General features: G+C 38.0%; 2 protein-coding genes and 2 pseudogenes across 5 annotated transcripts; 2 read left to right on the top strand and 2 right to left on the bottom strand.

Moving 5' to 3' along the window:
* The first annotated feature begins 23,993 nt into the window (after positions 1–23,993).
* Positions 23,994–27,597, top strand: LOC149843353 (NAC domain-containing protein 92 pseudogene; annotated as a pseudogene).
* A 19,351-nt stretch (positions 27,598–46,948) lies between these two features.
* LOC149843352 (uncharacterized) lies at positions 46,949–57,221 on the bottom strand. Its single transcript, XM_090000896.1, has 2 exons — positions 56,991–57,221; positions 46,949–47,287 (listed from the first exon to the last, which is right to left on the bottom strand). Exons 1-2 carry the CDS (start codon positions 57,219–57,221, stop codon positions 46,949–46,951), a joined length of 570 nt encoding a protein of 189 aa, XP_089857022.1.
* A 6,181-nt stretch (positions 57,222–63,402) lies between these two features.
* On the top strand, positions 63,403–67,362 carry LOC149843351 (vacuolar protein sorting-associated protein 28 homolog 2 pseudogene; annotated as a pseudogene). Of its 3 annotated transcripts, none has more exons than XR_016430865.1 (3): positions 63,403–63,654; positions 63,883–64,768; positions 66,986–67,287. The product of XR_016430865.1 is annotated as a vacuolar protein sorting-associated protein 28 homolog 2 pseudogene, transcript variant X1 (transcript). The 3 variants fall into 3 exon arrangements; XR_016430867.1 differs by having other exon boundaries at positions 63,409–63,654; positions 66,906–67,362; XR_016430866.1 differs by having other exon boundaries at positions 63,410–63,654; positions 64,012–64,768.
* Positions 67,363–89,629: 22,267 nt separating this feature from the next.
* On the bottom strand, positions 89,630–99,342 carry LOC149843350 (putative inactive cadmium/zinc-transporting ATPase HMA3). The gene is made up of 9 exons (XM_090001793.1): positions 99,162–99,342; positions 97,868–98,131; positions 96,669–96,766; positions 95,450–95,705; positions 93,876–94,013; positions 92,953–93,280; positions 92,354–92,559; positions 91,262–91,461; positions 89,630–90,999 (listed from the first exon to the last, which is right to left on the bottom strand). Exons 1-9 carry the CDS (start codon positions 99,340–99,342, stop codon positions 89,815–89,817), a joined length of 2,856 nt encoding a protein of 951 aa, XP_089857919.1. The 3' UTR covers positions 89,630–89,814.
* Positions 99,343–144,179: the final 44,837 nt, after the last annotated feature.

The following is a 144,179-nucleotide window of genomic DNA, read 5'->3' as shown; positions in this document are numbered from 1 at the left end:
CACCTATACAGGAAGGGTTTTGTGAGTGATTATCAGAACTGGACGTTTCATGGAGAAGAATTTAGAAACGATTTTGATGCACGGGTGAATGTGGTGCACGATAATCCATATACGGATTTGATATTTGATGCCGCGGGAACAGAACTGGGTTCTGCTATGAGTTCTAATGATGTAAGAACTGCCGTAGATGAAGAATCACCAAACGATGCAGCTAGTAGATTTTATGATTTACTTAGAGATGCTGATGAGCCACTTTAGAACGGTTGTGAGAGTCACACTATCTTGTCTGCAGTTCTTCAACTAATGAATTTGAAGTCCGAGTATAATTTGAGTTAATCATGTTTTGACCGTTTGTGCATGATTGTGAAGAGTATGTTGCCCAAAGATGAGAAATTGCCACAAAATTTCTATCGTGCGAAAGTTATGGTCAACGCTCTAGGTATGGGTTACAAAAAGATTGATGCTTGTCCAAATCACTGCATGTTGTATTTCAAGGAGCAGAAAAACAACATATCATGCCCGTCATGTGGGCATCCTCGGTTCAAGCCAAAGACAAGAGGCAATGGTAGCATGAGATCAAAGGAAGTTTCATACAAGTCGCTTCGCTACTTTCCTATCACTCCTAGATTGCAGCGATTGTATATGTCTTCAAGGACAGCTAAACACATGAGATGACATGCAAATAAAGTTCGACACGATGAAAACAAGATCACGCATCCTGTTGACGCTGAAGCTTGGAAGCACTTTGATCGTACTCATCAGAACTTCGCAATGGAAGTGCGAAATGTTAGACTCGGTCTATGTACAGATGGATTTAATCCATTTGGGGGTAGATCAACTCCATACTCATGCTGGCCAGTATTTGTAACTCCATACAACCTTCCACCAACCTTGTGTATGAAACGCCCAAATATTTTCTTGTCTCTGTTGATCCTTGGTCCGACCTCACCTGGCCAAAATCTTGTTGTATATCTAAGGCCATTGATTGATGAACTAAAAGTACTGTGGGATGACGGTGTTACCACGTATGATGCCCACAAAAAACAAAATTTCAACATGAAGGCCTCTGTTCTATGGACAATCAGTGACTTCCCTGCATATGGTATGTTATCTGGTTGGAGCACACAAGGGAGGTTGGCTTGTTCGTACTGCATGGAGGATTCCAAAGCTTTTAGATTGAGGCATGGAAGGAAGCCTTGCTGGTTTGAGTGCCATCGTCGATTTCTACCCAACGATCATCCGTTCCGACGTCAAAAGAATGCATTTAAAACATGCACAACTGAAACCGAAGGTCCATCCTCAAGATTGTCCGGCATAGAGATTCTAAGAAGATTGCGATACTTTCCAGATGTATTAACAGATGCCCGCAGTTTTACACCCTTCCGTGGATTTGGGAAGGATCACAATTGGACGAAAAAATCTATTTTTTGGGAACTACCGTATTGGCCGACCCTATTGATACGACATAATTTGGATGTGATGCATGTAGAGAAAAATGTGTTTGATAATGTGTTCAATACAGTAATGAATATTAAAGGAAAAACGAAGGATAATCCGAAGGCCCGTATGGATTTAAAATTAATATGTAAAAGACCAGAATTGGAACTCAAAGAGTATAATGGCAAAGTACTGAAACCTAAGGCGAAGTACGTGCTCGGACCTGATCAAATAAAACATGTATGTCAATGGTTGAGACAACTGAGATTTCCAGATGGATATGTCTCTAACATTGCTCGGGCTGTGAAGATTGACGATGGATAGTTATATGGGTTGAAGAGCCATGATTGTCATATCTTTATGCAACGATTGATACCCCTAGCATTCCATGATATGTTAGACAAACTTATATGGGGGGTATTGTCTGAGTTGAGCGAATTTTTCAGAACATTGTGCGCATCGGAGGTCGTTGTATCAGATGTAAAGAATCTCGAGGACTTTGTCATCACCACTGTTTGTCTGCTAGAAAAGATATTTCCGCCAGCATTTTTCAATGTTATGGAACATTTGATCATACATCTGCCATATGAACTAAGGGTTGGTGGCCCTGTGCAATATCGATGGATGTACCCATTTGAAAGGTATATATTTTTTTATATTTGTCTCTTTAATGACAGATATTTAAAATTTGAAATGTATATTATTGTCAGATGCATGTTCGACCTAAAAAAAAGGTTCGTAATAAAACCAGAGTAGAAGGCTCTATTTGTGAGGCATACACTTTAGAAGAGATTTCAAATTTCTCATCTATGTACTTCGAACCTCATATTCCAACACGTTACACATGCCCGCCCTGTAACGATGATGGAGAACAAGTAACTGTAGCTGACAAGCTGTCGATATTTCAACCACTTGGAAATGCATTTGGTAGTTGCCAATCAAGGTTATTGACAGAGCGATCGACCCACCTACACCAGTTGATCACACAAGTCAACAGCCAACACAGGAAACAGGGTCTTCTCAGGCTGGCACAAGAAGACTCATTCGAATAGTGTATATCGATAATCGACCGTAAGTATTTTGTTTTCAATTATTGCATATCTTTTAAATATTTTATATTGATATTTACTGTGTAACAATTCATGTGCAGCACGAGGTTTGAGCCACAAGAAGTAGTACGGGAGATTAGGAATTCACTTCTTCAACATCTACCAGGACCAGTTGCTCAATGGAAAGAGTACCCAAAGGAGGTGTTAGATAGATTATGGTCCTCATTCATGGTATACAGTTGTTCCTCATAATTAATGTGTTTCATATTTAATTTATTTAAGCAATGTCTACTAACTTTCTGAAAATATTTGTAGGCTTCGAATCGCTTCGCAACTACGGTGAAAGAAAATATTGCAAGGAAGGTGTGGCAGAAGGTGGCTGCCAATCGATTTGCAGACATGCTGCACACTATGAAGACTGCAGCAAAAAAAGCATCTGGCGTAGTAGATGATCCATTACTGTGGAAGGGCCATGGTCCTATTACTATCAGGAGAGATTACTGGGATGAAATGTGCGATAAGTGGGCAGGAGATGCATTTAGAAATCGCTCTGCGAAGGCTGCACAAAATCGATCGAAGATGCCCGAAGCCCATCTACACACAGGTGGATCTAGGACATTTGGGAGCCACCTGAAGAAAATGGTAACTCATTAATATATAATATTAATTTTATAAGTATTGTTGCAAACTTGTGTACTAAATCTTTTGTTATTTAACTTCGCAGGAAGCAGAAAAAGGAGGCAGTGTACCATATAAGGATGTGTTTGTAGAAACACATAAACGGAAGACCACGGGAGTCTTCGTATCAGAGAAGGCGAGAACGACAACGGTATGTATTAATTCTATTAATAATCATTGCAATATATATGCAAGTTATCATAATGTTATCATTAATTATTAATGAATACTTTGAACATTATTTTGTAGGAGGCATATGAGCAACAGATGGTAGAGCGATATGGCGATGACGCTACTCAACATCCATCATTTGATCCTACAACATGGGTGACTGCAGCAGGTGAACCCAAAAAAGGTCGCGTGTTCGGGTTTGGGAGTAATATGAACACTTCACCAGTTACGGCTCACCGACTTCTTGCGCCGACATAAGCTCCAAGCAGCCGACTATTCTTTCCGATGATGATGTACGCCAGATCGTTAATGAATCACTGAATAACTACTTCCAATACACTGTCGCCCCCTTTCTCCGAAATGAGATCAAGGCCGCTGTTCTGGATAGGGGATCTTCGATTCCAGGTCCCTCTCAGGTATAATCACATATTCAGTTTTTTGTCTGCCTTAGAACACATATGAGCATAATCGAATCACATATATAACTTTTTGCCTGCCTAAGAACACATATGAGCATGTTATAATCACATATTCAGTTTTTTGACTGCCTTAGAGCACATATGAGCATGCTATAATAACATATAGAGTTTTTTTATTGCCTTAGAGCACATATGAGCATGCTATAATCACATATAAAGTTTTTTTGCCTGCCTAAGAACACATATGAGCATGATAGAATCACATATAAAGTTTTTTTGACTGCATTAGAACACATATGAGCATGCTATAATAACATATTTAGTTTTTTGACTGCCTAAGAACACATATGAGCATATTATAATCACATATTCAGTTTTTTGACTGCCTTAGCACACATATGAGCATGCTATAATAACATATAGAGTTTTTTTATTGCCTTAGAGCACATATGAGCATGCTATAATAACATATAGAGTTTTTTTATTGCCTTAGAGCACATATGAGCATGCTATAATCACATATAAAGTGTTTTTGCCTGCCTTAGAACACATATGAGCATAATCGAATCACATATATAACTTTTTGCCTGCCTTAGAGCACATATGAGCATGATAGAATCACATATAAAGTTTTTTGCCTGCCTTAAAGCACATATGAGCATGCTATAATAATATATAGAGTTTTTTTATTGCCTTAGAGCACATATGAGCATGCTATAATCACATATAAAGTTTTTTTGCCTGCCTTAGAACACATATGAGCATAATTGAATCACATATATAACTTTTTGCCTGCCTTAGAGCACATATGAGCATGCTATAATAACATATAGAATTTTTTTATTGCCTTAGACCACATATGAGCATGCTATAATCACATATAAATTTTTTTGCCTGCCTTAGAGCACATATGAGCATGTTATAATCACATATTCAGTTTTTTGACTGCCTAATAACACATATGAGCATGATAGAATCACATATAAAGTTTTTTTGACTGCATTAGAACACATATGAGCATGCTATAATCACATATTCAGTTTTTTGACTGCCTAAGAACACATATGAGCATGTTATAATCACATATTCAGTTTTTTGACTGTCTTAGCACACATATGAGCATGCACAAATCACATATAGAGTTTTTTTACTGCCTTAGAACATATATCGTTTATGATAGAATCACATATAAATTTTTTTGGTTTGCCTGCCTTAGAGCTCATATGAGCATGCTATAATCACATATTCAATTTTTTGACTGCCTTAGCACACATACGAGCATGATCGAATCACATATATAGTTTTTTGCCTGCCTTAAAGCACATCTGAGCATGGTAGAATCACATATAGAGTTTTTCTAGATGCCTTAGAACACATATGAACATGCTATAATCACATATTCAATTTTTTGACTGCCTTAGCACACATATGAGCATGATAGAATCACATATATATATATATAACTTTTTGTCTGCCTTAGAGCACATATGAGCATGATTGAATCACATATAGAGTTTTTTTATTGCCTTAGATCACACATGAGCACATGATAGAATCACATATAGTGTGTAATTTATTTCATTATATTTTGTTTATCAATACTGACTGTTCTTTTCTTGTGTAGGCTGCTAGCGATAATCAGCGTAGTGGAGCTGAAGGGACAGATAAAGACAATGAACAAGAAGACACACAAAATCTTGGCGATGATTAGAGAACTGTGTTGAAGAAGTTCTATTTTTTTATGTTTCCTAATTGTAATTGTTGAATTGTAAATAATTAAACTTGTTAATTTTAAGGTGGAACGATTAATTGTTGTAGATTCTTGTTATATGAATTTTTTTGTGTGGTTTGTTTTTTATTTACAGGAAATATAAATTGTACAGGAAATATAAATTGTACAGTTCTCGGTATTTAATTTTCAAATAATTTTTTTTTAATTTTTTTTCGTGTTTGCGACGGAACCATCCGTCGCTATTCATATTAATCTAGCGACGGCATAGCGACGGAAGTAAATCCGTCGCCAAGCCGTGGTCGCCGTTTAGTACCGGCGGATTGGCGACGGAATATAGCGCTCGTTATTCCATCGCAATTAGCGACGGACCTGGCGACAGAATAATTCCGTCGCCAGTTAGCGTCGAAATATTCGCGACTTAAGCATACTGTCGCCTCGTTGTCGCTAATCTGTCGCTACCCATGTTAGCGACGGATTAGCGACAGAATGTGGTCGTCACTAATCTACTGCTTTGTTGTAGTGTCGTGATGGAACTTGGGGTTCATGAAACTTAGTTGGTCATGTAGTACATGTTACTAAACACTTTAATGCCACATGAAATGACATATGAATTGTATGAATTATGGCTTATATTGGAGCCTGTGGTTCGAAGAACCAGACTGGTGCCTTGATGATTTAAATTGCATAAGTGGCATGTGAAATATTATTATTTTTGTACTATAAGACATGTGAGTCATGTATGTATATTTGACAACTCATGAATGAGTTGGGATTTTATGATAACCCTGAGGTGCAAAAATGCACCAAGTTATGAAAAATGCATGCATATTTAATTTTTGAGATCGTCTTCACAGGCAAAATGCTCTATCAGTTTAAAAATACTAGAGCATATTAAATGGGTTATGATAATATACAAACATGAGAACCTATCCAGAATGGGTAGATGATGTATATTGATATGAGGCATGTGTAATATGTTTAAACCCTTAATAAAAGAGGACCCAATAACTCATTCATACTTGGTTCTTACTTTTAGAAATAGGTGATAGGTGATACAAGCTTCAATGAACACTGTTGCTATTACTATGGTGCTCGAGTGACAATGACTCAATATTCTCAATCATCGAAATTAGGGGACAGAGCTATTAATATTTGTCATAGGTAGTAAATCCCATAACTTATGCAGTAAGTTTAAGATGCATTCTTGGTTATCTCATCCTTTGAGGAATCCTCTCTTGGTTATTATACCATCTCCTTTGGAGCAAATTCAGCTAATCATTCAGAGCACTAAAATACCTGTGATAATAAAGCTCTGAATGGTCTCAAATTGTTTCTCCCTTTCATCCCATGAGTACCCACATGTGGGGTAATATCGAAACAAAGACCTTATGTTTACACAATTATTTGGAATAAAAAAAACATGCCATGTTTATACAAATAAGTATATTGTACAATTGCATGTTTTATGACCAGTATTCATTACTGCCTGATTTATGTATATAATATGATTGAATGTATGATTATTCATCATATATGTCTTAGTTCTTTACAATTATATGATATTATTATATCTACTAGACAGGATATAATCTAACCCCTTATCATTTCAGGTGATGAGTAGACTACTGTTATGGGCGATGGCGAGATGGCACAAATCAATCATGAAACAACACTATCTATTTTCATTTCTTAGATGTGCTTAATGTTTAGAGATGTTACTTGTTATGTTAAACAATTTTCAATTTAAATATGTTTTAAAGTTCTCTTCAGAATGAATCGTCTTTAAAATTTTGCCTTCTCTATTTCAAAATCTATGTGCGTGGGATTAGACCAGGATCCAATAAGACAGTGATCAATTCCTTATTGTTGTATTTTTTCTATAACCCTCCCAAGGTTGTTAACTTAGATATTTTGAACAATTTTTTGTTGTGCGATCAATTTGACTTTGAAAAGTGATCCATTACAAAAAATTTAAAATTTTTCTTAAATTTTTCAAGTTAGAAATTTTGAGGCATTACTGACATGGCTCCCAAAGGACTGATCGAGGAGGTCCTAACAAACTATGAGATTGAGGAAGCTCACATCCTTTCTTCTCTCTTTCTTAAAGAACCCTTATCGTCGTTCTTGGATTTTGAAGCGAGGGAAAATATTGAGCTTCATAGTTTATCAAAAAAACTACATAGCTCCTCACGAATGGTTTCAACTCATGTTGAGAGATTTCTCGAACCTCATGCTAGATCACAATGCTCGCATGATAGTTTGAGTGCACATGATTTTTGCTCCTTTCATGAGCCTATGCACGGTAAGGAGAATCCACAATACAAGTAGTCTCTTGATCGTATGGTGCTGAACCCAAAACTTGTTACTTAAGTGGATAGAGGCCCTTGTGATGGTTGAAACGTGAGGGGAACGAACTCCTACTCCCTAGTGCACAAGGGTGGGGCTAACGCTCCGCACACCAATACTGTTGGACAACCTCTAGTAGTTGAAAGTCAACTACAACTACATGCTAAAATTGGTTAGATCTTACGCCTTGGTCTCAATGAAAGAACCATTCCTTGCCGATATTGTTCAAAAAACTCAAGTGAGTGGTCTAAGACCGTTTTCTATTGCTCTTATATCATGCAAGGATGAGCATCACACAATTTTTCTGAGTTATGTGTGGTGGGTGTTAACGGAACCATGGGAGTGGTTGGCAGAATATCTGTACCTTCCTTCCACAATCCCTTATACAAGAAGAGAACAAAATATTGAGGAAACTAGAGATTTTTCAAGTCCATGGAAGTGGAGAAATTGTTGGTTGGGTAGTGCATGCCCAGTTGCATAAAATGAGCCTGCCCTTGCTTGTTATGTGCACCACCTGAATATGGCAAATATGACTGCAGATATTGGTCTTTCGCTTGTTGAGGTTGTTGCTAAGGCAACATGTGTTTATGAACTTGTAAGGAGGTGCTCTGACTGTTTGCACCATACCAGGTCTGGTCACATATGATAGATTGGGTTCTGGAAAGATAGAGCTTGCCCTTGGGGTTGATGCAGAGCTTGACATTTTTGCGAGGCTTTTGGAACCAATCAAGCAACATTTCCTTATCCTCTCGTATGTTAACCTTGTTTAACTGGCTAGAGTTGTTGTTGATGCTATGGGTGAGGTGCAATCCATGGCAGGGCGCAAAGACTTGCTACACTGTGACAATGCACAGTATGGTCAGGCGTGCGTGTAGACCCGATTTATGAGCAATTCCTCTAAAAGGGCCACTATGCTAAAGGTCTTAAGTTGCTCAAGGCTGCCCTTGCTATTGATGGGTACCTTGATAAGGTGATTGTTGGTATGAATGTGGCATAGTGAAAGCGCGATGGTTCTAGGAAGATCTTGAGATTGTAGCTCCTGGTGTTTGGATTAGTTTCATTCACCATTTTTTTTGTCTCGGTTGAGGCCAACAACGGGTCTACCACTGTCAAAGTGAGCTTCCTCCTTTAGAGGCTCATACATGTCAATGACTCGTGTGTTGAAAGGATGCATGGGTGCCACATGGTATTCAAGGCTAGAAGACAGTCTGCTAAATCAAAATGAAGGAGTGCGACAGCTTTCGTGTTTGACTGCAACCTGCAAAGCAAAATCTTGTCTAAGGGACTAAGAAATTCTCAAGGAGGATGGGATGATGCATACCTAATTATTGAAGACCTAGATTCGAAACCATTGCCCCAAGTACATGATGTTGACCCATATCCAAAGCCCAAACTCCAATTACTTGAGTTTATCAGACTCATCCTTGGGGCACCACCTCATCAACTTAGGATTAAAGAACAAGTGGGAACCATGCTTGGGGAGACCTCTCTAGAAATAGAGCATGAGAGCTCTCTGAGACCCACCTCCCTTGGTGCCTTAACCTCAATCAAAGCCCTATGGAAGCAAAGCAGGTTATATGTTCCCCCCGAACAGGGCAGTTAGCTACATCTCATGATCGGGGGTCCCAAAGAGCACCACGTATGTAAGCATGTGCGTCTCGTATCCCCATGTTTGTCAGCATTAATTAGCGTTGGAGTTTGATAAGATTGCAAAGACTTAAGTACCCTCTCCTCCATTGGTGCAAAAAAAAATGACGGTTCTTGAAAAGGAGTGGTTGTAAAGACTTAAGTGCCCCGAAGATGATTATTTAAGACCCAGTCTCTGCACTGCAGGATTATCCGAGAAAGAAATCTCCCCTGGAGGAGGCCATGAACATCAACCCTCTCACTCACTCTCTCTCTTCTATTTCTGCTTCTGTGCACATCCATTAGAAGATCATACATTGCTTCATCAAGCACCGACTGACCTATACATTGACTCTTGTGAAGCCTGATTCAGAGTTTTTACCCTTACAGGAGGAGGGTTTGGAGGCTCCTCCCAGCGTGGGTATCATCATTCAACTAAATGAGTTGTAGATCCTGATTCAGAGTTTTTACCCTTACAAGAGAGGGGTAAAACCTCATCCCACTCTCTCTCCCTTCTCTCTCTACTTCTGTGCACATCCAACAAACGATCCAACATTTCTCCATCAAACACCGACTGACCTGCACACTAACTGTAGCATCGTTCAACTTGATGAGTTGTGGAACCTGATTTAGAGTTTTTGCCCTTACAGGAGGGGGGTTTGGGGGCTCCTCTCAGCGTGGGTAGCATCATTCAACTTGAAGAGTTGTGGAGTCTGATTCAAAGTTTTTATCCATTCATATTTTAAGGCATTAGATCTCATTTTTGAACATCCACGCATGTGCAGTTTGCTTTCATCATGTTCAGTTGCTTCCTAGATTATACTCTGAATTCTTGTGCATTTTAGATCTATCGATTTGTATGTAATCAGAGCACATTTTAACTTGAATTTTTTTACTGCAACTTCATGCATATGTTTTCATGCTCTCCACCAAAAATCAGATCATTCCGAGTTTGTTTGACCCACTTTAAAAATCGAGATTCAAAACCTGTTATTTTGCACCGTCAGGATTTTAGCAGAATCAAGACCAACTTGCGGAAGTGATTTCTCCCTAACCAAAGATGATCTTTCCGATCCGTAAAAAGGGTTGTTTTCTAAATTGAATCTAGTTTGTTCATACCAAATTTCAAAGATTTCTATGGTGTTTTCGTATCAGTTTCGGGTCAAAAACCATAACCCTGTCATCCTATGTCATTTTAACGGCTCAGATTTTGATCCATTTTGTTTGAATTTTATTTTCCTAATGAAAGATTATTTTTCAATTCTGTAAAACGGGTTCTCTTCATTTATGTGTCTAGTTCATTCCTGTAAATTTTCAAAATTTTTCATGGTCAATTACTATTTTATTTTGATTAAATACCAGAACCATGTATCCAGATTTTATAAATGTTCTGATTTTGGCCCCCATATCATGACTGTTGTAGCACTTCTTCAACAAATCGTTATTTGATTGGCAATATTCTTCAGCAAATTATTGTTATGATTTTTTTGAGTCTCTAATGAGTCTCTACTATGATTTGTAGTATTTTTGGGTCTCCAACGATTCTCACAATGATTTATAGTGTTGTTCGATCTTTTAACTATGATTTATAGTGCTTTGGGGTTTCCAACGAGCCCCACAACGATTTGTAGTGTTTTTCAGTGTTTTAATTATGATTTATAGTGCTTTGGGGTCTCCAACGAGCCCCATAATGATTTATAGTGTTTTTCGGTCTTTTAACTATGATTTATAGTGTTTTCGGGTCTCTAACGAGACCCACAGCGATTTATAGTGTTGTTGGACCTCGCTATAGCGATTTGTAGTGTTTCTCGCTAAACACTACAGCGATTTGTGATACAAATCGCTATCCGAATCAGGACCAACTTGTCAGGGTCATATTTCCCTAACCAGAGATCGGATTTCAAATCCGTAAAAGGTGGTGTCTTCGTTATGAAGTCTAGTTTATTCCTGTAAATTTTTAGCGATTTCTATGGTCATTTAATACCCCATTTGGATCTAAAACTAGACCCCTATCAGTCTGCCTTATTTGAGTGACAGGTTTTTATTTCATTTTGTAAGAGTCATATCTCCCCAACGGAAGATCATTTTTCAAATCCGTAAAAAAGGTTTTCTTTCTCTATGTGTCTAGTTTATATCTGAAAAGTTTTATAACTTTTTATGCTCATTTGATATTTCGAACCTGTTAAAAACCGAGACATGTTATAAAATGTTATAAAACTTAAAAAGTTTGAAACTTCCTCTATTGTCTCGGTTTTTAACAGGTTTGAAATATCAAATGAGCATAAAAAGTTATAAAACCTTCCAGATATAAACTAGACACATAGAGGAAGAAAACCTTTTTTACGGATTTGGAAAATGATCTTCTGTTGGGGAGATATGACTCTTACAAAATGAAATAAAAACCTATGTCACTCAAATAAGACAGACTGATATGGGTCTGGTTTTAGATCCAAATGGGGTATTAAATGACCATAGAAATCGCTGAAAATTTACAGGAATAAACTAAATTTCATAACGAAGATACTACTTTTTATGGATTTGAAATCCGATCTTTGGTTAGGGAGATATGACCCTGACAAGTTGGTCCTGATTCGGATAGCGATTTGTATCATAAATCGCTGTAGTGTTTAGCGAGAAACACTACAAATCGCTAAACACTACAGCGATTTGTGATACAAATCGCTATCCGAAACAGGACCAACTTGTCAGGGCCATATCTCTCTAACCAGAGATCAGATTTCAAATCCGTAAAAAGTGGTATCTTTGTTATGAAGTCTAGTTTATTCCTATAAATTTTCAGGATTTCTATGGTCATTTGATGCCCCATTTGGATCTAAAACCAGACCCCTATCAGTCTGCCTTATTTGAGTGACATAGGTTTTTATTTCATTTTGTAAGAGTCATATCTCCCCAACGGAAGATCATTTTCCAAATCCGTAAAAAGGGTTTTCTTCCTCTATGTGTCTAGTTTATATCTGGAAAGTTTTATAACTTTTTATGCTCATTTGATATTTCAAACCTGTTAAAAATCGAGACACATAGAGGAAGTTTCAAACTTTTTAAGTTTTATAACATTTTATAACATGTCTCAGTTTTTAACAGATTCAAAATATCAAATGAGCATAAAAAGTTATAAAACTTTCCAGATATAAACTAGACACATAGAGGAAGAAAACCCTTTTTACGGATTTGAAAAATGATCTTCCGTTGGGGAGATATGACTCTTACAAAATGAAATAAAAACTATGTCACTCAAATAAGGCAGACTGATAGGGGTCTGGTTTTAGATCCAAATGGGGTATCAAATGACCATAGAAATCGCTGAAAATTTACATGAATAAACTAGACTTCATAACGAAGACACCACTTTTTACGGATTTGAAATCCGATCGCTGATTAGGGAGATATGACCCTGACAAGTTGGTCCTGATTCGGATAGTGATTTGTATAAAAAATCACTGTAGTGTTTAGCGAGAAACACTACAAATCGCTAAACACTACAGCGATTTGTGATAAAAATCGCTATCCGAATCAGGACCAACTTGTCAGGGTCATATCTCCCTAACCAAAGATTGGATTTCAAATCCGTAAAAAGTGGTATCTTTGTTATGAAGTCTAGTTTATTCTTATAAATTTTTAGCAATTTTTATGGTCATTTGATATCCCATTTGGATTTAAAACCAGACCCCTATCAGTCTGCCTTATTTGAGTGACATAGGTTTTTATTTCATTTTGTAAGAGTCATATCTCCCCAACGGAAGATCATTTTCCAAATCCGTAAAAAGGGTTTTCTTTCTCTATGTGTCTAGTTTATATCTGGAAAGTTTTATAACTTTTTATGCTCATTTGATATTTCAAACCTGTTAAAAATCGAGACACATAGAGGAAGTTTCAAACTTTTTAAGTTTTATAACATTTTATAACATGTCTCGGTTTTTAACAGGTTCGAAATATCAAATGAGCATAAAAAGTTATAAATCTTTCTAGATATAAACTAGACACATAGAGGAAAAAAACCCTTTTTACGGATTTGAAAAATGATCTTTCGTTGGGGAGATATGACTCTTATAAAATGAAATAAAAAACCTATGTCACTCAAATAAGGCAGACTGATAGGGGTCTGGTTTTAGATCCAAATGGGGTATCAAATGACTATAGAAATCGCTGAAAATTTACAGGAATAAAATAGACTTCATAACAAAGACACCACTTTTTATGGTTTTGAAATTCGATCTTTGGTTAGGGAGATATGACCCTGACAAGTTGGTCATGATTCAGATAGCGATTTGTATCACAAATCGCTGTAGTGTTTAGCGAGAAACACTACAAATCGCTATAGCGAGGTCCAACAACACTATAAATCCCTGTGGGTCTCGTTAGAGACCCGAAAACACTATAAATCATAGTTAAAAGACCGAAAAACACTACAAATCGTTGTGGGGCTCGTTGGAGACCCCAAAGCACTATAAATCATAATTAAAAGATCGAACAACACTATAAATCATTGTGAGGCTCGTTGAAGACCCAAAAATACTACAAATCATAATAGAGACTCATTAGAGACTCAAAAAAATCATAACAATAATTTGCTAAAGAATATTGCCAATCAAATAACGATTTGTTGAAGAAGTGCTACAACAGTCATGATATGGGGGCCAAAATCAGAACATTTATAAAATCTGGATACAAGGTTATGGTATTTAATCAAAATAAAATAATAATTGACCATGAAAAACTCTAAAAATTTACAGGGATGAACTAAACACATAAACGAAGAGAACCCGTTTTACAGAATTGAAAAATGATCTTCCATTAGGAAAATAAAATTCAAACAAAATGGATCAAAATCTGAGCCATTAAAATGACACAGGGTGACAGGGTTATGGTTTTTGACCCGAAACGGGTACGAAAACACCATAGAAATAGTTAAAATTTGTTATGAACAAACTATATTCAATTTAGAAAACAATCCTTTTTACGGATCGGAAAAATCATCTCTGGTTAGGGAGAAATCACTTCCGCAAGTTGGTCCTGATTTTGCTAAAATCCTGACGGTGCAAAATAACAGGTTTTGAATCTCGATTTTTAAAGTGGGTCAAACAAACTCAGAATGATCTGATTTTTAGTGGAGAGCATGAAGACATATGCATGAAGTTGTAGTAAAAATTTCAGATTAAAATGAGCTCTAGTTACATACAAATCGATAGATCTAAAATGCACAAGAATTCAAAGTATAATCTAGAAAGCAACTGAACATGATGAAAGCAAACTGCACATGCGTGAATGTTCAAACATGAGATCTAATGCCTTAAAATATGAATGGGTAAAAACTTTGAATCAGACTCCATAACTCTTCAAGTTGAATGATGCTACCCACGTTGGGAGGAGCCCCCAGACCCCTCTCCTATAAGGGTAAAAACTCTGAATCAGGATCTACAACTCATTTAGTTGAATGATGCTACCCACGCTGGGATGAACCCCCGGACCCCCCTCCTGTAAGAGCAAAAACTCTAAATCAGGCACATAAGTAGAGAGAGAAGGGAGAGAGAGTGAGAGGGTTGGTGTTCATGGCCTTCTCCAGGAGGAACCCTTTACCTCCCTTGATTTCTTCTCTAGAGAGAGAGGGGGTTTTACAATGTTTTACGAAGAAGGAAGAAGAAGAAGATGACGATGGAGCAATGTAGAATCGTCTGTTGGATGTGCACAGAAGTAGAGAGAGAAGAGAGAGAGAGTGAGAGGGTTGATGTTCATGGCCTTCTCCAGGAAGAACTCTTTGTTTCCCTTGATTTCTTCTCTAGAGAGAGAGAGGGTTTTACAGTGTTTTACGGAGAAAGAAGAAGAAGACATGTTTGTCCTTTTTTTGAACAGAAAAAGAAGAAGACTTTGAAGAGTCAACATCATCCTCGACTTTCTGGATAGAGGACATGTTTGTCCTTTTTTTGAACTGTTTGTTTTTTCTTTTTTGAATGAAGGACATTTTTGTCATTTTCTCAAACCATCACTTTATGAGAAGAATAGCAAGAAAGGGTACTTAAGTCTTTGCAACAACACCAGAGTCCGATGCAAAGTTATGTCAACATACACGGGAATACGAGCCCCATGTGCTTGTATACGTGGTGCTCATTCAAAGCCCCGAACACAGACGTGGGATTCAGTGAATCATCGGCGGCGAACATACACCACCCTCTCCTATGGAAGTCGTGTGACCCTCTTGAAGGCTTTCTCTATAAATGGCTGGAAATTCAATGCAAAAAATGGAGAAGTTAATTTGAGAGAGGAGCTTTGGTGGGACCCACCCTAGGGGCGCATTCTTCCCTAGTTCTAGAATCCTATAAAAAATGTGTAGAGGGCCTTGATGGATATCCAAGAAGGAAAAGTTGGAAGTCAAAGGTGTGGGCTAAAAATGGAGTAAAGACTTCTATTTTTGGCTTGATTTAAGTAGGGTTAACTAGATTTAGTTTTTGTTTATTTAGGTTTTATCTAGTTTTAGATTCTTATTTATTTTTATATTCTATAACTTGTATAGGCATTATATGCCTCTTGGCCGTTATATAGAGGCCCTTGTATTTGGTTTGAATTAGCTAAGAAATTGAATCAGTAAAACTTGAATTGTTCTCTCCCTCTCTCCAAAAATTCGTCCCCCTATTTCTCTAAGGATGACTGTCTCTAATTTGAGTCCTTATCCCCCCTTCTCTCTCGCTCTCTCTCGGGCTAACTCCTACGCTCAATTGATGTAGTTTATCCCAAGTGGGTCAGCTCACTTTATTGGACCAAGTTGTTGCCTAGTCTCCACTCAATTCAGGGCAATTAACTTCAACACTACGGCGGTGTCGACCCTATCAAGCCCAACTCGTGGGACCTTGGATTTTTGTAGCTGGACCAACCTATGTAGCACCTCAGCTCAGCCTCGGTAAGTAATGCAAGACCTTGTCATAACCCTAAACCTAGTTTAGATGCCCCGGACCCCAATTAAGCCTAAACCCAATTTCTGACCTACTCTAGAAAGTAGTTTGAATTCTTAAAATTGCCCAGCTCAAACGGTAGAGCCTCTGGGTCTGAGCTTTTTATTCAGCTTACCTGAGGATGTCTAGTGTCTAACCTCCGAAAATCAAGATTTATTGAGCTTCCTGTACTGAGATCTTGATTTTATAAGTTGGCTTGGCTGTTCCCAAAACTGAGTCTGTCTATGTCCTGTCATGTCTGTCTCACTACAATTGTCTGAGTCACTTCTTTTTGTCCTTATGTCGGCTGCGTTTAAAATTTCAACTGTACCTAATCAAAAGTGTCTATAACTATCTCTCCAAATTTGAGATTTTTTTGTGGCACCCGTTTGGGTGAACGTAAACTTGCACCCTATCTACGCGAGTTTGACCTATTAACTTAGACCTAGACCTAACCCATCCTACTTGCTATCCAAAAATCCTAACCTCAAACCATGATCGCATCACAAACACATTGGTCAATCTAATTTAAATTATGAATTACTAGAGCTTGTTTAATAAAGAAGTTTAGGACCTTCTTAAAATAATAATAATAATTGTAATAATCATATTAATGTTAATGATGATGATGATGTTTAGGACACTCCATGTGAATGCAATCTTAAAGGAGATACATTTACATTTGTAACTTGTTTACACAAGCAAATTTGATTGGTTCACCATATACCTGCCCCTTGACTCGTATCAACAATAATGTAATTTTCCGATTGGTCGTAGCATACACCTGTGTCTGTGCATGTTCACATTTTTGTCGACATGTTTGAGCTCCGATCAACGTCTAAAAAAAATGATATGTTATGAACTATTTGAGTCCACAGAGCTAAGGCTGGGAAACGAGACGAGCAGCTCGTTGTTCAGCACGGTTTAAAAATTGAGCTTGTTAAGCCGAGCTATGAGCCAGTTCGTTTAGGTAAATGAGCTGAGCACGAACATGGCAAGCTCGGCTTGTATAAGCTCTTTTTACATGATATATTATTTATATTACATAAATAATATACACATTATATGTGTTTTATAAATTTATCATATATATCATATGTATTTTATATATTATCAAGCTTAGAAAACAGTTAGAAATAGTTTTTTTTTTTAAATGAGCTAGCTCGTGATCGGCTTAACAAGCTTGGCTCAGATCGACTCATGACAAGCTCACAAGCAGTGCTTGAGCTGGGGTGTACCCTTAATGAGCCGAGCTCGGCTCATTTGGCTCATTTTACCAGGCCTACTCAGAACACATTCATGGTGTTGTAGATCGAGAAACAGGAAAGATAGAATTAACACGTAAAATATCAATATGAAGGAGTAATTTACAAGAAAAAATAACAAAAACTGAATAATTTGATCCATTATGTTAGTTGATCTAGACAATGGAGTCTTTTTATTTACTTGAACAGATGTTCAAACCTAACATATCTGGAAAATAAATTATTATTAAAGGAGAGCAAATGCAGTCGTTATTGTTCATGATGAATCCTTAGGACTCGAAAGGACAAAGATAATATTTTTACCCATATGATATATTTCCATAGACACAATTACATGAGAGAGAGAGAGAGAGAGAGAGAGAGAGAGAGAGAGAGAGAGCAAACAGATTCATTTTAAAACAACCATAAGCCGGCCGTGAATACATCATTAGCATGTTTATTATTTATCAACTGTCACAAGCAATCACATTAATTTCACTCTCCTTCTTCCGTGGACCCTCGTTAAATTCATTTTAAATATCAATGTTCATCATTAACATGTTATTCTGTGACAACTGCCATTCAAGAAGTCATATGTCATCTAGAATTTCAATGCCATCCATCTTTTTTTTTTTTCTGAAAGGCAAGCTGGGGTTAGGCATACCCTCACCAGTTATTATTCAACGTACCAATGGGTTTTGAACCTGCAACGTCTCCTACAAACCATGCAGAGCCTCCGTTGTAATGTCATTGATCTTGTTATATATATATATATATATATATATATATATATATATATATATATATATATATATATATATATATATATATATATATATATATATATATATATATGTGTGTGTGTGTGTGTGTGTGTGTGTGTTCCTTTAGCCCACCTTTTCATTGTGCCTAGGGATGGCAGTGGGGCGGGACGGGGGACAAGGTCTCCACCTCCGCCCCCGCCTCAAGATTAGAACTTCCATTCCTGCCTTCATCCCCGGCGGGTATGGATTTTAACCTCCACCCCCGCCTTTATCCTCGTTTCATGTCCTCCATCCCCGGTTCAAACAGGGATGAGGAGGGGCAGGGATTTTGCTGGGAAAAGTGATGGGGACAGGTTGGGGCGGGGAAAAGTGTACGTCCATCCCCACCTCCATCCCCATTTCATACCCTTCATCCCTGGTCCAAATGGTGCGAGGTGGGGCAGGGCCCCGTTCCCTTGGTCCACTGCCATCCCTAATTGCGCCCTGTTCTGCCCCTCAAAAATCATAGTTTTTTGTATTTTGTCACGTGGAACACCATAGTTGTGATCTATAGGTTTTGTTTAGTGGGTGCCCGCTTTTCTATCACCAGTATCCGACTGGTATACACATTTTTCCGGTGATCCAAAATCAATGGTTATGAAGGTACCAGTTTTTTCTAACTCATAAAAACATGTTTTTTTGTTGAAAAAACATTATCCAAGATTCAATTTCCACTAAATCGAGCAAGCTAAACACATCTAAGGTTCAGATCTATCATAAAACACTTCAAATCATGGGTCAGAATGGGGGCAGAACTAGAAATGAGACTTAATATGTTCAGTTCTCTCTCTATATATATAGAGAGAGAGAAGCCTGTAAGAGTGGACACTTATTAGACGCTTTTTCACCATTGATTGCACGCAGATTAGTGGCAGAAAAAAAATTTCAAGTTAAAACAGGCATTAACCACAGCTAATACCCATTTTTCCGCCTAGAGCGATCGTGACCGCCACTAATGCTCTGATTTTGCACAAACCGAATGCGCAAGGTGCATCCGACCTTCATTCGATGGAAAGCCCTTCTATGTTACGGGTTTTCCTATATATGTATAGGTCAGATCGCTGTTATGTGTAAATGACCTTTTTTTTTATTTTTTTTTTCAATTTTTTGTTGTTTTTCATGAAACTAACCTTACAAATGTGATTTATATGGTTTGTTTACAAAGAAATGGTTTTTGTATTATCCTGTTATGACATATAGGTTCGATTTTATGAACTTGAAAGACAGCCTACATGTAAGATATTTTATGGGTTCTCCGTTTATAAAATTGTGTTTGAAAGCTGGTTCCTAGCGTTTGTACTATACTAAATCATCTATGATGCCTAATTAGGTCAGCCTGTACTTATGATTTCTAGCCCATTCGAACGGCCAGGTCGTCGTGACCAAATATTACCCATATATAGTTTAACTAAGCCTATGAGTTCTTGAGAAACTACCATGGTCTACAATCATCAAAAAGCCCTGATTTTTGTATTTGTCAAAATTTTAACAGCAATTTATTACACTTGATTGCTGATGCAGGAGCGGAGCGATGCATATCCAAGTCCACTTCATTAATCGGATCATTTAAGATTCATATTCATGTTTTATCATATTATGATACGTTTTATCTTTAATCAGATGAGGTAATCTATTAGGATTAGAATTCTTCCCCTATAAACAAAGAGAAGGTTTAGGAGGTTCACAATTTAGAATTGGATTCTTGAAACTGTTATTTTCCAGTTATTTAGTTGATTTCGTGTTTTGAATTAATTTATTATAATTTTTCATTATTTTCCAGTAATTTCTTTGAATTTTCAGATTTATTTCATGATTTTTGAGATAATTTGCAGTATAGGTAGTTTTTATCACAAATCAAGTCTTTTCGGTTTATATCAGTCAGTATTAGAGCAAGACATTGATCTTGTAACGATACTACGAAGTTCACAAGGTGACTTGACGGAAGTCCCCAAAGTTTGCACGCTGACTTCTTTGCATGAGATTAGAAGTGATGTGTACGGTTGATGTGACAACAAATTAAGATGATCAACAAAATGATTCAACGATCGGATTTGTTTGAGAAAAACTCATGGAGTTTATGCAGTATTTACAAAAGATGTGCGAAACTAGCGAGCACTCATGCAACCGGCAGGATGGCCGCCTGACCCCCTTCTCTACATCAAATCGGGTGGGAGGACACCTGATCCGCCCCCACATGATCGACATCTACTTATCAGGTAAGAGCAACTTATGAACGTTACCAAGTTGACAGGACATCACCAGTTTGAATCTCATGGAGAGACATCCCTTGCTACATGTTCGAAGCTATGTATATCCCTTGGCAAGTGAGGACTGAGGGGTACATAAGGGTTTTACTAACCAGAGGTCTGCTAACATGCAGTCAACAATGAGTTTTTTCTCTTGGCTGATCCAAAAAAAAAAAAATTACAAAAAAAAATTCTGTTTTATTTTTACTTTTTTTTTGTTTATTTGATATTTACACGAAAAAACCAACCCGGGATCAAAGACCTAGCGGCGCTGACTTCGCCTGTCATACTTACAGTCGCTGTCCTAGCAGCATAATGCTTTGTGGGCTATCCCTTGCCCCCATAGAGTCGACATCATTTGACTTGTGCAAGGAGTGACACCCATGAGATTTGAACCTTGACCACCTGCCTAGTGGGCTAGGTTCCATCCAACTGCATTGAACCCTTTGAAGCCACCCTTTTTTCGTCTGAAGGGTTATTTTCATATATTTTACTTTCCTCAGATAAGTTCATGGTAATGATGCAGATCACTTGCTTTTAAAATGCCAACAAAATTGATGATGATATAATGATAACGAAAACACCGATGATGATGATGATGATGATGAAAATTCCATCCGATGTCAAGTTGGTAGATGACCCTTAATGATGTATACAGCTCATAATGTGTCTCGGTGTCTCTACCAAGCAATCTTGAGATTGTTAATACTACTATGGGTCGGTTCGGGCTGGCCCGTTGGGAAACCCAGGCCCACCGCCCGCCCATGGGGCTAATCGGGCTTAGCTTATTATATTATATATAATATATATTGTTTATTATTTATATAATATATAATGTATTATAATATATATTATGTTATATATACTATATATCTATTATGTTATATATAATATATATATACACACAGGCCAAATAGGGCCGTGGTATGGCCCGCGGCCCAGCCAGGTTCAGGCCAAAAGCCCAGGCCTATCCGGCTCATGGGCTGCCTGGTCCGTCCAATGCCCACCCCTACTAGGGGTGGGCAATTTGGGCCGGGCCAAAGGACTGGTTCAGGTTGGCTCATTGAGAAAACCCCAACCAACGTCCCGCCCATTAGTCCCGTGGGCCTAAACGAGTCAGGTCAGGATGAATATATATATAATATTTATATATACATAAATATATTATATATATTCAGGCGGACAGTGTCAGCCTGCGTCGGCCTGCTTCGGTCAACTAGTAGTAGTAGTATCACTAGTTAATACTCTGAATAATTTAAGCATAGCCATTCAAATTTGCATACCATGCATATACTATAAGATAAAAGGAAAACCAAGAGAGAAAAAGAAGAAAAAAATGCACACTTAATATGAGAAGTAGAAAAAATCTTGCCAAATTTGGGGGGAGATGTTTTCCTTCTTCTCGTTAACAAACAAAAGAAATCCCTTGGATCAATGGTCAACATGGGAGGAGGGATCCAAGGATCCAATATTCAATTGTGTGCGGTTAGCCCGTGGGGAAACCCCCACCCTCCTCGTGTGACCCTCCTGCCGGGCCTCCTTCCCTACCCGTCAAGGTGGTGGCGTCACCCGGGGCCCCACCGCCCAATCAAAGGTGGCGTGTCATCGGCTCATTGGCCATCATTAGGTGAAACCAGATTTGGGGTTGTTGGGCCCCACAGCGGGTCATATGGCGTGTTGGCCGGGGTTGGTTTGGTCTGAATATCGGAGGTGGATTGCGTGATGCTCCTTGTCTTTCCTTTCCCTCCGTAATTACCATAATGTTCTCCAATTTTGTCAAAATTACATGTACAACAGCCATGGTAGCTCTTTTGAGGTAAAGTCCTTGTGGTTGTCAATCAAAGGGGACATGTTAAGAGGACACTAGAGATCAGACAAAATTTGCTTTTGATCTTCCTATATGACAATCTCTCTCTCTCTCTCTCTCTCTCTCTCTCTCTATATATATATATATATATATATATATATATATATATATACGTGTGTTTTCGTTGTCATGTCGTTTGAATGAGTTTTTTTATTTATTTATTTGTGTTCTCATGAAACTAACTTTACATATGTGATCTACATATTTTGGTTAGTGAGAATCAGATTTTGAATCATCCAATTACAACAGGTAAGCACGATTTTTTGAGCCTTGAAAAACCACTGACCTACAATATGCGATATTTTCTCGGCTCATATGGTATTCTTTTGCAGAAAACACATGATTCAAAAACAGGTTCCAAGCATCTGAAGTATTTTGAATCCATCCATGAGGTCAGATTGGGTCAACACAATCCGTGCATGTGACTTATAGCTTATTCAAACGGTCAAGTTAATATTATCATTTTTTTATGACCAAGGAAAACCCTCACTGAAAACTGGGTCACTTAATGGGCCCACCTCCCTACGAGGTAAAACTCCGGGCTGAGGACAGACAACCTAGCCTTGTCCCAACCGTGATAAATCAATGACAGCCCCGAGCTTGTTAATCTTAATATCAAAATGGCCAACATGTCTCCTTTAAGTGGTAAATCTGGTTTTGATTGTATAGGAAAATAAATTTCATATTTAGGGATATGGGAATCACCATTCATGTCAATATTCATGGCTTTTACACCCTTATCTTTTGAAAGCATTTGGACATTTGAATTGTGATGCTCATATCCAATCCCACGACCTCCATTATCATAAGGCTAAACTATGCATATAGCATGAAACCAATCATAAACCAATTCTTGTCTTGACCTTAGGGTGCATGGTATCTTCTGCGTGCAAGTTTAGCTTTGACTGAACAACTTGGTATACTTTTCCTGTAATCCAAGCAACAGAATCGCAGTGGCGATTTTGTAGTTATACTGTTATCCAGGTTCTATTATGTTCATATTTCTAATGCTTTCCAGGAGACCACCTTGATATTGATGATGCTGAGTTGTTATGAGCTTCACGTACACACTCTCTATCATCTAAAAGCTTAAATTTCAATACTTAGTCCTCCTACGTCACTCCTAAGGTTATTAATTTCTTCTGCTCGTGCGGTGAAGTTTCTCCAGGATAGAAGCCATCTTTGTTCCTACTTTTTATTGGGAATTAACTTCCTTTTTTTGTTGATCCAGGCTGATACCATGTTCCAAAAATTTTAGGGTTTCAATCTGAAGTTTCTTAGTGAACATGGTTGATTTTCTCTAAGTAGACCTTCCAACTGTTCATTTCCGCAAGAAGATTGAAGCTGAGTGCAACCTAATAAGCTTGGTCTAACTGCAATTGGAAACCAACAAGCAAAGTTTTCATACGCAGAGCAACAAGGGGTGAAGGAGACATGGATGGTGCTGCTAAAGAGGACAACCTTCCTCCAGGGTTTAGATTCCATCCAACCGATGAAGAGCTGATAGCATACTACCTCACCTGCAAGATCTCCGATTCGTCGTTCACCAGCCGAGCCATCGGAGACGTAGATCTCAACAAGTGTGAACCATGGGATCTTCCAGGTGAGAGATCTTAATTAATCCTTGCTCTAGTCATGGATAATAGTTCAAATTACCGCTACTTGATCATAATTATCCTGATTATTGTAGTTTTTTTTCTCATCATCATAATCTTTAGTCATGGTATAGTTTGATATCTCCCAATTCACCTTTGATCATAACAACATGAAAATCATAGTCGTCATCGTCATCAACATGATCATCATCATTTTCTTGCTTTTCTTCTCCTTCACCTCCATCATCAAAACTGTCACTCTCATCATCATCATAATCATCTTCTTCTTCACCACAATTCAAACAAGGAACTCAAATGAGTAACCTCAAATTCTTCCTGTTCTAGCCTACTGAATCACCTCCCAACATGATCGAGTTGATCATGAAGTTGGCTACGAACAAAACCAGAAATGACTTGTTTCAGACTTTACACTTGTTCCCTTAGCAAAGAATCAGATCAACCAACAACAAACAGCTAGCCGTCTAATGTGTCTTGTGACAAGTAGAAGCCAGGGGATAACAGAAAGGACTAGAGAAACTTGGTCATTACTTAGCTAACCCACTGTGTAACCCCCCTGGTGATTCTTTTTAAACTATTGATCCGGGTTGTAGCAGCAAGCCAGGTTGGTTCAGCTCATTGAACCCATCATTTATGCTTTGTACAAGGCAGATAACTCGAACCAAGTCCAGGTCGCTTTGATCTCCCAACTTGAGCTTATGACAAATTCTTTTCATGATCAGTACATTAATTTCAAGGGTAGTGATTCCATGAGCTTTCAGAAATTTGTAAACCCTCTTTCCTTCAAAAAAAAAAAAAGAATTTTGTAAACCCTCTACCAATATTATAAAAAAATCAAAGTTATGTAGGAATATGAATAAACCATAAATAATACCAAAAAAACTCAAAAAGTGTTTTTTATTATGAAAATATTGAGATAAAAAATGCAATATTTCCAACTAAATGATATTTTAAAAATATCACATTTCCGGTATTATATCAGCTTTTAGGAATATCGTGATATACTTTTTTCTTTATTCAAAAATAAAAAGAATATCACGATAAAATCACAATATTTGAAATACTGGCGATATTTGTGACAAAGTGATAAACATCATCACCACCATCAAGACCGCATCACCACCACCAAGACCGCTCACAACTATTAATATTCTGTATTTTACAGGCAAATTTTATGGACACCATCCTCATAGAATAACCTTGTCATTCTTCTCTATATCATTATTTCCTACAGGCAGGATTGCCTAGTGCTTTCCAATCAAAGCCATTGTGAACTAATTTTTTAAAAGGTTCCCAACTATATCTTTCCTGGATCAACCATTGATATATAGTGCTTTGGAGGCATGCAGGACGTATATCCATGCTTTTCTTACTTGATCAGCTATATATATATATATATATATATATAAGTTTGATCAGAAGACAAAATACTGGCATAGTCTGGTGTTATGACCTAAATCATGAAACCCCCCTGCCAGCCGGGGAATACTACTCAACTTCGACTTTGCAGCAAACTGTAGGTTTCGAACCCGTGACATCCCGTCAACTTGGTGACATCCACAAGGTGGCACTACCAAATCAGTGAAGCCTTTCTGGGCATTCATGGCAGTATTATTAACCATCATCACTAATTGATCAATTTTTTTCCTCCTTTTTATCAGGAAAGGCAAAAATGGGAGAGAAAGAGTGGTACTTCTTTAGCCTCCGGGACCGGAAATACCCCACCGGACTCCGAACCAACCGGGCGACAGATGCCGGATACTGGAAGACCACCGGCAAAGATAAAGAGATCTACAATTCCACCACCTCAGAACTTGCAGGGTTAAAGAAAACCCTGGTCTTCTACAAAGGGAGAGCTCCAAAGGGAGAGAAAACCAACTGGGTCATACATGAATACAGGATCCAACCCAAAACCACATTCAAAACTGCCAAGGTAAAGCCAATCATCCAACCCACTTCCTGGTTTTCACGCCATAGTACATAGGGGTGTCAACGGGTCGGGTTTACCCGGAACCAAACATTATAAGGTCTGGGTATGGTGATAAATAAAAAAACTCTGGACCGAAGGTACATGGACCCGGGTACAGTTTGTGAAATTTTATACCAGACCCACACTCGACCCGAGTTCCGATTAAGACCCACAATTTTTCAATGTAAAAATGATAAAAAAATATGGGATTACCGGGTATGGTTCATGTAGTTCTTATTGGGTCAGGGTATGGTTTTTCTTACAGTGGACCTGATTAGACCCAGTTCTGAATCTGATACCATACCCGAAAATCAGGTCCAAGTCTGGTTCCACCCGGGTCCGAACCAAACCAACTTGGTTGCCTGTGACACAACCCTTAAGATGGACTCGGGAGAATTAGTTTGTGACTAGACCTAGTCAAGAGACTCAAGACCATTTCAAAGCCTATACTCTTAGTCTATGAGCTTTGGTTTCTTATACTTGCCATTTTTTAAGGCATAATAACTTGTCAGCATTAGGTGTAACCAACGGGGGCTCCTTGTCTAGTAGGAGCAGCTAGTGCACGTCACCTTGTGTTGAGACGTTGCAGGTTCAAAACCCAATGGTATAGTTGTATAACTGGTATGGGTCTGCCTAACCTCAGCTTGCCTTTCAAAAAAAAAAAAAAAAGTGTTGAGGTTGAATCTAGGGGCAACGATCGTACCCCAAGAATTTTACATCATTGGGACGATGACCATAGGTATGGCAGGCTGAGCCAGTGCGACCAGAACTTTGATCCCAGATGCAGTTTGTTTGAGTAATAAGCCGGAAAAAAGAAAACATGTTCTTCGGGTGCAGTTTGAACTTTTTAATATGCTCTTAAATTTACATTATGTTATCTTTGTGTGCCACTAAAATGCTGTTATGTTCCTTGGTCACTATGATTCTAGTTAAGGTGGTTTTACAGGACGATTGGGTCGTTTGCCGAGTTTTTCAAAAGAGTTCTAGCGGGAAGAAGTTCCCCCCGAACCTGGTCCGTGCCAACCCATTCAACCTTGACATGGGCCCAGCTGCACTTGCATCCCTGCTACAACCAGATATGTGCCATGTCAACATGGGGAGAGGCTATGTCAGCAGTACTGCTGACCTAGTGGACCTAACCAGGGTCCTTAGGGGCTCAGTCAACATGAACCTGATGGGTCAACTACAGCTACCATTCCCAACAGGCTTCCAGCAACCAGCTCTAAACCTCAACCTCCCTACCCTGCAACAAGGTGGAATACCAGCTGCGCTGGTCAACGGCCACCACCAGCCAGTGAAGATGAATGTTCCGGCCACTTCAGCCATGCCAACAAACGTTGCCCTTTCCAATGTCGACACGTGCTTTGGAACAGAACTCGGCGCCGCTGGCAACATCCGGTTCCATTCCATGGACCCATGTGTGGATCTTGGAGGGTACTGGCCCACACCATACTGAAAGAAAATTACAAATGTACCCTTGCCTGATGAAAATGTCTCAGTGGTACATTAAACAATAGCTTTTTTTGTTTGAATTTATAACCCGAAGAAACCGCACCCAGCACGAAGACCTGGTGGTGCTGGCTTAGCCTGCCATACCTATCGAGCAGCGTAAAATTCTGAGGCTAAGACCCCCTGCCCCCGGGGCCTATGAAATAGCTTTTAACTTTGATGATGCAAATGTGACTTATAGGTCCCCTGTTTTGTTAACTTTTGAAGTACCCTATAATGGTAATGATCATAAAAAAACTTATGGAGTTCTTGATGGCCTCTTTGAATGGCATAGAGGGAAGAATTGTTATTGTTAATGTTAATGTTAATGATGGTAGTAATAGCAACGTTTTATTAATTTGTCTTATTGCTCTTTTTGTGTGCCCAATTTCTGGCCTTCTTTTTTTTTTTTACAACATGAAGAAACCACACTCAGCCTGAAGACCTGGTCATGCTAGCTCAGCCTGCTGTACCTACCGTCGTCATGCTGGCAGCGTAAAACTCCGAGGCTAGGACAGGTGCTTCAATTCTTTTTACAGTTGCCCTAAAAAAAAAAAAAGGCAGCAGGGTTATGTGCTAAGATTTTATTTCATTGGTATGTCTCATGGATGAAACTAGTTTTCAGCCATGCTATATATTGCCAAAAACAGGCATTGTACCTTATTTTGCCCATAGTGACAAAACGTTTAAAATGGCGAATATTGGCAGCCAAATTCTTGCAAGAAATTGAAAATTTTCATATTTTCTCACATTTTTAGAAAAATATCAGAAAAATTACTATAAAATGAAAAACTATTTTTTACAATTGAAAATTTAAAATATATATTAAATTTCTCATGGTATTTATTTTTGTATCAGCTAGGCAATTTCTCGGATTTTTTTTTTAAGAAAAAATGCCAAAATTTGTCACTGTGATTTCAGCTTATCAACTGAACTCCAACCAAGGGTGTTAATGAATCAAAGCAAACTCACCTGCACGCGCAAGCTCGGTCCAGCAAGGCACGCTCAACTGCTTCTTAGTGGTCTTGTTCAAGCTGAAACTGAGCTTAGCTCGCATCTTTGTCATTAACACTAAGAAGCTCTAGAAATCTTCTTTAGCTTGATATTGAGATTATCTCGGCAAGGAAAAATCCCATGCAAAATATTTAAAAATTGGTTTATCACAAAAATCTCGAGAAAATATTGCATAAAACTCATACATTTTTTTTCCATAGTCAAGCTGGGTTTTAAAATATTAAAAATTAGTTTTTAATGATTAAAAAATCATAAAATTTAAATAGAAAAATTAAAGAGGTGTTTATATGGTGATAAAACACATCATTTCCAAAACTGGTGATAATTTTGAAAATATCTTGATTGCATCAATATTATGAATATAACACTGAAATAGTGACATCTTCAAAATGCAACTGATATTTGTGAATTATGCATGAAAGGGAAGAATCAAACATTTATTGTACGAGGAAAGCTCATACACGAAGCTGATCCTAACCAATGTTGTCAGTAGGGGTGTCAACGGGTCGGTTTTACCTGGAAGAAGACCTGATTAAGAACCAGGTCTGGTCCGGGTATAGTTTGTGAAATTTTATACCAGACCCAGGCCCGACCTGAGTTACCTGAGTTTCAATTGAGACCCATAATTTTTTAATGTAAAAATAATAAAAGAATATTATTTTACCGGGTATGGCCTGGGTCTGGTTCATGTAGTTCTTATCAGGTTCGGTATGGTTTCTCTTATGGTGGGTCCGGGCCCGATATACCATACCCAAAAATCAGGGCCAGTTCAGGTTCCACCTGGGTCCGAACCAAACCCGATCCATTGACACCAAATTATGTGTCAATCAGAACATGACACATGTTAACGCCATTCAAGTGATATTAAAAAATTTAATTTTAAGCTATTTTTTATATTTATTAAAAAATATAGTCGATTCAGGTCAGTATATCGTATCAATTTTCTGGTGATACGATTTGTATCGGCCGATTCCGACCTATATGCACCGATACTACTGAGAACACATCCTAGCGCATAAAGAAGCCAATTGATCGGGCTTGAGCAAACTCTCACGATATTATTACAATATATTCACTAACAACGTATTAATAATGATGATAACATCAAGATTTTCAAAATCTCCCCCACCTTTCAATATTATCGCGACTTTATCGCACTACAAGAAAATACATTGTTAGCGACGGACTTTAGCGATGGAATACTTCCGTCGCTAGTTAGCACATTCTAAATGTGTAAAATGAATTTTTCAAGGGCAGCTGAATCCTTAAAAGGTATGCTCACCTGCATTGTGTCAGTTCTCACATGAGAAGCACTCTTTTACAAAGGGGAACTGAGCAAGGGGCCTCCAGAGAAGGGAGGGGTCCCTCCCTAAACCCCCACCTGCACGATACGGGACTATTCTCTTCCCATAACTTGTCCAACTTATATTTTGACCACTTATGTTGGTTATTACAAATTTTTAATAAGATTTTATTATTTTCACGTACGATACAGTACTAAGGTTTTTATGAAATAAGCAAAAATACCAACAATAGATCCCAATCAGATCCGAGGAGGTTTGTTTGAATTGAATCCGAAATCCATGTAGTAATATTGGATCTAGAAAAAATAGAACAACACAAGTTTTTTACATGTAAAAAATGCATTAGGGTCAGATTTTGAATCGGATCAACTCCAGATCTAACTTAAAATGTTGATCCGTATCTGACCCAAATCTGAAAGAATCCATATCTGAAAAATTATGTGGACTTGGGATATCCGACCATATCCGATTTGTTTGCATCCCTAGTTGGATTTAAGACCCTGGCGCGCATACCACCTAAAAGTCCCCTTTTATTGGTTATCTGTAAAAAAAAAATGTCACCTGTTAGTTAGGAAATTCCGGGTAAAAATGATATGTATATGGGATTGTAAACATGGGACCTGAACTTTGGATGGTTTCCAGCTCAAAGAGGAGTAGTAACCATAACTATGTTGTTGGTTTTGACTTGACCAAAAACAAAAAACAAAAAATCAGCACAATAATAATGTTGATGGTGATATTTTCCTTCCCTAATAAATAACTAAAAAAAGGGGGAAAAAAGGACACCACCATGGCCAACTCTCTCCAAGTTAATCTGGTAGGAGCGACTTGTGAATGTCAGCAAGTTGACTGGACGTCACAAGTTCGAAACCCATAGGTGACGTCCAACCGAAGGCCAGCCAATTAGGTGCAGTGGATGATGGGTTTTTTTTTTTTACCTTGGATTATTTCTGAATTTTTGATTGGGAGAGAGAATAATCCTCAAAATTGTGTTCATAATTATCAAAATATAGGCAACCCACAAAAAGTTGTATACATATATATATCTTTAGCTATGTGTCAGTGGCAGGCAATTTTGTCCACTCGGTGACACGAGCAGACAGTCATACGGCCATTATTTTACTATGTTTTTTAATACCTTTTTGTTATTTTTAGTAATATTTCAATAAAATCAATTTTTAAAATTACAAAAAAATAAATTTCGGTTATTAAAAATCTAGTGTTCTCATGTCCTATTTTTTTTTTTTTTGAAAACTTTTTGAGCTTGCAAGTCTGGCCAGCATACTGTGTCCTGTTATCCACTATCCACGTGTCTTTGTGATATAGATCTTATTATAAACAATAATAAAATTTGCAAGAATATTAACCCCAAGTGTCATAAAAGTACATGATTAAGATAGCTATCCTAGTCAAGAAATAATTGATGAAAAGCAAACTTGAATACAGCAAAAACCAAGTGGGTGATTGTAGTCCATTCAGATATAATTTAGAACTGTCTTCCCTAAGTTGGTTGCATAATTGCTTACGTTTATGAATTTGTTTTAGCATTTTCAGGCACAAGGTGCCATAAACAATTTAAAGTTGGCAACCTATCAATTTTTCAATTTCAAAGTCGGCAGAGTTCAGAAAAATTCAGCCTAATCCTAGGGCCTACTCACCATTGACTTGTGTGGCTGAGGTGATAAGTTGGGGCAGTTCAGATTTCAGAATGTGGGTTGGATCCAAGAAATTACAGAATCCATTTAACCAAGCTCAAACCAGCACGTTCTTTCAACTGGGTCTGGATCCAAACCAGATAGATTGCAGATATTGAGATACTTTCTTCACCATAACCAACATGATATATAAACCAAACACACAAATGTGAGGGAGGATCAGGTGCAATGTAATTGCACACTTTTAGTGTGCCCACTGCACCTGATCACCATCCATCTTTGTCAGTGCAACAGCAAAAGGTGGGGATGGTGGGTGATCACGTGCAGCAGCACACTTAAAGTGTGCAATCACATTTCACCAGATCTCAATTTCACAAAAGTGAACAGATTAATCTATTGCTACTTTCGGTATCATATTTGCAATGTTTAGGTATTGCTGGATCTGTGATGTAAAGCATCATCACAAATGCCGGCTATCGTTTGAATTTAGTTATTTCATTGAATGATTTTCAAAAACTGATATAATTAAAATAAACATCATATTTTCAAAATATCACCTGTTTGAAAATTTTCCTGTTTTTTATCACGATATTAGCACATTATTCATATGATATTTATATTTTTATGTGTTTATGCACTTTGTATTTTTCTTATGTGTATGTTTTTTTTAAGTATTTAAAAAATTAAATATGACAATCGTTTTATGAGATTTTTTTCAAGAAAAACAATTATTTTAATTTATTCTTACAAATTTTTTTTAATAAAATTATGAGGTTTATGATTACGAAGCAAAGCACACATGCTAGATATGGCCTAGATGTAGGGAAAACGGTGGACCAAGAATGGAGGACATTGATACGAAGGCAGTCATGTATGACCCAAGAGCAATGTTGTCAGTATAGACAGATACGTATCGTATTGACAGAAAATCTATCCGTTTCACGGTTGAATCGGTTAATTTTTGTTATATACAAAAAATACATAAAATTAATTTTTAATATTATTTTAATAGCTTTAACACGTGTCATGTTCTCATTGACACGGAATATTTTGTTAATCAGTTTTTGGCCCATTTAGAACGATTCACTTCAGTATCGATGCCCACACCGATACTGACAACATTGCCCTAGAGTAGTCCAGTAAATAACCAATCAAATTGCTTTTTTTATGTTCCTATCACTAATACTTATATTGGATTACGGTTTAATATATTTTTTTAAAGAATACGGTTTAATATTCTTAAATTATATATATATATATATCAAACCCTTATTTAAGCAAGAAAACCCCTAGATGGAGCCCCACGATCACCTTGCCCTCCGTGGCCCACCTCTATTCGGTGACTTCATCTCAATATCCTTACAACTGCTCCGGCAACCTCTATGGTGGTAATATTCTTAAATTATAATCGGCATAGATTGTATGAAAAAGAGTCCTTGAGTTAAGAGGGTTTGATATATCTGTCAGCTCAAGCTAGATTGTTTTGAAATTGGTGTTTTCCAACGAGGGACCTTAAGATCTCAATTTAAACCAATTTGTTTTTTGAAAACATGGTGTCCACATTTAATTAGGAGTTTAAATATATGATTTATTTTTGTCAAACTTGTTTTTTCTTTATTGATTAAGTTGAGGCCTTATATCATGGCAACCAAATTAATTTTACTTAATAATAAGGGTCCTTGACCCATTTATAACTTAAAGGTTTATTGGTGTCATGGGCTTACTTTTTTCAATAAGCCAGTTCGGCGAAACCGTTCTTCCTTACTGCCACAAGCATTTCTATCGCTCTGTCACGATCATAGAATGCTTTGCAAACTCGTGATGTGCCAAGCTGCCCAGCTTCACGGCCAAAGGTTGCGTACCAACACCTTTTCATGTACTGAATCATTTTCATTGGCCCTGCGCACCACCTCGTGTGCAACTGCCTAGCGGAAGCTGATCAAGAGCATTTCCTAATGCACATTCCATGTAGTACATGCCAGTTAGTTCTATCACAATGGATCTCAATTCCAAAAACAAATATGGCCTCACCCATGTCCTTCATATCGAAATGAGAATCTTTTGTCTCGTGTAGTAGACTCAAATCATTAGTTGCGAAAATAATGTCATCAACATATAAAACCAAAATTATGAACTTACTCCCACTAGTCTTAATATATATATACTGATGGACAATGTTTGTAGTGAATCCAAAGTTCATAATTACTTGATTAAACTTTTTGTACCACTGACGGGAGACTCGTTTAAGTTCATACATTGACTTCTTCAATTTGCAAACTAAATGATTTGAGTCATCGATACTGAAACCAGGAGGTTGTCGCATGTATATCACCTCTTACAGATCCCCAATCTTCATATCCCTTTGATGTAGCTCTAAATCAAAATGAGTTATGAGAGTCATGATTATCCTTAACGATTCTTTAGTTGAGACAAGAGAAAAAGTCTCATTATAATCAATGCCCTCTATCTGTGTGAAACCTTTTTCAACAAGCGTGACCGTGTACCTATCCGCTCGACCTTTAGAGTCTATTTTAGTCTTAAAGACCCATATACAACCAATAGGTCTAACTCCATTAAGTTGAGATATAAGATCACACACTTGGTTCTTTGCCATAAAGTCAAGATCTTCCTTCATGACATTGATCTAATGTATTGATCTTTCACTTTCAATGTCTTCTGCAAAGGTGAAAGGATTATCATTAATATATATAAAATTATTAGACTCTTGCAAATACACTGCATAGTCTAGATGGATAGTAGATTTTTTGGGTCATCGTAGACCTCCATACAGGTGCTACAGATGGTTCAAAATAAACTTCCACATCTGATTGTTGTTGTACATCCTTATCAACAACTTGCTTTATTTGGGATGGATGTTCATTGACCAGACTTTCTCTAACATTATCCAAAGTGAATGACAGAAAAATTGTGTTTTTATCCTTTTCAGGTATGAAACTTGAATCCTGCATTTTTTTAAGTTTAATACTTTGAGATGCATCTATCCCAATAGAATCATTTTCAAAAAATCCCACTTTATCTATTTCTATTATCTGTAGTGTATGAGATGGATAATAAAACCTAAATCCCTTTGATCTTTCTGGATAGCCAATGAAAAATCTACTAATCGTCCTAGGATTAAAGGCTTTTATATGTGGGTTATATAGTTTAGCTTCTACTGGACATCTCCATATATGCATATATGACAAACAAGGTATTCTACCAGTCTATAACTCGTAAGGAGTTTTTTAAACAGCCTTCGTAGGAACCTTATTCAAAATATGCACTACTCGCCTAAGAGCTTCACCCCACAAGGTCTAGAGAAGATTTGAGTGATTCAACATCGCGCAAACTATTTTTTTAAGCGTACGATTTCTTCTTTTAGCTATACCATTCTGGTAAGCACTACCAAACATAGTATACTGAGGTACAATGCCTTCTTTTTTTAAAAACTGCACTAATGGCCGTTTTTTTTATCCCATCTCAGTAAATGATCATAATATTCGTCACCTCTATCAGACCTGACAAACTTAATAACTTCACCGGTTTGTTTCTCTACTTCTTTCTTCAAGTCCTTAAAAACATGAAAGACTTGATTTTTTAAATAATAAGTAGAGATACATATACCATGTGTAATCATCTATAAAGGTGATAAAATACTTTTCACCTGTATGACACAGTGAAAAATGGTCGCAAACATCCGTATGCACTATCACCAACTTTCTATTATTGCATTTGACATCTTTCTTATACGTGTTAAACTGTTTAACCTTTATGTTGTCAACACATGTCTCCATATCCGTAAAATCAAGGGATCCAAGGATTCCTTCTTTCTCAAGTCTTTAGACTCTCTCTTTCGAGATATATCATAACCTTCGATGCCAAAGTAAATAGGATTGATCTTCCTTTAGACCGCATTTATTAACAATCATTGTGTTCTCAATAGAATGAGATTCTTGAATTTAGAATTCAGTTTATAATCAATGCAAACCATCACACATATATGTAGAACCTACATTAATAATTTTTTTGATAATAACAAGCTTGGAGTTTTCAAATTTAAAACTAAAACCAAACTTATCAAGTTTCAAAATTGAAATCAGGTTCCGATTATAGGATGTAATATAAAATGTATTAACCAAATAAAAAAAGAATCCCAATTCCAACACAACTCTGCAGGTCCCAACATTCTTTCATGCTCTGTTGGTTCTCTTTTATTCAGAAATGCCTGCAATTAATTGACAATATATACTGTGATACAAGAATCAATCCACCAACTATGCAATGGAATATGAATCAAATTACACTCATGAAAAACCAATGACTTATTACATTTATTTTCGATTCATTTCTTATGCTTTAAGCAGACCACCTTTTTATGTCCCTTCTTTTTGCAAAAGAAACACTTTATAGAAGATCCTTCTACATGAGATCTAGCTTTCACTTGAGTGGTTGAACTCTCCCTAGAAGTTTTCTTCTTGTTCTTCTTTTTAAAGGAACCTTTCTTTGGCCTCAACCTATGATTTTTCTTATAAGAGGCCATATGTGCACTCGACACCCTCTCACGTACCCTTCAGTCTTTATTCCTCTTCAACACACTTGGTCAAGAGGTCATTAAAAGACCACTCATCGTTATGTATTTTGTAAGAGATTTTGAAGGATCCATATTCAATAGGCAATGAGATTAAAATTAGATGGACCAATAAAGAATAAAAAATGGCAAACTTCATGTCATTCAATTGAGATACAATGTTCTTTATTTCCAAAATGTGCTATCGAATGTAACTATTACCCGTATATTTCATAGATACTAATTTAAACATTAGTATACTAGCCTTTGCTTTATTAGAAATGACAAATTGAGCCTCAATGGCTCTTAGAAATTCTTTTATTGTTCTGCAGTGAGGAATATAGCCTTAAATGTTCTTAGCCACTTGAGATTGTAAAAGCAAGAAGCTAAGTATGTTTGAGAGCTCACACTTATCAGAGATAACCTTCTATTCGGTTGCACTCTGCTCTGTAAGAGCGGAAGGTTCGTCAGTCCTAAGGGCCAGATCTAAGTCCATGTATCTGAGAGTTAACAATACTATTTCTTTTCAATCGAAGAAATTAGATTCGTCTAATAGGGGAATATTACTAGAACCATTAATGAAACGAAGAAAGAACCTGATACAAAAAGAAACGAAAGAGAAAACTTTATTATTACTCAGACGAGACTTGTGATGAAAAGGTAAACATTGAGACTATTTATTATTCACATTTTCTGAGACAAGCATAATTGAGTCATTATTGTTTCACTTTGATGAAAATGATAATACTCATAGTTGCTCTGTCTCCTCAATTCATATGGAATTGATTTTAGTTGATGAAACTAGTAGATCATGTAATCAGAGGTAATTCAGTATTGTACCTTTGGATACGAATATGCTTTATGAGCTGAAATACACATCTACTATTACATCTTGTGTGAATTTGAAACACAACGATCTATCTTTGGGTAGAATCATTGTTTCATAAAGTCACACACAATCATAATATCAAATCTTAATACGGTCCAAAGAATCCTCAATCAACGCAACTCAGATCACTTTGGTGATTGCATAAGTCAATCAATCAAGATCTTTTACCAAAATCATATTCGTATTATGGAGCATGCCCATGCACACATATGGATGCATGTATATTTATGACGAAATATGCATTATATCGTCAAAATACAAGTTCATACTTTAACATATATGCATAAACTAATTTTTTATTATAACACATTAAAAAAATATCATGAATTTAGTCATAATCATGCATAAAAAAAACTTTATGCATAACTTAAATAATATAAAACATATGTATTAGATATGCATAAGTTATGCTTCCTTAACAACAAACATTTATAAAGCATGAAAAAATGACAAAAACATACTCATAAGAGTAAAACCCAAGTTTCTAAAGCTAGAATCTGTCTAAAAAGACCTCAAACCGGTCATTTAAGGGTCTGAACCAGTTCTGGACCTAATGAACCAGTATAAAATATAAACAAAAGCTCACAAAATCCTCTAATCAAATAAGAAAATCCCTTTACTTTCTTGGATTCAAGAAAACAGAGTCTCTACATCTCGAAACTGGTAAAAATTTGATAGGAACCTATCAAAAATGGCTCTGAATCAGTCTCAGAATAATCCATATCGGTCACAGAACCGATTCAGGTGTAAACAGTGCTTAGACCCTGTTTCAGATCAGATCTGATCCAATATGGATCCAGATTTATTAAGAACGGATCTTGAATCGGATACCCCTGGTTCGGATCTAATCTAGATCTATACCCATAATGATCATGTCTTGGATTGGATCCTATGATCCAAAGCCCATTCCAGACCCAGATTCAGTCCAGAACAAGACCCGAGGTCTACCGATCCAGGCCCAAATCCAAATGGGTTTGGATCTTGACCCAATCTAATTGGATAAGAACAGATCTGGTCCATACTCAAATTGGGTTATAACTGGATCGAGACTCGGTATAGCCGGATCAAACTATACCCAGAACCCAAATGGGTCCGATTATGATCTAATCGGGTTGGATCTAACCTAATGTTCGGATCAGACCCAAACCCAAAACCAGAATGGGTCCGGGTCTGCTCCGAACACTCACAACGGATCCGATCCATCTAGCAGATCGGGTCCCGATGCAAATCTGGGTTCTCCGGATCAGACTCAGACCTGGAACCCAAATGGGTTCGGGTCCTAGCCTGGGTCAAAACTAACCCAACAAGATCCAGACAGACTCGCTTGATCCACCCAAAATGGGTCTGGATTGGGCCGCCACCAAATCGATACCTCTGATCTGACCTGAATCATGCAGAAAAACTTAAAGGCAATTTCGGTTTTTGAGAAACTGAAACTTACCAAGGAGGTCAAAAGCCCATACGACATCCGGTGATAGGGGACGTCTCTAACGAAGCTGCCGATGAGGCGACGCCCCCCCAACGAAAGACAATTCTTGCTCCTCGGTGACATCACCTCCAGCTCCCCGCCGATGTCATCTCCAGCTGTCGGTGGGCCAATAACCCAATATTGACGTATTCACATAAATTGAAACTGGAATACAAAATAAGCATGTACCAGTAGATGCCATAGTCGATGCGACGTGCGGGTGCTTGGCGTTCTCCTCAACCTATCGATGCCTACGATGAGCGCAGGCCTTGAAGTTGTTGCTGAGCAAGACCCTGAACCCAATGATGGTTACGGGTAATAAGCTAGAGGCTATCGTTTATGACAGCTTTCATCATGCATTCCAGCCCTCCATTTATAATGAAAGATAAGGGGTGGTTAGAGAATGTGAGCTCTTCACATTCATGTAACCTCCACACGATTAACACGCGTGCCCACTAACAGCCCCACTAACCCACTCATAGTGTCAAACAGGGTCATGCTATGGGTTGGATCCAAACCCAAATGTCATTCAATGATTTACTGATTCTCCCCTTAGCTAATTTAGCAAGGTCTCTAGGAATGTAGTCTACGTTGTCTTGTATTTTTTGTACAGTAACTCTTTCCCAACTATACAAAAATTCCCTGATTGATTGGAAAATAACTGAATCTTCAGTTTCCCCGTTCAAAAACTTCTAAAGTTTAGAGGAGAGATCTAACCTTACGGTTTCCAAAATCACCTTAGCTCCATCATCAATGTTTCTGACCCATCCACACCACTCTTTAGATCCCATGTCCATGTAGAGAAATTAAGATAACAAAAATATGCGGAAGCAATATAGGATCTAACAAAGGCACAATCAAATCACAACACAAGGGTTTACGTGGTTCGGTCAACACGACCTACATCCACGGGGCACAGAGAGAATAATCCACTATAATGAAAGTAGAGAGTATAATGTAGAGAGTACAACGCCCAATAGCTTGCCCAAAGCTAAAGATAATAACAACAAAGAAAACACAGGAAGAAATGAATACAAGATTACCTCTCGGGTGCACAACCCGAGTCAAAGCTCACACCACAACCAACACCTCTCTCTGAGGATCAATGCGTGGTGACGAACCTTCTTCCTTCCTTTTCTTCTTTCTACTCTCTCTCTCTCTTACTTCTTCTCTCTCTGCACACTGCACACAACCACTCTACCCTTCTCTTATCAAGCACACAACCTCTACACCCCTATTTATAGATGGCATAAAGTCTTCTAGATATGAACCTCCTAGAAGTAAGCCTTCTAGACTCATTCCAGAAACCGAAGGGGTTTTAACCCTTCAACTTCCTGCATTAATGGGAGTTAGGTGGCTACTCCACTTCCCCACATCATTAAATGAGGGGATAGGGCTAACCCTTCAACTTCTTCTGTATTAATGACAAGTGGGTGGCTAATCCACTTCCCCATACCATTAATGAGGGATAGGGCTGGACCCAACAATCTCCCCCTCCAGCCCTAGGGGATACTTCAATTCAACTAATCAATTGAAGTTCATGCCGGCCAGTTGCCGACATGTATTTTGTTTCTCCATCGGTAAGGCCTTTGTCAGCATATCTGCACCATTATCATTTGTGGAGATTTTTGCAAGATGAAGCAAATTTTTCTCAAACACATCTCGGATCCAATGGTACCTGATATCTATATGCTTTGACTTTGAGTGAAAACTCGGATTCTTGGCGAGATGAATGGCACTCTGACTATTGCAGTACACCAAGTACTTGTCTTGCTCAAAACCCAACTCCATCAAGAATCTTTTCATCCACAACATCTCTTTGCAAGCTTCTGTAAGAGCAATGTACTCTGCCTCAGTAGTAGACAAAGCAATGCACCTTTGCAATTTTGACTGCCATGACACAGCTCCCCCTGCAAAAGTGAGTACAAAACCAGATGTGGACTTCCTCGTATCAATATCTCCAGCCATATCTGCATCTGTGTAACCTGTCAAGACAGGTGATCCACCACCAAAGCTTAAACAAACTTTGGAGCTCCCTTTGAGATATCTGAAGATCCACTTTACTACTGCCCAATGCTCTTTTTCTGGATTTGCAAGGAATCTACTAGCAACACCTACTGCATATGCGATGTCTGGTCTCGTACATACCATCGCGTACATCAAGCTTCCGACTGCTGAAGCATAAGGAACTTTCTTCATTTTCTCCTTCTCCTCGTCACTTGATGGACTCTGCTCCGAGTTCAGCTTAAAGTGACTTGCAAAAGGAGAACCAACTGGCTTTGCATTGTTCATATTGAACCTGTCCAACACCTTTTTGATGTATTTCTCCTGTGATAACCATATCTTCTTGGTTTTTCTATCACGAGAGATCTGCATGCCCAATATTTCCTTTGCTGGCCCCATGTCCTTCATTGCAAAGGTCTTACTCAGTTCCTTCTTAAGCCTGTCAATTATAGACATATCTTTTCCAAGGATAAGCATATCATCAATATATAACAAGAGAATAATAAAATTCTCACCGAACCATTTTATGTAGACACAATGATCTGCAGTCGATCTATTGTATCTATTTTCAGACATAAATGAATCAAATTTCTTGTACCACTGTCTTGGAGCTTGCTTCAGCCCATACAAGATCTTTTTCAACCTGCATACAAGATTTTCTTTACCTTTGACTTTAAAGCCTTCTGGTTGCTTTATGTATATCTCCTCCTCCAAATCACCATGGAGGAAAGCAGTCTTCACATCTAGCTGCTCAATCTCCAAGTCTAGGCTAGTAGCAATACCTAGAGCAACACGAATAGAAGACATTTTAACAACAGGAGAGAAAATCTCATCAAAGTCAATACCTTGCTTTTGACCAAAGCCTTTCACAACCAATCTAGCTTTGTACTTTGGTTGAGAGCATTGTTCTTGAGTCTTCAATCTGAAAACTCACTTGTTCTTCAAGGCCTTTCTGTCTTCTGGTAGTTCCACCAAATCATAAGTGTGGTTCTTCTGCAATGCATCCATCTCATCGTGCATAGCTATTAGCCATTGCTCTTTCTGCTCACACTCTTGTGCTTTCTGGTAACTCTCTGGTTCACCTGCATCAGTAAGCATCACATACTCATGTGGAGAATACCTTCTGGAAGGTTATGACTCTCTGGAAGATCTTCTCAATTGGGGTTCTGGAAGAGGTTGTTCTCTAATTTCTTCCTGCTCAACATGGCCTGCGGGTAAATCAACATCCGCCTCTGCATCATCTTCCTGCAATGTTCTTCCTTCAACTTGTGCCACTGGAGGAGTAACTAGATCTAAGTGGATAGATCCACCTGCAGAAGTCTGAATTGACACTTCTTTCTTGATATCTTCAAGTGTCTGGTCTTCAAAGAATACCACGTCTTTGGATCTGAATACCTTCTGCTTCTCTGGATCCCATAGCCTGTAGCCGAATTCGGCATCACCATATCCTAGAAAAATGCATTGCCTCGTCTTATCATCAAGCTTGGACCTCTCCTCCTTGGGGATATGTGCAAATGCTCTGCATCCAAATACCCTCAGGTGCTTGTAAGACACATCCTTTCCTGACCATACCCTATCTGCAACATCATTTGCTAAGGCATGAGCAGGATACAAGTTGATCACATCAACTGTTGTCCTTAAGCCCTCGCCCCAGAATTTCTTTGGCAGCTTGAACTGTGCAAGCATACACCTGATTCTTTCTGCAATTGTACGATTCATCCTTTCTGCAATTGCATTGTGTTGTGGGGTACCTGGAACTGTCAACTCATGGCGAATTCCATGAATTTTACAATATTCATGGAATGGACCTGTGTACTCGCCACCATTATCTGACCTGATGCATTTCAGTTGTTTTCCTGTTTCTCGCTCAACCATGGCATGGAATTGCTTGAATACATCAAGAACCTGATCCTTGGTTTTCAGAGGGTATGCCCAAACCTTCCTGGAAAAGTCATCTATAAAAGTAACAAAATAGAGTGCACCACTGAAAGTTTTCACATCAATAAAACCATTAACAGTTTTTGTTCTCAGAGGACCACAAACATCAGTATAAACTCGCTCTAGAATGTGAGATTTTCTATGAAAGGCATTTCTAACAAAGGATACTCTATGTTGCTTACCAGCTAAGCAATGAACACACGGGTTTAGACGTGTACCTTTTAACTCTGGGAGTTGCTCCCTTTTAGCAAGAATCTGCAAGCCCTTCTCACTCATGTGGCCTAATCGACTGTGCCTCAAATCAATAGAAGAGTCCTCAGTTGTATTCAACTGTCCCTTGCATACCTTGCCTTGCATCTTGTAAAGAGTACATCTCTTTCCTCTGGCCTGAACCAATGACCCGCTGCTGAGTTTCCACTGTGCTTGGCTAAAAACACTGTTTCTGCCCTCTTCATCAAGCTTTCCTACTGAAAGCAAATTCAACCTCAAGTCAGGAACATGTCTGACATCCTTGAGTACCAACATGTACCCAAGATTGGTCTGGAGATGAATATCTCCAATACCTACAATTTCTGACGTTCCTGTGTTTTCCATTCGGACAACACCAAAATTACCGGTTCTGTATGTACTGAAATATTCTCTCTGTGGTGTGGCATGGTACGAGGCTCCTGTGTCTATGACCCAATCTGTATCCTGACATACACAGATACATGGATCATTAGTAGTAGACAAAATCACAAGCTCACCTTCAACTGTGGCTGTGGTATCTTCTTTGGTTTCTGATGATTCTGTCTCTTTCCATTTTTTCTGATTTTTCTTTGGCTCTTTGCACTGATTCTGGAAGTGCCCTTTCTTTCCACAATTGTAGCAAGTGATGTCCTTCCTTGACCTGGACTTGCTCCTATATCTGCGGTCATTTTTCCTGTCCTTTGACCGACCCCTGCCTTTGGATGAACTCACCATCAATCCTTCACCAGAATCCTTATTCGGTGATGATCTTCTCCTAATTTCATTGGAAATGAGCGTACCTGTGACCTCTTTCATATCCAATGTTTCTTTTCCATAAATTATGGTTGTCACAAGATGCTCATAAGATGGTGACAATGAGGTTAGTAACAACAAAGCTTTATCCTCATCTTCAGGTTTAACATCCAGACTAAACAGACCAACAATAATCTTATTAAACACACTAAGATGGTCAAGAATGGGAGTACCTTCCTTCATACGAAGACTATAAAGTTGTTTCTTGAGGTGTAACTTGTTGGACAAGTTCTTGGTCATGTAGAGGCTCTCTAGCCGCAACCACAATCCCGCTGTTGTCCTCTCTTCCATCACGTTACACATGACTTCATCTGATAGACACAACTCAATCACACCAGCAGCCCTCAAGTCAAGATCATCCCATTCATCATTGGTCATGCTTTCTGGCTTATTCGCCTTCCCGACAAGAGCCTTGTGCAACCCTTGTTGTGCAAGTAGAGCTTTCACCCTTCTTTGCCATAAGGAAAAGTTTCCTTTGCCATCAAATCTCTCCACCTCAAACTTAGAGCTAACTGACTTAGAAGACATGATTTTCCACGAACCTGGCTCTGATACCACTTGTAGAGAAATTAAGATAACAAAAATATGCAGAAGCAATATAGGATCTAACAAAGGCACAATCAAATCACAACACAAGGGTTTACGTGGTTCGGTCAACACGACCTACATCCACGGGGCACAGAGAGAATAATCCACTATAATGAAAGTAAAGAGTACAATGTAGAGAGTACAACGCCCAATAGCTTGCCCAAAGCTAAAGATAATAACAACAAAGAAAACACAGGAAGAAATGAATACAAGATTACCTCTCGGGTGCACAACCCGAGTCAAAGCTCACACCACAACCAACACCTCTCTCTGAGGATCAATGCGTGGTGACGAATCTTCTTCCTTCCTTTTCTTCTTTCTACTCTCTCTCTCTCTTACTTCTTCTCTCTCTGCACACTGCACACAGCCACTCTACCCTTCTCTTATCAAGCACACAACCTCTACACCCCTATTTATAGATGGCATAGAATCTTCTAGATATGAACCTTCTAGAAGTGAGCCTTCTAGACTCATTCCAGAAACCGAAGGGGTTTTAACCCTTCAACTTCCTGCATTAATGGGAGTTAGGTGGCTACTCCACTTCCCCACATCATTAAATGAGGGGATAGGGCTAACCCTTTAACTTCTTCTGTTTTAATGACAAGTGGGTGGCTAATCCACTTCCCCATACCATTAATGAGGGATAGGGCTGGACCCAACAGTCCACTACACTGGTAGCATCCTGCTGCTAAGAACTTCCCCGAGTGCTCTTTGATAGTAAATCCAATGTGCCAAGCCCTGTGGCATATGCCATGTATGTTGACTTGCTTCCAGCTTGGTTCTGGCGGTAAACAGTAGTTCAATCTTCTCCAGCTTATGGCCACCTTCATTTTTGAGTTTCTTAGCACGAGAAGGATCTGCTCCCTAACTGCCATTAGGTTTTTCTGCTGAATTACTCTATCGACTTCCTGTTTTGCTTGAAGATTCTCTCGTTCCTTGTCTTTCATGTTCTCCAAATAATTATTTGGAAGGCGCTCTCCCAGCTCCATCTTACTGTTTTATCTTGGAACCTTATATCAAACCACGAGTGTACATCCTCCATCAGATTTTCTTTTGGTTTCCAGTGAACACCAAACAGTTGTGATGTCTGTTTCTAGAGCCACCCAGCAACCTTGCAAAGAAAAACAGGTGATTGGGCTTTCCAGTGGTTGTTCGACACAACTCACATCTGCTGCGAAATTGGTATCCCATTCTGTGAAGCCGGTCTTGGGTAGGAGGTGCCTTTCAACAGCCCAATGCATGGTTAACGCTGCTGGGGGAAAAGCTTTCTTAATCTATAGATATTTAAAAAAAACCTTGTTTTTCTGCCCCTACACTCTAATGTTCTTCCATGCTGATTTCATGGTAAACTCACCTTTTGGTAGCCAAATAAGACGATCTGGTGAACCAGGGCTCCATTTTCGACATCTAACCATATTTTTTATTGAATCAGGAAGATGCTCGTTCAAAAGTCTCCATGCAATAAATGAAATTCTTGATAGATTGATTTTGATCTCTAATGAAAAACATGGCATCATTAGTATAAAGTCAGTAGTGCCATCTGAATCCTCCTAATGTTATTGGCTTGATGGAGTTTCTTTCAACTGCATCGTTCAGGAATCTAGTCAATCTTTTCGATCATGATCAGAATAAAAAACTATGGAGATAGTGGATCGCCTTAACGGATACCCCTACTCCCTTTAAACTGCTGGCTAGTTTCTCCATTAATCACATGATCCATTCTTTTTCAAACCCAAACAGCATGAGTGTTTCTTCCAAAACTTCCAATCTACTCTATCATAAGTTTTGGCTAAATCTGTCTTAAATATAACTCCTTTCAGTTTACTGCCACCATCTCATGTGCCATTAAAATACTCTCTTGAATGCTCCACCCCTTTAGAAAGGCTTGTTGATTCCAACTGACTATCCTGTCAAAGGTTCCCCTCATCCTCTTTACCATAATCGTAGATATAGAACCTTATATATGAATTTATAAAGCCCTATAGGTCTGAACAAATGCATTTTATCGGCTCCTTCAACCTTAGGATGAGGGCGATGGTGGTGCAATTGATCCTCTCCAAGATTTTTCCAGTGAGAAAGAAATTCCTAACAGCTTTGTAAACGTCTTGCCCCACAATGTACCAGTACTTCTGATAGAAAAACCCGGGAACCCATCGGTGTCAGGAGCACTATCGGCATCCATATCAAAAACTGTTTTTTTATTTCCTTTGCGATTACCTCTTTAGTCATGGCTGTGTTTTCCTCTGGTTTAAGCACCTAATATTCACATTTTTTTTTTGGAAGAGCCGAGTGAAGAATCTAACTGCTTCACTCTTTAAATCTGACTAAGTGTGTATTGTCGATCCATCCTCCAATATCAGGCTGCTAATTCGATTCCTCTTGATGTTTTTATTGTATAGTGAGTGGAAGGAGGTATTGCGATCCCCTTCCTTCAACCAACAACAGTGGGATTTTTGCATCCATTTCACCTCTTACATTTCTCGTAGGATCTGCAACTCACTTTCCAGTGCTTCTCTATTTCCAGATTCTAGTTGTTTATGATTCTCTTCCAGTTTTGTTTTGAGCACTTTGATTCTAGCAGTGATATAGCCCAGTGCTGATTTGGCCCAGCTGGTTAAGTTCCTCTTAGTGTCCCCCAACTTTGTGGTTAAAATAAACATTGGGCATCCCTTAATATCCGCCTCCCAACTCTTCTTTACAGCCTGCTCACATTCCTCCTTGAGTGACCAAAATTTTACAAATTTGAAAGAGAAACAGGTCTCAGGTGTGGCATCACATTTACTTGAATGTCGTTGTGGTGCGAAACCATCTGTGTGATTAACTTTCCTTCAGTGTTCAGAAAGCACTGTATTCACCTTTCATTCACTAACACTCTGTCAAGCTTACCCGCTCTGAATCCCTGACCTTTCTGGTTATTGTGCCACGTCAATGAGGAATTAGGTATATCTAATTCAGTTACTTCACAACCAACTATCATTGAATTGAAGTCCTCACTGTCTACGTGGCCAATCTTGGACCCAATTCTCTTCACAGAGTATCTGGTGGTATTCCAATCCCCTGCTATTAACCATGGGTTATCGCTTGGATGCAGTTCAAGTAGCTCCCAGAGCTTTTTCCTTTTGCTAGCTTCATTATGCCCATATACAACAGTAACCAGATTCAGATCTCCTCTGCTAAGACTCTCATTGGTCTGCGCTAAGCATAATATCCAGTCTAACTGAGTTAGGGTCCTAAACAAAAATATTCTTGCTACTCTCTACTGCTTCAAAGTTTCCCCTCGATTTAAAGCCTGCAAATTCATTTTCAAGTGATCTTGGTTTCCAAAAGGAAAGCCAGATTAATCTTCTTGATTCTAAGGGTGTCTATTATCTGTCTGCAGATCCACCTACGGCCCAACCATCTTATGTCAGAACTCTCATTTTAAACTTGCAGGGGTAAGTGAAGAGTCTTACGGGCTCCAGTCCCTTCCTTGCTGAGGGTATCCACTGTCCTCACCATTCCTCTTGTCCTCTTATGCTTAGGACTTCTTTGAAGATGCTGAAAATTGCCATTAAGGTCGACCAGTCCATTTTTCTTTTGATACAGCTCCTTGAGCTATACCCTTATGATAGCTCTCCCTCGATGATTCACTGAATCCCACGTATGTGTTCGGGGGTCTGAATGAGCACCATGGATTTAAGCACATGGGGCTCGTATTCCCGTGTATGTTGACATCACTTAGCACTGGAGTCGGGTGCGATTGCAAAGACTTAAGTACCCTTTCTTGCTATTCTTGCTATAAAACGACGGTTTGAGAAAATGACAAAAATGTCCTTCATTCAAAAAAGAAAAACAAACAGTTCAAAAAAAGGATAAACATGTCCTCCATCCAGAAAGTCGAGGATGATGTTGACTCTTCAAAGTCTACACAGCGAAACGAACCTTAGCCGACGATCCGATGGTGACCCGGCGAAACGATGGTGAGCTGGCGATCCGATGGTGATCAGGCAAAACATATCTGAGCCATCAAAAATGGCTGTTAGAACTTTTCATCGTCATCATCTTCTTCTTCCTTCTCCGTAAAACACTGTAAAACCCTCTCTCTCTCTCTAGAGAAGAAATCAAGGGAGGCAAAGAGCTGGCAATCCGATGGTGATCATCATCCTCTTTCTACTAGCAGTGGCCGGAATGCTGCTCTAGTCCAGCGGGCAACCGACTATGGCGGCTCCTCCGCCTTCGAGGGACACCTACAACATAATCTTCCTCCAGTACACCTACAACAGAGTACAGCCTCCGGCTTCCCCGTCATGACGAAAATCGCAAAGCGAAAAAAAAAAAAAACAAAAAAATCGTGGGAAAGGGTGTTACGAAAACCTTAAGCAAGAAACAACTGAAGAAAATATGAGCACCACGATTAAACAAAACACTTTATTGTTCTTTTTCGATATTTACAAGAGGGAAAGAAAAGAAAAAATTTATACAAGGCCCCAAAAAAAATTGAGAGTATATATTTACAGTAGAAATCAGATCAATGAGTAGCGATTTACATTGAAAATCAGATCAGAGAGTAGCGATTTATAGTGAAAATCAGATAAGAGAGTAGCGATTTACGGTGAAAATCAGATCAGAGAGTAGTGATTTACAGTGAAAATTAGATAAGAGAGTAACGATTTACAGTAGAAATCAGATCAGAGAGTAGTGATTTACAATAGAAATCAGATCAGAGAGTAGCGATTTACAGTATAAATTAAATCAGAGAGCAACGATTTATAGTAGAAATCAGACCAGAGAGTAGCGATTTACAATAGAAATCAGATCAGAGAGTAGCGATTTACAGTGAAAATCAGATCAGAGAGTAGCGATTTACAGTGAAAATCAGATCAGAGAGTAGCAATTTATAGTGAAAATCAGATCAGAGAGTAGCGATTTACAATGAAAATCAGATCAGAGAGTAGCGATTTATAGTGAAAATCAGATTAGAGAGTAATGATTTACAGTGAAAATCAGATCATAGAGTAGCGATTTACAATAGAAATCAGATCAGAGAGTAGCGATTTACAATAGAAATCAAATCAGGGCAGCGATTTACAGTAGAAATCAGACCAGAGAGTAACAATTTACAATAGAAATCAGATCAGAGAGTAGCGATTTACAGTGAAAATCAAATAAGAGAGTAGCAATTTACAGTAAAAATCAGACCAGAGTGTAGCGATTTACAGTGAAAATCAGATAAGAGAGTAGCGATTTACAATGAAAATCAGATAAAAGAGTAGCAATTTACAGTAAAAATCAGACCAGAGAGTAGCGATTTATAGTAGAAATCAGATAAGAGAGTAGCGATTTACAGTAAAAATCAGATCAGAGAGTAGCGATTTACAGTGAAAATCAAATCAGAGAGTAGCGATTTACAGTGAAAATCAGATCATAGAGTAACGATTTACAGTGAAAATCAGATAAGAGAGTAGCAATTTACAATAGAAATCAGATTAGAGATTACCGTTTTACAATAAAAATCAGAGTAGAGAGTAGCGATTTACAGTAAAAATCAGATAAGAGAGTAACGATTTCCAATAGAAATCAGATCAGAGAGTAGTGATTTACAATGCAAATCAAATCAGAGAGTAGCGATTTATAGTGAAAATCAGATTAGAGAGTAGCGATTTATAAAAGAGGTCATATAAAGGACCCACGCCGGGGGGAGCCCCCGGACCCCCCTCCTGTAAGGGCAAAAACTCTGAATCAGGCTTCACAACTCATCAAGTTGAATGGTGCTACCCACACTAGAAGGAGCCCCCAAACCCCCCTTCTGTAAGGGCAAAAACTCTGAATCAGGCTCCATAACTCATCAAGTTGAATGATGCTACCCACGCTAGGAGGAGCCCCCAAACCCCCCTCCTGTAAGGGAAAAAACTATGAATCAGGCTCCATAACTCATCAAGTTGAATGATGCTACCCACGCTGGGAGGAGCCCCCAAACTCCCCCATGTAAGGGCAAAAACTCTGAATCAGGCTCCACAACTCATCAAGTTGAACGATGCTACAGTCAGTGTGTATGTCAGTCGATGCTTGATGGAGCAATATAGGATCATCTGCTGGATGTGCACAAAAGCAAAAAGAGAAGGGAGAGAGAGTGAGAGGGTTGATGTTCATGGCCTTCTCCAGGGGGGATTCCTTTCTCGGATAATCCTGCAGTGTAGGGACTGGATTTTAAATAACCATCTTCGGGGTACTTAAGTTTTTACAACCACTCATTTCTAGAATCGGCATTTTTTTTTGCACGAGTGGAGGAAAGGGTACTTAAGTCTTTGCAATCGCATCAAACTCCAACACTAAGTGATGCTGACAAACATGGGGATACGAGACACACATGCTTATATACGTGGTGCTTTATGGGACCCCCGATCATGAGATGCCCTATTCGGGGGGGGGGGGGACATATAACCTGCTTCGCCTTATGATTATGGTAGTCCCTTTTTTATTAAAAGGAACATAACACAACTCCTCTCGGGTTCATATTTTCTATTCCAGACAAGCCCTTTCGTTATTGAGGAATCAGGTTTGTACGAGTGGACTTGGGTTTGCCCCAAGATCTACCTGGTCCAAAGTGTTACCAGTTAAAGGAGCTAAACCAGGTAACTGGAATCCTGGAGAGGTTTCCAATTCCATTCCAACCAGACTGCCTTGACTGATAGGTGCTTCTTTTAATGCTGGATGTGAGAGGACTAAAATGTGTAGGCCTTTGCCAATTGTCTCAGCCTGGCTCCCACGATATGTCTCGTGTCCTCATGTCCTCTATTGCTACTGCACAAGCCTCCCATGAATTCACTTGTTGTAATTTTTGCGAGGATCCAAGGCCCTCTCTTGCTCGACCACCCGCTTGCGTTGGTGGTTTCCTTGTTGGGAGTGGTCTGACAATTGCCTCCCCTATTAATGGCAGTGGTCCTGCGCTGAGACAGAAAAGCACAGCAAACACAAATATTGTTTTGAAAGCAGTACATCAGCAAGGGAGGTGCTGCGTACCTGAGGCAACCATTGACGAGCTGCTATTGACGGTGGTGGGGTTCGACGGGAGTAGAAAAGGCCGTTGTCGGATGGTGATGGTCGATCAGGAACATGGGATTTATCTCCGCTCAGTCAGGCTGCAGCCACCAGGAGCGCATACTCCCTTAGGCAGCCGGTGAGTAGACCTCTTCCCTCTTGATGGAAATTGACTGTATGGAGAGGTAAGAACCTAAACCCTCTCTCTCAATTTTCCTGTATTTCTCCTCTTTATGCCATATTGGGGTTGCTCATGAAACCTCCTTTTATAGGGCATAGGGTGGGGAACAGTTTGTATAACCATTCTCCCTTGATCCTATACAGGTTTATCGAAAGAGATTATCCCTGATGTGGGGATGAATCCACATCGTGGATAACCTCCACGTCAATCGTGGTGGTTAATCCAACATTCTCCCACTTGATCTGACGATAAACCCTTTTAACCAGAAAACCTTATAGGAATAACTTGATGAACAAATTGGCCTTTATAATTTATTCTATAGGTTCTTAGTTGAATCTCTAATCCTTATGAGATTAACAACAAAAATAATGAGAATCATGAACTAAAAGTGATCACTTTATTTATATGCATATGTCAAAAAGAGTTTAACAAGCTCATCCTCATTACATGTTCGGAATATAATACCGGTGCTACCCCTTTAGTAAGAGAATCAACGATCATCTCTTTGGTACCAATATTAACAATATACACTAAATGATTCTCCGTCATTTTTTTAACAACAAAATACTTCAATTCCATATGCTTACATGACATAGTACTTTTGTTGTTGTTCGAAAAGGACACCACAACTTCATTATCACAATATACCTTCAGTGGCTTCCCAATAAAATCAACCACCTTTAACTGTGATATGAAGTTCTTTAACCATATAGCCTGCAAAGTAATCTCGTACAATGCTATGAATTCTGCCTCCATAGTGTGGGCAACAGTGGTCGTCTGCTTTCTACTCCTCCAAGAGATCACACCCTCAACAAGTAAGAAGACATACCCCAATAGTAGACTTTCTACTATCAAGGCATCCTCCTAAGTTCGCATATGAGTAGTCAATGACCTCGAGGTGATCAACTTTACGATACGTCAACATATAGTCTTTTGTCCCTTGCAAGTACCGCAAGACTTTCTTAGCAACCTTCCAATGGGGTAAAATTGGGTTAGACTGAAATCTGTCAAGCACCCTTACTGCAAAAGAAATATATGGTCGAAAACATGTCTGCGCGTACTGCAAGCTGCCAACAACTGATGCATATAGATAAGCACTCATATGTGCTTTGTCAATATCGTCTTGTGGACAATCCTTTAGGCTCAGCTTGTCACCTTTTGATATGGGTGTAGAACTAGGAGAACAATTCTCCATCCCGTATCGCTTTAACACCTTATCTATATAGGATCTCTGGGAGAGGCCTAGAAAACCTTTTGCTCTGTCTTGACGGATCTCAATGCCAAGAACATAAGCAACCTCACCCATATCTTTCATATCAAAATGTGATGCAAGAAACTGTTTTGTCTCTAAAAGCAACTTTATATCGTAGGTTGCAAGTAAAATGTCATCCACATGCAACATCAATATAATGAACTTACTCCCACTTTCCTTAAGGTATATACATTGATCAATAATGTTTTCTGTAAACCCAAAAGTCACAATGACTTGGGAAAATTTAATATACTACAGTCGGGAGGCCTGTTTAAGTCCATATAATGATTTATTGAGCTTGCAAACCAGATGATCATTTTCAGAGAAACCAAGAGGTTGTTCCATGTATACCTCTTCATTCAGATCCCCGTTGAGGAACACTGTTTTCACATCAATCTGATGTAGCTCTAAGTCATAATGAGCTATGAGGGCCAAAATTATCCTCATTGACTCTTTAGTTGAGACAGGAGAAAATGTCTCATTGTAGTCAATGCCCTCCATTTGGGTGAATCCTTTAGCAACCAATCTTGCTTTATGTATCTCTATGTTACCTTTGGAGTCCTTGGTCTTAAAGGCCCATTTACACCCTACGGTCTTTACTCCCTTAGGTAACTCGATAAAATCCCACACTTGATTTTTAGCCGTAGAGTCTAACTCTTCTTTCATGGCTTCTATCCAATGTTTAGATTGTTTGCTTTCCACAACTTCCATAAAAGTCAACGGGTCATCATCCATATCTATGAAATCACCAGGCTCCTGAAGGTACACCACATAATCAAGATGTATGACAGATCTTCTAATCCTTGTAGATCTCCAAACAGGTCGTTCTTCAGACTCAGATTGAACCTGATCATCCTGTTCGTGCTGTTCCACATTGTCCATAATATGTTCACTTTGGATTTGTGCATCAACAACCGAATGATCAACCACATCATCATTAAGAATAATAATGTGGTATCTTTAAGTGTTTTCCTTAACAGGTGACGAAACTGGATCCTATACTTCCTCAAAACCAAGGCTTTGAAGTGCACTTAGTCCTACTGAACCATTTTCTATGAATTTTGCCTTATCCGTTTCAACAATCTGTGGTGAGTGAGATGGGCAATAAAACTTGTATCCTTTTGATCTTTCTGGATAACCAATGAAATATCCACTAGTTGTTCTTAGATCAAAGGCTTTAATGTGGAGGTTATACAACTTAGCCTCTGTTGGACATCCTCATATATGCATATAAGACAAAGATGGTTTTCTATCTATCCACAACTCATAAGCAGTTTTAAGTACAGATTTTGTAGGTACCTTATTTAAAATATGCACAACAGTCGTTAAGGCTTCACCCCACAACTTCATGGAAAATGTTGAATAATTCAACATGGCCCTGACCATTTCTTTAAGCGTACGGTTTCTCTTTTCAGCTACACCATTTTGATAGGCACTACCAGGCATGGTATATTGAGGCACAATGCCTTTCTCTTTGAGAAATCGCGCTAATGATCCTTCCCTTTGCCCCATCTCAGTAAACCTACCATAATATTCGTCACCTCTATCAGACCTGACTATTTTAATAACTTTATTAGTTTGTTTTTCTACTTCTTTCTTAAATTCTTTAAACATCTAAAAAACATCAGATTTTTCAAAAATCAAGTAGAGATGCATATACTGTGAATAGTCATCAATAAAGGTGACGAAATATTTTTCGCCTGTGTAACAGGAGGTAAACGGTTCACATACATCCGTATGGACTATCTCTAATATCTCACTACTGCGTTTGACACCCTCTTTATATGTGTTTGTATGCTTAGCCTTTATGCAATCAACACATAGGTCATTATCGATAAAATCTAGAGATTTCAAGATCCCTTCTCTCTTTATTCTCTTTTCAGAGATATGACCCAACCTTCGATGCCAAAGCATGTAAGATTTATCATTTATCAAGCTACATTTATTTCCAACCAATGCGTATTTAGAAGTCAGGGACTCCTGAGTTTGGATCTTCACGTTCAATCTATACAAACCATCATAAACTGATGTAGAACCAATTTCAATTGAATTTCTATAAATGAACAATTTAGAATTTTCAAACTTAAAACAATATCCAAATTTATCCAACTTCGAAATTGAAATTAAGTTTCTACTATACGATAGAATATAAAAGACATCGTAAAGATCTAAAACTACGCATGTATCTAGAGTAATCCTACAGGTTCCAACACCCTTCACATGTGAACACATATTGTTTCTCAAATAGATGCTCTTTTCATGCATTGTTAGTTCCTTTCCGCTTAGGAACAACTGTAGACAGTTGAAAATATGAACAATAGCACCAAAATCAATCCACCAGCTATTTTCAGGATTTTGTAATAAATCACATTCATGAGAAACAAATGACAAATTACCTCTCTTTTCCAACCACTTCTTGTACTTTATGCAATCTGCCTTCCTGTGTCTCTTTTTCTTGCAAAAGGAGTACTTTATGGGAGCAGAGTCAGATTGCTTGCCTCGGGATGACTTATCCGCAGTTGGCTTCTTCCTAGCATTTCTCTTAAATGCATTATTCCTTGGTCCTACCTTGGATGCATGAGAAGCCATATGTGCACTCTGCACCTTCTCCCCTTTCAACCTCTCTTCTTCAACACACTTGGACATAAGTTCATTAAATATTCATTCATCATTATGTGTGTTGTAAGAGATTTTGAAAGATCCGTATTCCAAGGGTAAGGACACTAGAACTAAATGCATTAGGAAAGAATCAGAGATGGTGAGCTTCATGTCATTTAGCTGAGACACTATGTTCCTCATCTCCAATATGTGCTGGCGAATGTTTCTCCCTCCAGTATATTTCATAGATATGAGTTCAAACATCAGGGTACTGGCTCTGGCCTTGTTTGAACTCACAAATTGTGCTTCAATAGCACTCAAAAATTCTCTTACTGTCCTACACTGTGGGATGACACTTCGAATATTCTTAGCCACTTTAGATTGCAGAAGCAACATGCTAAGTCTATTCGAGCGCTCCCACTTCTCAAAAACACTCTTTTGATTAGCACTGCTTTGATTAGTCAGAGCAGCGGGTTCATTTATCCTTAGGGTCAGATCCAGATCCATATACCCTAATATAAAAAATACAGTCTCTTTCCAATCACTAAAATTCGATCTATCTAGAAAAAATATACAACTAGAGCCATCTAAAATCACAAAACTAGAAACTGCACGACAAAAGACATGTATCAAGAAGCATTCAAACGAGACTAAAATTTTAATGGAAAAAACAAAAGAATAAAGGCCCTTAATATGCTTATTTACAAGCGAGTAAAGGGGGGTCATCGAAGTTCTACTTTGGTAAGAGCTCCGACACGCGAAACCACTTCGCCTACCGACCATATTCGGTAAAACTAAGATTCTTGTAAAGTTAGTCCATCGACACAAGGTACCTTTGGATACACATGTGTGATGTATCTCGACACATTTACCTTATTCCACCCTACTTAAATTTCAAATACAATAAAACTACCTTTGGGTCATTTATCGTTTCATGAATCTAAGTACAATGTTAATATCAGCTTAAACTGTATGATAGTGCTGAAATTCTTTGATGACATACGTGTATTCAGTCACTTTGGTGACGTGAATACACTAAGTCATCTAACTATCCTTAATGCTGATATTAAACAATCATTTACATATGCATAATTTCAAATAAATGCATAAAAAATAACAAAAACATGCTTAAATGGGTAAAACTCTGAGTCCTCAAGCAGGAACCAGTCTGAAAAAACTCTGAATCGGTCTGAAATGGCCCAAAACCGGTTATTGAAGGGTCCAAACCGGTTCTAAACCTTATGAACCGATGTCAAGTATGAATAAAAGTTCATAAAAACCCTATAACCGTATGCCAAAATCCCTGTATTTTCTTATATTTATGAAAACAAGGTCTTAGCATTTCGGAACCGGTGAGAAACTGGAAGGAACCGGTCAAAAATAACTCCAAACCGGTCCCAAAAGGGGCCGATTCAGGCCAAATAGTGCTTAGACCCTACTGGATCCGGGTCAGAACCAGTTCAAACTGGATCCAGGTCAGACCCGTCTTTAACTGGATCTGGGTCCGACCCGATTTTAACCAGATCTGGGTCAGATCCGACTTGTAACTGGATCCGGGTTAGACCCAATATTAACCGGATTTGGGTCTGACCCAATTTAACTTGATCCGGGTCAGACCTGGTATGAGCCGGATCCGGATCAGGCCCGATACTAACCAAATCCGGGTCTGACCCAGTTTAACTTGATCTGGGTCGGACCTGGTATGAACCAAATTCGGGTTCGAAACAGTATCAGACCCAATCTGGTTCCACCCGATTAAAAACAAAACTGTAAAACAGAAAATCTGAGGGTTTTCTGTTTTCTGCAAAAAAGGGGTTAGGGTTAACCCAAATCGCCGCCAGCTACCCATGTCGCCTGCCAGCGACCCATGTCGCCACACTTGTCGACGACCTTCATGGAGCCCGGACCGACGCTGCACCTTTCCTTTCCTAACGGTAGAGGAAACATGGCGAATGCATCAGCGAGACGCCGAACAGAGCTCGACACCGGAGAAGTGGTCGACGAAAGCTTCTGCCTCCCGACGACGTCCTGATGGAGACGACAAAACCCCCTTCTGTCCGACGGTGGATCAGACATGGGAATGAGTAAAATCCTGAAACCCTCTTTCTTTTTTTTTTGTCTGTCTGTCGCCCAACAATGACAGTCGCTGGTGTGGGCGACTAGTTGCAGTGTCGCCCCACAGCGACCTGCATTGCTGGACGACCAGGACACACCCCGCGCAACGGATGTGGGGTCTGGGCCCATAACCCATTGTTGGGCGTGATCCGACAATCACCTCCCCTTTAAATGGTGGTGGTCCTACGCTGAGACAGAAAAGCACAACAAACACAAATACTGTTATGAAAATAGTAGATCAGCAGGGGAGGTGTTGTGTACCTGAGGCAACCATTGAGGGGTTGTTGTTGACGGTGGTGGGGTTCGACTGGAGCAGAGAAGGCCGCTGTCGGACGGTGATGGTCGATCAGGAACAATGGATTTATCTTTGCTCAGCCGGGCTGCAGCCACCACGAGCGCAGACTCCCTTAGGCAACCAGTGAGTAGACCTCTTCCCTTTTGATGGAAATCGACTGTATGAAGAGGTAAGAACCTAAATCCTCTCTCTCGATTTCCCTGTATTTCTCCTTTTTATGCCATATTGGGGTTGCTCATGAAACCCCCTTTTATAGGGCATAGGGTGGGGAACGGTTTGCGTAACCGTTCCTCCTTGATCCTATGCAGGTTTATCGAAAGAGATCATCCCTGATGTGGGGATGAATCCACATTGTGGATAACCAACACGTCAATCGTGGTGGTTAATTCAACATTCCTTGGAGCGTGACTTCCTTTCTTGTGTAGGAACTTCTTTTGTTTGTGCTATTTTTCTGATTCTGCCGCCATCATCGTCTCTTTGTTCTCCTGCAAGACTTGGAGGTCATCTGCAAGAGCCTTAGCTTCTCCATTCTCCTCAAAATTATTGCTCTGCAAGACCCCAAAATTGTTATTATTGGGGACGTGATTCACCTCCTTTACCTTCCTCCTCCATGAGACCTTCACGTGTGACCATCCCTGTGGGTCCCTCGCCTCTAGTTTTGTATCAATGGCAACTGTTTGATTGCTCTGTTTTGAAGGATGGGCAATGTATCCACACTAGTGACAATACCTAATACTCTTCTAGATAACCTCTTTACAATAGCTATCCCCTTCTTCCACCATGATCTCCACAGTTGTCTGTGGTATGAAATCTAACAACGCTTCCATTCGAATTTTTGCAAAGTTTTATTCTTTCATTTTCATATACACATCCACACCGATGTATGAACCCTAAACTGCTTCAACTGTAATATAAAAAATACCCTTTTAGCATAGTTCAAGGGATATATCTAAGAGCTGGATCTAAATAAGAATAGAGGAACTCACCTCTAATTTGATTGCGGATCTATTCGTGATCAACGTTTTGCCAGCAACATGCCAGGCTCCTCGCTTGGTGATGATCCAAAATGATTTTAATGATGTTGCAGAGATAATGAAGAGTCCCTCTCTCAATGTTGAGAAACTCAACCCTTGCGTAGGCAGCCACTGAGCTTGTAAGGCTTCAAACATATACCTATACGATAAACTTTGGTCCTCTAAACCTTTTGAAAACCCTGCATTTACCATCCACTTCAGTGGTTCCAATAGTGCATCGTATCTGCTCTAATGCTAGGTCGCCATTCTGAAGAGCTTGCTTTTGTGGCTATCACCGGCTTGGGTGATTTCCTCTTCTCGCCTTCAACTATGCTCGCCCAAGTCCTTGAAGGTTGTGGTTGTGTGGTAGGCAGGATACATTAGAATCAACAATATTATCATGATGCAAATCAGATTACAATACAATATAACATGATAGGCATGTTTAACAATAGATTCAAACTTTAACCGGGTTTAAGCATGTCAAGTTCTGTTTTAAACCAAAATTCAGACGAGGACAACAAATTAAACATATGCATAGAACAAAATAAGAACAACAATTAAAACATGTTAATATTCTGCAATAGGCTAAGACGTATAAAAATACCCCTCTCAAAGAAGATTCACCCTCACATACGGTGCAAAAAGGGTTCAATGTCCTTTTCACAAGATACAATAGCCTCGACGATCTGGATCAGTGCACTCCAATGATAGATCACCCTTCAAAAATAACCTCTGTGAATGACTGCTGCAGAACTCCCCTTTTCGAGAAACGCCCACAGGAAAGCAAGAGAGAACAGAAAGAGAGAAAACAAAAAGTCTCGAGAGTCACTAGCATCTTCGTAACCGCAACCCTTTAACCACATTTTATATTCACTGAACAAATACTAAAAACGTGAAAAAGATCTGTTACCTGTTACGAAGTGACGTGACCCGTCAATGAAACAATCCATTATTCATTTTCTCTTTTCCCTTTATTTAATCCAAATAAAATAATTAATGCGGGACAAAAAGAACATTGGACTTAGATTAATGGATATGGCCCTAAAGGGCTAATTATCCATACCCGAACCGACTCGGCACGACGGGCGTGTGTGTGTGGTAACCATACCATCCCTCTTGTTCTTGAAACAAATGATTGAATCATCAAGTAAGATATAAACCCCACCACCAATTTGTGATTCATCAATATGAGACTATTCCACATCATCAAAGTCCAAAAAGTACTCCATAAAGGAAGTGGTCCCCAAATTATTTTCTTCTTTGAGTTATTTACTCATCTCTTCTTATATCCAACTGGATCTTCTTCCAATTGCCATTACTGACCTCAAGTTGCAATGAAGAGGAGCCTCTCATAAAGACAGTCTCCTTCAATGTTGGCTAAATTAACCATGTTGAATTCATCTGAGACCAGGGTCAGACTGCGTTATCGTTGAACGTCCTTGAACACTACACAAATGTGCCCTTAACCCTTCAAAATTAAGGCAAACCTAACCGCCACCCCAGCTCGACACGACGGGCGCACACGTGCATGATAACCATATCATCCCTCTTGTTCTTGGAACAAATGATTGAATCATCAAGTAAGATATAAACCCCACCACCATTTTGTGATTCATCAATATAGGATTATTCCACATCATCAAAGTCCAAAAAGTACTCCATAAAGAGAGTGATTCTCAAATTGTTTTTTTCTTTGAATTATTTACTCATCTCTTATTACATCCAATAGGATCTCCTTCTGATTGCCATTGCTGACCTCAAGTTGCATTGAAGAGGAGTTTCTCATAAAGACAGTCTCCTTCAATGTTGGCTGAATTATCCATCTGAGGCCAGGGTCAGACTGCGTTATCGTTGAAAGGAAGCTACAGAGAGCCTCCTTGAACATTACGCAAATGTGCCCTTAACCCTTCAAAATTAAGGCAAACCTAACCACTAGTTTCATTTTTCTCCGATTTAGTGAGTTGCATGTTATGATTTGACATCTCTGGGCAACTATGTAATAGAAATTTGATGTGGGAAAGCGAGAAACAAAGTTCTTCGTGAGGACTTGCTTACCTTGCGTATATTCTTAGGTTGTATTCAGGGTGTCTTGAATTATGAAATCACTCCAATTCATGATTTGATGTGAAAATATTTTGGTGAGGAGTTTGTGATGTTTGTGGAGGGATCATGCTATTAGGTCTAATACCATAGCATACCACACCCCTCCGGGGTGACCTGTCTAGTTTTATAATTTTTTTTTTGCCTGTTGGGTTTTATTCCCTGTCATCTTTTATAATTGTCTTCTTTTGAAAGTTGGGTAATAGAGTTTTGGGTGCATTGGGGATTAAGGTTTTGAGAGCTTTAAATTTCACCTTTATATTTTTTAGCACTTGCTAGTGAGTTTTTTTTTATTTTATTTTCTCTTGTGTATTTAAGCTTGAGTGTCTAACCAAGTAAATCTTGTCTTTTTTTGTTTTTTCTTTTCTTTATCTTGTGGTTTGCTTCATTTTAATTGTGGTTTGTATAACAGGTTGGTTAACTAAGAAAAACACTTTTAAAGCAATCATGTCATCTAAAAACAAGGTGAAATAAGAAGTGTGAAATCAAAGAGAGTGCTTAAAAATTTAGTACCACATAAAGCTTTAAGTATTCAAGAAGCACATGGAGGGGTAACTGATTAAAAAGTGATAATGGAAGTGGTTAGAAAAGTGACAACAAAAGTATTAAAAAAATTAAGAATTTTCTAAAACACTTAAATAAGAAATATAGGTAACTAGGTGGGCAATAGAGACACATGAAAAAAAACCAAAATCGTTAAGAAAACAATAAAAAAATTCAAACATGCAAGAGTTTTGTACATGCAAGAGTTTAAAAAAGTCGTAACAAAGTTGGATATTTGAGATTTTGGACATGGAAAAAATAACAAAAAATTTAAGGTACTTCAAAAAAATGCATCATATTTATTATTATTGTACAATACGATCATTATCTTTTTGAGAAACTGGTGCCAATTTTTTTTAGAAATTGTATGATATATTAGAACCTTATATTGATAATTTTGGAAACCGTATCAATCAAGTTTCAAATAAAAACGTACATGAAACTTTTTAAGCACTTGCATACTTATACCAATACCACGTACCCCATACCTGATTCTAACAACTACACGTCTCTTCTTGTGGCGGGACGTTGCTGGTTCAAAACCCAATGGTAAGTTGAATAACTGGTGGGGGGTCTGCTCCAGTGGCGGAGCCAGGGGTGGGCATGGGTGGGCGACCGCCCACCCTAAAATTTGAAACTGAGTTGACTCATGACTCGGAAAACCGAGTCGAATTGGGACTCGTGAAACCGAGTCGACCGGGACCCGGGCTCTCGATGAGTCTAGAGCCTGCCAAAAGGGGCGAAGGGTAAAACCCTCGCCAGTTTTCTAAAGCTTTGCCCTTCCGTTCCGACGTTCCCCTTCTGTCACAGGCAAGGCGGCAACCCCATTCGCCGGCAACCCCTGTGCTCTGCAGTGCCGCCGGCCTCCCTTCGGTGAACCCGCGGTGGCGGTGCCCCCCTTCGAGCTTCTCCCTCTCTGCTGCAATCTTCGGCGACGCGAGGCACCAGTGTCGCAGTCAGTGGGACCTTCACCAATCTCCGGCGACCATCGCTAGCAGTTTGAAGAAGACCCTCTTATCTCCTAAATTTGAGGGTGGGTTTTGTTCATGTTTAGTGGCTCTGGTGATACAGTATCCAGTTATCCATTCTACAGGAGCAATACAGGCCAACTCTTCAATTCGGTTCTTGGTCCTTTCTTTTTGGGGCACCACTGAACGTGGGTCTAGTTTCTTTCCTCCTTTTTGGGCGCAACCTCATTGAAAGAGTCACTCTTGCGATCCTTTCTTGGTTATCGTGCGTGCATAGGACTCTCTTTTTGTGCCTGCTGCTAAAACAAGGTATGGATGTCTATCAATGTAACGAAGGCAACGGATAGTGTATCTTTATCTACCAGATAGTTGGTGTGAGTGAATTGCTTGTTCTCGATTGTCTAGGATTCTTGTAGTGAGTAACTGTGGCCATTGACAGATTTTAATAATTGGGCGTCTGAATTTTTTTGTCTAACATGCATTTTTATACTCTTTTTGCTTGAATTTTGCATATGGTGCATGTTGGTCATCATCGGTGTCATAAAAAAATGTATTCATTTTTTAGCTTAAAGCTTTTTCAGGGTTCTACGGCCAATCTTGGTGGTCAGAGGCGGAGCGAGCGGGGGGGGGCTCCCGAAACAGTTATTTATTTATTTATTTTTAAGCCCGGTCCTAGCCCAGCTCAGCCCTGACTGCAGCAAATAGTTTGATTTGTCCATATAAAATAGACTTTTATTAATAATTGTAGCCATTTTTTATTTTATCTCAAAAAAAATTTTTAGGGGGCGCTGCCCCGAACCCCCCACTATCACACCATTTTTTTTTTGATACACCCCTGTTTGCCCACCCCTCACATCAATCCTAGCTACGCCACTGGTCTGCTCCTTAAAAAAAAAACAAAGACTATGCGTCGGAGTGAGCATGGGGCACCAGAACTAAGGAATGGACAAGGTTCCTGGCTCCTTGGGGGATAAAGAGTAGGTCGTCTCAAATTAGCAATGCAGTTCTTGATCCGGGTCTAAATATGAATTCAAATCTAGATCTGAATCCGGAACCAACCCATGGAGAAGCTTCCCGGGCGTTGCCATTGGCGCGTGACGTCGCGCGTTACGTTTTTACGTCACGCTGCGGAGCACAGCACCGCGAAGGAACCGTTCCGAGCGTCGGCTCTCTACGACTAGTCTACTACTTACTACTACCCCACGACCCCAAAAAGCGAGCGAGAGAGAGAGAGAGAGAGAGAGAGTCGCGTGCCCTTGCTGACTTCTCCATCAAAACATACAGAGAGAGAAGAAATCAAGCCGATTAGGGATTCGTTTTCGTTAGCTTTCCCTTTCGATTGACTTGGTAGAGAAAGAGGAATCGTCTCTAACTTTCTAGGGCCTTTTCTCCAACCGCTGAATTTGTTCGTCGTTTCTGTCTCTTTTCGATCGGCACCGCGGAGAGGAGAGTGGCGGTCCGTACAGTTGTAGGTGATTTTTCTGCAACCTTCCATCTTGTTCCCTACCCTAAATTTTCTGGGGTTTTTTCTTTGTTTTTTTTTATATTGGACATTTGTTGGAGCAGAAAGGAAGGTGGGGAATAGAACGAGTTGGGTAACCGGAAATATCCCGATCCTCTTCTATTTCTCTGATTTCTTTCTTTTTTTAGATATCTTCCGAAAGATCGTAATTTTCCCCCTCCAACTCTCGGTTTTTTAGGTTTTCCTTCTTCTCGACACCGCACCGATCGATTTTCTTCGAGGAAGGAGGAGGGATCGAAAAAACTAGGGTTTCCAGGATAAAAAAGAAGATTAATAAGGAAAACCGGTGAAATTTCTAGCTTTTCAGGGATAAAAGAAGGCTAAAAGAAGAAGGATAGCTAGGGTTTCAAGCGGGGAAAGAGGGGAGCGAAGAAGCGGAAAGCCCCAAGACCGCTAGGTTTTCGTAACAGAAGGGGATCGAGCACACGATGGAGGTGAAGCTGTGGCACGACAAGCGCGAGCGCGAGATGTACGAGAACTTCGCCGATCTCTTCGCCATCATCAAGGCGACGGAGAAGCTGGAGAAGGCGTACGTCCGAGACGTGGTCTCTCCGGCCGATTACGAGGTCGAGTGCCAGAAGCTCATCGCCCAGTTCAAGACCCTGGCCTCCTCCCTCAAGGAGACCGTTCCCTCGATCGACCGGTTCGTCGACACCTACAAGCTCGACTGCCCGGCGGCGCTCAACCGTCTCATGGTCTCTGGCATGCCCGCCACCGTCGAACACCGCACCTCCTCAGCCTCCTCCTCTACCGGATCGGCCCTTGCCGTCGCCGAGTCCGTGCAGCATTTCATCACCGCCATGGACTCTCTGAAGCTGAACATGGTGGCGGTCGACCAGGTGCACCCGCTCCTCTCCGACCTCTGGGCGTCGCTTTGCAAGCTGCCGCAGCTCAGCGCTGAGTTCGAGGGGAAGACGAAGATGAAGGACTGGATCACGAAGCTGTCGAAGATGGGGGCCGCTGATGAACTTACTGAGCAGCAGGCGAGGCAACTCCTCTTCGACCTCGACTCGTCCTACAACGCGTTCATGGCGGCTTTGCCCAAGGCCTGCACATGATGTCAGGTACTTGCCTTATTTGGTTTTCTCCGTGGGAGTGTTGTTTTTTATGCGTTTGTGATTGAATTGCTTGGGCTTTCTTTTCTCCACCCTGTTTAGTTCCATGATCAAATGTTAGGCTGTTTGTAATTCGAACTTCTGTTAATAAAGTTTCTTCCCTCTTCTTTCTGTTAAATTCAATAATAGCAAAAACAGATGAAAACAAAGAACGAAACATAATCATAGGTGGTTTGTGATCAAACAACATTGTTGATATTATCGAATACGTTAGTAATCTTTATGATAGCAAAAACAATGATGTTATTATCAAATAACATAGTTTAATCTTTACGATGGATGGTTTTTTTTTTCAAACATTCAGTTTCCCTAGTTTGTCATTTCCCTCTGTCGTACTTGGTATCAGGGAATCACAGGTCTAGACTTCCAAGTGCTTCGGAAAAAAGGGATTAAGATGGAGTTTGATGCCTAAATTTCGGGAATACTGTGGATGATTCTGAGTTTGTGACGTGTTAGCAGGAGCTCGTAATCTCGAGTTTAGTTGGCATAACCAGCAATCTCTTTTCAGTGTTGGTCCTAGAATTCCGACATACCTTTCATTTTTTCAATAGGTTTGAAATGCAACAGTGTTAGGGGAAACGGATCCAACCCAAATTTGCACATGGCAGATATCCTGATTAGAAAAAGATATGATGTGAATGAAATAAATGATGAAACCAATATCCAAGCTCACATGAAAACTTGGCAAGATCTCGCCAACAACTCAGAAAAATCGTTGTGGCAGAAGCAATGATAATGAAATTCTTCATTTCTTTACTTGTATACGATAGAGAACTGCTGGTATATTTTAGGCTACTTGGTTCCTACTTTTATTTCGGAGACAAGTGAAAGTATTGCTAATATCAGAAAAATCAGATGGTGACGACGTATCACCAACAATCTGTTGGGCATCCAATCCAATGCTTACAGACTCTACCCCACCTATTGCTACCAATTCAAGAGATGTCACAACTAGGCCATTTGATCGGTGTGCAAGACTTGACATCCCGCTGAATCAAATAAGTAATTAGAGTGTGATTAGAGCTCCAAATGACTTGCTTGTCAACCATACATCTTTCATCATTATAGGGCTTACAATTAAGTAGGTGCTTTCTTAATTTTGCATCTCTTAATCGAGTTCACACAAGATTCAAGCATGTACCATATGCACCCTTACATCATGTGTATCTCATTTGATCTCTATACACATCATCATAATTGAAAATTGTATGTGATGAAATTTAACAAACAGTTGGTGTGCTTAAAAAGGAGAAAACTGGTTGCTGTCCCTGCAAAATATTCATTGAGTGGCTTTATTACCCCATAGACTATATGAAATATTAAATTAATAGAAAAACTTCATGTTGCTATAACAGTAGAACAAAGGAAACATAACAAGAGATGGATAGCTGCATACCTATCAAACCTGTCCCTGTAGTTTCAACAAGTACCACCCAACCATATACAGAGAGATGTAATTTCTAGGTCAACATTTCTTTGGTGACACTTTATGCTTTTTTTTTTTTACTAATTCTTGCGAGCCCAAGAAATGCGACGAGAATGTGGGGGCTTTATAGACTACCCTTTCTCCTACAACTTGCCCTGATAAATCGCCCAGTAATCCGCAATCTTGTTACTTTGGAGGAAACACAATGTAGAAAGGACCAAATGAGTAAAGAACCATCTGAGGTCTGAACTGTGACAAGAACTCACCAGATGCAAAATAAAAACCTCCATAGAACTATAAGAAAGGGAATGCAGAAAATGTTCAGTCAGTAGATTCAAGGTCGACAGTTTCACAGTGGCTGTTTCATAGTTATATATAAGGGAAGGCCCCTTGTTAGATCTTTCTGAGGTGGACACAGTGGTCATCTGTATGCTTCTCACAAGTCACAACTCAGCATCAGTAACATATAATACCCCCCATACACGCTGTAGTCTAAGAAAAGTGGATATGTTCTGTCAGTGGATTCAAAGTGGACAGTTCACAGTGGGTGTTTCAGTTTTGTATGCCAGGGAAAGCCTCCTGGTGTGGATACATCATATTCCTGGTGTTCTTTTCTAGTCAAAAATCATTTCTGCAATTACCTTTTTGGTTTTCGAGCAGGCATTGCGTTACATGTAGTATGGACAGCAACATACACCGTCTTCTAATGTGACCAGAAATTACTTGAATTATTTCTCCAGATGCAGGGAAGGAGCACTTTCGTAGAACTTAAAAGAAATGATTCTGGATACCATGTTGATTTTGAAGCAATGCAAGATTTGAAGTGGAACATTTTGTACTTAATTGCACTTTTCCTCTACAGGGACGTGCCCTGCTGCATATGCATGTAAAGGAGATTGACAGTCTCATTTCTGCATCGACAGATAAGTTTTGTTCATGTAAATGTTTGTCGCCCTGGTGGAAGAAGGTTTGTCGACGCTGTATTGATTTTTCGTGAAACAATGTATTTCAATGAGTTGTTTTCTTGTGGTTTTTCACGCTTGTGCTCAAAGAGTCGGTAGTGTCTCACATTACGTTTGTCCAATCTGAAAAGGATGGCACGTGCCTCTTTTTTTTCTCCCCTTTGATTTTGCTCACTTCATGAAAACAGTACTCTAGAATACCAAATCCAAAACATCATTCTTACCATGATATCGATTGAATCATCTGAATCAGTTCGATTCTTGCTCTGATATATTATTATCATGCACTGATATGGAGCCGGGGGTTGTCACCTTTCACTTTATCCGGCCCTCTCTGAGGTGCATCAACTCGATAAGGAAGGGGACGTTGCAGAAGAGGAACCTCAGGAGGGAGAGGAACTGGACATGAAGAAACTGAAGGGACAGTTCCATCAGGGCCCTATGGTAATCTTCACCTACCCCCTGTTTTCCAATGAAATTTGGGGTCCTGTGTTAAGCTGAAGGCCCAGGATCGAATCCCTCTGCCACATGTTGTTCTGTTGTTCTGTTAGAGGTCCGCCTAACCCCAGCTTGCATTTAAAAAAAAAAAAAAGAATATGAGGGCACTAGGCTGGAGATGGGCCTGCCCACAGATCCGCAATACCCTGAAGATGCAACAAATCGATGTTGCTTTCCTCCTAGAGTCCAAGATCACTGAAGATAAGATGCCTCAACTGGTGAAGGAGTTTCCTGAATACGGGTTCAGAAATTTTGAGGCCACGACTAATATCTGAATAATTAGTCTATGGAATTTTTTGGATCTTTCAATAATGCAATGGTAGATTGATTATCACAAAATATAGTGACAGGCAAATATACATAACTGCTGCTACAATTGCATGAAATTTCTCTGTCATAGTCGATAGTGCAATACTGGATTGTTTCTTTGAGCACCAAGAGACAGCACTGCCACTCTTTGTAAAAACATAACCAGAATTTGAAAATCTTTTGCCCAGGTCACCTTGCCAATCAATATCTGTATATCCTTGAAGAGAGAGATTTGTACCTCCATATACAAGAGAATGAGATTTGGTATTTTTATTATAACACAATATTTGCTTTACCGCAGTCCAATGTTGCGATCTTGGATCACTTTGATATCGACTCACAAGACCCGCTCATAACATAACATATATCTGAAGCATGACATATATGAGAGAACCTTATTTTTTTCATAGATTGTCATTCATCATCATTCTTGAGTATTATCTCATCACTGAGCTTAATGGACATTCATTGGTGTACTGTTCGACCTACAATCTGACAATTGAATATCTTCAAAAACATGATCTAAATAAGTTTCTTGGGACATGAAAATAGTTTTGTTAGACCGATCTTTAGTAATTTTGATTCCCAAGACATAACAAGCTTTACCTATGAAAGCCACTGCATCATTGGTGAATCTCAAATCACTACTAACACTGCTCCCACTAACCTTGTAATATATACAATGATCATATTGGTTTATATAAAAACCATAAGAAGCTAATCATGAAATTTCTTATACTATTATCTTAATGTTTGCTTCAACTCATAAAGAGATTTAAGCAACTACCTTTACTTTTTTCTTAGAACCTCAAACCCTTCTGGTTGCGCTATATAATTTTTTCATTTAGATCTTCATTCACTAAGATAGTTTTGACATCCATTTAATGTAATTCAAGATCATGAAAATCGGCAGAAGACAACAAAACTTGAATATAAGTAAATTTTGCAACTGTAGAGAATGTCTCATTATAATCGATTTCTTCTCATTGATTATAGCTTTTGACTACTAAACAAACTTTATATTTTTTAATAGACCCATCAACTTTGAGTTTTCTTTTAAAGATCTATTTGCATCCTAAAGTACGATATAAGAGTCTAGACCTTATTCTGCATGATTAAATCATAATCATCTTTTATTCCTGCTGACAATTTTTTAGAATTGATTGATTGCGTAACCTCAATATATATGGCAGGATCCTCATCTTACATATTAGCAACCATAGAATAACATTTACCCAAATATACAAAATAATCAAGATATTTTGTAGGACAACTTATCCTGAAACTTCTTGAAAAGATAGGTGGATCAGTAGGGACTCCCACTGAACTTGATGTTGGTTACTGTTCTTCAAGTTGAACCTTTTGTCTTTTAAGTTTTGAAACATCTTTTAGAAAATGAGCATCTCTGGACTAAAATTTTTTTATCTTGTTCAACATCATAAAACTTATGGCATTTAAAATCTTCTAAATATCTTATAAAAATTGCCTTTATGGTTTTGGGATCTAATTTGTCTCTCTGTGAGTAGGTTCATCTCCTGAAGGCCTTTTCTTTAGAAGACCTAACTGCAAAAAAAAAAAAAAAAAGACACGCTGCATCACCAACTCACTTAAAATTTACCCTTAACCTGATACGTGAGACATCAAAGGTTACATCTAATAGTCCTAAGGCTAGGGTTTTCTCATTTTAAAATGACATAAATCTTATTTAAATTTTAGATGAGCTCATCCTTTAACTAACCGGTTAGTACCACAATGTAAACTTGTACAAACCTCAATTGCATTATGAAATTGTTCATGAGCAAACCATAAATATATTCATTTAAATATCTATGGATTTCATTTAAAAAATGCAAGGCCATACAAAATCCAACACTTATAATCACTGTCGTAAAACTCCATGAGTTTACCCTTTACCCTTAGGGAGTCACTAAGCTTCAGCTTGTAAGGGATCCATCATCACTTAATTTGAATTCAATTCAAAAACAAAATATAAAAAAAAAACAATTTACTTGCATAAAAATGACATTATTCTTTTTATTAAAATATATAAGCAGACAAATGATCTTGATATAAGAAGAGGCTAGCGAGGGATAAGGTGCAATGTGATTACACGAACAAAAAGTGGCCGCCCCATCTCATATAATGACAGTTGTCAATTCTGACTTTGCACCCAATAAAATTTGACCAGCTTTTTGGCGGACCTTCATAGGTGCCATTGCATGAGATGGGTCTGGACATTTTTTTTCTTTTTCCAAGAGCGGATCAAGTCAAGGGTGCCCTAGATGATAATTCGCCAGGGGTGCGTTGGATGCTGTTCATTCATATGATAAGCTGCAGCCCAAACACTAAGATTGTGTAGCTTTCTTCTTAGATATAGAAAATATAGACTCTAAAATAATTAGACCCAATACCCGACCCTAATCATTCGATGTAATTTATACCTGAAATTGAACCCATTATGTACCTAAAATTGTTATATATCCAAAATCTGAAGTGAGCCCAACCCAAACTAGTCTTTGACCCTGCACCCAATCCAATCATAACTTGTACATAATGTATACCGATTATGAGAAATTTAAATCTAATAATCATTAATAAAAATATAATTATCATTTTTCTTTATGGTAATGACTTTTCTAACTCTTAAAAGTTAAAAGGAACTTGAATTAAAACAAAGACATATATTTATACTTGAACCAATTAATCTATATAAGTCTAAAATCTTAATAATATCAAGTCTCAATCCAAACATTAATCAAATTAAGAAGACCCGTCCAATTTGGAACGGATGATAAAAAATTGTGATGGGGAAGATTTATTTACTCGAATTTTGCTAAAATTCTTTAAAAGACCTTTAAAAGATGTGGGGACGCCCTTTGCAAGCTCTGACCATCCTTTGCCCGAAGGAAAAGTAAAGCCAAGACAGGCTCTTGATTTTCATAGCTCAAATCGCACCACCGAAGATTTAGGTATGTAAATATAGATTAAACTATATAAGCATCGATTGACAAATTAAATAAAGTCAAGATAGATGAGCCAAGGATTATGTAAAGTACATTTTTCAAACTCGAAGGTCTATTTAGCTTTGAAAACTCTTTTTGGTTTGACAATACCTCCGCACAAGTACGAAGATTGTTAAAATGACTTCTGCATCACCTTCACATAGGTATGACAGTTTCGGGTTTGAGGGACAGAGTGTGGGCAAGATTAGAATAGGTGTTTTCTATAGTGCCAACACTCATACACAAGATTTTTAGATTTTTAGACTATAGAGGTGAGCCCTTATTTATAGGATTTTTGGATGAGATATGAATCATGAGAATTTTTGAATTTGGATCTAACCCAAATAAATCCAATCCCAAATGAGGATAAGACCCATACAGAAGAGTTCTCTTAAAATGTGAGTTCATCCAAGAAGAGTCATTTCTCTTAAAAAATGGAGAGGGAAGGAGGATAAAATAAGAATTGAAGGAGATAAGCCAAATAACTTATCCACACATTCAGACAAGTTATTTGGTTCAGACCCATGTAGAACCAGACTTGGACCATATTTTTGGGTATGATATCGGGTCTAGACCCAGGTCTAATTGGTTTTTCTATAAGAAAAACCATACATGGACCTGATAAGAACTATATGAAATAGACCCGGATCATACCCGATAGAATAATATTTTTTACTATTTTTACAATGAAAATTTAAGGGCCTTAATTGGAACTCGGGTCTGGTATAAAATTTTAGAAAATATACCTGGATCCATGTATTAATCGGACCCTCAGCTCCGGACCCGAGTCTTCTTATTTGTCACCATACCCAGACCCTATAGGGTTTGGTCCTGGTCGGATTCCAGTAAACCCGACTGGTTGACACCCCTAGACCAGACCGAGACCATGTTTTGAAATCTACTCAGATCCTAGGAGTCAAAACCAATGTTGTCAAAAATTGTATAGTCTATTAGATCGTTTGGCCAACGATTCAGGTGAATCAACTGATACCGATTCTCAGGTGAATCATTCTGAATAGACTAAAAAATAATTAAAAAATATTCCATGTTAATCAGAACTTGACACGTGTTAAAACTATTAAAATAATAAAAAAATAATTTTAAGCATTTTTTCACATTTATTAAAAAATAGCCGATTCAGATTAGTATCGTATAGATTTTCCGCATATATACTATACTGACAACATTGGTCCAAACCGATTAACTAATTGGACCTTTTCATCCGTTTTAAACAGAGATCAATCTAATCTAGATCTTGATCAGTTAACCAATTGAAATTCAATAGGTTTTACCCATTTTAGCAGATCCAGTACGGGAGTAATTTGGTCCCACTCATCCCGTGTCATCCCTATCGTCACCGCCAGAGATTTCATTGACGCAAGTTTTTTTTTTTGATGAAGGCAGTAGGGATGTAAACGGTTTGAATTTGGTTCAGATTTATGCATTATCAAGTCCGACTTAATCCCAAGGTTCAGAGACTGATTCAGATTCAGGTGAAAAAGATAAAACTAAATCCAGATCCGACTAGCTTAAAACTTGGTATTTACACTTAATAGGCTCGGGTTTTTAGTCTGATTCGGGTTTGGGTTTGAATGCAAAACTTAATACCAAACCTGGTTTGATTATTAATGGGATACAGATTTGGCTACCAAACCCGGTTAATGGACTCGGATTCAGGTCGGGTATTGGGTTGCCCCCAAAAAGTCACTTGGGCTGAGCAAGGGCTTATTCCTTGCTCCCTTTTACTGCACGAAGTTTGACACTTATGAGAATGAAATCTTGACCACCCGTCTAAAGGGATGGCAGTGGGGCGGGGCAGGGGACAAGGTCTCCACCTCCGCCTAGGGATGGCAGTGGACCGGGGGAAAGCGGGCCCCCGCCCCGTTTGGACCAGGGATGAAGGGTATGAAACGGGGATGGAGGCGGGGATGGATGTACCCTTTTTTCCCACCCCGCCACGATCTCCGCCCTGCCCCATCCCTGCCACTTTTCCCCGCCCCGCCCTGCCTCATCCCCGTTTGAACCGGGGATGGATGACATGAAACGGAGATGAAGGCGGGGGTGGAGGTTTAAATCCATCCCCGCCCGGGATGGAGGTTCTAATCTTGAGGAGGGGTCTAGTGGCCACAACCCCCCTTCACTAACCAAATCCCCTTGGCAAGTTATTTTAATTAAATCTGACCTAATAGATGAATTCAACATGACCAAATTGATAGGAATCAACTTTTAGGATTGTTATTTTTTTCCCAAAATTATATAGTTTTTAGATAAAAAGTTGAGTGTTTTATAGCTGTTGTTTTTTGAATTGCTAAAAAACCTTGGGGGTGATTAAAATGCTGATATTCATTAAAGTGGGCTTTGTAGATCACATAGAGACTCGATGAAAACAACTTGCATCAATAAGATGTCCGGATGGGGCATGACAAAAGGGATGACATAAGAGATGAGTGGGACCGAATTGGTACTGGAGTCCGAGGTGGCAGCCTGGTGTGGTCGGTTCAGGATCCATTCCTGATCAGGATGGATTCACCATCGGGTCATTCATGGCCCGAATCATATCCAACTCTCTCTCTCTCTCTCTCTCTCTCTCTCTCTCTCTCTCTCTTCCCCCATCCGAATGAATCAAGGTGAGCAATGTTTTTGGGTTAGGTTACCATTTCCATGTTGTGCTACTTTTGATCTCTGTACGATCTGCCTGAACCATTTCGATTCGTTATAGTCTCCAAATTTTTATTGTTTTTCATTCTTTTCTTTTATTCTTTTCTTTTTCTTATTGAATTTGGTGATGTGCGTATTGTTTTTATGATTGGTAGAGGTACTTTATTCCTTTTTTTTCACCCCTATCTGAATTCTTAATGGAATTTTTCTTTCTAACCTCTTCCATCTTACACTTTCATATGGAAACTTTTTTTCCCTCTAGATTCTATAGAATGGTTTCTTCCCCAGTGCACCATGTTAAACTCTCTCTCTCTCTCTCTCTTCCATTATCCGTCTGATTCTGGTTTTGGTGCACGTATTGATATAACACCACTGCGAGCTGCAGCTATAGTGTTATACCTATAAAATGAAGGGGTAACTTTGGTCCTCTTTAAATTGAAGGGAAATTCATATTGGAATCCAGACAACATGAATTGAATTTGGAGGTGATAAATAATTCAACAAATCGGGGGGAAAACGATGAGTGATAACTGTTAGGAGAAGTTGATCAAATATATCGATTTTGGTTTCTTGGCATGTCAAGGTGGGTTCGGCGACAGCCTACCAGTTCATAACCTCAAAAGATTTAGTCGAGGTGATGAACGGAGCGAAGACGAGGCTAGGGATGGTTTGGTACAAAAATGATGGATGATGAAATTTTATTTTGGTCCTGGACTGATACAAGATAGAAATCAAGAATGAAAGTGGGGAAAACTGTTAGGATCAGGTTTCGTAGTACAAGAATGTGAGTGGTTTTTTATGGTTGCCGATGTAATTACTGGAATGCAGTTTCAATTATCTGTCCCTTTAGGGGGGTTCAATAAAACCCTGCTGTGGGAATACAATGGGAGTTTCTAGAATACATTTTGGTGAGAGACTACGAGTACCCAAATTACCTTAGCTACAGTTCTTGTGGAATGCCTCGGAACACAAGTCTGATTGAGAGGTTGAAACATCTAATTGTCAAACATGAAAGTGTCCATTTATCATTGTGTGGTCGTGATTCTTGAAGCAGAATTTCAAATGTGTTTGATTGAATCAAACTGATTTTCGAGCTGGCAACTCCAAGTCGCATTGATTTGAAAAATTAATCTATCTGGTGGTCATTTTGGAACTTTGATATGTTGGTCCCAGTCGCTTATTTCCCAGCAATCCAGACTCAGCCCTCGGGTCTAGTTCTGTCGATGGTGAACCAAACACATCCACCAAATCATCAAACATTCCTAATGCATTTTGAATGCCCTTATGATGGTTTTATGTTGGGCCAAAGAGGCAATCCTGTGGGAATGAGTTACCTGTGTGTTTATTGTATTAACATGGTCTTGTACAGTTCAAAGATTAGAATGCATTCTTTCAGGAAACATCTATCATTCAATAGACTCAATCTTGTCATTATTTTCACCACAGCTGATTTGATTAAAAGATTGCTTGAGATGGTGTGAGCACTTCACTGCTTCCTCTTAAACACTTACAGCTGGTGATTCTATGAATGGGACATTTGGGGTTGCTAATAATATTCACCAAGTTGTTGGTCACATTATCAAGAGAGCACGTAATGTCTAATGACATTATCTATTTTCTAGTTGCTTTCCAGCCTCTGCAGCTCTGTCTTGCCCATTTTGTGTTCCATATCTCGCTGCATCTCTTCTTGGATCAGTAATGAAAGAAGCTGAAGAAATGATTCCAAAACAAAATCCTCTTCTCCTCAGTCTAGATTCTAAGGGAAAATGGGGTCAGTATAGTGGCAGTATGGGATTAAATCTCCGTGGACCATGAGATGGCACCTGGAACATGACCTTAGAAGATGAACCTGCCAGGAATAAGCTAACCAAGTTTTTCTATTGTTATGTTAATTCCTTAATCCTAAGCATATGCATATGCATATGTGAATATAATGGTTAAAACAGAAAAGAAAAGGAAGAAAATAGCCATTTTGATGTTTTTTCCCTAGTATCTTACCATAAGCCCTGTAATAGTAACCAATTTATGGTGGTACAGTTCACCAGCAGCCTTGTGCTTTGTCGCTTTCAGCCTGGTACAGTTTCTTTTTTTTATTACTATTATTTACTTTGGAAAATTTCCAAAATGATGTAAAGTGCAGATGATCAAATTATTCACCTATCACCAGAGTATAGAAATAGAAAACACAAGATGAAGTGATTTTGTAAATGAGAAAAAATGGAGTGAGTCTCATTCTGTGTAGCTCATAATTTTGATTGAGACATGGAATTTTGCTCATATTTCAATTCACATGTACTGTACAGATGTCTTGATGAATGATGTGCTGTTCATGCATGCATGTGAAGCATGTCAAATTGTGTGATGTATACCACATAATTGGTGATTCATTTTGCATGAATCTATTTGAACTTATATCTTCTGATTAATTTGACAGTCTGAATTAACAAAAGTATCCTTTCCTGCTGACAAATAAGGAGGGTTAGATCATGGAGTCCATTGAGGACTTCTGTTGATTCAGTTTGGTATTGAAACTACAGAAAATGGCAATTTGCTGGGACTTGATACCAGTTTTTGTCTCAATGGACACCAACTTGGTAGTTAAACCGCTTGCAGGACTCTTTGCTGAGTGCTCCACCGCATAAAATGCACTCCAATTTGGGTTATCTGAATCAATATGAACCAGAAAAATTTCTGTACATACTGGCATAAACTAGAATTATATATCCATACCTATGCTGAAGATGTGTTGATCCTCGTTCAGTTTCATTGTTGCCGGAATGCTTCTGATCCTTGCATCAATTAAGCCTTGCATGAGAAGAAGAGAGCACAATGTAGCCAAGGACAACCCGCCAACTCTCCCTCTCTCATACACACACACACAGATATGCATGCATACAGACACACAGAGTGAGCGTCGGCAAGTCATCCTTGGCTGCACACCACTCTCTGCCTCATCAGGCAAGGCCTCTTAGATGAACACTGGTTGCTCCTCTTCTTTCAAGCTAAGAAGAATTCCTATCCCCTGCTTTGCTTTGGATGGTATGTGATTCCTTATATAGGCAGACTGCTATCTGGTTAAACAAACAAACAAGTGCACCAATATTCCCTCTAACCATTTTTACCAGTGGGTTACACAGAGCATTGTCATCATTTCCACTCCCATATTTGAAATTCCAAAAGGGGCAATCAACTCTTTTGTCACACACAGTTGCAGAACTTTAACATCCATGCTCTAGGAAAACTTTCCTTTTATTGGGTATATGTGGTGGCCCAGCATAATATATGCAGTCCCCTATCTTCCATTAATGGAAATGAAGAAAGAGATGAGTCTCCTGCCTTCACAGGCTTGGGCAACTCCTTGAGTTTTTTTTTTTTTTTATTCTAGTACAAAAGCTTGTGAGAATAGCTTGCCTCATAGTTGCTGCAAATGACAAAATTGGCCATGATTAGGAATCTGTTAGATTGCTATCTGGTTTTCTTTTTTTAATATATGACATATGTAGAAGAATAGGGGTTATTCTTCTTATTTAGGGAGAGCTGAAAGCATGACCACTTTGTTCCTTTTGATTTTTATCATGGTATTTACGGTGCTGGGGCTGACGCTTGATGAATATATGGTAAGTATAACCAAATTTGGTGCCTATTCACACCTCAAGTTTTTGTTGTGTTGCCCTGCTTTTATGCCCCACCTTGTGCAACTTGGTTTAGAAGCATATTGGGGTGCCTCCCGCATGACATGTGATTCAGCTTTTCCTAAGGCTGTATTTTCTTTTAGGTCTCTCTCTCATACCGTGCACATGCATGCACATACATAAACAAACATATGCATATACATTTTAGTTGCCATAATTATGTGAAAGCCAGCAAAAGCATATTGAATAATTGAAAACTCATGTTTTAGATTTCTTTGCTTGAGAATGCACGGTCACAGGCTTGCTGAAAAGCAGCCACTGTGAACTCCATTCTGATCTCTCTCTCATCGGATACACATGCATGAATCATGGAACAAATCCATCAGAAGAAGCCCAAGGGGTTTGGTGCAGTGGACGTGGCCTTGGCCACTAGCAAGGGGGTCAGGGTTTCCATTTTCACGAGTGTCAGCCTCTTGCGTTAATGAGGGCAAGGGATAATTCCTTGTTTTGCTGAAGCTTGGCGACTCCCTAAGGGCAAGGGGTGCACCACGGGTTTACATCTTCGGGACAGTGACCATAAGTATGGCAGGCTTAGCCAGTGCCAATAGATCTCTGATCCTGAGGGTGGTTTTTCTGTCCATGGGAAAAAAAATCCAACAGAAGGGACTTCTCTTGCCTGATAATATAAAGACAGACACATGTTTTTCTGAAAAGACCTTTCAACACCCATTTTTTCAGTGAACCTGCCAAATAGAGACCTCAAATTATTATTTTTTTCATAGGCAGGCTGGGATTAGGCGTAGACCTAAGTTATTTTCACGGTTAAGTTGCATATGAAATATCTGTTTTAACATTATTTTGAAAAAGTGTTGTTTGCCAACGTTACTACACATGGGGGCAGATTAATAGTTTAATTATATATAACTTACACTTGAGTTAATATGGTTGAGGCCCCTTGGCAGTTTCATTGAAAAATTGGGTCCAAAACGTCTATTCAGGAAACTTGAGACTGCTTTTGAATATTTGGCAAATGGATTTTTCTCTTGTAAACAGTTGGGATTCGGGTTAAATGTGGTTAATAACGGATCCGACTAATTGGATGTTGGCTAAACGTCTTTGGATTCGGATGGTCAAAGACTAATAATAAATCTGGTTTTCTTACATGTAATTGGATTGGATTTCAGTCAAATCTTGATATATCCATTGGATTTGGTAGCAAAAAAATCCAACCTATATCTACTTCCAGTTGCGATTAGATTTGGCTTACCAAATCTGACTAAACTGGCTCAGATTTAGTAAGACATGAATCAAATCTGATATGTTAGTATCTCTCTCTATATTTATTATCATTATCACCACCACTACCACCATCACCATTTACCAAACAGGTGACGTGCCTTATGCAATCTTTTGCCAAGTACAGTTAGCAACCAAAATCATGGCCGTTGCATGTGATGTTCTATGTGTGCAAATTAGTTAGAAAAGCATCAAACTTTGGTTTCCCCATGTTACCTATTGTCATCATTTGCATTGCATCGTTAGTTTATCACCTGCTGCCTGTCTTCATGTGTGTGTGCGTGCGCCCTAGTGCACAAGCTTCTTTTTTTTCAACAGAGAAAGCTGGGGTTAGGCAGACCCCACAACCATACCATGGGGTTCGAACTTGCAACCTCCCAACACAAGGTGTCATGCACTAACTGCTCCTGCCAGACAAGGGGAGCCCCATTGGTCCTCGTGAACAGGCTTTATACCAGATATAGTCATAGTGATAAAAATAAAAAATTCAAAATGGCAAAGCAATAGTAGCCAAATTCTCATGATAAACTAAATTTTTTCATTTTTCTTGTGTTTTTTATCAACAAAAAACATTTTTCCATTTGACAAAGGCCTGATCATATAACAGATAATATCAATGATATTTTTTGAACATGTTGCAATATTTTGAGCCACAACCTAGAGTTTTATCTAGCAGGGAGGCGGGCCCATTAAGTGACCTGATTATCGGTGAGGGTTTTCCTTTGTCATCAACAAAACAAAATAAAAAATAAAACAATCACCAAAATGTTATTATTTTTTTTGTGATATTTTCAAAATATCGCCGGACACTTGTCACTATGGATGTCGGCGGCAGCATCTCGGTTACTGACAAACAGGGACGTGACACGTTGGTGCATTGCCTGCCACATCATGGGGTGCCCACAAATTAATGAAATGTGGGACTTGTAATCTGGGGAGGATATGGTTGCCGACCACAGCAATTTGCTGTTGACATATCGTGGACCTCACATGACCTGCCCCTTCATTTTGATTCCCCAACTTTACCTGCAAAACAATGTTTGTATTTGGACAAATCTGAAAAGGCAAATCAGAAAATCATAGCCACCATGAACGTGGCCGAGAATTCTAGTAAAGTCGTGTATCCGACTTTGTGAAGCGCTTTTGTTGCAAGGATATTGTTATTTTATGGACATATTGAGAAGGCAAAGTTTGCTTTTGCTATACAAGTTGGTGGTAACATGTTGGAAGACGACACTGGGTGCTTTTGTTTTTCACCTTAAGCTTTGAAAGGTGAAACTATTATTTAAATGCAGAGTGTGTCAATTGGACATTTCCATCACTTTTTTGCAAATTCACCCATGTGGATGTGTTCATCATGGTGAATTTGTTAGGAAACAACCGTTAAGATCATGTATTTTCTACGAAAAATACAAATTTTGGATGCTTGAATATTTATGAAGATTATTGATTTTAAAGCATTAAAAAATCTTTTCTGTTTTTACCTGTCCTAAAAAAAAAAAAAGAACTTGCTCTCCAAGGCATAGACTAGAGAACAGGTTTTGGATTGTCTGAGTTTTTGGATGGCCTGAAAAATCTATGGCAGACGGGTTTGAAAATTTTTACAGCTCAAATGAACAAGTTTCCAGGTAAAAAACATGATGAACAGCAAACTCACTTGTGAGGTCAGATTGGGTGATACCCATGATTTAGCAGGATGGCCAGGTCAACATGACCAAATATTAGTATAGTTAGGGTGCTCCTTGATTACAACCATTGGATTTGTTAAGATCCAATGGTTATAAATAAAGTTAAATATTGTGTGTCTTCCTTTATTTTGCTGGAAACTAAAAGGCAAATTGAGAGAGGTTGTTGACGGTTTCCAACATTGAAAAAATTAAATGAGCTTTTGGCTTTTGGTATATCTCTCTCTCTCTCTTCTCTCTCCATGCATTAATGTGTGAATGATTGACATGGATGCATGGTATGATATACTCACACAAGTATGTACGAATGACATTTTCATAGAAGTCTTTTAGAAAGATAAAACGGAGCCGGCATAGGTTTTGTCAACCTGTACATAGCATGCATGATACAACATTGTCCATGAAATCTGACTTGTGTTTGTCAACGTGTACATAATGTCAGTTCATCCATGACATATGCATGGCATGCTTACATAGAAATTTACAGTCCTTTTGCAAGATAAAATGTGGTACGCATGGGTTTTCCCAACTCGTACATAGCATGCATGATAGAGCACCATCTATTGAGACCACTTGTTTTTATCCATGGTAGTTTCATCCATGGCCCTTCATCCATGTAAGCATGAAAAGAAAGAGAGATACCAAAAGAGTACCATCCTTCGTGAATGCATGAGAAAGAGAAAAAGAGACAACAAAAAATCAGTAACTCATTTAATGTTCAGCTTTGTAAACCGTCTCTCACACTCTCATTTGCTTTAGTTTCCAACAACAATAATGGAAGACATGCAATATTTAAAGATCCAATGACGGTAATAAAGGAGTCTATCATTACTAATATATATATATATATATATATATATATATATATATATATATATATATATATATATATATATATATATATATATATATATATATATATATATATATATATATATATATATATAGAGAGAGAGAGAGAGAGAGAGAGAGAGAGAGAGAGAGAGAGGTGCCTGAAGCTTTTTTGTGCCTACTGAGCTTTGGAAAGATTGTTTCTATTTTTACTAAAATCTGACCAATACAGATGTGATCTAAAATCTGACCAAGTTAGGTTTTTATAAGATTAAAAAAAATCAATGATTTACAATTTTTAAAAATAATTAATGCTTAAAAAATATTTTTTTCTCAAAAAAATATGATCCAAGTGCGATTTCCTAATAATTCAATCATGTAGAACACATCTGTAGGGTCAGATTTTTAAAATACAGTTTGAAAACCCCAATCCAAGCTCGGTAGGCACGCAGTAGGTACAAAACGGGTCAGACACCTACCCCCCATTATCTCGTTCTGCCCCATTCTTCTCCATAGTTTGAAGTGTTTTATAATAAATCTTAACTGTTAGATGTGTTTAGCATGATCAATTTAGTGAGAATCGACATTGGATCATATTTTTTGATAAAAAAATATATTTTTATTAGCCTGAAAAAATGGATGCCTTCATAGCCATTGATTCTGGATCACCCAAAAAACCTATATACATGTCAGTTCCGGTGATCCAAAGCCGGTTACCACTAAACAAAACATTTAGATCACATCTATGGTGTAAGATGTGAGAAAAAATACCAAAAACTACAATTTTGAAGGAGGAGAATGAGGGCAAAACGAAAAAGTGGGCAGAACCAGCACATTACACACACACACACATATATATATATATATATATATATATATATATATATATATATATATATATATATATATATATATATATATATATATATATAATAGAGAGAGAGAGAGAGAGAGAGAGAGAGAGGAACAAGGTCAGACAAGAAAAATACTGACGTGCATCCAGCATTGGATTAGGACCATTAGCAGCGGTCATGAATGCCGCTAATGTGTGGGCAGAAAAAATGAGAATTAGCTGCAACCACCACCAATTCCTGTTTCCACGAAAAAAAAAAAGAAAAAAATTCTGCCACTGATCTGCGCACGATCAGATAACGGTGGACGATTTGCCCGTCCACTGTTATGAGCTTATATATATAGAGATAGAGAGAGGGAGGGTATTTGGTGCTATTGAAAGCATGAAACGCTTGAGCTGGAAATCAAAGATTCAGGCTTTATCGACTCAATCTCACCACAATCTAAAAATATGATTTTTACCGTTGTGTAAGAAACCCCTTAGCTGTAAATCACAGTGCGAGGTTGTTTGACCAAATCTAACCCCATGGTTGTGTTCAGCATGTTCAAAATAGTAAGAGACTCTTGGCTATTTTTTTTGACATAAAAATACAATTTTATAAAGGTTGAAAATTTAGTATATTATAGGTCATTGATTTTTCAACCTCTAAAAAAACTTACATACACTTTTGAATAACATGATCAAAACACCATTTTTTACTAATGCAAGCATGTAGATCATGCCGAGATGGTCAAATGAAACATCAGAAAATTAAAAATATTACTTTTTAATAAGATATTCCGTACCCATGAAGATAGCAAACATTAACCCATGACTTTTTGAGTTATGAAATTTTAGTGCATTGTGAGCCGCTGATTTTTGAAGTCTAAAAACCTGCTTAATTATATGTCACTGTCACGTGATCAAAAACTTATTTTTTACTAAATAAGCATCCATAAGGTATGATATGAAAAGAAGGTGATTTATACTCAATAGTTATGTGCTTTTAGTATTGCCAATTTTTAACCCATATATAGGATATGTAAGTCAATTGTAGGTACAATCTAGTTGAAATCTCATGTTGAAAGTTGTTTTGACTTAATCTAACCTTATAGATATATTCAATACAATCTATTTAGTGAGAATAGACTCTTGGATAATATTTTTTATTAAAAAAGCATATTTTTTGAGTAAAAAAACAGTGTATTTTATAAACATTAATTTTTGCATCACCGAAAAAACTTGTACACAACTTAGATATTTGATCTCTCTAAAATGTCACAAGTTAAATAATGAATTTTTATTATGTAAATTTTAATAAGGCTAATAACTCACTTTAATTTGAACCCTACATTAGGAGGCAATTTTGGATGCATGCATGCATAGATACGTACAAACTAATTTGATCTTCTTAGCATGTTCCAGATTATTGGCGGGTAGAGATTCCAGCAACTCACCTATGAAGACTAGTGTTGTTGTGGTAGACCGATCTACATCATATCTGTGAGGGCAATTTATAATGAGATGATTTGTCTTGTAGTTTTGAATGCAGATCAAACAACCCAGCATGGGATGTCTATCAAGGAAGAGCTCAGTGGTAGGAATAATTTGTGAGCATCGTCATCCTCTCGGTCTAAGTATGCTTTTCCAACTCGGGGAGCGAATTTGGACCAACATGAAGCTTAGGCCGCCACTAAGGACTCCAAGTAGACACCTTGTCGTGAGGATTTAGGACCTGCGCACAACACCAGATCTCATATGCGAGAAGCTAATAATGGGCAGAGATGCTTTTGGTGTGATGGAGTTGGACACTTGGTAGCCCAATGCCCGACAATCCGCAAGTAGGTCCAATTGCCTGAGCATGAAGAACATGGTGACGAGGATGCAGAGAAAGGCAATGATACAAAGTAAGAGGAGGAGACAATTTATTTTCATGGAGATGATCTATATATTATGTGGCCTCATGCTTGGAAGTGATGATACCATCACCTGCAATTCGTCGGAGTCGAATCTTTCTCAACCCGGGGAGGATGATCAGTCGTGGATTTGAAATTGGATCGAAGTCAAACAAACAACAATAATAAGAAGAACGAGTGATGGTTTTGGGGTGTAGGATCCAATTGGATCCATAGATAGTACTTAATTAGGATTTGAATTTTAGTTTTAGGTTTTCTTTCATATTCAGTTCTTATTCAAGATCTATTATAGAATTAGGGTTTTCTTTTCATGCTATAAATACTTGTTATGGGATTGTTGATGGTTGGTTGAGATTGAAATTTAGAATTGTTATTTTTTCTTCAATTTATTTCTGGTTTTTGATTAATTTCTTACAATTTTTTTTTGTAATTTCTAGTTTTATTCTAGATAATCTTGTAGGTTGATTAGATTTTCTCATAAATCGGCCATCTGGTTTACATCACTTATCCTTTAAAAGGTTATCTATTAATATGCCCGTCAACCTGTCACTAGTCACTGATATTCTAATTTGACTTGGTTCACGAATCTTATACTATTCCTTTGAGTTTTATGTGCTTCAACTTGATTGGTGCTAAAGGTTGAATGTTTGTTCTTTTTCTCTGTATATTTATCTTTATTGTTTGTACTTTGTGGTTCGAACAATTATGTCTCATCTTAAGTAGAGAGTTTGTGAGATAAAATTTCTTTTTATTGAATTTGCATAAAAAAAGCTTTGCCAATGTACTTTATTTTTTTTTTTATGTTTGAAAGTATTCCACTTTTAAAGAAGAGAAAAAACCATCGTCTCTCTCTTTCTCTCTCACACACACCTCTGTTTGTAATGGTTTGTGTAATGTATAGTATCAACGCTGTTGAGCAAATTCTTTCGTTTTTTTTTGGCTGAAAGAATATTGAGCAGACCCTTCCAGGTTGTAAATTATCTTCTTCATTGGATCCTATGAATGTAATCATTAAGGTCAAATAAGAAGTGGCATTCTTTAGTAAAGTAATTTGCATATTTAGATGGCTTTTCACAAGACTTCCGGCAAAATGTCTTGGTAGGAAAAAAAAAAGTTGATTCCAAACAATTATATATGATCTGTGGTTGATCTTTGGTTAATATTAAATAAACACTGATATTTACACTAGTGGGAATCTATGATTTTTTGTTTTGGTTGGTATTGGTGCGAGCTAGTTAATGAATGGTAGGCTGGGTAGCATATTATCTCAACAAAGATCCAAGAGGGGTTGGCATAGTGGGGTGGGGACTTGGATGCTTGACTCACAGTCAAGGTTCGATTCTCATGGGTGTCGCTCCTCTGCGGAAGCCAATGTGTAGCATAAGCCCCGGGGGCAGGGGTCCTAGCTAGCCTCGGAGTTTTATGCTGCCGACACGACGACCATAGGTATGGCAGGCTGAGCCAATGCGACCAGGTCTTTGTGCCAGGTGCAGTTCCTTTGGGTTATAAATTCAAAAAAATATTATCTCACCAAAATTTACATTCCAACTGTTTTTTGTTTAGGTCAAAATTAGCCAATGAATTGGATCATGGACAATTCACTTCCACGTGAGTTTGCTTATCCAAGTTATGGTTGACTCTTGACGGCCAAAAAATAAGAGGATAACATTTGTCAATGGATTTATTTGGCATGACAAAATGACTTCTTTATATATGGCATTGCCTGATCTTCCTGATCTTGGATTTATGGAAAAATTCTACCAAAGCCATGAAATATCTAACAATATCTAGCTTTATTTAGGAAAGCATCAAAATAACAAAAAAATGTAAGAAATTAAGAGAAAAGACAATGAACTGATTTCATATCTAATTCAATTGCTCAACTACAAAGATATCATTTCAATAAATATATTTATCTTTCTTAAATTCTAAATCAAACAAACTACCTATTCCAATAAATTTATAAAAAAAGAGAAACTTATCATTATAAAAATATGGATCAGACAAAATGATCCAATACCCGAACACAAAATATCCAAATATAGAAATACAAAGATCCAAATAACAAATGAAAATAAAAATAAAAATAAAAAAAAACTAAAATGGATCCAAATCGACCCTGCTAGACCTGGTTGGCTTTTTCCTGCTCCTGCATCAGGTTGCTACCTTGAAAGGCGCAATTTTGATGATAGTCTGCAGTGTGCAATAGGTTGTGGATTGCATTAAGACTATTTTGGGGGTTGTGGTTACATTCCTTAGTACATTGTCCATCATTGTGGATTGTAACAAATAATGCATGCATGTGCATCTGTCTCCTTGTTCTGGTGAGATCATAACTCAAAGACATGCATGGAAGGAGATGCCTCTAATAACTACTAAGTATGTTCAACTAGTAAGGTGGCCTATGGGTGGAAACATCCTTTGTTGGTCGTGCTAATTGGCTTCAAATGGCCCGCGCTAGGTGTTTGTTTTGAAAGGCTTTTGGCGTGATCGCTCGCCCACGGATCATTGTCATCACTGTCTCTATTTAATAAAAATTTCCTTCATTCTAAACAAAACAACGAATACTCTGACATGTTGGCTATCTTGGAAGGCATGTCATGACAATCCACAAGATTTCTGTTATTTTCTTGGTCACATGAGTTTGCCAACGCTTGGATATGTTTGGAAATTGCTGATGTATGTTCATGCACACTGTTTTTTCATGTCATTCTCTCTGCTAGCTGTTGTTTTGGAATCATATGAAGCGATTTTTCTTATCCTTACAGTAGGATATACATTATCCTTCAAAAAAAAATACAGTGGGATATGCATAGGATATGATGCATCGCACTCAAACCGTCTAGATTCAAGGACCACTGTTTGTTGAGTTCTGCAAAATGGCTTTTCCATTGATCTTTTTTTCTGTGTTTCAACTTCTTTTATGCAATTAATGCTCATTTAAGTTCTTGAACTTTGTGGGGAGAGAGAGAGAGAGAGAGAGAGAGAGAGAGAGAGAGAGAGAGAGTTTTAATTTTTGCAAGTGGGTATGTGATAATGGCGCTGATTCTTTTCCTAGAGAACAAGAATCATCATGCAACTTGCATTTGAAGCCCAAGCCACAAAGTTTCAAGTTAATCACTATTTGGATTAGCCAAGTCAATGGGGGTGTCTCTTATGACATGTGATTTATTAGCCCCATTAATTAGAAGAATTTGACAACTCTTTTTTGTGTTTTATACTGAAACAGTCCATAACTGAAATAACTCATAGTGGTTCACATAAAATCGATTTCTAGTTTAAAGAGATTCGGGACTTACCACTTAAGCCACACAATAGTCTAGCCCCCTACAACTGATGACTGGGGACCAACGGAGATGTCTAACTCTCCAAGCAACAACGGTCGACTGGTTGAGTGTACTACCATCCTCTTCAAGGTAGTCTCGAGTTTGAATGAGTCATTGGGTGTTATTTAAATTTAAGCTTATAAATTAATTTCAAATGCTCTTAGCACATGAGCTCCCTAGCCCAACATCACTTAGGGAGATTTTACAACACAAGGTTATTTTTAACCCATTCAAACTATTCACAGTACAAACTTCATCTTTGGGTAACTTTGAGCATAGCCTCCTCAAGGCAATTAAGTGATTATGTGCATGTCTTTTTATTCATGAAAACATCATTTCTTTCTTTGGTCCTCAACAATCACTCGTGGGTTTCATCAAACACAAGCTCACTCACGCTATGTTCATGCTCATACCACATTTATTGTCATTATGCATACACCAATTTACATTCTCACACGCTTACATAAAAGTTGAATGAATAATTTTATTCATGACTATGCTCATTTAACAAAATCACACGTGCATTCCATTCTTTCTTAAGATCACGCCTCAAGATGCATAATATACATTTGAATATATGACACATGACTTCTTAACACACATGATTCATCATGAAGAACATTCAGTTAACATGCATAAAATATCGCAAATCATATCTTAACTATCACTTATCATGCGTAGTAATATAGAAAAACAATTAGGCATTAACACACATTATTTGGGAAACTCAGATTTCTATTTACCTGATTTTGAAAAAATGACTAAAAATCATATAAAATCGTTTTGGTCTTCAAAACTTAAATGGAGTTGCCCTAACTTGTCAGGAACAAACCACAAAAATTTCAGCCCAAAACTCATTCTTCATAAGTCCATGAAAATTCTGTAACCGACCTCTGTCCAAAAATTACATGACATTCTGTAACCTGTAAATTTTTTTTCTCAACTTGGGAAATTTCTTGGGATTTACTGTGAGCTCTTTTGACAAAACACTTTTGCTAGAGTTTTCAATTATGTTTTGGCTTCCACCCAAAAAATTGTATAATTTATTTTGAGTCATTTTGGACAGGTTTTCAAATTTTTCAAAACAACTGGTCGAAACACAGTCCTATAGACAGGACAAAAAATCTTTAATCTGTTGCAATGAACGTTTTGCTTTCAAAACTGAATCAAATGGAGCAAAACAAGATTTCAAAATCAAGCTTCGGATGTGTAAAACATTCTAATATTTTTATTTTTTGGATTTATATTTTAGGAGAAACAATTTTTTTTCTGAAACTGGTCAGATTAAAAATGAAAAAAAACATAACAGTGATTTGCAAAATTCATTATCCACTAATAATTAAGATCAAGAAATCCACTGGCTGCCCCCTATCAAAAAGGGGGGCTCTAGTGTACTGCCCTAAACATAGAACCACACTTATGGGGAACCGAACCACATTAATTCTTGTTCTCAGTTTTTTATGTGTTTTTTTTTTCTTGCTACCATAGCACACAATCTAAAAATTATGTTTATATATATATATATATATATATATATAGAGAGAGAGAGAGAGAGAGAGAGAGAGAGAGCTGAACATATTAGGTCACATTTCTCGTTCTGCCTTATAGGTTTTAAGTATTTTATGATAAATCTGAACCGGTAGATGTGTTTAGCATGCTCGATTTAGTGAGAATTGACTATTGGATCATGTTTTTTCGATGAAAAAATTATCTTTCTGAACCAGAAAGAAAAAACTGGTACCTTCATATCCATTAATTTTGGATCATCATAAAAACCTTGATACAGGTCAAATTTCGGAGATCCAAAAGCCGGTTCCCACTAAACAAAACGTATAGATCACATCTACAATGTTAGATGTGAGAAAAAAATACTTAAAACTATGATTTTTGAATTAGCCTAACAAGACCTAGGGGTTCTAAGGAATGCATATGAGTAATGCACTGATTCTACTCCACTTTCTCGTTCTACCCCCATTAGGCTCCTTCTAAAATCATAGTTTTTGGCATTTTTTCTGACATATAATACCATAAATGTCATCTATAGGTTTGGTTTAGTGGGAACCAGGTTTTGGATCACCAGAATCTGACCTGTATACCAGTTTTTTCAGTTATCCAAAATTAATGGATATGAAGGTATCAGTTTTTTTCTATATCATAAAAGTATATTTTTTGTCGAAAAAACATGATCTAAAAGCCATTCACACTAAATTGAGCATAAAATATTTCAAACTGTGAGGCCTAATGGAGCAGAACGAGAAAAGTAGGCCTAATATGTTCACTTGTCATATATATATATATATATATATATATATATATATATATATATATATATATATATATATATATAGACAGAGAGAGAGAGAGAGAGAGAGAGAGAGAGAGAGAGAGAGAGAGAGAGAGAGAGAGGTCTGTTGATGTAACTCTAAAGACACCAAACTTGACACATGCTTTTTTATCTCAATAAAAAAGGAAATTACCTCCTCTCTTTGTTACAACAATTTCATAAGCAAGAAAAAAGTAGACAACAGATATGATAGTTCCAATTCTTTATTATGTGAGCGAGACCTTTCTCTCAAAGGCACAGCCTCACTTTTCCTCCCTTGTCACATAAAAATGGAGGTACTACTCTGTCACTATTTCAGTCAAAAAAGGTCGACCATGCATGCACATGCCATCACTGGGCCCACAAAAACTCCTGCAACACCTAGTGCTTCTACTATGCGTTTCACATGCATCATTTTTTGTGCAAGTGGGCTCAGCTGTGCTGGAGCTCTGGTACTTACAAGCATCGTTGGACCTTTCACACTTGATAAGCTCATTTTGCACCATATCAACATCATCAATTTGAACCTTTATCTCTCCCTCTTCATGGTTGCTTGTGCCCATGCACTTGCTTGAGTGTGAATGTTCGCACGTGTAATGGTGGTTGCTCGCGCCAGGGAACTTCTCCTCATGCACATGCTCGCACGTGACAACATGGTCACTTGCATCCTTGCTCTTCTCTTGACATGCCTTCTCGCATGCGACAACATTGTTGCTTGTTCCCATGCAGTCGTTGGGATGTGGGTGTTCACACGTGACAATGTGTGGGGCTGAGTCGTGCTCCTGCATGGCACGTGTGACCGGATCCTTATGTGAATGGCAGTTGGTTAAGCAGCCATCGTGTCCTTGATCTAAGTGTCGGCTTGACCTAGTGGATGTGCCATCTAACTTGTTATCAAGTGTGATGTGCCCATTACAAGGGGAACAAGTCCTATGAATGTGAGACCCATGTGTTTTCTTTGAACACACTGACTTGTGCTCATGCTTGCCATGCTCACCACAAGGGGCACAAGCCTTGTGTGTGTGAGAACTATGTCCTTTCTTTGAGCACTTCCCCATGTGGTTGTGACCTCTCAACAGCAGCATGCTGTTAAGAATCACAAGCATACAAGTGCCTACATCTGCTAGAATAGCAGCCCATAGGCGGGGGTGGCCGGCGAATGCGAGACCGAGGATGGCGGCCTTGGTGGCGACAGACATCACTATGTTCTGGATGATCTTGAGGTGGGTTTCTCTGCCAAGTTTTATGGCAGTGGCAATCTTCCCTATGTCATTGGACATCAAAGTAACGTGCGAGGTCTCTGTGGCGATGGCGGAGCCGGAGACGCCCATCGCGATCCCGACTGTAGCACTTGCCAATGCTGGTGCATCGTTCATGCCATCTCCAACCATTACTGTTAGTCCTTGCTTCTTGAGATCCTCAATTATGCTAACCTTTTTTTCTGGCAGAAGCTCTGAATGAACAAAGTCTATGGAGTTTCCCAACTGCCCACAAAGAGTTAAGAAAGGAATCAATAATCCATTGTAATTATTATTACAGAGCATCATAAGGTGATATATAGTGTGCCCACTTAAGATGGGGATAATATTGACCATCCATTTATTTATGGACCCTATGGCTTCCCCTTGTTAAGTACAAAACCAAAAAACTGCTACTTGCTTTGTGACATCTTAAGCAGAGAGTACGTCTTAGGATCAAATCTAAAGAAGGCCAATAAAAGGACAAGAGAATGGGTACAAGGGAGACCTGTTCTTGCACATGCATGGCAGCTACATGGCTATCTCCTGTTAGCATTGCCGTCTTAATCCCCATTGATTTCAATTCTTGGATGACTTGCTTTGCTCCAGGCCGGCACCCATCACACACCCCAAAACATCCAGCCAGAATTCCATTCACCATTACATATCCCATTGTTACTCCCATTTTCTTCTCATCCTCCCCTTCATCTGAGAGAGAGAGAGATGTATGTTAATTATGATGCAATATAAAAAATGAAAAGCTAAACAATATCTAAAATAAAAAGAAAGATCAATTTTAAAAACTGAGACAAATACAATCCACATAGAGACACAACTCTAGCATCAAGAAGCTGGAAGTGGGTTGGAGAAGGGCACAAACTCCTTGTAGAGCTCACTTGCCAAGCCAAAAACCAACAACGAGTGTTCGTTCTGCTCATCTTGGATCATATACGCCCGTTACTAGTAATAAATATATTTACATATACTTTATAGAGGAATCTAGATGTTCGAAGTGTTTGGCTTATAAGCAATAAAGTTTCCATCGCTTACAACATTGGTTGCTTGTTCGGATCGTTACCAGCCCTATAAGATTTCCAAGGAATTTAGCAAAGCTAGGGATCCTGAATTGTGACTGTCTAGAAGGATAAACCACCTGATTGGTGCCCTTCGGCTGAGGCGTGATCCAGTGTTGGGGGCTTACACGTGGACACTGCAGTGGTCGTCCCCCCCCCCCCCCCCCCCCCCCCCCCACCCCCACCACACACACACACAAAAAAAAAAAATCCAAGTTATTGGAGGTCATGTCAACTAGAGCAAACAGGGCATTTTCAATTTTTTATTTTTATTTTTACTTGGAGAAACCACCCTCGGCACAAAGACCTACCCCCCCTGCTGGCTCAGCCTGCCATATACTTACGGTCACTGTCTTGTCAGCAGCATAAAACTCCTAGGGCTTACACCCCCCTCGACCCCAAGCTTCGGTGTAGGCAGGGGAGTGACGTCCATGGGATTTGAACCTAGGCTGACCGTGGAACTGTCTAGGCCCCATCCCACTACGCCAAACCCCATGGATCTAGGGCATTTTCAATTTTACACTTACCCATAACTTCACATCCAAGCTTGTGGGCCATCCTTCTGTTCCCAATGCAAATTTTATCTCCATCTATTTCCCCAGAAATTCCTTCTCCTGGAACTATATGAAAATCCTGCACAGTGTCTGAAGATGCTTCTATGTTATTCAATCTGCTGTAGTCAACGAGGGCAGATGCCATTGGATGGTTCGATTTGCTCTCCAAACTTGCAACCCTGGACAATTTTTTTTTCCAGTTTTTGTTAGGCTAAGTATAAAAATTAACATCAAGCTGTTACAATATAGGGTGTCATTTGAATCCACCATCTTGTCCATATGTAAGGGATAAACTGGGATATTACACGAAGCTAGATATATGTTATCCCAGATTACCCCTTTTTATCCTGATACCTCTGCATGTGCATCAACTAGGCATCCACTTTCTGGATAAGTGGCCTAAATCAATCAACAGTGTGTTTTCCTTTTTAACTTTTTTTTTTTTTCAGATCATGCAGGATAACCACACTTAAAAAGTCCAGGAAATTTTGAAGTCTAGGTTGCGGCATCCAAACATGCCCCCCCCATATATACTAATATATGCATATAAACATAGATTTATTCATACATACCAATACAGCAACTTCTGCCTAGTTGTAACATTGGAAGCCGTGTGGAAGTGCGATACAGCAAATTTGCCGCATGTTAATGTGCCGGTTTTGTCGAATGCCATAACCTTAACCCTTGCCAGCGACTCGAGGTGATCTCCACCTTTGATCAGGAGGCCGATCGATGCTGCTCGCCGAAGAGTGCATTCTGTAGCAACTGGTGTGGAGAGTACCAGGGCACAAGGACAGGCGCTGACAAGTACAACCAGGCTTAGGTACACCAAGTGGTGCAAGTTATGAACTCTCAGTATTGCTGGCACAACTGCTAAGGCAACTGATGCTATCACTACAACTGCAAAACAGGAGGGAAAGGACATCACTGGGGTTAATCATCTTCATTTTGCAACATGCATCATTTATACGCACTAATAATCTATGACACCCATAACTAGAAATTATGAAATGGCAAGTGTTCATTAAAGAATGAACACATAATTAAAAATGTTTTGAATTATGCATTTTAACTGATTGAAATGATCAAATTTCCCTTAAAAGCAATGACACTTTTGAAACCACATGATAATTTTTTAGGGTAAAAAAAGTAACTTTTACTTTTAATTCAATTTTGTAAAGTTCATTTTTTTACTTTTTTGAAAAAGGTATTTGACTTTTTATCTATCTACAAATTAAAAAAGAAAAACACACTTTGCCCAAAAAGGTGATTATGCATTTTCAAAACATGATATTGCTTTTAAGAATATTTTTGTTATTTCAATCAATTGAATACATCTAACATTAAACACAACTAGTTTATAAACCCTATATATATATATATATATGTCAACAAAAATAAATGAAATAAAATTTGTCTAAGAATATACAGTAGTTTTTCCTTAGCTTTTATCCAACAACACACACACCCTGCACAAACAACAAGACAAGCATACTTGGTGTATAGTATTTTGCAAACTCATCAACGATCCTCTGAGTCCTGGATCTGTTCTCGTGTGCCTCCTCCACCAGCTTTGCCATCTTCGCCACTGCAGAATCCTCTGCAAGTGCAGTGGTCTTCATATCGATATATCCTGCACCAAGATTTTTATACAAATTAGGCATGAGTGGCTGCAGATTGTTTAACAAGGACACGATACACGCCATTCTAGTACCAATTTTTCATTAGGAACAACATATAAGAAGACGTATCCCAAAGAATGAAGTAGAGTATCATTGTGACAGCCGCAGAGGACTCCCCACATGAAGTCCTCGGTTATACCCGGTTCTGAAAATCTCAACCTTAACCACGTCTAGATTTGGCTTTTGCCAGCAATATTGTAGCTTCAATCTGAAACATTTTTGCAACTAAAACGTAACTAAGGGCTGGATAATGTTGGATCTTGGTCCGGGTCATATGATGGTCAAACTGTGTCTGCTTCATTTTATCTGTCCAAAATGGTATGAAGAGAACAAGGACAGATCTCAGACAATTAATGCCACAGCTTTTGTTGTAACACACGCACATATACGGATGTGTTCCATATAGTCCTTGTGGCATGTAGGTTCAAGCCATCCAAGTGTCAATTTTGTTGTATACATATATAGGCTTTTTTTCTTAAATCTGAATACTTGGTTTTAAAGGGACTGTCTCTTGAATCATCCGATTGTGATGCTATTGGAGGCACCAAACTATCGAGTATAAATCACCTTCTTTTTATATATTTTGCTTTTTTTTTAGATTGGACCTTATAAATTTGATATACAAGGTTTGTTTAGTGCAAAATGAGTTTCGAATCATGTGATTGTGGCATGTATTCAAGTTTTTTAAGGCCTCAAAAAATTAATGGCTGCCAATGCACAAAAATTTCATGACTCAAAAAATCATATTTTTAAATCAAAATAACATGACTCAAGGTTTGATCCTTAGCAAAGAAACCATTTTGAACACATCTGAGTTGCCAGATTTAGTTGATAAAGCTTGAACCCTACGATTTTCAGCTCAATAATTTTGTGCCTTCAATTGCACCAAATATTAGCCTATATTAGGGCAACATTATGTTTAACTGCATACTTCTGAAAACTTTTCAGATAGGTGCTCGTCTTTTCAACAAGTTGCTTGTATGACAGCTTTTACTTTTTCTTATCACTTTACTACTCTGGTAGACACATCAAAACAACAGACTAGCCATTTATTTTCTTTAAATGATTGAATTCATTTGTTTGTAGTTGTAGTACATTTAAAGCCAAAGAAGTAACTTTAGCAACAAAAAGTAACATAGGGGTCAGTTAACCAATTTATTGAAGAGAGAGAAACATCCAAATGAAATATTATACCAATGGAAGGAAATATGCAAAATTGCTTTTTCAGAGGTTTTTTTTTTTCTAATTATGACCGTATAGATGTAATCTACGTTAGCATCTTTTTGGTCAGATTGGGATACTAACATTAAGCCATAGTCACTTGATATTAGGCAAAACCTTTGGTCAAATAGTGAAGTCCAAGGACATCCAAGGAGGTAGGAGTTACCATTAAGGTTCATTGTGCCAGCCCACACAAGCGAGCCAACACTCTTCTCAACTGGAAAGGACTCCCCTGTCAAGCTTTTCTCATCAACCTCACTCTTCCCATTGACGACGATCCCGTCAATCGGGATCACCTCGCCAGCCTTGACGATGACCACGGTGTTGAGCATGACTTGGTTGGGGTGAACGACCGAGCCGGTCTCTGCAATGGTGGCCTTCTGAGGCATCTCCTTCATGAGGTTTGACATCATGTCTCGTGCCTGCAAATTGGATTTGGAGGAACAGGGCCTGTGAACTTTGACACTTGCAATGGTGAGCTAAGGACTTGGAAGGCTTGAACCAAATTGAGTCATTGTGATCAATGTTATCAGTATCACTCCTGAATCGGCCATTTTTCAATAAATGCAAAAAATACTAAAATTTAATTTTTAGTATTATTTTAATGGTTTTAATACGTGCTATGTTAAGATTAACACATAATATTTTTTTATTATTTTCTGGCCGATAAGAACGATTCACTTGAGTATCGGGAGGATACAGCTGAATCGGTGGCCTAACATTTCGGGACCGACACCGATACAGACAACATTGATTGTGATGACCAACTCATGGGATTAGGTGCAGTTAGCCATAAGTGTTGCTTAGCCACCTAAGTTCATGAGAGCTTCTTTGGTTATGTTTGGAATCCATGAAAATTCATAACTCGAGGAATATTTTGGTTTCCTACTGCTATTAAGAAAAACTAAGTCAAACATACACTTGGTTGTCATTCAAAATAGATGAGTTTTTTTTTCTTTTTATATTTTACTAGTGATAGAAAATCTAGAGATCTAAGAAACTCATAATTTACTTTATCTAGAGCACACTTAAAATCCAAACTGGTGTCCTGCTTTCTGCTTGTTTGTTCCATTCCATATACAAATTTAGTCTCCTTTGTCTTCTTCTATGCAGCATAATGTGCATTGTATATTACAATTAAGAAAATATAACTGTGCCATCATCATCATAAAGGGGTCATAAAATCATTCAGTTGACCCTTGTTTAATAAAAAATTACCGAAATGATCTTGTTGTTGATTTGTTTAACAAAAGACTATAGGATGGCATAAGAATGTTGAAAAAAAAGGGATGACAAGCCGGACGCACAATCAAACAGTCCCTTAATTAGTTTTCCCTTGTTCTCACATTTTTATTTTCGTACTCGGTAAATGAAGACTAGCTTACCTTGTCGCTTGCCCTAGACTCCAGCCATTCAGCAAACGTGAAGAGAAATACAATCGTTCCTGCCTCTTGGTAGTCTCCCAATCCAATGGCTCCACCAACTGGTAAACAATTTAAGACCAACTCAATTCTTTAAGTAATGCTCTGCTTTTAACTATTGAAATTCAAATTATAACATAAAAGGTTTTAGAACTCTTAGGGGGCGTTTGATTGCATGGACAGGAATGTGTGTTACAATCCGGTATGGACACTGCTGGCTGGATGCAGAGGTGTCCTAGACAAGCTGAGTTTTTGTCTCAGGTGTTCTACTCTAATTTATTTTTCCTTGTTTTTTGATTTTTGTATCAGGTGTTGCAGTCTTGCAGACTCCACTGCTCCAGAGTGAGGGGTGGAACACTGCGGAACGCCGTGTTTCAGGCACCCCGAGGATCCACCATTTGCATTGGGAGCGTGGGACCTGGGCAGCAGCGACCTACAGACACGGCTGTCCGCGCAAGCAAACGCCCCCTTTAAGTTGGATTCCTTTTCCAACTAGAGATATGGTTTGACCATCAGCAGGGTCCAATTTCCATGGTTGTTACTGACTATTACTATATTGACTCTTTTTCTTCGACAGAGAAAGCTGGGGTTAAGCAGACCCCTACCAGTTATACAATCATATACCATTGGGATTCGAATTTGCAACGCCCCCAACACAAGGTGACATGCACTAACTGCTCCAGCCAGACAAGCGGAGCCCCCGTTGGTGCTATGTTCAGACTTGGTGCAAAGAGAAACTTTCCCTGTTGGCTTGTGGATGTCACCAGGTTGATGGGACGTCAGGATTTCGAAACTTAAGCCACCATTTAAGAAAGTAAAGAAATTACTAACCTGTTTGTTTCACAGGGGCTCGCCCATTGAGAAACAACCGGGCCCCTTAGGAGGCCCACATTTTCTCATGGAAAAATGTTTCCCCGGTGGGAGGGGGCTTTCATAAGAAAACCCCACATCCCATGAGGGTTCCACGGCAGGGCACTTGGGCTGACAGCTTTCCTGCTGGCCGTGCTTGTTTCACATCTTGCGGAAAACGGTCACTTTCATACAAACATGACCGCGATTCTCGCCAGAGACAAACAGGCCCTAAGACAAAGTTTTCCCAAAATTAACTGAGACTAAGCCAAGCTTAAGTGGACATGAGAGAGTGGAGGTTAGTTAGTAATTACCCGCAAACAACAACAGGATGTTAATGTCAAGCACTAGGCGTTGTACGGCAGCATAGCTTCTCAAGAGGACCGGTGGTAGTCCTACCACCACCGCAGCCAGAGCTAGCCACTGCAAAGGCTTGCAGAAGCTCTTGAAGAATGACAATATGAGGAGAATGCCCGAACCCACAGTGTACAAACTAGGCCAGTTTCTGCTGTTGAGACCAGATTTCCCACCGTAGTTGCGAATGCTGGCATCAAGCCTGGCCTGATTGAGTGCCTTGACTGATAGGATTCACAAAGATTAGCCCTAATACAGTAATCGTATAATAAGGATAATTAAGCAAATGTTTTATGTGCTAATATGTTAAATTCAATCATTTAAAGGACAAAACCACCCTGACACAGGATGTTATACTGGTCAAATCCAGTATCAGAGCAGTTAAATCATATCCGGATGCAGAATTCTACCAAGTGTTTTGAGTCAGATATCCAGATCCAGAACTGGACCCACTTATTGGAAGTCGAATCCAGTGTCAGGTCAACCTTGACAGTTGACACCACCTGTTTGCATCCTTCAGGGTGTTCAATATGTATATCCTAACGGTAACGCTAGGTTAGGAGGTTGTGGACAGTTTCAAATTTTCATTTTTTGATACTTTTTTAGAATATGACCTTACAGATGTGATCTACATGGCATGGTAAGAATCAGCTTTTGAAGCATCTACCCTGTGAGCAGGTTCTTATTATGATTCAAAATTCAATGGCTATGAATTTTTAAAATTTTAAAGCTCATAAAATCATGTTCATTCATCCAAAAAGCATGATCCAACAGTTGATTCCTAGAAAATGGATCGTGTTGAACACATCCATGGGGTATGATTCACCAAACATGACTTAAAATACACAATCAGTACTGTCCACACTTTATGGATCACTAGGAGAAACCAACTCCTCTATATAGTGATGAAAGCATGCTAAATGTGTAAGCCTTTGTGGCTTCACAAGGTTTGAAAAATCAACTGCTCAAAGTTTTTGTAAATCTTTGTGGCTTCAAATATCATTTTTTATCAAAAAGGCATGATCCAAGTTTCGATTCCTAGTAAATCGACTACATCTATGAAGCCAGAATTGTGAAAAAAAGACGGGAAACTCTGAAAACCTCATTTAGCATATCTATAATTCTATATATATATATATATATATATATATATATATATATATATATATATATATATAGTTAGAGAGAGAGAGAGAGAGAGAGAGAGAGAGAGAGAGAGAGAGAGAGAGAGAGAGAGAGAGAGAGAGAGAATACCAATCTGAGCTTGAGAGATTAGCAGGTTATTGTGCACAACAATAACCGTTTTCGTAGGAACGTTAACAGAGACCTTCTGAACACCATCAAGAGGATTTAGAATCCTCTCAATGAGTGGGATTTCCGAAGGGCAACATATTCCCAGCACCTCAAAATAGCTTTTCTGTAACTCCCCCTCCATTTCTCCTAAGCTGAAAAAGACCAAAACAGCAAAAAAAGAAAAGAAAAATGTTAGTTCAAGGCCACCGTCCCAAACTAATTAACCAGAAAAGCAATGTAGCTGAATGAGATAATTAATCATACATTAAAGGGCTTAGGGGAGTAATTAACTCCATAGCACAGAAAGAAACATATAAAATGAAATCACATGGAACTTAAAAAAAAAAGGCCAACTGGGGAAAGAAATATATCATAAAAACCCATTTCAAAAAAGGAAAAAACACAACAGAATAGAATTCAAGTATCCAAGGAAAAGAGAAAAAACTCTAAGCAGAGGAGTACTGCCGCTATCACTGGACTGGTCAATTCAGCAGCACTATCTTAACCAAGAGGGTGCACAGAAGGTAATTTCCCAGCTAGCCTACCCAATAAAAGAGAAAAAAAAAAGCACAATCATGCAAAAATCATTGAAACAAAAAGCACCAAAAGAGAATCCATCAAAACCAAAAGCTGCGTGCATTGAGAAAGGTACACTAATTGTAGTGCTGGAGAGGCCTGTAGCTAGTTGAGTGACATAATCAAAAGGCACTGAAATAAATAAATGAAGCTGCGAGAATGGGTGCAACTTTAACGGGCCTCTTCTTTTATATTAGGTCGACAAGATTGAGAAAGTGCTACAGTGGAATGAAGAACCCAAGTGATTTCATTCAGATTCCAGATCAAATGAACATGTTCTTCAGTAAATAGGCCAATAGTGTGATCCTAACAGTGACTTCAAACTAAAGGAATAAGTGAAAAGCAGTTTTAAGCCAATACCAGAGTATCCTTGCTTTATGAAAGGCAGCACCATACCTTCCCAAAGAAAACACTAGGTTTGCTTGGAACTACTGCATGCACCAATTTTAAAAATTGGCTTATTTGTCCTCACATACATGAAATATTCTACAATTTTATACCATTTTCAGAAAGGGGTCTATAGACAAATAAGAAGCAAGAACATGACTATTAGAGAAAGGAGCTGTGGGGCTTATTGTTTCCTCCATCTCTTGGGGCCTAACAGTTTTTGGTTGGCACCATTAGCTAGCCCAAGTTCATGGCTACCTGAAACCTTGCAGTGTTGGTAGTCATGGAGACCATGGAGTTCATGAACTTGTTCATGTTCCAAATGCAGTTACCTGTGGCAAAAGTCTCAATGGCCTGTCAATCCAGCCACTTATAAAGAACATCCCAAATATCTATCCTGGTTTTGGAAAAAGAGGGTGGATTTGAGTCATTGAGAGAAAAGTTTAGGGTGTTTTGGTAATCCAATATCTGCCCTAGGGGCCCCGGCTTTAACAGCGGTGTGCAGGGAAACGTGAAGTGCCTTTGGCGTGGTTTGTGTCCGTAACGGTCCTAAAGACTTGAGTGGCCATCTTTTTGCCGTTTCTTACCCGAATCTGCCCTTGTTCATTCAGACAAATGTCCAACTATTACCCTAACGTGCTCCAGTGAACCAACGATGTGAGAATCAGCTGGGAAGTGGAAAAATTGTATTGCACTCCATAACACGATATCTCAAATCATCCCACTTATCTGGATAAACAATGATCGGATCCAATTAGTGTCCATATCCAATCAAAACAGGTAAGATCCAATTGGATCAAGCGAGAGTGTCGGTGGATATCCGAGAGTGCCAACATCGGTGCCTACATGCTCCGAACCATCCCCGTGGCCGTGGGTATGAATAGCAAGCGGGACAGGCCGAGTGTTGTATATATCCTCTGTGGAGAAGGTTATCTTGGAGTTATTTGTGGCAGTCCATCTAAAAGATGGATGGCGAGGGTGGTCCTTATTAGTTAACACCGTCCGTCATTCAGATGAACAGCAGTGGTAGCTAGGCTCCCTGATGTCCATTCAACCCCTACAGTATCATTTGTGCTTGTTAGCTAAGTCATGGCACTTTCCACAAAACTGCTTCCCTCTTGGCCTTGAGTGATCCATACCATTTCTAAATTTCTGCAAGTTCCGTGGAATTGGTGGAGAAAAGCAATTCACCACCGTGAAACGCCACGCGACACAAACGCCGAATCGGCCGGAAATTTTAAATTCCGTGAATCCAAACCAATGTTATCAATATCAGTATCGGTCGATAGGGCAAAATTTTGATACGCTGCAAGCCTGAATGTGTTATTTTTTAATAAATATAAAAAATACTAAAAATATTTTTAATATTATGATTGACACATTGGTTTTTTGTTTTTTATTTTGCCCACTACAGAACGATTCACTTGAGTATTAGTATTGGCCGATACAGCTGAATTAGTGGCCAAACGATTCAGGGCCCGTTACTGACAACATTGATCCAAACACGTCCCAAAAGGGAATCCATACTCCCAACAACAAATCCCAGGCAGTTTAACTTTATGTCCATGTAAAAGATTTGCAGTGGGACACACTCTATCACCTGTCTGGTAGTGGGGAGGGCATCAGGCAGGTGGCACAACGTGACCCATATGGGGGCCATTACATCAACACTATCTGCAGCTAGGGACGGTACTACATTCCCATATCCCAACAGTCCCCTGTTTTTGAGGTGCTAGCTTTTTTCATTACCACCGCAGCACCAGCCATGCCTGGAACGGACGGCTGTTTTTTTTTTGTCACACGAGGAGGAGGGTGCCAGCTTAGTTCTCATCACCTCTACCAAAATAAACACACACAGGAATATATATATATATATATATATATATATAGAAAAATAAAAACCTACCCACTAAAAACATGTCAAACCTATATTTTTTTTCAAAATTTTGACCATGCAGATGTGTTCATTGATTTACTAAAATTCAACACTTGGATCATGAATATTGGATAGAAAAAATGGCATTTGGAGCCTCATAAATTTTATAAAAATTGTACACCATTGATTTTTGAAACTTATAAAAACCTATCTATGCCTCGAAATCAAATGTGCCAAGAATTGATTCCCTATATAAACAAGCACTGTATGGTCAAAATTTTGAAAAAAATATAAAAAATCTAATAAAACTTGTGGTGGGTAGGTTTGGCATGTTTTTAGTAGGTAAATTTTCATTCATGTATAGGAACCAACAAACTACGTTGGTTTGCACCAGAAGGCTCCTGTGTAACCCTTTTCCCTCCCACCATCACCACCGCTCCTTCCTATCATCCTATGTCTCCTCACCGCCCCTTCGTTCGCCTCCCCACCCTCCTCTTCCTCTGACCAACATCGACATCCATCATGTCTTTCCTGCCACCCCTTCCCCGGCCTCCACCACCACATTGTCGTTGGAGAAGACGGAGCGGCGGCGGAACTTGGGGGAAGGAGCAGGAAGCGGTGGGCTCGGGGGGGGGGGGGGGGGGCGTTGAGGGAGAAGCTCCACCACTTCTTCAGCATGTGCCTCATCAGGAGCTTGAGCGAAGGGCCATCGACATCTGATCATGAGGCCGTCCTGGAGCCCAGGTTTCTCCAGACCCAGATCGACGCGCTTGCCCCCGATGTAGATAGCGGCACAGCCGGATGGAGTCTGACGGGCACTGCTGCCGAGGGTGGGTTCAGAGATCAGCAGGTTGGATCCTGAGAAGCGGGGCAGGAAGCCCGCGGTAGATGCAGCTGAACCAAAGGAAGGGGAGGTTGTTCGACAACGGGGAGGCCATCCGGCGATAAAGGACAACGGGGAGGCAGAGGAAGGGGCAGTGGTGGGAGGAGAAAGAGGAAAGTAGGGAAGGAGAAAGAATGGTTACACGGGAGTCATCCGATCTAAAGATCGGACGGCTCTTGTTGATTCAAACTAGCAAACATATTTGAGCAGTTTACATATTCTAGTTTTCTTTTATATATATATATATATATATATATATATATATATATATATATATATATATATATATATATATATATATATAAAGAAAACACAAAAATATATTTGCTATAATCATTTGTATGTACAAAAGGCATAAAAGCTCATGGTGCAAGTTGTTTGACTCAATCGAAGTCCATAGTCTTCGATCACGCCTTTTTTTGATACATTATGACTGCCGGCTTTTGCATTGCCGGGCAATCATTCTCTGAGTCCAGCCATCCGAAAATTTTATCCAACTAAATAGACCATATAGAACACATTCTTGGGAGAATGCAAGAAAAAACAAAAAAATAAATAAAAAGAATGAGATTCGCTAAGTTGTTTGTACAAATAACCGTTTGTATTTACCAACGGGGGGGGGGGGGGGGGCTCCGCTTGCCTGGCAGCAGCAGCTAGTGCACGTCACCTTGTGTTGGAACGTTGCATGTTCAAAACTCCATGGTATAGTTGTATAACTGGTAGGGGTCTGCCCTAACCCCAGTTTGCCTTAAAAAAAAAAGAAAATAACCGTATGCATTTAAGATCTATTTTGGAATCCATCGATGCAAGTTGTTTTAACCCAATCTGATGTCATAAATGAGTCCAACATGCTCAACTTATATATTAGGAATCAACCATTGTTTTTTAGGAAAAGGCTTTTCTGATGCATTTATGACAATAGATTTTCAATCACCCCAAAACCTACTCATGGCGTCAGAATCAAGTTATCCAAATGCCGATCTATACCAAAGAATATAGATCAGATTTATAAAAAAAAAAAGATTTGCTAAGCAGTTTTGTACGTACAAGTGATTATCGTGTGTGTATATATATATATATATATATATATATATATATATATATATATATATAAACTAACCAAATATGTAAACTGGTATGCACCAAGGTTTCATTAGTTTTTTATTTTTGTTTTTTAAAATTTCACCATAGGGATGCGATTTGGATGCTTGGTTTTATAGAAACAGACTTAGATCATATAATTACTATAAGAAGAATCTTTTAAGGCTTGAAAATCAATGACTTATAATTTTTGTAAATATTCAAGCATACCAAATCACATTTCTTGATCCGATTACTATTATCCAATAGTTGATTACAAGCAAATTAACCATGCAGAATGCATCTGCTGGGTTAGATTTGCAAAAAAAAACTATGAAAATCTTGATCATATAATTTACTGGTTTACATATTCCAGTTTTTTTATTAAACTAATCTTACATATGTGAGGTATGTGGTTTGGCTAATGGGAATCATCTCTTGAATTGTCTGGATAAAACATATGGGCACCATTTTATAAGCCTTGAAAAATCAATGTCTTAGAATATAAGTTATTTTCTTGGCTCATAAAATCAAGTTTTTTCATAAAAAAAACACAATTCGGAATCAAGTTCCTAGCATTCGGACCATATTAAATCTATCTATGACGTTTGATTAGGTCGATATGACCTGCACCTGTAATATTTAGCTCATTTGGTTAGTCAGGTTTACATGACCATATATATATATATATATATATATATATCTTTTTTTGTAGTTCCAACCCCATAAACATGTTGGGCATGACGTTTTATTAAGAATTCACACCTGGATAATGTGTTTTCAATAAAAAAAAAGATATTTAGAGTCTCAAAAATTTTGGACCATTGATTTTTCAAACCTTATAAAAACCCACCCTTTATCCGAGTTGAACGTGAGCCAATCCCTATAAACTCAAGTACATATATCGCATCTTTATGATTAAAAATAAAACGAAAAAAAAGCCCTAAAAGCCCATTTAACATGTTTCATTTAACAAGGATATATATATATATATATATATATATATATATATATATATAACCTCTAGTAGGTAAATCTGGCTGTTTTATTCTACGAGGAACCCTCATCCAGAACTGAGTCACTTAATGAGCCCGGCCATTAGGAGACAAACCTGGGAGAAAGGGGTCATCACCTTTTCCCAAAGCCCATTGCCACTCGGGCGACTGGGCGGGTATCAAGTGAACCTGGCCGTTAACCAAATCAGATACTTGTCTCATCGGTTCTCAGCGTTGTTACCGTTGGAAATTCTAGACCATATCTATATAGGTATTAACAGCATCTTTTAATTACTAACCTGTTTCAACCTGGACCCATTTCCAGCAGAGAGAGAGAGAGAGAGAGAGAGAGAGAGAGAGAGAGAGAGAGAGAACCTTGTTCCAGGGAAACCTGTCAGTTGATCGGTTTGAAGGTGATGTAGAGGAGCTCTCACCACATCAGATAGGTGCACGATGAAAATTGGCCCTTGAACAAGTCCTTTAATAGGAAGGGGACAGGTGGGACGTCCATGGTATTTTGGACCCAACTCATGCTGGCGTCAAATGGGTACGACTCCCTTAGTATGGATCCTTTACATTGGGCGGTCCCACTCTGCTGTTAAAGGCTGCTCATGGGAGAGCATGAGGTACCTTGGACATCAGCTGCTAAAATAAGGCCTTAAGTAACCTTTGAAGTAGTATGATCTACTTGAATTTCATTAACAATCAATGTGGAATCTATATATCCCTTTCTATAATAATGGCATTAACAATCAATGTGGAGTCTATATATCCCTTTCTAGAATAATGGCATACAGCATGTAATAGAGACAATTGATTGTAAACCATGTGCAAGTGGTAAGTGGTGATGGTTAGGTATATATATATATATATATATATATATATATATATATATATATATATATATATATATATATATATATATAGAGAGAGAGAGAGAGAGAGAGAGAGAGAGAGAGAGAGAGAGATAACTGAAATATGGTCATTTCCAACACCTTTTTCGCAAATCCATCCATGTAAATGTGCTTGAAACCGTAAATTTTCTACAAATCAATCATTGGATCATGTATTTTTTATGAAAAATGCAATGTTAGAATGCTTGAATATTTATGAAGATTATGAGGCATTGATTTTAAAGCCTTAAAAATCTCGTTTATAAATAAAAATTGGATGATCCAATAGTGAGTTCTTATAAAACCAAGCATGCAGATCACATCCGTACTGTTAGATTGCATAAAAATCGTATGAATCAAGAGTGGGTTCTTATAAAACCAAGCTTGCTGATTACACCCGTACTTTTAGATTTAAGAGAAAAGAATAAAAAATCCATAAAATCATGACTCACACATTAGTTATCATATTCTAGTGACATATATATATATATATATATATATATATATATATATATATATATATATATATATATATATATATATATATATATATATATATGAGAACTATAAATATGAGCATTTCCAACAATTTTTTGCAAATCCAACTGTGTTGATGTGCTTGGCATGGTGAATTTGCTAGGAATCAACCATTGGAGCATGTATTTTCCATGAAAAATGTGATTTTTGAATGCTTGAATATTTATGAAGATTATGAGCAATTGATTTTAAAGCCTTAAAAAATCTCGTTTATGCACCAAAATCAGATAATTCAAGAGAAAAGATAAAAAATCCAGGCATGCAGATCACATCTGTACGGTTAGATTCAAGAAAAAAGAACAAACAATCTATGAAAATCACTGTTCACACATTAGTTCTCATATTTTAGTGATTATATATATATATATATATATATATATATATATATATATATAGAGAGAGAGAGAGAGAGAGAGAGAGTGGTAGCTGCATACCACATTCTCAACCACCTTCCGTGTGCAAGGTTTTCATGGATTTTTAGTTTATAATGTGTGAACCATGATTTTCATGATTTTTTTGTTCTTTTCTCTTGAATCTAACCATAAGGATGTGATCTACATACTTGGTTTTATAAGAACCCACTCTTGAATCATCCCATTTTGATGCATAAATGAGATTTTTTTAAAGCTTTAAAATCAATGCCTCATAATCTTCATAAATATTCAAAAATTCAAAAATCATATTTTTTATAAAAAATACACGATCCAATGGTTGATTCCTAGCAAATTCACCATGCCAAGTACATCGACATGGTTGAATTTGCAAAAAAAGTGTTGAAAATGCTCATATTTTTAGTTCTCATATTCTAGTGACTATATATATATATATATATATATATATATATATATATATGTCTGATGTAAATGTGCATACATCATCAATAATTGAAAGTAATAGGTGTAAGTTGTTTTGACTCAATCTGACCTTGCAGATGTTTTTAACATAGTTAATTTGTTAGAGATCTGCCTTTTGATTGTGTTTTTTTGACAAAAAAAATATTTTTTTACTCATAAAATTTGATGCATTTATAGCCATTGATTTTTTAATTAAAAAAATTTGCCAATACACACCAGAGATTCTGTGATTCAAAAGTCCATCTCCACCACACAGTTCACTTAACAAAACATATGATATTACTCATTCCAACTCATTGATATTAAGTGCACATCCTATATGTGTATATATATAGAGAGAGAAAGAGAGAGAGACCCTAGCCACTGCCACTAGAAAAGTAAGAACAGTTGGAAGTTGCTATCATGTTCATATATCTTATCTTTTGTCGTTATTGCTGGTTTCCAATGAGCTGGATAATTATATAATTTAACAACCAGAAGACCAATAGAGTTGTGCCACGTGTACAAAGTTGTTGTGCTTCAGCTGTTATATAAAAAAAAAAGACTCAACCTTGACTGATGGTGGTGACTCATAAAAGGCCCTGATTATGATGGGGGCGCCTTATGGTCATTCTATTAATTTCCTTTTTTTGTTGGTTAAGACGGGTAATACAGCTGCATTCCCCTTTCCAAAACTATATGAGAAACATGGGGATGTATTCTTGTTACCAAGAACCTTTAAGTAGGATCCTCAACTGAAATTTATTTCCCAAAATCATTATCTATTATTTTAAATGGGTTTGGAAGAGGGGCACTTTAGAGGGTCTTAAGGAATTCTGTTTTCTAGATGGTCAGCTCTATTTTTTTGAAAGATCTATCAACTATGCCTCCTATTAAGCTAGTGCCAGAGAGTTTGAACAAGGATTTTTTTTTATCGAGATTTTTTTTTGATAGAGAAATCTAGAGTTAGGCCGACCCCTACCAGTTATACAACCATACCATTTGGGGTTCGAACTTGCAACATCTCAACACAAAGTGGCGTGCCCTAAGTGCTCCTGCCAGAGAGTTCAAACCAGGTTTATAGGCCTAGGACGAACAAAGTTGAAATGTTAAATTTATGGTATGGAGAAAGACACCTTGTGTCACAGGCCTATTTCCTTCAATGGGCCAGCGCGGTGCGACGGTCCCTCCTCATCACCGTCGCAAGCCTACTTGTCAGCTCGCTTGCCGATCGCGAAAGCTTGTAATCAGAGAGCAAGAGAGAATAGAGGGAGGAAAATTGCAATCACAAGAAGCAATCACAACGAGGGTGAATAAAAGAAAGTTCAACGCATTTACTTCATTCACAATTTTGCCCGCAAGCTATTACAGTTCAAGTATACAGGCTGCCCCTTCGGGGTATTGATTCACCTGAACCGGGCAGCTTACATCAGACTCAACAAAAGCAAAACAAACTCTAAGCGCAACTGTACAATGTAAGTCGCAAGGAAACATGCTCCCTCCTTCAAATCATGCACCGTCCTCAATGTCATCTGTTTCGTGGTAAGCTCTGACTTCAGTCGGGTAGCAGCTGTTCATTCGAAATGCAGGCTCCCACGTTAGTACCGTTGTTTCCTCCCACTGCACCAAGTATTTCTTCGCCTCCCCAAAGTAGTTGACCTTGTGGCGAAGGATTTGACTGTGGTGCTTTTCGGCCCGTTGTGCTGTCGAAGCCCTCTGCATGATGGGAGCGCATTGTGGCACACTGCATTCTAGGTCTTCATCATACAGATGAAACTGCTTGAGGTTGCACACGTGAAACACCGAGTGCACCTTGAAGTCTGGGGGAAACTACAACTTGTATGCCAGCTTGCCCACATTCTTTGTGATGGTGAAGGGTCCTTCATACTTTCTGAGCAGTCCATAGTGTCGCCCACGGAAGATGCCTGTACGACAATGCTATAGCTTCACCAACACTTGGTCCCCAACTTGGAACCCTGCGGGCCGATGATGCTTGTCCGCCCACTTCTTCATTCTCGTTATTGCCTTGTGTAAGAATGTCTTTGCCAATTCATTTTGCTCGTGCCAGTCGTGAACAAACTGATAGGCGAAAGATGACCTTCTCTTTTCTTGTGCGGCAAGAGTGTGCGGGGTCAGTGGCTGCTGCCCCGTGGCTATCTCAAACGGGCTATGGCCTGAAGACTCGCTCTTCTGTAAATTGTAACAAAATTGTGTCACATCGATGAGCTTCACCCAAATTTTCTGATTGGTACTAACAAAGTGCCTAAGGTACTGCTTAAGTATTCTGTTGATGCACTCTGTCTGCCCATCTGTCTGCGGATGGAAGCTTGTTGAAAACAACAAATCAGAGCCAAGTAGCCAAAATACTTCACGCCAGAATTTTCCCATGAAGCGAGCATCACGATCACTCACAATGCTCTTTCGTATGCCTCAGTATTTCACCACATGCTTTACGAACAACTCTGCAGTCTTCTCTACAGGGCACTCCTTGAAAGCTGGGATAAAGGTGGCATACTTTGAGAAACGATCCACCACAACCAAAATAGAGTTGAGGCCCTCTACCTTTGGCAGACTAACAATAAAGTCCATGAAGATGCTATCCCAAGGACGTTCTGGAATTGGTAGAGGCTTAAGGAGACCGGCAACCTTCTCGTTTGTCCCCTTATCTTGCTGGCAGATGAGGCATGTATGCACATACCCCTCAACGTCGTCTCTCATCTGCGGCCAATAGCAGCCACGCTCAAGGAGTGCTAAGGTTTGCTCCTGACTAGGATGGTCGACCCATAGTGTATCATGGCACTCCTTAAGTAGTTCTCGACGAAGGCTTCCCCACCACGGCACGAAGATGCATCCCACTTTTGTCACAAGGAGGTCATCCTGTAGCCAAAATCGTCGAGTCTTCCTTGTCTGCGCTAGATAAACAAGGTGTTGTGTAATCGGATCCTGCTGCGTACCTTCGCGGATGCAGCTCAGCAATGCACTCTCCAAATGCACTTCAGAAGGTTTCACGCACGCAACTGACAATTCAGCCCTACAACTCAAGGCATCTTCCACAACATTAGTCTTTCCAACCTCGTACTCCAAAGCAAAGTCAAACTTAGCCAAAAACATCTGCCATTTAGCTTGTTTAGGCGTCAACTTTTTCTGTGTCTGAAATAGCTCATGGCCACATTGTCCGTATTGATGATGAACTCAGCACCCAAGAGGTAGTCGCCAGGTCTTGAGGCAATACACAATGACAGTCATCTCACGTTCATGCATTATATAACGCCTCTCTGCATCTTTCAGCTTGCGACTCTCATATGCGATCGAATGACCATCTTGCATAATAACTCCACCAATGGCAAAGTCTGAGGCATCTGTGTGGACTTCAAAGGGTCTCTAATGATCAGGCAGTCGCAGCACTGGATCTCTCACTAAGGCTTTCTTCAAGCCATCAAAGGCATCTTGGCACACTCTTATCCAGAGCCATGCCCGATTTTTCTTTAACAAATCGGTGATGGGCGCAACAATGAGGGAATAGCTTTCGATGAAACGTTAATAGTAGTTTGTCAAACCAAGGAATGATCATAATTATGGCACTTTACTTGGCGAAACCCATTCTTGGATGACCCTTATCTTTTGCCCATCCATACGCAGCGCACCACGCCCCACAACGTGACCAAGAAAGTTGATCTCCTCCTGCCTGAAGAGACACCTGAAACACGATTCGCAAGTGCCTGGCATGTTCCTCCATATTGCTGCTATAGATCATGATATCATCCAGGTAGACTACCACGAACTTGTCTAAGTAAGAATAGAAGATCTGGTTCATTAAAGTCGTGAACATGGCTGGAGCATTTGTCAACCTGAATGACATTACTAAGAATTCATAAGCAACATAGCGAGTGACACAAGTTGTCTTCGGCTCATCACCTTCGGCAATCCTCATTTGCCAAAAACCAGATCGCAGATCGAACTTGGAAAAGATACGAGCAATGCCTAGTTGATCAAACAAGTCTGCTATCAATGACAATGTGTACTTGTTCTTTACTGTGACTTTGTTTAAAGCACGATAATCCATAAATAACCGCTTAGAGCCGTCATGTTTCATCTGAAAAAGGACCGAGGCACCAAATGGGCCTTTTGATAGACGAACAATTATAAACACCCCAAATTTTCCACACTCATTTTAGACACATCCCTCGTGCAATTCCAACCCTATTAGGTTAGTGTAGGAGTCAAACCTTGAGTCAGTTTCAGAAAATCACCACTTTACCCATTTTCACTAGAAAAATTATCATTTTGCCCCTAGGTCATCCCGGACCCCAGTCAGTCGGAGTCAGCCAAGCTCATTGGTCAGTTTAGAACATTTAGAATATCAGTCATTTTAAGCTCATCTGAGCTCACAATGAACAGACCATTTTCATTTCTGACCATTCCTGCCAAAATGGGATCATTTCTTCAGAAATGAGCTTATTTCTCACTCAAATCCAAGCCAATTGTCTCCAAGTCAGTCATTCGCAGTCAGTCATATTCCCTTGAGTCTAGCCTGAGCTCACCAGAAGCTCAAGTGCTCCAGTTTTAGTTCAAAACCATTTTCAAGTGTCCAGGAGCCCATTTTAGCATGTTTCAGCTCTTTCAGCTGAAATTGAGCTGAATCCAGTTAATTGAGCTAGTGTTCGAGCTTCAATTTTAGTTCATCTCAGTACTACCAATCTTTATCCCAACTCAAACCCAACTCAGATTCGTAATTCACTTCACTCCAGTGACCATTTCGTACCATTTCTCTAAAAATGGCAACTTTTCTTGAAAATTTAGTCGGAAAGGTTAGTTGAGTCAGTGTCTGATCAATTCATTTGAGTTCTGAAATCTAAAACCCAGCTCAATCCAGTTCATTTCAGTTTAAATCAGTTCAAACCCCAATTTTTAGTGTCACTCTAGCTTGATAGAGCCTAAAAACCATTTCTTCAACCATTTTGCAAATTTTATCAATTTTAATGCTTTTTAAACTGGTACAGCTGCCAATCAGGGTCTAACATCCAAAATTCTTCATTCAGGGTCTGCATTTCGCATAGCATTTCATGTCATTTCTCATCATTTCATATCATTTCTTAGCATTTAATAACATTTCATAAAATTTCATAACATTTCATCACATTTCATTTAATTTTCGAAGTCCAGAACTCCAGTTTTATAAATTTCAATCCAGATCGAGTTTTAAAAGTTTTCAGAAATCAATTTTAAACCCTGGGTTTCCAAAATTGATATTTTTACCCCCGGGAGTCTAAATTAGGAAATATTTTCCTGAGAAAAACAATCTGGATTTATTTCAAACTCAAAATTTTAAATTTTACGCTTAATTTGCTTCACAACGGGGTATTGAACTTCAAAATTCGAGCTCATTTCAAAAACTGCCAAAAATAGCCAAAAGTTTTCTAAGAAATTTTACAAAGTCATTTTTTTTACTTTTGTCACAAGTGTGACCCACTCTGAGTGGTGTCACACTGAAGCTTTTGATCTTTATTTTAATATTTCTTTGTTTTTTTGGAAATCGCTTGGGCCGCTTCAATGTGGCGCCCACTCTAAAACTCTTTTGAAAAACCGTGTGGGCCCCACTCCAAGGTGGTGCCATATGTAAAAAAAATAAATAAAAAAATAAAAATCCAGATTTTCCTCTCTTTTTCTTTCCCTTTTCTTTTTCCTCCTCTTTCTTTTCTTCTTTTCTTTCTTTCCCTTTTCCTTTTTCCCTTTCCTTTTTTCTTTCCTTTCCTCTTCTTCCCTTCCCTTCCTTCATTTCCCTACTTACTCCAGCCTATTCACGTAAACTTTTTTTGTTTTCTTTTCATTAAGCCTATCAATACCTAAGTATTTCATTGATTAAACCCTAAGTTTTCTTGGGTTGAAAAGAGACTACACGGCTGCCACTTTAGAGGATCTCTCTCACTCTCTCTCTCTCTCTCTCTTTCTTTTGGGCTGCAACCCCCATTGCTGCACTTTCAGCCTTAAACCAATCATCACCTTCAACATAGCAGCAACCACATTGGAAGCACCACCGTCAGCCTTCTTTGAAGCAGCATCCTCCATCTCCAGCATTTCTGTTCTACAAAACTGCAGCCACCTCCTTCACTTCCAGCATCAATTCCAACAAGGCAGCCACCAAAGGGGAGCACCAGTCGGCAGCCACCTTCAACACAGCAGCAGCACACCAAGGTCTCTTCCATGGTTGCAAAAAAAAAAAAAGTAGAACAATACATATTTTATGTGTATAGACTAAATGAGTGATGAGGTCATTTCGTTTGATGGATCGAACCTCTCACTTTGAGAGTCAAAAGCAAAAAAATGGATCATGCCTCCCTGCACTTTTTGTTTATTAGTTTATTTTACATATAGGTTCCATATTTTAAACATCATTTTTTTTATCTTGCTTTATCAATTTATATCTATTTCATTTACCTATTTAGTTTCATTAAAATTATGTTGACTTGTAGGTCTTGATTTTAGACGTTCGGTCCCATTGTTATTGTATGTGTGAATCTTTACTCATAAATCTCAAAATCTTTAGGTTAATTAGGGTTATTTATTATTGTTTACCTACCAAAAAATCAAATTAATTCGGGTTTCTGAACCCTATTAAATAAATCATAGGCTGCGTCGGATTTTGAACCTTCCCGAAATTTTAATTTCTGTTTTAGCATACAAAAACCTATGGGATCTCCTAGATGGACAATCTGAATTTTCCTCTAAAATTACAGTAGATTCTCGGTAGAATCTACTAATTGTCTGAAAATTTTGAGATCTTTATAAGCAAATTTGTTCTCTATTAAAAATCAATTTTCTCAGACCTCTGGGAAAACCTTGAATTTTTCTTTGTCAGGGTGTAGACAGACTCTAATGTGTTGTGTCCACTCAACCCATAGCTCGAATGCTAAAACTTTCAACACAAAAGTTGTTCCTAACCCCTTTTCCTGTCATTTCCCAAAATTTGGGGATTTTTTGAATTATCCAAGTATTTTTTCTGAAATTATTTCTTCTGTCTAACAGATTCCAATATCCAGAATTTCCAGAGATCTAGGTCTCTGATAACAGTGTGCCAATTTCCAACCCGTAACCCGAATTCCAATATTGTAAAAATATGAAATTTGCCTCCATCTGTCAGAGACATGTTTTCACAATTCCATCCATTTTCCCATCTGTCTGCTATTTTTCCTATATTTTCTCCCGAAACCTGTCCGTTTCCCTCAAATCCTAGAGTCGTCAGATTCCGATCCGACTTGCCAGAGTTTTTCAGCTCTGACCATAGGTCAAAACCAGAATATTTAAAAGGCAAAAATCCTTGCTTAACTGTCCTATCTCACCCCATAAAATTTGGGAAATTTTTATGGAAGTTTGATATCCAAAATCCCATTTAGAATCAATATTTTAGGCAAAATTCTGATTTTTTAGTATTTTTAGCTATTTTCCATATTAAGAAAATAACAAAAAAATAGATTTTCGATTCTATTCTATTCCTAGGGTTAGTCTAGGTGTCCATGCCAAATTTGGCTCAATTCCAAGTTCATTTGCTTTGTGTGTTAGTTTATTTTTAAATTCAGAGGCGAAAATCGAGTTAAATTTGATATTTTATGATATTTTTCCATTTTAGGGTTTTATTTTTATAAATAAGCATGGCATGTCATATTAGAGTTAATTTTAATCTCATTTGCATTTCAATTTTTCATTTTTGCAAAATTTATTTTAGAAAACCCTGGTTTCAAGGCCATAGTCCTGTTATCAGGGGCATTTTGACCTAAATTTTGAAATTCCAAACTTTAATTTTCCATTTTTTTATGCCTATCATCATATTTCATCATATTATGTTTGATTTATTTTATTTGATTTTCAAATTTCCAAATTTTACAAAAAATCTTTTAGAAAACCTTGATTTCAAGGTCATCAGAGGTATTTTGGTCATTTTGACCCCAATTTCGAATTTTCAAGTTATTTTCAAAATTTATTCATTATTTCTCATATTTATATCAAAGGGGGGTATGATTCTGGGTTTATATCTGAATAATATCTGATAATTTCCAATATTTTTGGATAAATTCAGAAAAACCTACATTTCTGTGCTAACATGTTTTCTAGTTTTGCAGGAGCATTCAAGACGAAGACTTAGCGTTTATTCTTTTATTTTTATCCAATGTAAAGATGTAATATTTGGAATAAGAGTTACATTTCTGCTTAGAATAGGACCACATTGCATATAGTTTAATTTCTGCAAATTCTCATATCTGATGCATCATTCATGCACATTTTTCTAAAATCACTATGGTTGACACGAATGGCACGTGCACAAGCTCTTATGAAGTTCACAAATTTGGTGGGATTCGTATTTATGGCCATAGTCATAATACGAAGAAAACCAAGATTTATGATCTTCGTATTAACCACATTCAGCCTACACTCTTAGGCTAACTTCAAAAATGCATTGCATTTCTCAAAGTTTCAAAAGGATTTCCCAATTCCTCAATGAAATTCCCTTTCAAATTCATATTCATTCATTCAATTTGCATCATTTTCCAAATCATTTCCTAATTTCATTTCAGAAAAATCAGTTTTCTCAAAAATTTCCAAGTTTTTCTCAGGATTTGATTTTCTCAGAATCCTAAGTTTTCACATAAGATTTTGAAGTATTTTCCAAGTTCAAATCATGATTTTCCCAAGATTTCCACATTCTCAATTCTATGTTTCCAATCTCAAAATCAGTTTTCTCATATTTCCCATTTTCTTGAGAATCCATTTTTTATTTCAAAAAATCATTTTCCCATGAACTTCCTGATTTTCTCAGAATTCTCAAATCTATTTCCTCAGTAAAGCAATCCAAATCTCAAAATCAATTTTCCCAAAGTCCAAGTTTTCCTAAGAATTCATTTTCCAATTCAATTTCCGATTTCCAATGAAATTCAATGATTTTCCCAGGAATTCAATTTTCAAGTACTTTTCCAATCATTTTCTAAGTACATTTCAAATTTTCAAGCAAACGTCATTCTTTTAAAACTTTCATTTATTCAAAATTCCATAGCACATGCCTGATTCTCTGTGCATTCTAGGAAAATAGAGCATGATTTAGATAATCTAACTTAGTCAAAGCGCACATTTGATCCTTGGTTCAATTACCCCTGGTAAAGGCGCTAGGAACAGTTGAACTTCGTACCGACAGGCGGATCCCATTCCACAGAATTTTCCTGCAAATTTTCAAAACGGAGGCGAGTAATTTTCAAAAACCATTTTCAAAACTTTGGTCGAGTTTGACTCGTAGAATCGTTTCTTCTCACTCTCGTAGAGAGAGGGAGGAAAAATTTTGCGATGATAACAACAATGCCTGCATCCAATATCTCATCTAGTTGCCTGCACAACTCCTTCAGCTCAGCTGTCCCCATATGATATGGAACAATTGCAGGAGGCTTCGCTCCTAGGGTCAACTCAATCTTGTGGTCGACCTCACATCTTGGTGGAAGATGCTTAGGCAATTCCGGAGGTATCACCCCCCGAAACACTCCTTTAATAGTGGGGCTAGAGTCGGCAGCAGTGCTGCTTCTACCTTCCCTTCTTATGTGCACATTGTAACTAAAAATGTTTTCTCCCCATGCTTGACACCCTTCTTCAGTTGCATTGTCGATAGCACTGAAGATTTGCCTTTCTGCGTAAGGCACTGCACTGTGTGAGACAAGTCTGACCCCATAATCGTCAATGTGTTAAACTTTGGCAGCATCATAACATTCTGACTTCGCAGAAACTCCATACCCAAAATCACCTTAAAATCATCCAAGGGCACCACAAAGAAGTTGGCTTTGCCGACACAACTCCCCACTTGAATAGCCATGTCTCTTGCTTCACCAAGGATGGGCTTAGCCTCAGAGTTTACCATTTTAATGGTCCTTTGATTTGGCCCAGGCTTTAAGCCCAATCGTTCTGCATCTTTCCGCGAGACAAAGTTGTGTGTGGCCCTTGAGTCTATCAATGTTGAAGTAGACTTTCCATTCATAATGACTTTCAAGTATATAAGTTCCTTACCTGCATGTTCTTAGTCGCGCAACTTCTAGCCACGTTAATCGATCACATGACCCCCATCCTTGGTTGCATCGTCTTAGTGTCACTACATTTAGTATCACTGCATTCTTCCTGTGCAGCGTTGGCTTGCCCATCGTCCTTCATGAGGCGCTTTGGGCACTGTCTGGCGATGTGTCTATCGCCACAGAACCAACATGTCACAACCGCACCCTTGTTGCTATTGTTATGTTTTTTGTAGTTCTGTTTCTTTTCGGATTGATGGTGTGTTGACGCCTACATTTATCATCGCGTCGCTCATCCTTCTTGCCTCTGTAGTCAGGCTTCTTCTCGACTTTGGTGGATGAAGTGAAAGGCTTGCGCTAAGTGTCAACTAAGCGCTCGACCGCCACATATGCATCTTCCAAAATACGAGGGTTGCTCCTTTCCACTTCAGACTGTGCCCATGACTGAAGTCCCACAATGAACTAGTTGAGCATGTCGTCTTCTGACATGTTAAGTATCTCCAACATAAGCTTCTAGAATGTTCTGACATAGTCTTGCAACGAACCAGAGTGTTTGAACTCATGAACCATCTGCTACGCCTGCCTCTGCGCGTTTCTTAACATAAAATAGTTGCACAACTCCATTTTGAAGTCGTCAAAGGTGTTTATCATGCATTGACCCCTCTCCATGTCGATGCGCTTCCGCCTCCACCAAACGATGGCATCTCCATCAAGTAAGGCCGCTGCGGCCTTAATCTTCAGATCCTCAATGATCACATTCTGAATATCCAAGTAGTCTTCTACTTGGAACAAAAAGTTTTCAGTGGCCTTGCTATCACGAGAACCATTGAATTTCCCAGGTCTTGGCACATCAATAGTTGATGACCTCTCACCATTTTTGCCATTTAGGGTCACCGTTCGCTGCAACGTACGGTTCTTCAACTGAAGCTTCCCTACTTCAGTCTGCAAGTCAGCCACTATAGTCGTCAACGAAGTGACTTGCCCCATTAGTAAGTTTACCTGCTCTTGCAGGCTCGCCACCACATCATTCAGTCCACTGAATGATTCACATGCACATGAAATTGCTTCCTCATGCGAAGTCACATCTTCCACCAACTTGTTAACAGTTGCAGCCAACTCTTCTTGGCCCCCAGGTGAACCCATCTCCTCAGCTTCGGCAACTGCCTTGCCTTTGGTGTTACGCAAGTTTTGATAAGGCACCATGATGTCTTGCTCACAAATCGCAGTCTGTCGGCGTGTCTGTCGACACCGACTCCAGAGTCCCTTCCCCTGCACGAGAACGGGCTCTGGTACCACTTGTCACGGGCCTATTTCCTTCAATGGGCCAGCGCAACACGACGATCCCTCCTCACCGCCGCAAGCCTACCTGTCAGCTCGCTTGCCGGTCGTGGAAGCTTATAATCAGAGTGAAGAGAGAATAGAGGGAGAGAAATTGCAATCACAAGAAGCAATCATAACGAGGGTGAACAAAAGAAAGCTCAACGCATTTACTTCATTCACAATTTTGCTTGCAGGCTATTACAGTTCAAGTATACGGGCTTCCCCTTCGGGGTATTGATTCACCTGAACCGAGCAGCTTACATCAGACTCAACAAAAGCAAAACAGACTCTAAGCGCAACTGTACAATGTAAGTCGCAAGGGAACACCTTAAATGTTTAGACTTTATAGAGGTAAATCCCTCCCTCCTCTCTTTATTTTTTACTATTTTTTCTTTCATTTTGGTTTTTTGATGATGAGGAACCCTTGTCGAAGCAAGTAAAAAACTTGGATGGGGCTCCACAATCACCCTGCCTTACGTGACCCACATCTGAATGCTACCAATGCACCTGTGTACCAGCACGATTTGATCCAGGGTCTTCAACTCAATACCTTCACAACCACCCCGCTGGCTATGCGAGAGACCCTTGCGGTGGTTTTCTTTCCCATTTCATTGTGTGCTAGCTCAGTGTGGCCGCATTCAACATTGTTGTTTTGCACATTTAACTCTTTAAATAAAAACTCCATCTGACTCTTAAAATAGAGGCCTAGGGAGGCTCTCACTACAAAAAAGTCTACCGTTACAAGCATGATTTTGCACAAGTAAAGGTGGACTTAGCACAATAAAGGTCTTTAGTGGCATTGGCGAAGCACTAATCTAGCCCTTGTCGGTAAAGTCTTTACTAGCACAAACTTTTTTGTGTCAGTAAAGATTTATATATATATAAATTAACTTGCTTACATAATCAATACTATATACATGTTCATTCATTCATGAAATACTATCTACCTATTCATTTATGAACCTACATATACAGTCAATACTATATAATTGTTCATTTATTCATTCATGAAAATGCTTATACATTCATTACTATATACATGTTCATTCATTCATGAACCTGCTTATACAATCAATACTATATACATGTTCATTCATTCATACATGAACTTGCTTATAGAGTCAATACTATATACATGTTCATTCATTCATACATTTATTCATGAACCTGCTTATATAGTCAATACTATATACATGTTCATTCATCCATTCATAAACATGCCTATACAGTCAATAGTATATACTTGTTCATTCATGAATTTGCTTATACAGTCAATATTATATACTTGTTCATTAATTCGTGAACTTGCTTATACATTAAATAATATATACTTGTTTCAAGGGTTCATTCATTCATTTATGAACCATTTTTTTAATTTAATAATATATACATGTTCATTCATTCATTCATTCACGAACCTTCTTATACATTTATTTATTTATTTATTTTTTAATTCATTCATGAACTTGCTTATACATTCATTGAATACAAACACTACTATATTTGGTTCATTTATGAACATGCATTATTCTTTCTTCAACCCTACATAACTTCAACATTCACAATTAAAACTCTGCAAAAAATACAACATACAAAGCATTCATGTGAGACCCTCACTAAGATTGCACAAAAAAATGAGCCATTTTTTTTTTAAATAGAGCATACAACAAAAAATCAAATATTTATTTCTTTTAAATATTTTTTTAACACCCTTTTTTCTTTTGCAAATATTTTCTAGAACTAAGGAAGAACAAACATTTCTATGAAAGTTGCATTCCATTCATGTATTCATCATTGATTACAAAATTCACGGGGTGAACTAACATTGAGTTTCACAAAATTATATTTAATTACATTTTTTATAAAATCCTAAAATACAGAGCACTCCCAAAAAGAGAAGGGTCCACGATCTAGCTCCAAAGATACTCCAGTTATGTGCATATATCACCACCAAGCCCACTCACTCATAGTTTACTAAAAAAAAAAATGAGTCGAGTGAGACAAACCACAAGACTCAGTAAGTAATATGACCACCCACTACGCAATAGTGAACATGGGTAGGTCACCAAGCCAAACTGGACTCCAACTAAGTTCATGACTAACAACGAGTCTCAAATCCTGACTCGGTGGGATTTGATTCAACAAGACCTCTTACTCGAGAAGGCAAACAAACAACTGACATAACCTAAATGCATGCATGAAAATTTTCTTTTCTTTTATTTAGGTTCATTTGTTACTCTCTACCAATGCACATTACAAATCTTTTTAGTTTTTACTTTCATTATTATCTCCATGAGGGCACTACTGCCTCGGGTCGCTATAGGCTTGTCGGTCGATGTTGGAGTGTGTATTCATGAGTGATTTAATATTTTATTTTAAACCCCACAAGAACATGGGTTTCCAGCACCAAGTTATAGAAATCCTTCGTCAACGAGTTTTTTGCCTTGAAAAAGAGTCGTAGTGCACTACTGCTAGCATACGTAGTTGGACCTCCACAAAAAAAAAGGAGTCCTCATCCCCTAAGCTATCGTGATTGGGGACTGGTCCACCCTAGTAACCAAAGTGGGGCCTACAAAAGTGACTCTCCATCGCCAGTTGAGAAGGAGTCTGTCGGTAACTAAGCACAATCCCACGAGGTTGGGTAAAAGCTCACTCTCAAGGCGAATAAAGAGTCACTCAAGGTGACAAGTTACCCCATCTTTCAGGGCGTAACCAAAATATGTGTATCTTGTTTATTTTAATTTCTGATTCATTATCAAATTCTTAATTTCTTAAAGTACCCTTTTGGTACTCATGGCCTTGCAAAACAAGACACACTAAAATGTATTTTCACAATATTATTTTCTAAAGAGAGTGCAAACATCTCGTTGCACTATAAATGAGCTATTATTGTCCCTAGCCAGTAAGCTCACACTTGGGAAATTCATTTTCCAAGGTCCATACCTAAAAAAATAAAGAAATTTGAGGATATTCGTAAATCCATAATTTACGAATCCCAAACCTCATACACGACCCCCAGGCCATTGTATAGGTTAAATGTTCTTTCTTCTTTATTTTATATATATATTTTTAATTTTAGGTCTAATTCATTATTCAAGGCTTTAGAACAACTAAAAATATAGTTCTTAGTTTTCTATCTTTTCTCTCTTTTATTTTCTTTCTTTCTTTTATTTATTTATATAATATTTTATTATATATATATTTACTTTATTATTATTATTTTTTTCAATATCCCTAAGGGCTGAATACTTGCTCATCTTTAGATTTACTTATTTGTATCTAGATAGAATATTCAAAGTATACCCAATTCTTTTTTTTCCAAGCTAACTATTTTTTTATCATTATTATATATATATATATATTTAATTCTTTTTCTTTTTTTTATACACATGAACTATATGAGAATCAAGCATGTAGGAATATTCATTCCAAGTGCAACATGACAGAATTATTCAACCATGGCAAAAATTTATTTTTATCTACATGTAGGGCATAAAAGCAAGAATTCTCTTTTTTTTTTATAATTATGATTGGCCATATAGTCCTTTAGTATTTTGACTTAGCAGTAGGCCTATTCTACAAATAGAGTAAACACATAAACTGTAGACAATTTTGTCACCTTTGTATCGAGCTAAATTTTTAGATTTTTTGATCACTGGTTTTCGAGTTATGGCTCAGACCAGAAAACTGATTATAGACCTGGGCTTTTCCTATTTGGGATAGACCAGTTAAAGACAGTCCCGAATAAGGCTGAAACTTATTATTTCTGTTAATAAATAAAACATAAAAGTTATAAATATACTTGTTAGTTGTCTAACAAAATAAAAAACAAGATTTTCTGAGTTCAAATGACCCAGAAACAGACTAAACAGTGGGCTGGATTGATACAGACCTGGACAATCATCCGAGTGGTTGTCCTCAATATTCTTGGACATTTTTTATAGAAACAAATCTCGAATTTGAAAAATAGTAAAACATAAAATTTTCAAATAAAACTATTAGTCATCAAATACAATAAAAATCTTTTTTTTTTTAGTTCGAAAAACCCATATATAGACTAAATGGTGGGCTGGACTGACACAACCGTAGACAATCATCCGAGTGGTTGTCTTCTCTATTTGAGCTTATTTTCAGTAGTGATAACTTTCAAATTTGGAAAATATTAAAGCACAAAAATTTTAGATAATATTGTTAAAAATCTTACTCAATAAAAATTAGAAATTTCTGAGTTTGAAAGACCCAGATATGGACTAAATGGTGGGCTGGACTAACATAACCCTGGACAATCACCTGAGTGGTTGTCCTCTCTTTTTGCAGCATGCTTTCAACAGAGATAACCACAAATTTGAAAGATATTAAAACACAACATTTTTAGATAATATTGTTAGCGATCTAACACAATAAAAAGTTAGAATTTTTTAAGTTCAGAAGACCCGAATATGGACTAAATGGTGAGCTGGACTGACACAACCCTAGTCAGTCATTTGAGTGGTTATCCTTTCTGTTCCAGCATATTTTTTACAGTGATAACTTCTGAATGTGGAAAGGAGTAAAACAGAAAGATTATCAAAGAGTTTGATAGTTTCTTAATGAGCTAATCCACAAAATTTTTTGACTTCAAACAACAGAGTTATGACCAAAATACTAACAGTGGGTCTTTCTAGACAGAATTCTGAGTTACACCAACACATTCATAAAACATTACAAATAAAAATTTATATTATTTCAATTTTAGTTTTAATATTTATAGTTCAACCTGCACAAAAACACTTCTAAAAATATTTTCTACAATGTGAAGATCCTTTCCTCCTTAACCCAACTTCAGTTAGTCCAAATCAAACAAGTATTGCAACTAAGCCAAAAATAAAAAATTGTATATACATAGTTATGTAGCATATTTTTTTCTAGATTATCTAGCATAATATTTCATCACGAAAAAAATTTAACTAGTCCACAAAGCTAGAGAAAATCATGGGTTTTGTAGCTATAATTTTTTTTTTATAAAGCCTAACTCGAAATGGGCCTAACACATGCCACTATTGCATAGATGAGGGTCAACACCTACCTTGATTCACAAAGTCTGACAAGTACAATCACTAGGCGCTGCTAGACACACCATCTAGCATGACTCTCCGGTGGTTCTCCTCCTTAAAATTGTATAGAATAAAAACACAATAAAAAAGACAAAAGAAATTTAGAAAATCATCTTCTAAGGATGAGAAAACATAAGAGAAAATGAAAACGGAAGACCCGACCTACCCGGGTCGACTAGGCTTTCACCCTTAGGCTGGGTGTCTTCGAAAATCTCTACCAATCGTACTCCCTAGCTGGTTGACCTCCTCAACTGCACCCACTATGGCTGAAAAGGTGAGTGGTACTGCCCAAAGTTCCAAAAATTCTAACATCACAAAAATGGGTTGATGCTAAGGAAAAGAGAGAGAGAGAGAAAAAAAAAGGATTGATGCTAAGGGAGAGAGAGAGAGAGATGAGAGTTGAGGAAATGAGAAATAGACTGAGGGAGGGTTGGACGTCCCCCTCCTTTTCAACTTCTCTGTATGGCAAAAATGCCCCCCTTTTTTCCTCTCTATCATCACTTTTTTTTAACATTTGTTTTTTTTTAATCCAATAAATGGATTGGCTAAAATGGGTGGCATAGCCCCTACTCCCAAATGGCCCTAAAAAAGGTGGAATTGCTAATTTCTTTTTATGTTTTAAATCTTTTTTTTAATGGCTATAAGGGGTGACAAAGGGGGTTCATAGCACTCAGGTGGGCTCATGATGAGCTCACTGCACAAGCTAGGGGCTGACAATACATGCAGGCCCAAATCTTCATGCATTGGCCGAAGAAGAGGTGATTTTGAATGCCACTTTTCACTTTTAAAACCATTTTTTTTATTTTTCAAAACACCTCAATCTACAAAATAATTTCAAAAAACCTACCTTGGTCAAAACCTAGTAAAAGTGCATGTGACCAATATGGGTCTCACACAGTTGACTTGGTTGGTCAACCAATGTTGAGACAACTATGTCCCTCAGGGTAAAAAATAACCCTAAAAGGCTTTGAAATTACTTGAATTGCCCTCAGAACTTGCTTAGGGTGTTCTGAAGTCACTTCAAGTTCAATTTTGATGAAATAAAATTTAAAATTCATTAAAATTTTATTGTGAATCCATTCTCGACCTCAAAAATAGGGTTTTTTTAGTCCTAAACGTCCAAATTTATTTTTGAAAGAAAATTTCTTGAAAATTAGGTTTTTTATATTCTACCCTCTTAAAAAAAAAGCGTTCTCAAAATTTTATCTGAATAACGAAGGATACCGAGTTCGCATATCTTCCTCGGGTTCTCAAGTTCAATCTTCCAAACCATGATATTGCCATTTTGCCTTAACCAAAGGAATCACCTTATTTCACAAGACTTTCTCTCATCGATCGACAATCTCAATTAGATTTTTCTCTGTTGACAAGTCTTCTCGCACTTCTAGCTCTGCATAATCGATCACATGGGAGGGATCACAGACACATTTTCGCAACATCGACGTATGAAATACGTTATGAATATGAGTCAAGTGCGGTGGCAAAGCTATCCAGTATGCAAAACTACCAGTCTGCTCCAAAATCTTAACCTTGGACTCAACTTGCTTTTATTCCCGAAGTGAAAGATGCTGCAGGAGGGCGAGAACTTCATAAAAACATGGTCTCTCACCTCAAAAAGTCAGCAATTGATGCCTCCTGTCTGCATAACTCTTATGTCTGCTCTGAGCCATGAGTAACCTCTAACGAATCATTTGCACTTGGTTTGCGTAATGCTGAATAATCTCTAGTGACTTTATCGCTCGTTCACCAACCTCGCTCCAACAACTAGGAAAATGACAAGGCCTTCTGTACAAAGCCTCATACGGGGCTATCAGAGTACTCGTATGGTAGCTGTTATTATATGTAAACTTTGCAAGTGCAACATGTTTATCCCACTCTAAAATGCTAGCACGTAGCATATCCTACAAAGTCTGAATAGTCATCTTTGACTGACCGTCTGTCTGAGGATAAAAAGCTATGCTAAATTTCATATTTGTGCCAAGCGCACTCTGCAAGTGCTTCCCAAATTGATAGGTAAATCAAGGGTCATGATCTGATACAATAGATCGTAGAACACCATACAAGTGAACAACCTCATCAATATACAGTTCAACTAGCTTCTCTAAAGATTTATTCATGTTAATCGACAAGAAATTGCATGATTTCGTCAGTCTGTCCACAATCACCCATATAAAGTCATTACCTCTATGGGTTTTTGGCAGACCAACGATAAAATCCATCGTGATGTCGTCCCACTTCTATTTAGGAATATCCAATAGTTGTAGGAGACCTCCATGTCTTTGATGCTCGATTTTAACCTGTTGGTAAATGAGATACTTTGCCATAAACTCTGCTACATCCTTTCTCATGTCGTTCCACCAATAATGCCTCTGAAGATCCTTGAACATTTTGGTGCTTTCTGGATGAATTAAGTACCTTGATCTGCAAGCTTCTGCCAATATCTTGACTCTTAAAATATAATCTTCAAGAATCCATAATCTCTGCATAAAGCATATCACACCATCACTGTTGCATGAATATCGAGACTCAACTTTAACAACCTCGGCTACAAACTTCTCATAATCAGAACTCGCTTTCTGAGCAAGAGCGATCCTATCCAAAAATTTTGGTCTAGCAACCAGGTTCGCACACACCAACTGGCTGGAACTCTCTACAAATGAATGTCAATCTATAAGACTGTAGAAAATTTCAATCTCGACTGATCAAACATGAAATAGAAGCATTTCTGCTCAATGCGTCTGCAACCACGTTGGCCTTTTCTAGATGGCATGATATAGCAAAATCGTAATCTTTCAGGAACTCTAGCCATCTTCTCTATCTTAAATTTAGCCCCTTCTACAAAAAGATATACTTGAGACTCTTATGGTCAGAGAAGACCTCAAAAGTCTCACCATATAAATAATGTATTCACAACTCAAGCACAAAAATTACTGCAGCCAGCACCAAGACATGGGTCGGGTAATTCTGCTCATGAGTCCCCAACTGTCTTGAAGCATATGCAATCACCCTACCATGTTGCATCAACACACATCACAAACCAATACCTAAAGTATCGATATACACCATGAAGCCTCCTGAGCCCCTAGGTAAGGCTAGAACTGGGGTTGAAGTCAGCTTCTCCTTCAAGGTTCTAAAGCTCTCATCGCACTGTAGTGTCCACACATACTTCACTCTCTTATGCAATAACTTTGTAATAGGGGCAGAAATCCTGGCAAAGTCCTGAATAAATTATCGATAATAGCCTGCTAAACCCAAAAGGCTACGAACTTCCGTAACACTCTTCGGTGGTTTCCATTTCATCATTGCTTTCACTTTTGTTGGATCAACTTCAATACCATGGCCAGAAATCACATGGCCCAAAAACATCACTCTATCTAACCAAAACTCATATTTTGAGAACTTAGCATAAAGCCTATGTTCTTGCAATATTTCCAAAACAATACGAAGATGAACTCGGTGTTGCTCAACATTCTCTGAATACACCAAGATATCATCAATGAACACAATAAAAAACTGATCCAGGTACTGACGAAAATCTTGATTCATCAGATCCATAAAAACTGCAGGAGCATTCATCAACCCAAATAGCATCACTAAGAACTTGTAATGCCCATATCGAGTACAAAATGTTGTCTTCGGCACATCCTCATTCTTAATCCTCAACTGGTGATATCCTATTCACAAATCTATCTTTGAGAACACCTTGCCCATCTTCAACTGATCAAACAAATATTTAATTCTCGACAACAGGTACTTAGTTTTAATCGTTACTTGATTGAGTATCTTATAGTCGATGTACAATCGCAAAGATTCATCCTTATTCTTAACAAAAAGAATGGGAGCACCCCATGGTGAGACACTCGATCAGATGAAACCTGGCTCCAAAAGTTCTTCTAACTGCTTCTTTAACTCTACAAGCTTGGCTGGAGCAATTTGGTATAGTGCTTTAGATACGGGAGTTGTACCATACACTAAATCTATCGAGAACTCTACGTCTCTCAATGGTGGTAAACCAGGTAAATCTTCTGAAAAGACGTCCATGAACACTCGAACAACTTTCACGTCATAAATAGATGCTTCCTTGTGGTTCAAAGCAACACACTAGCAAGGAACATTTTACCTCTGAGATGCATAAACTTAGAGGCTCTCAACGAAGATATTATCCTCCCATCACCATAGAGTCAAACATCACAAAACTCAACTAGGGACTGACCAGACCTCTTCAATAAAACACTGTGTCTACAACACTCTAAACTGGCAAAGTGCTTACAAAGCCAATCTATTTTGAAAATGACATCAAAGCCCATTATCTCGAGAATGATAAGGTTCACAGGGAACACACATTCATTAATCATCACTGCAACTTTGGGGAGATGCAATGCACAAAATGCCTTAACTCCCAAAGGAGTGGTTATCTCTAAACCACAATCCATCTCAACTGCTAGAACATCCAACAATTGGGTAAAATCCTCCAACAATTGGGTAAAATCCTTTGACACAAATGAGTGTGTTGCACCATAATCAAACAAAACTCGAGTTGATAAGTCAGCGATGTCAAGGGCACCTTCTATAACTTGATGCCTCAGTCCTACCTCGTTTGCAGTAGCCATGTACATATGACCCATGGTCTTACTCTGTTGTTGTTGGGCTGGCTGAGGCTGCTGCTATCGTGGAGATAGTTGATGCTAAATTTGTGGAGGCATTGGTCGTTGTTGCAAAGGCTGTGGAGCAGCCACCCGTTGAGGACAAAATTTGATAAAGTGGCCTTTTTGGCCATAGTGCAAACATGCACCCATCTCTCTAGGACAAGGCTATCCTACATGATCTCTCTGGCATCTCTGGCATATACCAGCAAATTGTCTCTATTTTCATTGTTGTTGTTGTTGTTGTTGTTGTTGTTGTTGTTGTTGTTGTTGTTGTTGTTGTTGCTTTTCTCTATACCTTTGTTGCTTCTGGTATGGGGCTTGCCTAAAGTTCTTCTTCTGGTTCTTCGGGAATGTCTTCTTGAAGTACTTATGTGAATCCTTCTCTGTTCCTAATGATAATGGTGGAGGCTCTACCTTGCTCGTATTCTTCTTTGAAGATCTCCAGTCTTCGTCTATCACCTCTAACAGTGTTTGTGGGCGCCGAACCAAAACCTTACTATGCATTCTATCACAAAGGCCTCATGCGAACTTCAATGCTCATGCCTTATCTGTCAAAAAAGTGTTGGGGCAATATCTGGCCAAATGTTTGAATTTGCTTGTATACTCCAACAGGGTCAAGCTACCCTATTTTAGCTCCAAAAAATTTTGGGCCTTCTTATCCCTAGTAAAGTCAGGGAAATAAGTCTCCAGGAATATCGCTCTTAACTCTTCCCATGGGATGACTGCAACTCCGCCAAATTTGATATCTTTTATGGTCTTCCACCACTTCGCTGCATCATCAACCAACCGGTACGAACCAAAAAGTGTTTTCTTCTCATCTGGTACATTCAGGATCTCAAAGTCTCCTTCAATTCCCTAAATCCCAAACTCTGCACGCTCGAGATCCGACATCTCAGTGAAGAAAGGAGGACTAAAGTACATGAACTTCTTATATGTCACTGTCTGTGCTGACTGCGGTTGCACCTGGGTTTGAGCTTGAGTTTGATTTTACACCGTCTGTGTGAGTGTTGTGAGGGCTTCTAGAATAAAGTCCCTCTTACTCATCCAATCTCTTGGATAACTCAACATCTAATCAAGGAAACAATCGATAATTAAATTTTGATAAAGTTCTTGACTTAAGCTCGTAATCATAGACAAACCAATAATCAATTATAACGAGAGCAAACAATAATTCATTCACATCATTCACCAACTTTTATGCACTCTGCACGGTTAGGCAATCGACAAATGAGAAACTTGTGATTCTGGATTGGATCTTGGACCTTTCTGGAAACTCTTCTATGATACCAAACTATGAGACCCTAACTAAGATTGCACAAAAAAATGAGCCATTTTTTTAAATAGAGCATACAACATAAAATCAAATATTTATTTCTTTTAAATATTTTCTCAACCATTTTTTTTGCAAATATTTTCTAGCACTAAGGAAGAACAAACATTACTACAAAAGTTGCATTCCATTCATGTATTCATCACTAATTATAAAATTCATGGGGTGAACTAACACTGAGTTTCACAAAATTATATTCAATTACATTTCTGATAAAATCCCAAAATGCAGAGTACTCCCAAGAAAAAAAGGGTCCATGATCCAGCTCCAAAGATACTCTAGTCATGGTTTTCTAAAAAAAAAAGAAAATGAGTAGGGTGAGACAAACCACAAGCCTCAGTAAGTAACATGACCACCCACTACGCAATAGCGAACATGGGTATGTCACCAAGTCAAACTGCACTCCAACTAAGTCCATGGCTAATAAGGAGTCTCAAATCCTCACTCGACAGGATTTGACTCGACAAGACCTCTAACTCGAGAGGTCAAACAAATAACTGAACATAACCTAAATGCATGCATGTAAAATTTTATTTTCCTTTATTTAGGTTCATATCTTGCTCTCTACCAATGCACATTACATTTTTTTTAGTTCTTATTTTCATTATTATCTCCATGAGGGCACAACTACCTTGGGTCGCTATAGGCTTGCTGGTCAATATGGGGGTGTGCATTCATGAGTGATTTAATATTTTATTTTAAACCTCACAAAAACACGGGTCGCCAACACCAAGGTACAAAAATCCTTCGTCTATGAGTTTATTTTCTTGAAAAATAGTCGTAGTGCACTACCGCTAGCATACGTAGTTGGACCTCCACAACAAAAAGAAGTCCTCGTCCCCTAAGCCACTGTGGTCGGGGAATGGTCCACCCTAGTGACCAAAGTGGGGCCCATAAAAGTGACACGCCACCGCTAGCTGCGAAGGAGTCCGTCGGAAACTCAGCACAATCCCACGAGATTGAGTGCAAGCTCACTCTCAAGGCGAGTGAAGAGTCACTAAAGGTGACAAGATACCCTATCTTTCAAGGTGTAACAAAAATATATGTATTTTATTTATTTTTATTTCTGATTCATTATCAAATTCTTAATTTCTCAAAGTACCTTCTAGGTACTCATAGTTATATTCATTCCAAGTGCAACATGACAAAATTATTCAACCATGGCAAAATTTTATTTTTATCTACATGTAGGTCACAAAAGCAAGAATTTTCTTTTTTTTTTTATAACTATAACTGGTCGTACAATCCTTTCATATTTTGACTTAGCAGTAAGCATTTTCTGCAAATAAGGTCAACACGTAAAGTGTAGACAATTTTGTCACCTTTGTATCAAGCTAAAATTTAATTTTTTTTTACCATTGGTTGTCGAGTTATGGCTTAGGCCAAAAAATTGATTATAGACCTGGGTTTTCCCTACTTGGGATAGACCAGTTAAAGACAGTCCCGAATAAGGCTGAAACTTATAGTTTTTTGTCAATGAACATAACATAAAAGTTGTAAATATACTTGTTAGAAGTCCAACAAAACAAAAATCCAGGTTTTCTGAGTCTGGATGACCCAAAAATGGACTAAATAGTGGGCTAGACTGATACAGACCTAGACAGTCACCCAAGTGGTTGCCCTCTCTGTTCTCAGGAATTTTTTATAGAGACAAATCATAAATTTGGAAAATAGAAAAACACAAAAATTTTAAATAAAATGGTTAGTCATCCAACACAACAAAAGTCAAAATTTTTTGAGTTTGAAAGACCCGGATACAGACTAAATGGTGGGTTGGACTGACACAGTCCTGGACAGTCACTTGAGTGGTTGTCTTCTCCATTCGAGCATGTTTTCAATAGTGATAACTTTTGAATTTGAAAAATATTAAAATATAAAAAAATTAGATAAAATTGTTAAAAATCTAACGTAATAAAAATAAGAATTTTGTGAGTTTGAAAGACCCAGATACAGATTAATTGGTGGGCTGGAGTAACATAGTTCTGAACAGTCACCTGAGTGGTTATCCTCTCTTTTTATTGCATGTTTCCGATAGAGATAACCACTGAATTTGAAAGATATTAGAACACAAAACTTTTAGATAATATTGTTAGCGAAATAACGTAATAAAAATTAAAAATTTTGGAGTTTAAAAGACCCAGATACATACTAAATGGTGCGTTGAACTGACACAACTTTGGACAGTCACTTGAGTGGTTGTCCTCTCTGTTCTAGCATGTTTTTTACAGTGATAACTTTCGAATTTGGAAAAGAGTAAAATAGAAAGATTATCAAAGAGTTCAATACTTTTCAATGAGCTAAACCACAAATTTTTTTATTTTAAATGATAGAGTTATGACCAAATTATTGACAATGGGTCTTTCTACATAGAATTTTGAGTTACACTAATACATTCATAAAACATTACAAATAACAAATTATATTATTTTGATTTTAGTTTTAGTGTTTATAGTTTGACCTGCATAAAAATACTTTTAAAAGTATTTTCTACAATGTGAAGAACCCTTCCTCCTTGACCCAACTTCAGTTAGTCCAAATCAAACAAGTATTGCAAAACTAAGCCAAAAAGTAAAACTAGAATATACATAGGTATGTCTGTTGCACATTTCTTTTTTCAGATTATCTAGCATAACATTTCATCGAGAAAAAAATTTAATTAGTCCACAAAGCTATAGAAAATCATGGGTTTTGCAGTAATGATTTTTTTTTGACAAAGCCTAACTCAAAATGGGCCTAACACATGACACTATCGCATAGAAGAGGGTCGGCACCTACCTTGATTCGCAAAGTCCTACAAGTACACTCTCTAGGCACTGCTAGACACACCTTCTAGCGTAACTCTTCGGTGGTTCTCTTCCTTAAAATTGTCCAAAATAAAAAGACAATTAAAAAGACAAGAGAAATTTAGAAAACCATCTTCTAAGAATGAGAAAACACAAAAGAAAATGGAGACGGAAGCACCGACCTACCCGAGTTGACTAGGTCTTCACCCTTAGGCTGGGTGTCTCCAAAAATCTCTACCAACAAGACTCCCTAGTTGGCTGACCTCTTCAACTCCACCCACTATGGCTGGAAAGGTGAGTGGTACCGCCCAAAGTTTCAAAAATTCTAACACCACAAAAAATGGGTTGATGCTAAGTGAAAGAGAGAGCTTGAGAGAGAGAGAGAGAGTTAAGGAAATGAGAAAGAGTGAGGGAGGCCTGGACCTCCTGCTCCTTTTTTCCTTCTCTCTATGGCAAAAATGCCCCCACTCATTTCCTCTCTATTAATACTTTTTTTAACATTTATTGTTATTATTTTTTTGAATCCAATAAATGGATTGGCCAAAACGGGTGGTATAGCTCCTACTCCCAAATTGGAGTAGCAGCTTGTTGCTGTCAATGTATGTAGACCAAGCTTTGCTTGCATTGACCTTAGAAAATATGGAATTGCTATTTTTTTTTTATGTTTTATTGAATGGCTATAGAGGGTGGCAAAGGAGGTTTATAGCACTCAAGTGAGCTCACGATGAGCTCACTTCACAAGCTAGGGGCTGACAATGCATGCAAACCTAGCTATGCATGCATTGGCCTAAGAAGAGGTAATTTTGAATGCTTCTTCTTTTAAAACCAATTTTTTTACTTTTCAAAAAACCTCAATCTATAAAATAATTTCAAAAGTCCTACCTTAGTGAAAGCCTAGTCAAAGTGCATGAGACCAATATGGTTTTCATGCAGTTGACCTGGTTGGTCAACTAAGGTTGGAAAGAATATGCACCTCAAGGTCAAAAATACCCCTAAAATGCTCTAAAATCACTCGAATTGCCCTCAGAACTTGCTGAGGGTGTTCCGAAGTCAATTCAAGTCCTATTTTGATGAAATAAAAGTCAAAATTCATCAAAATTTCATTCTAAATCCATTCTCAACCTCAAAACAGGGTTTTTCGAACCTAAACATCCAAATTTATTTTTAAAAGATTTTGTTTTGAAAATTAGGGTTTTTATAATTTTTATACACACTATTATATCTCGTCTTTCAACCCTCTTTAACTATAACAGTTACAATTAAAACTCTGCAAAAAATATAACATGCAAAGCATTCATACATACATTACTATATTTCTTTCTTGAACCCTTCATAACTCTGACATTCATAATTGAAACCCTACAAGAAACACATGTAAAGTATTCATACACATACTACTATATATGTACCTTCAACACTCCATAACTCCAATATTCATAATCTAAATCCTGCAAGAAACACAACATGAAAAGCATTGATGGTGCACCGCACTTATATGAGGCTTGCAAACAGTGGGCAGTTAATATATGAAAAATAAAAAAATTATAAAATAAAAAAAATTATAAAACACATATAGCATACATTCAATAAATAAATCAGAAAATAGGCAATTATTATTTTAAAACTCTAAAATCTAAGTTATATATGGAAAAATGTATTTAACATGCATCCAATAAATAAATCACAAAATAGGTAATTAATATGTAAAACCCTAAAAATCTAAGTCATATTAGAAAAAACACATTTAGCATGTATTCAATAAATCAATCATAAAATAATCAATTAATATATAAAACCCCTAAAATCTAAGTCATATATAAAAAAACATATTTAATATGCGTTCAATAAATAAATCACAAAATAGATAGTTAATATGTAAAACCCTAAAATCTAAGTAATATATGACAAAACATATTTAATATATATTTAATAAATAAATCATAAAATAAGTAATTAATATGTAAAGCCCCTAAAATCTAAGTCATATAAAAAAATTTATTTAACATGCATTCATTAAATAAATCATAAAATAGGCAATTAATATTTAAACTCACTAAAATCTAAGTCATATATGAAAAAAATATATTTAATATGTATTCAATAAATAAATCATAAAATAGGTAATTAATATGTAAAACCCTTAAAATCTAGCTCACATATAAAAATATATATATTTAACATGCATTCAATAAATAAATCATAAAATAGATAATTAATATGTAAAACCCCTAAAATCTAAGTCATATATGAAAAAAATACATTTAATATGCATTCAATAAATAAATCATAAAATAGACATATAATATATAAAATCCCAAAAATCGAAATCATATATGAAGAAACATATTTAACATGCATTCAATAAATAAATTATAAAATAAAAAATTAATATATAAAACCCCTAAAATCTAAGTCATATATGAAAAAAATGCATTTAGCATGCATTCATTAAATAATTTATAAAATAGATAATTAATATATAAAACCCTTAAATTGTAAGTCATATATGAAAAAAATATATTTAACATGCATTCAATAAATAAATTATAAAATATACAATTAGTATATAAAATCCCTAAAATCTATGTCATATATAAAAAAAATACATTTAACATGTGTTCAATAAATAAATCATAAAATAGGCAATTAATATATAAAACCCTTAAAATTTAAGTCATATATGAAAAAATACATTTAGCATGCATTCAATAAATAAATCATAAAATAGGTAATTAATATGTAAAACTGTTACAGTGTAAGTAATATATGAAAAAAATACATATTTAATATGAATTCAATAAATAAATCACAAAATATGCAATTAAAATATAAAACCCTTAAAATCTAAGTCATAAAATCATAAAATGGCTCATTGTCAATCTTTTTTTTTTATCCACAATTAAAAAAATACCCATCCTAATGAAACAAAACATTGAAATGATTGAACCAATACCTATCAATGCCCAAAAAGATCCAACTGAAGACGAAGAAGAAAGAAAAAAAGAGAACATAAACAAGTATTACCTCAACACCTTCAAGTTCGATAACAAATGCCAAGAGCATAGAGAGAAGGGGCGAGAAAGACACAGGGTGGGGGACATGGGCAAGAAAAAGTGGTTGGGGTCGTGGGGAGGGGGCGATATATATATATATATATATATATATATATATATATATATATATATATATATATATATATATATATATATATATATATATATATATATATATATATATATATAGAGAGAGAGAGAGAGAGAGAGAGAGAGAGAGAGAGAGAGAGAGAGAAGCTCTGAAACGTTCTTTTTAATTTTTTGAGTCCACCTTTACTAGCGTGATATTTTTTTGCGCTAGTAAAGGGCCCTTTACTGCTGCGAAAAAATATCATGCTACTGAAGGTGGAAAATATATTTTGTATTCTTTTAGTATTAGCCTTTATTTGCGTAAAATGATTTTGCCCCAGTAAAGTAAACACCTTTACTCCCCCGAAATGTTTTCGCACCAGTAATGGCTAAAAACATATTTCATAGTTTTTTTATATTAGCCTTTAATGGGGTGAAATATGTTTGTGCCACAAACATATTTTGTGCAAGTAAAGGTGTTTACTTTATTGGTACAAACTTATTTCGCCTCATAAAGGAGTTATACTGGCGCAATGTAGGCCGCAATAGTATAACTCAACTCTTTACTAGCGCGAGCATATTTAACACCAGGAAAGGTGCCTCATTATTGGCACGCACATGAGTCACGCCAGTAAAGAAGTAATTTCTTGTAGTGTCTATCTATTCTTACTCGTGGAATTAATTAGTCACAATTATTTCAATCATCTTTTGAACTTTTTTTGGGGTGATAACAAGAGCAAGACTGTCTCCCACTGAGTTCATCAGCCTAAAACACTAGGTCTCCTTTGCCCATTAGAAAGTACACCCAACTTTGTCCTCGCAGCAAGGACTGTAGGTTTCAGACTTGTGATGTCCCGTCAACTTTGTGATGTTCACAAATAGTCCCCACCAAATGAACGGAGGCCTTGGGGACCTCCCCTTTGCGGATTTTTTGCTCGGTATTGAACCCATAAGGAGGATGCACTTTTGGGTCATTATGGGGAAGTTTGATCACAAAGTGCCTTTTGGGTAACCATGCTCAACTTGTTGTAAAGTAAATCATCAGCTACAATGTAATGCACACTTGATGGCCACGATGGTTCGTACATATTAGGATCACGAATGTGCACTCTTTGTTGGCCACGATGATTGGAGTACCTTTTGATACGGCCGATTGATTAATAATGCTGGCCATAACTTGTTTGATCGATAGCCTCAAGTTGGCCACAGGTTGGTATTCAATTTGGACCACAACAATCTTGCTGACAAAAGTACTGGCACAATGATCTTATCTTTAGTGCACTAACATGGTTCTCAAACTCCTTTTTCACTGGGATAAAGTGAGCTTATTCTGTTGAGCTAAACGCGCAAATTATTGTTCTTTAAACAATGTTATCCCAGGACAATCAAGAAGAGAGAGAGAGAGAGAGAGCATTTCCATCCATTTCTCCCTGTGATTTCTTTTTAGGGTTAATATTTGGTACTAGTGATTTCTTTTTAGTGTTAATATTTGGTACTAATGAAGGTACGAAACTACTGAGCTGGAAATCATAGGTGCAAACGGTATCAACTGGATCCCACCACATAGATGTGTTCAACATGATTAGTTTGATAATGATAGAACCTTGAATAGTGTTTTTTTACAGTAAGAATAGGATTTTTTGAATTGTGAAGTTTTGATACATTTTAGGGTTTTGATTTTTGAAGCTCATTAAAAAGAACCTGCTTATATGTCACAATCGCATGATTCAAAACCTATTTCCTGCTAAGCAATTGATGTAGATCTCCTCTGCAGGGTTTTATCTCCGGAAAAAAAAATGAGATGAATGTGACTTTTACTAAATAGTTCTGTACCTTCGTTAGCACCAAATATTTACCCTTTTTTATTAGGACTACGATGAAAAAGAGTGCACCAACTTTGATAACTTGTCTTCTAGGGCAAATCATGTGTGAAGCCTTGTTTTGGAAGGAGAGAGTTAGCGTTCCATTTCACTTCTCTTTTACTTGGCTTCCAAGTAATAGCGTTCTTAAAGAAGCAAACCTGCATCGTGTTAGCTCAATCAAAGGACTTAAAAAGTTTCCTGATTTTCTAATAAAGAATTTCTATGCGTTAGGTATCTCCAATGGGCACTTGTTCCTGAAATTGATTTTCTTTCATGAGATTCAAAACTTTTGCTGGTGGGTCCTACACTTATTGTGTATGGAGCATCCATTAGAATGTCCCAAAATGTGATGGCTGACGCGAGAATCCTTGTCATTACATTAATTATGAGGCACACATTGGTTAGATCACTATACATTCTATAATTAACAAAGTTATCCGTGCAATAAAGTTCATATAATAAGTATCTTTAATTATGAGCCGCACCTTGGATAGATCACTATTCTTATCGTCATTACATTAATTATGAGACACACCTTGGTTAGATCACTATATTCTATAATTAACAAAGTTATTCGTGTAATAAAGTTCATCTAATAAGTATCTTAGCTTAGTTTCTCAACCATTAATTATTCACCTTTTCATTTAATTTTGAGGGGCTTCTCAATCTTTATTACATGGAGTTCCACAAGCTAACACTACTCGTGGTCTACCATGTGACTCCCACACAACCCACTCGGTTAGTACAAACTAGAGATGGCAGTGGACCGGGGCGGGGGCGGGGGACAAGGTCTCCACCCCCGCCCCGTTTCAAAATCTGAACCTTCATCCCCGCCCCGTTTCAAAATCTGAACCTTCATCCCCGCCTCCATCCTCGCACCGGGATGGATTTTAACCTCCACCCCCCCCTCTCCATTCCCGTTTCATGTCCTCCATTCCCAGTCCAAATGGGGGTGAGGCGGGGCGGGGCCTTGTTTCTCCTCGGTGTATAGTCATTCCTTAAAGGATTGGAGACGGGGCGGGGCGGGGAAAGGTGAGGATTGAGACGGGGATGGGGGGAAAGTGTAAGTCCATCCCCGCATGGGGATAGATTTTAACCTTCATCCCCGTTTCATGCCCTTCATCCCCGGTCCAAACGGGGCGAGGCGGGGCCCGTTGTCCCCCGGTCCACTGCCATCCCCAGTACAAACAACAGCACAGCCCCTCCCCCCCTCACACACACACACACATTTTTTTTATGAACAAAAATCCTCTGAGAACCGGGTCGGGTCAGCCTTCCTGAGATGCAAAATCATTGCATTACCAGAATTAACATGATACAAAATTGATCTAAGAAGATTGGGAACCCACAGGGCTTCGAGTGGTTGGTAGGAGCTGTCAGTGGTTGTTTCCTTGTGATGAGACATTGCAGGTTCAAAACCTAGTGGTACGTTGAATAGTAACTAGTGGAGGGTCTGACTAAACCCCAGCTTGCCTTTAAAAAAAAAATGGTAGGGGAAGAAGTCGACCAAGTACGGGACTCTCTCTCTCTCTCTCAGCCACAATAATATGTCAAACCACCAATGCCTACTATGACAAAGAGTACGTGGGGCTAACAAAAGATCACGAGCCCAGGACTCCTTTCTAATCTACACTTGATACTGGATCTTGCTAATATTTGGTCCGCACAAGTCCAATATGATCTTACTTTGTTGAACAATCTTACTTCTCAAGCAGGACTCTACTTGGTTAATCATCATACCAACAGTTGCAAGTTCAAAAACTAATGGTATGGTTGTATAACTGGTGGGGGCACTACAAGATGAGGGTCAACAGTGGACGTTAATTATTGCTTTCTTTATCGTTGTTATGGACCTATAACGGCGATAAAAAATGATTGTTCAGTTTTGGCCTCTGTTGAGTAATAACGATGATAATTATAGGTGGCCGTTAAAAGATACATCCCAATAGCGGTGAAGCCTATAACGGCGATGACCCTATAACGGTGACTAACCTTTAACAACGACTTCATAGTCATTGTTATAGGAGATAATAGCAAGAATTAAATTTTGTTATAGTCTATAACAGCAAGTATGAAGTTGCTGTTATATGCTATAACAGTGACCTCATAATCATCATTATAGGTTATGACGGGTTTAAGACCTATAACGATGACACAAGAATGTCATCGTGATAGCCCATAACAGCGACCTCATAGTCGTCGTTATAGGCTATGATGGATTTAAGACCTATAACGGCGACACATGAATGCCATCATTATAGTCCTTAAACCTGCAAAAATAAATTTTTATATTAGTTAATTTGTTTTTTTACAAAATTTGCATATGAAATAATAACAATGCAACAAAATTCAACAATAACAATGCAAATAGAATCACTCCAACACTAACAATTTAAACATTTCATTCAACAAAAACTAAACATTAATAATACAAATAAAATCACTCAAACAATAACAATTCAAACATTATATTCAACAAAATTCAAACAATAACAATGCAAATAGAATCACTCAAACAATAATAATTCAAACAATTATAATTACACAGTCAAATGAAAATATATGATAGCTTTTAATATTTATTAACAAAAACTGAAGTTCAAGTTGCCCAATCATTAACATGATTGACTGGAATCTCTCTCATTAATTGCCTAATGGAATCACTCAATATTGAATTAATCAACCAATCAACTTCATGTGCTAACGAACTAATCCTACTTCTCTTTGCTTTCTGTCATAAAAAAACAATACATCATGTTAGTACCTATGATAACTATTAGGAATATAATGCTCAAAATCATAAACACTCAAATAAATGTGAAAACACACCAAAATATTATTCACTTGCTATGCATTAATTAAAATTTAAGTCATAACAACAAAGCACTTGATAGAGGCTTACCTTGTAGTCAAAGTAGAACATGCCCTTAGAGAAATGTGACTCATTTATAAGTTGCACAACATTATTACAAAAAGTAAATAAGTAAATAAGAGTATTTCAAAAAACCAATTCTATTTCTAAATTAGGTAATATTATTTTATACTTAATTATTTCTCGAGAAGACAAGCAACTTAACATGAAGGTAAATATAAATATGAAAGCACAATTGATTTAGCACAGACCCATTTCTCTCTCTCTCTCTCTCTCTATATATATATATATATATATATATATATATAGAGAGAGAGAGAGAGAGAGAGAGAGAGAGAAATAATGAAGGTCATCATCACTAGAGGATCATTTCTCTTGATAAGCAAGCAACAAGAGGTGGGTTCATGTATTTTTCGAAAAGACACATAACTTAACATGATAGTAAATATAAATATAAAAGCACATTTGATTTAGCATATTTTAATTAGCACAGACCCATTACTATATATATATATATATATATATATATATATATATATATATATATAAAGAAAGAAAGAAAGAAAAATGATGTGAAAATAGGGCATACCAAAACCGTGAAGAGATCTAGGATGGGGGGTTTGGTCTAAGCGTTGCCATTATATTTAGCATGTCCTCTCCAAACTTCCTATTTTCTTCTATCTCTCGCTCCAGTTATTGTTTGAGTCACAACTGGTTTGTTCTTTCTTCTTCTCTCTCATTTCAATTGTTGTTCAAGTTGTTCGAGCTCCGACTGTATCACCTTCAACTGAGAAGATAGTTCTGAAACTCAGGTTTTGCCTTTGGATGGAATGACAAATGCACCCATCCCTCTCACATGTCCAGACCGCTCTTCGAGGACCTTCGCAAAGACTTCTTATTGTGACATCGACGTGCCTCATTGTAAAGAACATATTTTATCATCTTCAATATCCACAAATCGCAGTTTGTTATGCAGATAGATGGTATATAATTGGTTATCAATAACTAATGATAATGTACAAAATAAAATAAATGGATGTGACACTACAAAGTATGAGTTACATATTTTTCTGATTCTTCGCTGCAAACGAATGTCTTGCGATGTGAATGGGTGTGCGCATCAAATTATCATGATGAGAAAGTACCGTATTGGTAATAGTGCGACTCAATTTTTTTCCACCACCTACCACTTTTTTTATATGAATTCTTTCATGCATCCTTTCCTTTTACCCTATTAATACTCTATATAGTGATTAATAGAAAATAATTAATGTATGAACTCTTGTTATTTTTTATGATTTTTTGCAATTTTATTTAATATTTTCCATTATTTCATGCTTTTCAAGTTTTCTTTTGTAGGAGTAGGCATAACTTAGTATTTTGTTTTTCATAAATTCGCTGAGGGGTTGCCGTCATTTCCTTTGTCCACCCAATACCACAAGTAGGAACGATTTGGATGAGCAGAACCGGTTCCACAACCCTTTTGACCATGTTAAACCTAGTTTGGACCTTATTTTCCTCCTAGACTCAAACGGATCCATCATGGACTCATCCAAAAATTCTTGAATCCAAGGACCACCTTCAACCCACCAATGTCCATCCATTCTCATCCATTACTTAATCATTCCTTGAAGTACCCTTTTGACCTAGGTGGTGCAAACTTGTAATTGCACCCACCAGAATTTGTGATTGAATCTTTCCATCATGGTTCATATATTGTAAGCAGACCCATTTGGCATTGTTTTACACTAACCACCTACAAGCAGTTGGGACCGCATGCTTTCCATATTCATATCACCAGCAAAATGGATCTTGCCTCCATCAGCATATCTGAATGAGCGCTTAATAAATGCATCCGGAGATTATATCACTTTCATGGTTCTTAGAAATGGAGTGGAATCGGAATAAGCAAAAACGGGATTCAGAATCGAGAGCAAATCTTATCTAACTCAAGGAGAATGATGCAAGAACGACTTTGCGTGAAAATCGGGTTCAAGAGATTCATTTGGATGCAACTTTAGTTTAGGTTTTTCTTTGGAAGTGAATCTTTTTTATGTAATGAATCTGTCTCAGATCAAAAAATAGAATTAGGGTTTTCTTTTTTACCTAAGAATTATTAAAAAAAAGTTGATGGATGAACTCTTGTTATTTTTTATGATTTTTCTGTAATTTTAATTAATATTTTCCGCCATTCCTTGCTTTCCATGCTTGGGCTGGGATAACTTTTGTCTTTTTTTTTCTGTAATTCGGGCGATGGGTTTTATGCGAATTTCTTAAAGGAGATACACCAAAACAAGGCCACGGTCAAACATAGCAACTTCTGACCTGTAATGGGATTGTCCAAACCATAGTGGTGGTTTCTCTTCATTGATGAAAAAGAGATGGCACGAGTTGAGAATCTTATGATGCAAGCGCACCAGGCGCCAGATGGTGTCATCTTTTAAGATTACATAATAAAGTTGTAAAACAAGTTGTAAGATTATATAATAAACTTTCACTGGCGCTGCTGGATTGTGTATTGACTGCAGCTCTAATTCTACCATCCTCATACTGAATGAGATTATATAATAAAGTTGATGATTCAGTCAGGGAACAAATACAATTTAGATTTGATGCTTCCTTGGGGAGCTTCCGACCGGAGGCCCACCAGTCCTTTTTTTTTCTCAATGTTTTTGCATTTTTTTGTGGAACTAACCTTACAGACTGCATAGTTTGTTTAGTAAAAAATATAAGTTTTGCATCATGTGTTTCCAATATGTAAGTAGGTTTTCCAAGACCACCAAAAATTAAGGACCCACAAACCAAATTTCATGAATCAAAATCATGTTTTTATGCATAAAAAATACCATCAAATGTGCATTTCTTAGCAACAAAATGTGTTGAAGGTTAGGGCTGGTAAACGAGCTGAGAGAACCGAACAGGTTATGTTTGGGCTCGGTTCATGGCTTGGCTCGAGCTTGTGTTTAGCCGAGCTCAGCTCATCACTGAACAAGGTGAGTCGAATATAAGCTGGCTTGTGTAAAAATATTGCATGTTATTTATACATGATATATATATATATATATATATATATATATATATATATATATATATATATATATATATATATACATTTTTTAGATAATAGATTTAATAGTTTATATTTTATGTATACATTTTTCATTCATCCTTCTTTTTATAAATATTTAATGCATTTTATTTTTATATATTATACTTAAAATATATATTATATATAATATATATTTTGTGTATACCAGCTCTCTCAAGCCGAGCCGAACACCCTATGTTCAGGCTCAATTCGTTTAAGCTAAACGAGCTGCTCACCAACTATACGAACCCAGCCAAGTCATGAGCTGCCTGGTTAGTTGACTAGTCCTATTTAAGATCTCTCGAAGAACTCAACTGAGCAAGAAAATTTTTTAATTTAATAATAGTTTTCTACTACACGAAATAAAATATGTACATGACCATATTAAGAAAAAAGAATATGCAAACAACACTTTTTAAATGGAATTAACGAAAATGTGGTCTTAAGAAATGCACCTCTCTCTCTCTCTCTAAGCTACTCCCACGTACGAGAAATCATAAATCATGGTTGTAGGTTGCATCTTCCCAATTAAACCTTATGGATGTATTCAACATAGTTTATTTGATAAGAATCATGTTTTTTTAACATAAAAATAAGACATTTTAAGTAACAAAATTTTGATATATTATGAGCCGTTGATTTTTAAAGTTTTAAAAAACATACATTTATCCAAAAAGTTGTTATTTACTAAATAATGATTATAGACAAAACTTGGTAGTTGCTTATTCGTTAGGTGCTCAAATGAAGGTCACTCACGTTGAGCATCTAT

Source organism: Nuphar pumila, chromosome 3, assembly GCF_984573655.1.
Source record: "Nuphar pumila chromosome 3, dmNupPumi1.hap1.1, whole genome shotgun sequence".
Taxonomy (NCBI): domain Eukaryota; kingdom Viridiplantae; phylum Streptophyta; class Magnoliopsida; order Nymphaeales; family Nymphaeaceae; genus Nuphar; species Nuphar pumila.
The sequence above is the reverse complement of the archived record's forward strand: the minus strand, read 5'-3'. Positions and strand labels throughout refer to the sequence as shown.

Excerpts from the sequence above, each read along its gene's own strand:
- LOC149843352 (XM_090000896.1), bottom strand. The coding sequence starts at position 57,221 with ATGTCTGATCCACCGTCGGACAGAAGGGGGTTTTGTCGTCTCCATCAG. Across the intron at positions 47,288-56,990 it reads GTCGCTGGCAGGCGACATGG|ACCAATGAGAGTCTTAGCAG; the intron begins GTAGCTGGCGGC and ends TGCTTAGCGCAG.
- LOC149843350 (XM_090001793.1), bottom strand. The coding sequence starts at position 99,342 with ATGGAGGGGGAGTTACAGAAAAGCTATTTTGAGGTGCTGGGAATATGT. Across the intron at positions 95,706-96,668 it reads AGTCTAGGGCAAGCGACAAG|GCACGAGACATGATGTCAAA; the intron begins GTAAGCTAGTCT and ends TCCAATTTGCAG. Across the intron at positions 91,000-91,261 it reads CCATGCATGTGCAAGAACAG|TTGGGAAACTCCATAGACTT; the intron begins GTCTCCCTTGTA and ends CTTTGTGGGCAG.